Source organism: Nuphar pumila, chromosome 9 (genome assembly GCF_984573655.1).
Source record: "Nuphar pumila chromosome 9, dmNupPumi1.hap1.1, whole genome shotgun sequence".
Classification (NCBI taxonomy): domain Eukaryota; kingdom Viridiplantae; phylum Streptophyta; class Magnoliopsida; order Nymphaeales; family Nymphaeaceae; genus Nuphar; species Nuphar pumila.
The window spans coordinates 127,289,284-127,433,462 of NC_143257.1; the positions used below are offsets into that span (position 1 = coordinate 127,289,284).

General features: G+C 38.3%; 8 protein-coding genes across 14 annotated transcripts; 7 read left to right on the plus strand and 1 right to left on the minus strand.

Moving 5' to 3' along the window:
• Positions 1 to 4,178: 4,178 nt before the first annotated feature.
• On the plus strand, positions 4,179 to 5,126 carry LOC149829387 (Pentatricopeptide repeat (PPR) superfamily protein). Its single transcript, XM_090017255.1, has one exon. It carries the CDS (start codon positions 4,179 to 4,181, stop codon positions 5,124 to 5,126), a length of 948 nt encoding a protein of 315 aa, XP_089873381.1.
• A 20,262-nt stretch (positions 5,127 to 25,388) lies between these two features.
• Positions 25,389 to 26,081, minus strand: LOC149829388 (uncharacterized). Its single transcript, XM_090017256.1, has one exon. The coding sequence runs from the start codon at positions 26,079 to 26,081 to the stop codon at positions 25,389 to 25,391; it is 693 nt and encodes a 230-aa protein (XP_089873382.1).
• A 14,613-nt stretch (positions 26,082 to 40,694) lies between these two features.
• Positions 40,695 to 46,856, plus strand: LOC149829389 (prolycopene isomerase 2, chloroplastic-like). Of its 2 annotated transcripts, XR_016434233.1 has the most exons (14): positions 40,695 to 41,184; positions 42,622 to 42,828; positions 42,909 to 43,008; positions 43,254 to 43,336; positions 43,440 to 43,496; positions 43,615 to 43,767; positions 43,855 to 43,933; positions 44,671 to 44,819; positions 44,927 to 45,061; positions 45,221 to 45,334; positions 45,606 to 45,716; positions 45,804 to 45,912; positions 46,203 to 46,347; positions 46,543 to 46,666. XR_016434233.1 is itself a non-coding variant. In XM_090017365.1 (13 exons), the coding sequence occupies exons 1-13, from the start codon at positions 40,759 to 40,761 to the stop codon at positions 46,274 to 46,276; spliced, it is 1,797 nt and encodes a 598-aa protein (XP_089873491.1). In that variant the 5' UTR covers positions 40,695 to 40,758; the 3' UTR covers positions 46,277 to 46,856. The 2 variants fall into 2 exon arrangements, 1 of the variants encoding a protein (XP_089873491.1); XM_090017365.1 differs by having other exon boundaries at positions 46,203 to 46,856.
• Positions 46,857 to 49,430: 2,574 nt separating this feature from the next.
• Positions 49,431 to 75,966, plus strand: LOC149829390 (outer envelope protein 61-like). Of its 4 annotated transcripts, none has more exons than XR_016434449.1 (12): positions 49,431 to 49,680; positions 49,878 to 49,943; positions 61,494 to 61,724; positions 70,069 to 70,125; positions 70,285 to 70,413; positions 70,587 to 70,664; positions 71,113 to 71,183; positions 71,261 to 71,307; positions 71,439 to 71,655; positions 74,565 to 74,973; positions 75,219 to 75,363; positions 75,487 to 75,966. XR_016434449.1 is itself a non-coding variant. In XM_090018085.1 (12 exons), the coding sequence occupies exons 3-12, from the start codon at positions 61,497 to 61,499 to the stop codon at positions 75,631 to 75,633; spliced, it is 1,494 nt and encodes a 497-aa protein (XP_089874211.1). In that variant the 5' UTR covers positions 49,431 to 49,680; positions 49,878 to 49,943; positions 61,494 to 61,496; the 3' UTR covers positions 75,634 to 75,966. The 4 variants fall into 4 exon arrangements, 2 of the variants coding, with proteins under 2 accessions (XP_089874211.1, XP_089874210.1); XM_090018085.1 differs by having other exon boundaries at positions 75,253 to 75,363; XR_016434448.1 differs by lacking the exons at positions 49,431 to 49,680; positions 49,878 to 49,943 and adding an exon at positions 59,886 to 60,315.
• Positions 75,967 to 79,905: 3,939 nt separating this feature from the next.
• Positions 79,906 to 85,355, plus strand: LOC149829391 (E3 ubiquitin-protein ligase DIS1-like). 2 transcript variants are annotated; one of them, XM_090018086.1, is made up of 4 exons: positions 79,906 to 80,177; positions 82,086 to 82,437; positions 83,548 to 83,934; positions 84,715 to 85,355. In XM_090018086.1, exons 2-4 carry the CDS (start codon positions 82,189 to 82,191, stop codon positions 85,033 to 85,035), a joined length of 957 nt encoding a protein of 318 aa, XP_089874212.1. In that variant the 5' UTR covers positions 79,906 to 80,177; positions 82,086 to 82,188; the 3' UTR covers positions 85,036 to 85,355. The 2 variants fall into 2 exon arrangements, with proteins under 2 accessions (XP_089874212.1, XP_089874213.1); XM_090018087.1 differs by having other exon boundaries at positions 79,939 to 80,177; positions 82,077 to 82,437.
• Positions 85,356 to 90,535: 5,180 nt separating this feature from the next.
• On the plus strand, positions 90,536 to 98,080 carry LOC149829392 (sucrose-phosphatase 1-like). 2 transcript variants are annotated; one of them, XM_090017367.1, is made up of 10 exons: positions 90,536 to 90,708; positions 90,807 to 90,847; positions 92,291 to 92,376; positions 92,486 to 92,785; positions 92,970 to 93,071; positions 93,857 to 94,051; positions 94,334 to 94,624; positions 94,817 to 95,003; positions 97,458 to 97,504; positions 97,596 to 98,080. In XM_090017367.1, the coding sequence occupies exons 3-10, from the start codon at positions 92,317 to 92,319 to the stop codon at positions 97,686 to 97,688; spliced, it is 1,275 nt and encodes a 424-aa protein (XP_089873493.1). In that variant the 5' UTR covers positions 90,536 to 90,708; positions 90,807 to 90,847; positions 92,291 to 92,316; the 3' UTR covers positions 97,689 to 98,080. The 2 variants fall into 2 exon arrangements, with proteins under 2 accessions (XP_089873493.1, XP_089873492.1); XM_090017366.1 differs by having other exon boundaries at positions 92,296 to 92,376.
• Positions 98,081 to 114,989: 16,909 nt separating this feature from the next.
• Positions 114,990 to 115,778, plus strand: LOC149829393 (uncharacterized). The gene is made up of 2 exons (XM_090017368.1): positions 114,990 to 115,171; positions 115,351 to 115,778. Exons 1-2 carry the CDS (start codon positions 115,045 to 115,047, stop codon positions 115,620 to 115,622), a joined length of 399 nt encoding a protein of 132 aa, XP_089873494.1. The 5' UTR covers positions 114,990 to 115,044; the 3' UTR covers positions 115,623 to 115,778.
• A 3,434-nt stretch (positions 115,779 to 119,212) lies between these two features.
• Positions 119,213 to 119,632, plus strand: LOC149829394 (uncharacterized). Its single transcript, XM_090017257.1, has one exon. The coding sequence runs from the start codon at positions 119,213 to 119,215 to the stop codon at positions 119,630 to 119,632; it is 420 nt and encodes a 139-aa protein (XP_089873383.1).
• Positions 119,633 to 144,179: the final 24,547 nt, after the last annotated feature.

Here is a 144,179-nt window from a genome sequence, read left to right on the forward strand (position 1 = left end):
TTTGCATTGTTTTTGTCACTTACTTACCACGGGTGGCGGGGCACAAGCGAGTTCTGTTGAGAAATCTGCAAAAAAAAAAAATGATGTTTTAAAATGAAGTCACCATGAAATTATTCGACCATATTAAATCATAAAACCTTAAAATACAAGAAAATAAATTATAAATAAACCAAAACATCATAAACTATAAGAAAAATAAACCATAAAATTAAATAAAAAAGCCACAATTTAAACCTTAATCAAACAAGGAAAAAACCTGCCCAAATCAAATACAAAAAAATCCTTAATCAAATTAACTAAAAAGTATTAATTAAAAAAATGTGATTTAAATCCCTAATTATAGAAAATAAAAATAAAAACTCTAAATAAATAAAAAAAACCTAATCAAATTAACTATAAAAGCCTTAATTAAAAAATTTTGATTTAAAGTCCTAACCAAATTAACTAAAAATCCTTAATTAAAAAAATTATGATTCAAATCCCTAATCATAGAAAATAAAAATAAAAGCTCTAATCAAATCCAAGAAAACCCTAATCAAATTAACTATAAAATGCCCTAATTTTTAAATTTTGATTCAAAGCCCTAATAAAACAAAATCAAATAAAAAACCCTAATTAAATTAACTACAAATAGCCTTAATTTAAGAAATTTGATTCAATTGCTTAATAAATGAAAATCAAAATAAAAAATCCTAATCAATGAAAATCAAAGAAAACTAAACAATAAAAATAAAATAAAAACCCTAATTTCTGAAAAAAGAAAAAAAGAGCAAGAAACCAGGGGGTCGACCCCCGGCCGGACACGGCAGGGGGTCGACCCCCGGCCGGACATCAAAAGGGGTTGACCCCTTGCCGGACAAGGCAGGGGGTTGACCCCTGGCCGGACACGGCAGGGGGTCGACCCCGGCCGGACAAGGCAGGGGGTTGACCCCCTGCCGGACATCAAAAGGGGTTGACCCCCTGCCGGACACGGCGGGGGGTCGACCCCCGGCCGGACATGGCGGGGGGTCGACCCCCCCCGGCCGGACACGGCAGGGGGTCGACCCCCTACCAGGGTTGACCCCCGGCCGGACACGGCAGAGGGTCGACCACCTACCGGGGTCGACCGCCTGGCAGAGTCGACCCCCTGCCGGAAAATGCAGGGGGTCGACCTCCAATCCATTTAAGGTGAAATACGTACCTGCGGTTGCTCCGGGCAGCGACGGCGGCAGCGGAAGGTTGACGGAGATCGACTTCCGGCGAACGGTGGGGGCCGGCAGAGAGGTCGACGGGATGTATAGGGCGGCCGAAGGAAGAGGGCGGCAGGAGGGAGAGGGCGGCGGGCGGGAGCAGCGAAAGGAGAAAGGAAAAAGAGGGCTGGGATTAGGGGTAATGCGACATTTAGCGACGGCTTAGCGACGGATTAATTCCGTCGCTAAGCCATCGTAATTCAAAAAACAAAAAAGGCGACAGAAAATATTTCGTCGCTATGTTGCGACGGAATTTTAGCCGTCGCAATTCCGTCGCTAACTGTCGTATTTATTGCGACAAAATATTCTCTCGCAAAATCCGTCGCTACTTAGCGACGGATTTTGCGAGGAAATATAATCTGTCGTTAGTTTCGTAAAATTCTACAAATATAGCGATGGATTCATTTCTCTCGTTAATCTGTCGCTAAGTAGCGACGATATAACTCCGTCGCTAAATTTCGTCGCTAATCAACTATTTTTTTGTAGTGTTGATGATATGCTTATTTTGGGTAACAATAGTGAATGCATAAATCAAACAAAAATATTTTTATCTTCCTTGTTTTGTATGAAAGACTTGGGTGTTGCAGATGTTATTTTAGGAATCAAAATTATAAGAAATAAAAATGGCATTGTATTATGTCAATCACATTATATTGAGAAAATTCTTACAAAGTATGAATATCTTAATAGTTCACCATCATGCACCCCATATGATCCAAATATGAAATTGACTCCTAATGTTGGTGCAAGTGTTCAACAATTAAAATATGTCAGTGTTGTAGGTAGCCTTATGTATGCAATGAACTGCACAAGGCCTGATATTGCATATGCAATGAGTAAAGTGTGTAGATACACTAATAATCTTGGTCATCAACACTGGAATGCAGTGAACATGATTCTTAGATATCTAAATCATACTTTAGACTATGGAATTCACCATACCGAGTTTCCTGCTATTATTGAAGGGTATAGTGATGCAAGTTGGAATACCGACTTCGAAGATTCCAAGTCTACGAGTGGTTGGGTTTTTACCCTTGGTGGAGGAGCAGTTGCATGGGGGTCTAAGAAACAGACCCGTATAACTCATTCTACAATGGAATCTGAGTTTATTGCTTTGGCATCTGCTTGTAGAGAAGCTGAATGACTTAAGAATATGCTAGTGGATATTCCACTAGGTGAGAAACCTATACATGCTATTTCAATGTTTTATGATAGCCAATCAACTATATGTAGAGCAGGTAATATCAAACACAATGGGAAGTCTAGACATATTAGTCTAAGATACAGTTTTATAAGACAAATGTTTGATGACAATATTATTTCATTGAAATATGTGAAGTTATGTCAAAATTTGGCAGACCCTTTTACGAAAGGCCTTTCGAGAGATGTCATCAATAAAACATCGAGGGAAATGGGAATTAAGCCAATTAAATCATCACCTAAGGATACCCAACCTAGAGCGTTGGAGATCCTACATGCATAGGTTCAAAGGGAAACAAATTGGTGAATGACAGATATTGAGCATATTTACGTAAGCCCATTACTGATGTATGCTCATGAGCTGTAACTAATATGAGGGTTGAGCTAATAGCTCTTAATGAGTTTGTAGTCCTTAAGGCTAGGGTGCGTGTTACAGTACACCTAAACAAACTCACCTATATGAGTGTAGAAGTGTGAGCTGTTTCTTATGAGAATTGGAAATTCTCTAGAGCACTTATGAATCCAGGAAGCACAAGGCTCTAAATGTGCCAACATGAAATCCACAAATTGAATTTTTGAAAACCTATGTATGATTGAAAACTTCGTTAATAATATAAGCAACTAAGTTGAAGGTAAGTCCACTTAGCACCTTGGTTAATTTAAGTTTTCTTTCAAATAGTGGGGGTTCAAGTCATGCAGACACTCTCACTGATGCATAAGTTTCTATGCAAGCCAAATATATTTTAAAACTAGTGGGGGATTATTAGGAAAGTTTTAAAATTGGTGATTTCTTTCCCCCAAAAGTGCTTTAAAAGGTTTAGTCTCATATCTAAGAGAAATCAATTTTTCTAGTGGTTTAAATACAGGCTTTGTTCTCTATTCTTTACTTTGGTGAGCCTTGTGTCTTTGGGTGGCTTGCGGACGTTGCTGCGCATCGTGCAGCAACAGACGCGCCGTTTGCGTGCACGCGCGCGCGTGTGTGCGCATGGGCGCTTGAGGCGCAATGTGACATTTTGATGGCGCACTTTGCACTTCCCACGCTCGCAGCGGTGCGAGGTGCATATGAGGCACAAATGTCCGTTTTGATTTTTTGGTTTTGAGATATCTGGTCGTTTAAAAGATTTTAATAGCATTTATATTGAGTTTAAGGCGTTTTGTGACTGTTGGACGGTTTTGAAGGCCTTTGATTGACAGTCAAAGGTGGGTGACCGTTTAGGTACCTTTTCGTCCTATTTTTAAATGATCAAATTTATGGCCATTAATCTCATTTATCGCAAAACGTTTTGGCCTCTCTAAAAGTCTATAAATATCCTCTATTTTCGTCTTTTGAAGACATCAGAATTTCTGACTCTCCAGTTTTTTCATTTCTATCTTCTCGGTTTGACTTGCAGAGTTCATGTGTGGGAGAGGTCATCTGTTTTTGCGAAGCAATGACTCTCTTGAGGTTCAAGCCTAGTTGTATCCTGGGAACTCAGTCGTAACAAAACCTTTTTTCACATCTTCGGAATTTTCGGAGTGGGGCGATTGAAGTTCTAAAGATAGTGATCTTAAGAACGTGCCTCTAGGCTTGAAATCTCTTTTCTGAAATCCATTTTTCACAAGGTTGTACTAACACTACATAGGATCATTGAGGCTTCAATGTTGATGTAGAATCACACAGGGTCACACACAGAAAACCACTTATCACAAAAAAAATGTTTGATTTCTTCATATTAAAATCTTCTCTCTGTCATTCAATTCATCTTAACCATGGCCGCGACCACTTCAGTTTCCAGAATTCTCAAACTGAAGAATCCACAACTCTCCGTGATAGAGACCTGTTCCAGCCTCAAACATCTAAAGAGAATACATGCCCATATGATCATTACTGGTCTCATGGATGACACATTTTTTGTCAGCCAATTGCTCGCCTTCTGTGCAATCCTTGAGAATGGTTGTTTAGATTATGCGAATCAGGTTTTCTCGCATATCAAGAGCCCAAATGTATTCATATACAATGCCATGATCAGAGGACATGCTTCCGAAAAGGACCCAGAATTCTCATTTCGGTTCTACGGCCAGCTGTTGAAACAAGGCCTAGATCCAGACAATCTCACATTCCCATCCTTGGTTAAGTTATGCACCCATCTCCAGTCTCTGAAAAGAGGGAGAGAAGCTCATGCCCAAGTGATCAAATATGGCTTTGAGTTCGATGTCTATGCCCAGAACTCTCTGGTCCATATGTATGCTGCATGTGGTGGTCTAGAAACAACACAACAACTATTTGAGAAAATTCAGCAATTAGATGTAGTCTCTTGGAGCTCGATGATTGCCGGCTACAACAGATGCATCGACGTGGAATCATCAAGGGATTTGTTCGAAAAAATGCCTAAGAGGAATGTGGTCACATGGAGCATAATGATTGCAAGATATGCTCACAATGACTGCTTCGACAAGGCATTGGATCTGTTCCAGCAACTCCAAGATGAGAACGTGCGTGCAAATGAGGCAGTCATGGTTAGTGTGATATCCTCCTGTGCGCATCTTGGAGCTCTCGAGCAAGGCAAGAAAACCCATGATTATGTGATCAGGAACAACCTTACTGTCACTCTGAATCTTGGGACTGCTCTTGTGGACATGTATGCAAGATGTGGGAGCATTGTGTTACACTCCCACTCTGCGCACCTCAGCGCGTGGCCGACACAAAGAACCTTCTAGGTGTGGCAGGGGGCCACGCCGTACTAGACCGGTGCACGATCTCTGCGCCGGTATACGACTCCTGCAGGGGTACGTCTACCAGGCTGGCCATTAGGGCCACCCTTTTTTTTTCTTTTGTCCTTTTTACTTTTTGTGGAGTACGCCCCGCATGTGGGAACCACTCAAGTGCAGGGCCTATAAAGCCCCCTTCTGTAGCTCTTTTGCGGATATGAATGAAAAATATTTTGTTTCTCCCCCTTGTTCTCTCTCTTTCTCATCTCTGCTCTTCTTCCCTCTGCCGGACCTATCAGTCTCTTCCCTTTCTTCGGCCTTCTCTCTTGGGTCGGCACCCTCTTCCAGCACCCTTGTTGTAAGGGTCGTGGCTTGGGCGTCGTTCTCCCAGCCGTCTGCATCCCTCGCCTCACCGCACACCCTATCATGTTCCACTACTGCCCCAGTAAACAGAAACCCCTCCAACAAACCTTGTTGCTCCCCACACACATGTTGCCATGTGCCGCATCGGCCTTCCTTGCTCACGCAGAGGTCTTCGGGTGCCCAGGCGTCCTTCCACACGACTCTGTGCTCCATCCACTCCAACGCCACGTGCCTCAACGCACGATCGTCCTTGCTGCTGTGCACTCTACATGCGCGATCATCCGGTGCTAGGTCATGTCGCAGGCCTCAGCCGCACCGCACGCCCCCATGTGCTCGCGCACCCCATTTTGTTGTGCCCTTCAATGCTCAATGCATCGTACGCCCCCGTGCCTCAACGTCGCGCATTTCACGCGTGATTGTTCCTGCCTCAACGACACACGCTTCATGTGCCTCATGCACGATCGTCCCTGCCGAGTGCCTCTCGCATAGGTTAGCCCTTGCAGTTGCAACATCCCACCGTGTGCCGCACGCACGCCAACCCCTTTCTTGTCGCTTCACGCCCGTTGAGCCTCCTTGCCCAAACTTGGTAAGTCCCTTTCTGCAAACATTGCTCCCAAGGGAGGTTTTCTCCAGCGAGGCCAGGGCTTCCCTTTTGTTCCAAGAGGGTGTTGTTCTGAAGCACGCCCCATCCAAGACCTGCGACCGTTCTGTCTCGAGTTGGTGCACCCCAACGTAGCACCCGCGCTACTTGTCCAGTCAGCCACAATCAAAGTTTTTAACAGCCTGGCATAATCAGTTTTATCACATTGGTATCAGAGCGAACTAACTCTGATGGACCTGAAACATCGTGAGAGCATAAACGTAAAGACAATTCCCTCCGCCACAGTGAGCAGGCTCGGGCCCTAGCCCAACAGACCCAAGTGGAGTTGGCAAAGGATCGACGAGCCAATGCCGAGAGTTTCCAGAGTATTTAGCAGGCACTAGCCTTGCTGACAGAATGCCTTGAGGCTTTAAGCACCTCCGTGCGGATTGGGCAAAACACGGGAGGCGGCTGCACCAAGCCATTGCGCAACAAAGGTGCAGCATGACCGATCAGGCCAGTATGTTCGACAGGATGGAGGACGTAGTAGAATCTCTCCTCAGCAAGCCGCCGAGGCATGCACATGGTGAAAACTATTACGGCTATGAAACCAGGCCTAGCCGCAAGGTGAGATTCGAGATTCCTGTTTTTTATAGCGAAAATGTTCGTGAATGGATCTATAAGGTGGCACATTTCTTTACTTTCCACGACACGCCCCTTGACGCCAAGGTCAATGAAGTCGACACCCGCATTGAGGGCAATGCTCTCATGTGGTACCAGTGGATGGTTACCGTGCGGTGCAAGCCTACCTGGAACCAGTTCATGATCGGGGTCATGGAGCGCTTTGGTCCTATACGTCCCTCATCAACTACCATGTCGATTTAAAGAATTTACAACAAAAAGGTAGCCTCGAAGATTACCAGAATGAATTCAAGGAACTTTGCACCTTGTTTCCATACGTGGACGGGGAGACATTGTTGGACTCCTATACGGGCAGGCCACACGAAGAACTTCGAATAGAGGTGCTAGCCGCCAATGTCAGAATGTCCGAAGAAGCGTACAAAATAGCCCGTTTGCATGATGAAAAACAGAAGTGCTTGGGGGCTTTGAAGAAACCCCCTCACCTATTTGAGTCATATGCAAAAGGCAAACAGAGAAAATCCACCCTGCGGTTTGCTAGGGGCGCCTCGCCGACCACCTCAAAGGTGGAGTTCATCTCGCGAGCCCAGATAGAAGAGCAAATTAAAAATGAACTCTGCTTCAACTGTAACGAGAAGTAGTCAAGCGACCATTAGTGCAAGAAGTTTCATGTTTATCAGGTGAGGGATGACAACGAGGATGAAGAAAGAAGCTCCACTAAATCAGACAATGGTGGAGAGGAGGAAGATGACGAAGACCCCACACATGGAATCTCTTACCATGCCCTCTCTGACGCACCCAGTCCCCAGTCCATAAGAATTCGGGGGAAGGCGTGCTCCCATGAAGTGGATGTCTTGATCGACACTGGGAGTACACACTTTATTCGTGAGAGCCTGGTGTTGTCCTTAGGGTGCAAGTTCAAGGAACACCCAACATTCAATGTGATGGTGAGAAATGGATCTCACCTCAAATGTTGTGAGTTTTGCGCCGATGTGCCACTGAGGCTACAAGGCAGTGGGTTCATGGTGGATCTCTATGTGATTTCCATGAAATGAGCAACCGTAGTCTTGGGAATGCAATGGTTGAAAGGGCTCGGGCAAGTTGCTTGGGATTTCTCCACCATGGAAATGAAGTTTAAGAATGAGGGAAGGGAAGTCAAACTGGCGGGTGTCAAGGCCCCCACAGCCACCACCATTGAATCCGGGCGACCCTCAAGCTATTATGAGGTAGTCACACTGCCTACCGCCTCACTGGCCAGGCCATGAGCACGACCAAGGAGAAGGACCCCTCCCAAGCAGTCTCTCCGAAATTGGCAAAGGTGTTGAAAAACTTTGTGGACGTCTTTGAAGAACCTCGAAGATTACCCCCCACTAGGTCACAAGATCACCAGATTCCTCTGAAGCCAGGAAGCGGACCCGTATCGGTAAGACCTTACCAGTATGCCCATTCCTAGAAGGGAGAGATAGAGAAACTGGTGTAAGAGATGGTGGACCAGAAGATCATTCGACCGAGCACAAGCCCCTACTCCTCACCGGTGCTCTTGATAAAGAAGAAAGACAGCAAATGCCAATTCTGTGTGGACTATCGTGTGTTGAATGATATCACCATTAAAGATAAGTTCCACATTCTCGTCATAGAAGAGTTACTGGATGAACTCCACGGCACTACGCATTTCACAAAGCTAGATCTGAGATTCGGCTACCATCAGGTACGGATAAAAGAGGAGGACATCTCCAAGACGACATTCCGAACACACGAAGAGCATTATGAATTTCTGGTCATGCCGTTTGGGCTTACCAATGCCCTGGCTACATTCTAGAGTATCAGGAATGACGTGTTTTGGGGCGCCCTAAGGAAACATGTGTTAGTATTCTTCGACAACATACTGATCTACAGTAGGTCGTGGGAAGAACACTTAGAACACGTGATGAAAGTGTTGAGCATACTGAGGAGCAATCACTTATATGCGAAGAGGTCCAAATGCTTGTTTGGCCAACAGGGGGTTAGCTACTTGGGACACATTGTGACTGGCCGTGGAATTCGAGCTGACCCAGAGAAGATTCAAGCCATGGTGGATTGGCCCCTGCCACACACCATTTGAGGCCTCTGCGGCTTCTTGGACTTGACCGGATATTACAGGAGATTCATAAGGAGCTATGGACACCTTGCACAACCCCTGACCAGTCTTCTAAAAAAGGATAGCCTTCAGTGGGTAGAAAGAAGCACAAAGGCTTTTGAGCAGTTGAAGGTGACAATAACCCGCACCCCGATCCTAGCAATCCGCGATTTCTCCTAAGTGTTTGTCATGGAAACGGATGCATGCGAATCAGGAATAGGAGCAGTGCTAACTCAAGAGGGTCACCCTATCACATTTTTTAGCAAATCCTTGGCCAACCGGAGCATGATTTTGTCTACCTATGATAAGGAGATGCTCTCCATCGTGCTGGCAATCGATAAATGATGACCCTACCTCTTGGGCAGACGATTTCTTGTGCGGACAAACCACATGAGCCTCAGGTTCTTATTAGGACAAAGAATCATCACCCCAAGTCAGCAAAAGTGGATAGCAAAAATCTTGGGGTATGATTTCGACATAGAATACAATAAGGGACTGAAGAACAAAGCAGCAGACGCTCTTTCACAGAAGTTTGAAGACTCGCCAGAATTGCACACACTCACCATGGTTACGAGTGGTATAAAGAGTAAGATCTATAAGTCCCAAGAAGAAGATAGTGAAACTCAGGCGAAAATTAAAGAGGTCCAAGAGGACCCCCCAAGCTCACCCTCACTACCAAGTCAAAGGGGACATTCTTTACTACAAAGGAAGGATCCACCTTCTGAAGGGTAACGATCTTACCAAGGAGCTCATAAAGGAGAGTCATGACACTCTCGAAGTAGGTCACGGGGGGTCTAAAAAACCTTTCAAAAACTCAAGAAATTATTTTTTTGGAAGGGGATGAAGCGAGAAATCTATGCCCATATAACAGAGTGCCCAGTTTGCCAAGCAAATAAATATGAGTAGATCAAGCCCCCAGAGTTGCTTCAACCGTTGCCTATTCCAGAGGGGGCATGGCAAGATATCTTCATAGATTTTATTGAAGCCCTACCCCCGTCCAGAAAAAAGGAGTCCATCTTCGTCGTTGTCGACCGTTTCACTAAGTACGCGCACTTCGTGGCTCTTCCAAAGAATTACACTACACACAAGGTGTTGGACATGTTTTTAGAGAATGTAGTGAAATTACACGAACTGCCCAAAAGCATAGTGAGTGATCGAGACCCACTTTTCCTGAATCAGCTATGGGAGAAATATATTCGGTGCTTCATACTGGTCTTCTTCGTCGACATCCTAATCTACATTCTCTTTTGGAAAGACCACACATGTCACTTGCAAATTTCCATAGAGACCCTGTTATTTTTGGCGTGTAATGAAAAACTCGTAGCACAACATAGACTTAAGATTTGGTATCTATCTGGTTAATAGGTGTCCCTTGTGCAGTAAGGATGAAGAAAGCTTGCAGCACATGTTCTTTCAGTGCCCCCATGACAACTACTATTTGAAGCTTCAAGAATTGGACGAGGCAATGTTGAAGACAGATTTTCTATATTGTTTTGTGAAAGATATGGGGGCCTCGGAAATAAGGCCCTACATGCTGATGAGTTGTTCACCGTCTGCAAGACAAAACATAGTTAGTCAATAAAAGAAGGGGCCTTCTTCATCTTCATCTTAATATATATATATATATATATATATATATATATATATATATATATATATATATATATATGAAAGATATTTCCAAAAAATAGATATTATGATTTTTTTTGTCATTGTGAACATGAGCAACAGTCATTTCCAGCAACTTTCTCCTTTTTTACAATTGTCTCGTATGGTTGTTATGAGGCACCTGTCAACCCCAACCACCGTATACGATTTATTAGTACCCTGTAGCAGCAGTAGTAGTGAATGGGCACAATGTGAACGGTTTGACATACCATGCAAACTGCAAAAGAGTGCAGGATCTGTCCCAATCTGAAAATCAGCGCCACATACTATTGGTTGCAACACTTGGTTTAGTAGAGAGCCACTTTCACATGCCCTTGTAAAAAGGTTGGGTCACGTCTCCTTTTCCAGAAAAGATTGCAAGGTCACTTTCTAAATGACTTTCTTACCATATCCAAAATCACAATATATATCCTCATCCTCGTTTACTTGGTAAATTTGTTCAATCTCTACTAACGTGAACTTGTGAATTTTCCTGCTTCCAGAAGGAACGTGAGAGACCTATGTTCCGACCTTTTGTCAGCACCAAAGAGTCCATTCTTACATGATAAAAAGACAATAATAATATGGAATTTTCTAGATAATATAGGAAATTTGAAAAAGCTTATGATCTTGGGTTGGATCCATTCTTGTCCATGAAGCTTCTACTACAAGTGAAAAGAATTTCGGATAAGCATAAAAGAGATTCGACATTCTGCTTCTTGATGCATGCCGTTCATGTAAGCCGTCCATCATCAGGTTTATGTGGGCCCATCCACAAAATAGATGCCATTCACACCACAAGTATAGCTTGGCCACATCGTATGACATATGATGGCATCTTATCATACGTCAAAAAAAAAAAATGTCTTCTTGTCCACGCTCACGGAAAAGTTTCCTTACATAAAAAAAACAAAAAAAAGGAAAGGGAAGGAATTAAAAAAGAAATTTCCATTATGTTGTCGGGATTTTCAACACCCAAAATAACGCAGCGGAAAATGGTATGACCAACAAGGAACACGAGAAGAGGTGTGAAGCTAGAGAAACAAACACTCAACACAAATCACTCGCACACACCTATTGCACACACTCACTCTCACTTAGTCACTCAAGAGAAATTTCATTTCATTCTTTGATACTAAGGGAGAATACATGAGGGGTTTATATAGATCTCAATGGGTTGAGAAGATAAGAACAATCCATATTAATTTTGGTATGGAGCACAATAACCTAAGGGACCCCTGTTGAGAACCCAAAATCACCTTTCCATTTTTGGCATATGGATAAACTCAAGAGGGGCCCATAATTGTTGACTTCTCTAACTTTAGCAAATGAGGACACCGTCTTACATCACAGTAGAAAAAACTCTTTGGAATTTGGTCCTTACAAATTAAATATTTTAACATCCCCTTTAATTTGTAATTCCCAAAATCGATCTCAAATTCTCAAACTTGTCTATGGGCAAAGGTTTGGTGAACATATATGTTGCTTGTTTATTGCTGAGAACGAACTGTAACAAAATTTTTTCTTTCTCAACCAATTCTCTGAAAAATTGATATTGAATCTCAATGTGCTTCGATCAGATGTGAAAAGATTCTCTGTCATTGAAATAGCAAACTTGTTATTACAATTGATAATGGTTGATCCTACGAGCTTCTGCTGCAAGTCCAAAAGGATTCTCCTTAGTCATACTGTTGCAGTAGTGGCTACGATATACCATGCTTCGATAGAAGACAATGCAACAATATTCTGTTTCTTTGCTGACCAAGAGATTGCTTTTGTTTGCAGGCAAAAAACATAGCATGAGGTACTTTTTCGATCATCAAATAATCATGCCCAATCACCATTAGTATAACCAAGCAGCTTTAAATTGTTCTCGGCAATATACTTGATTCTAAAACTTTTTGTGCTCTACAAATACTTCAAAATTCTTTTTGCTACTGCAAGATGAAGTTTGCTTGGTCCACTCATGAACATGGAAACAAGGCTTACTGCATTTATGATATCAGGTCTTGTATTGGTGAGATAAATTAAAGACCCGATCAAGCTTCGATATATCAAATCATCTACCTTTTTGAACCCATCATTTTTTGATAGCTTCTCATTTACAACCATTAGTATGTACTGAATCTTTTCAACAAATCTTCAAGATATTTTTTTTTTGAGAAATGAAAATTTCTCCTTTTTGCTTTACTTGGATTTTGAGGAAATATTTCATAATCCCCAGATCCGTCATTTCATTTTCTTTCATCATGGCTTCTTTGAACTTAATAACCATTTTCACATTTGATCCAACATAGATCAAATTATCTACATATAAGCCCACGATAAAAAAATCTTCTCCTTCTCTTTTGACATAGAGAGAGGGTTCGCTTGGAGTTATTGAAAAACTATTCTTTTAAAAATATTGATTTATTTTCATGTTCTAAGCTCGCAGTAATTGTTTTAGGACATATAAAGCCTCTTTTTAGCTTATGCACTTTTTCTTCACTACCTTTCTTCTCAAATCCAAGAGGTTGCTCAACATAAGCCCCTTCTTTGAGCTCTCCATTCAGGAAAGCAAATTTCACATCTAGTTGGTACACTAGATTTTTAATTCAGCCGTAATGGTCAACACAGTTCGAATTATCTCCATTCTCACATCAGGAGCGAAGGTTTCATTGAAGTCTACTCCAAATTTTTTAGAGTAGCCCTTTGCTAGAAGCCGAGCTTTGTGTTTTTCTTTATTATATTTTGTTTTGAAATCCATTTTAGGCCAATGACATCTTTCTTTTTGGCCTATCCACCAACTCTCATGCATGATTATTCTCTATTGCAGATATTTTGTCATTGATGATAGTTTTCTAAATTTTATCTTCGACAACATCCTTATAATTTTGTGGCTCATAGAAAAATAATACAAAAACACATGAATCATAGATGTCTGCAAGTGATCTGACCTTTCGCAAAGATGACTCAGATTTTGAATCGATTGAGTCAACATCTTCTTTTGTAGCTAGATCTTTCTCTTGTTCTGGTGATTGCACTGAGTTTATTTCCTAACTTCATTCACTTTCTTCATCAAATATCATGTCTCTTAAGATTATCAATTCATTCATACTTTGATTAAAGAGATGATAGGCTTTGTAAACAACACTATAGCCAAAAAATATGAACTTTTTTTTCTTTTCATCAAATTTTTCTTTATTTTGAGAAAGAATTTTAGTGTAAGCAACACAACCAAAGACTTTGAAATAACTTACCTTTGGTTTGGGCTTATACCAAGCCTCGTATGAAGTTTTGTTGTGAATGAATTTTGTGAGAGCTCTATTCAAAATATGCAAGACAGTGTTTACAGCTTCGGCGCAGAAACTATTGGGGACATTCTTTCCTTTTAGCATGCTCCTCACCATCTCGATAACGGTGTGATTTCTATGCTCTACTACCCCATTTTGTTGTGGTGTTTTTGCTGCACTTAGTTGTCTCTTGATGCCATTCTTTTTGCAAAAATCTTAGAATTCATTCGAAGTAAATTCTTCACCATGGTATGTTCTCAATCTTTTCAGTTTAAAGCCGCTCTCCTTCTCCACATATGCTTTGAATTCTTTGAATATGAAAATGCTTCTGACTTTTGTTGGAGAAAATATATCCACATCCTCATGCTAAAGTTATCCACAAAGTGCAAAAAATACTTTATTCCACTATGAGATTTTGGTTGCATTGGCCCACAGATGTCCGCATGAACCAACTCAAGTAGATGTTTGGCCCTCCAATTTTAGTGTGTGAATGACAGTCTATGAAATTTGCTATAGATGCAACATTCACATATTTTCTTTTCTTTATTAATATAGGGAGGGCCAACCACCATATTTTTTTGCTTTAACAATTTCAGGCTTTGATAATTTAAATGACCAAATCTCAAATGACAAAGATTTGATTTATCTAAAATTTTAAATTTCAAGGCTTGTCCTTCACATGGGGTCATAGTCAAAGAAAAAACTTTGTTTGTAACCATTTTCACTGTGACTATCACTTGTTGACTCTTCTTGTCAACTATAGTGCATTGGTTATTATTAAAATTTATCGAGTATCCTTTTTTCATTAATTGACCAATACTTAATAAATTTTGAGCTGAATCAGGGACATAAAAAACATCATGAATGAGTTTAGTATGACCTAATTTAGTTTTTATGACTATGACTCGGTTACCTTCAACATTTTGAGATTTGTCATCTCTCATTCATACTTTAAAGGTGTCAGTTTCATCCATATTGATGAAGCACTTTTGATTTTTGATCATGTGGTTGCTACACCCGCTATCCACATACCATATGTCATGTGACTCTTGCTCAATATTCATGCAAGAGTAAAATATCATACTTTTGTCATCTTTATTTTTTGTAAATTTGATTTCATTCTTTTCTTGAAACCAACAGCCTTTCTGAGAGTGATTTGGGAATCAACATCTTGTACACTTGAATCAGCAATCCCTTGATACATGACTAGGCTTTTTACACACATAACAATTCTTTTCGGATTGCTTGTGGTTTCTAAGCTGATTAAAATAGCCTTTTCCTCTATCGCGACCTCTAAATCTGTGATTTTTACTCCCTCTTACAAAATGAGATTTTTGTTTGGGGCTTTCTTTTTCTTTATCAATATTGAGCTTTGATTGGAGTGTGTGCTCAATATTTTGAGATTTATACTTTAAAATTCGTTTCTCATGTGCTTTGAGAGAACCCATAAACTCTTGTAATGACAAGGTTGTTAGGTCTTTTGACTCTTCTATTACAGCTACAACATAATCATACTTCATCGGCAAGTTTGTTAGAATTTTTTCAACGATTTTTTTTCTCCTCAATTTTATCACCAAAGCTTCTAATTTGAATTATAATTCCAGCAACCCTTGAAAAGAAATTTTGAATGGATTCATTGTTTTTCATTGACAGTGTATCAAAATCTCTCCATAATGCTTAAAGCTTGATGAAGATGATTTTTTCAGAGCCTTGGAATTCAACTTTTAGAATATTTCATGCTTCTTTTGATGTACATACATTCATAATTTGGGGAATAGAAGAATTTTCACGTGCTTCTTCTTATACTCCTTAAATTCTTTTTATTTTGCTGGAGTCCATGATACAAGAGTTGCATCATCAGCTGGTTCTTTAAAACCAACTTGGACAAGCTCCCAAAGTTCTTGTGAGGCGAATAGAGTCTTCATCTTAAGACTCTCTAAATCATAGCCTTCACCATCAAATATGAGTACTTGAAGTTAGGAAAGATTGGTGACGAAGTTGCTTGAGCTTGTTGCCATCATTTTGATGTTTGTGATCTCCTACAACAATACTCTCATACCACTTGTTGGGATTTTGAGCACCCAAATAACACAGCGAAAAGTGGTATGACCAACAATAAACATAAGAGAAGGTGTGGGGCTAGAGAAACAAACACTCAACACAAATTACTCACACACACACACATACACACACACACACACACACACTCTCACTTAGTCACTCAAGAGAAATTTCATTTCATTGCATGATGCTAAGGGAGAGTACATGAGGGGTTTATATAGAGAGATCAATGGGTTGAGAAGATAAGAACCACCCACACTAATTTTGGTATAGAGCACAATAACCTAAGGTTCTCCTATTGAGAACCCAAAAGCACCTTACCAATTTTGGCATATGGATAAACTCAAGAGGGGCCCATAATTGCTGATTTATGTAACTTTAGCAAATAGGGCTATCGTTTTACATCAAAGTAGAAAAAACTCTTTGGAATTTGGTCCTTACAAATTAAATATTTGAACACATGTAACTTTAGCAAATGGCGCATATTTAACGTGGTTCGATCTGTATAGACCTACATCCACGAAGATGGCTAAGCCACTCTAAAAAATGTTTATTGATGATCTTTATAGCCAGAGATACATGGTTTTTATAGAGGTGCAGAGAGGAGATGATAGGCACACACATAATGGTAAGGAGAGGATAGGCATGCACAAAATGGTAAGGTATCCAACAAGATAAAGATATCTTGCTGGATTTACAGGGTTTATCATAACAACCACTGTGAATCACGAGATATCAAGCTCAGCTGTTACAGAGCCGTATTTTAACACTCCCCCTCAAGTGGGGCGGAGATATCATAGCAGCCCCACTTGTTTATGATGTTTAAAAACTGATCGCGATACAATCCTTTAGTTAATGCATCAGCCAACTGGTTCAAACTTTCTGTAAAAGGAGTTTGAATTTCACGGTTCTGAACCTTCTCACGAACATAATGGCAATCAATTTCAATATGTTTTGTTCATTCGTAAAATACAGGATTTGTGAATATATGAATCGCAACTTGATTGTCGCACTACATAGAGATTGGTAGCTTATTCTGGATTTCCAGATCCTTTAGCACCATTTTTGTCCACATGATTTTACTTGTTGTTGAAGCCATAGCTCGGTATTCTGCCTCTGCACTGGATCGAGAAACCACGTTTTGTTTTTTGCTTTTCCAGGAAATCATATTTCCTCCTACAAAAATATTGTAGCCCGTAGTAGATTGTCTATCTTGAACATCTCCAGCCCAGTCTGCATCAGAGTATCCAACTATATCACAATGCCCAAATTTCTTGTACCATAAGCCTTGACCAGGTGCTCGTTTAAGATACTTCAAAATTCTCTCTACACCTTGAAGATCATTGTGTGTAGGAGTGTGCATAGCTTGACTTGCTTGGTTGACTGTGTAGGCTATATCAGGGTGAGTGACCGTAAGGTAGATAAGTCTTCCTACCAATTGCTGATATCTGTCATTGTCTTCAATAAGCTCTCCCTTAAGTTTGCCTGCCTTTTTTCTGTTTCACATGGAGTTTCAATGACTTTAGCTCCAAGCTTGCCTGTCTCCTTAAAAATATCCAATGTATATTTTCTTTGAGATAAGAACATACCTCTTTTTTAGTATGCCAACTCAATCCTGAGAAAGTATTTTAGCCTTCCCAGGTCTTTGATGTCAAATACTCTATGTAGATATTCCTTAGTGCTGGCAAATTTTTCCTTGTGATTTCCAGTTAGAACAATATCATCCACATACACCAAGACTACGGTGATATCAAGACTGACTTTTTTAATAAATAAAGTGGTCATTAGTACTTCAAAGGAAGCCCCTTTCTTCAAGAGTCGAGCTTAGAGTACCATGCCTGTGGTGATTGTTTTAGACCATAAATGGCCCTCCTCAACTTACACACAACATTGGGTTTTCCTTCATCAGGATGCCCTAGAGGTAATTCCATATACACTTCTTTTTCAAGTTCTCCTTGGAGGAAAGCATTTTTGCCCTCTAGTTGGAACATATCTCATTCAAGGTTACAAGCCACCGAGAGAAGAATTCTAAGGGTATTCATTTTTGCCACAGGAGCAAAAGTCTCGGTGTAGTCAATTCCTTGAGTTTGGGTATATCCCTTAGTGATCAGACGAGCCTTGTACCTTTCAACTATCCCATCACTCTTATATTTTATTTTGAAGACCCACCGACATCCAACAATTTTTTGTCCAATAGGTCAAGAAACAATCTCTCAGGTTTGATTTTTGTGAAGAGCATCTAACTCTTCTTTCATAGCTCTTGCCCACGTTTATTGAGATTTAGCCTCTTGAAAGGTTGGGGTTTACGCTGATGAATTTGACTCAGTATGCAACATACCTTGGTGACACCTTATCATAGGATGTGTTTTTCTATAGGATGGGCAACCAAACATGTAACAAAGTCTTGAAAACTAGTAGGAGGTCTTGAAGTCTGCTCAAACCTTCGAAGATGTGGTTCATGAATGGGGGAAGGGTTCTCTAGATTGGATTCAGCAGACTCATGCGAGTCTTCAGGAGATCTATGAGTAACAACGAACTCATCCATGCTTCCTAAGTTGGGCAAGATCGAATTTCTATCTTCTATTCCATTTTCGCAATTTTGTAATGGGAAGTATGGCACTTTTTCATTGAAACTGACGTCCCGTGAAATAATCATTTTTGACTTTTCGACATCAAAGCATTTATATCCTTTTTGAGTCATAGAGTAACCAAGAAATATGCATTTTTTTTGCACAAGGACTGAGCTTATCATAGTGGCGGGGTAAAATCCACACAAACACTTTGCATCCAAAAGTGCGTAAGTATTTCATTTTAATTTTTCTTCCTTTCAAAATCTCTAGGGGAGACTTTCCTTGAAGGTTTTTTGAAAGCAGCCTATTTATCAAGTAGCAGGCTGTCAAGATAACTTTATTCCAAAAAAAATTAGGGACGTTACTTTGAATTATAATAGCACAAGTGACTTCAAGGAGGTGACGATTTTTTCTTTTTGCAACCCCATTTTGTTGAGGTGTTTCAACACACGTGGTTTGATGATCAATGCCATGAGCCTTCTCAAATTCATCAAAGGCCTGATTTTTTTATTATTTCCCATTATTTGTTCGAAGAGCTTTGACTTTGACATCAAATTAAGTTTTCACAAACTTGTAGATCTCTTTAAAAATAGTCAAAGCTTTATTTTTAGATTTCATAAGGTAGATCCATGTGCATTTTGAAAAATCATAGATAAAAGTAATGTAGCATTTGAAACCACCATTAGAAAGTATAGGAGTTGGTCCCAAAACATCAAAATGAACTAGCTGGAAAGGTTTATTAGAGAGTTTTTCAGCTAATAAAAAAGGTAATCTACTGAGTTTTGCATATCGGCAAACATCACATAAGGTAGTGTCAAACTCGACTTCGGGAATAAGATCCTTTAAAGCCTTTTTCGATAGATGCCCAAGGCGATGGTGCCACAATTCTTCACTACACTTTTCTGCAGTCATGAAGGCTTTATGAATATGATTTTTATTCAAAAAATAAAGACCATTAACACACTTTCCTTCACCAATCGTCCTCCTAGTCTGTCGATCCTGAAAGACAACATTAGTCGGAGAGAAAACCATATTGCAATCTATAGCCTTGGTGATTTGAGATACCGACAGAAGATTAGAGGCTAATGTGGGTATAATAAGAGCTTTGCTAAGACCATAACCAAAAAAGTTTTTAAGACCAAAACCACTGATTTTGATTTTGGATCCATCGGCTAAGAAAACAAAATTGTCGTTGATCAGACTTCCGTTATGTAAACCGAACTTGTTATTCATCATATGTTGAGAAGCACCAGAATCTATAATCCATTGAGAGTTAGAATTTATACCTGAAGGAGCAAATTGAGAGACATTCTCAACGGTCACTGATGCTGCCATATTATTGTCGTTTTTTCCAAGAGATTGGAGCAGATGCGTCAGGCTTTCAATAGTAAGTGGTGTTCCTCTGGATTCTTTTCCTCTCTACATGGCTGTGAGATCATCTTGATTCTTGGTCCTCTGTTGCTCAATTGACACCTGATAAGCCTCACAAATTTTGTTTTTCATATTTTTTGGCTTTCCGACAAGAAACCAATAGCTTTTGTGGGTATGCCTTATTTTTTTACAATGAGTGCATTTAACTCCTTTCCCCCGGTTTTTGTTGTTGGGAAATTGTTGCCTTGATTCATTCTTACTTATCGTGAAGGCATTTTTTTCTAGTGCCTCAGAGCTATCTGTATTGTCTTCTAAGTTCATTACACGCCTCTGGGTTTCTTCTCTCATAATTAATGAGCAAACCGTGTTTAACGACGATAACGCTTGAGTCATCAAAATTTGGCTTCTCAATTTTTCGTACTCGGGTCCCAAGCAAGCCAACATTTGGAAGATTCGTTCATGTTCTCTCTACTTTTGAGCATCTAACAAATTACTAAAATTTATGGTGTATGAGTCCAATTCATCCCATAAACGTTTGATTTTCGCATAGAAATTCACTAAATGCGGTCTGAATATTTTTTTACGGCTGCGTAATTCTTGGATTATTTGAAACATTCTGGCAATATTGTATTATTCTCCAAACATTCCTTTAGCAGCCTTCCATATTTCTTCAGCCGTATTTAAGAACAAAAAACCATATGTGATCTTAGGCTCCATGGAATTAAGTAACCATGACATTATAAGATGGTTATTTGATTCTCATTCTTCATATGTCAGGTCACTTACATCAGGCCTCATTTTCTTTCCAGTCACATAACTCAATTTCATTTTGCTGCTTAGGAATAAAGTAGCGGCTTTGGACCATTGTAAGTAATTGAAACCATTTAGAGGCACAATCATGATTTTGAGATTTGGACTGACCTGTTCTTGAATCATGATTTTTTGAGGTTTGGTCTGGCTTCGACTCTTGCTTGCGTCTGCCATGGCGTGGTCTGATCTGCACCCTTAGCATCCTGGCTCTGATACCATGTTATGAAATGAAACAGAAAATATGAAGAAGACGCATATTTAACGTGGTTCGGTCTGTATAGACCTACATCCACGAAGACGGCTAAGCCACTCTAAAAAATGTTTATTGATGATCTTTAAAGCTAGAGATACATGGTTTTTATAGAGCTGCAGGCATGCACAAAATGGTAAGGTATCAAGATAAAGATATCTTACTGGATTTATAGGGTTTATCATAACAACCACCCTGAATCACCAGATATCAGGCTCAGTCGTTATAGAGCCGTATTTTAACATTTTACAGAGATTAATTTGCTAAAGTTTCAGAAGCATCGAGTCTAACATATTACCACCCTATAAGGGTCTGTAACTTTATCTACAAGATTATTGCCAACGTAATTGTAAACCGTACGAAGCTCATCCTGCAGAGAATCATTTCTCGTCACCAAACGGCATTTTTGAAGGGCAAAACAACCAGGAGAGCATTTTCATTGCTCATGAATTGGACACTATGAATAGAAGCAGAAAGGCAAACTTCTTATTTAAAACTGATTTGATTAAGGCATATGATAGAGTAGACTGCGGATTTTTACTCTTCTCTCCTTTGGTTTGTGTTTGATGCAGCCTGGGTTGACTGCAGTATGATGTGTGTCCACTCCTAATCTCTCGATTCTTATCAATGGTCATCTGGAATCGGTGTTCTATGGTACTAGAAGAATCCGTCAAGGTGACCCGATGTCCCCGTATTTGTCTTTAGTAGTAATGGAGCGTCTCGCTAGAAGATTGCAGGAAGAGGAGTTTGGTGGAAATGTCATTCATGTGACAGTTAAAGGTTTCCATTGGATTTATTGCTTCTATGCAGATGATTCGGGACAAGGAGGCGCTCAGTGAAAAATTCTCATTATTAAGATCGAGTTTGAAGCGGTTTTTGGTGCCAGAGTAAGCAGAGAAAAGTCCATTATCATTCCGTTTGGGGTGGAGGCTTCTCGTGTTATCCAGGTGATAGGTAATTGTCATTGGCAACAAAGAGAGTTACCATTTAAATATCTTGGTTTACCTGTTTTCCGAAGTAGCCTGAAGTCTGAGCATTGCCAACAGTTAATAGAGAAGTTTCAAAAGAAGTTGGACTTATGGAGCGGTAATCTCTCTCGTCTTTGGCTGGTCGTGTGCTTCTTATTAATTCAGTGTTGGCTTCCTTTCTGGTATATTGGATAATGTGTTATCATCTGCCTAAAGTGGTGGTGAATAAGATGGAGTATATTATGAGGCAATTCTTATGGAGTGGCTCTCACCAACACACAAAGATGCATCTTCTCAGTTGGGATGCAGTTTGTAAGCCACATCAAGAGGGTGGTTTTGGTATTCATCGGCTTGAATAGTTAAACCTAGTGCTTTTATCTAAGGGTGCTTAAAAAATAGCATGGAAGAGTTCGGAACCTTGGACGCGCGTAGTTGGTGCAAAAGAAATATTTACTCCAACAACATATGGCTAGAGTGAAAGAAAGGGTGAGAAGGGGGTGGACATTAATAGTGAAGGTGCCCAATGGGTGATTTGGCTATGTTATTAAGGTGGAGTTCTGGTTTGATCTGTGGGTTGGCCGTATTTCCCTCATAAGTCTCCTAAGATATAGTGAGAGCCTACGACAGAGGAGTTCATTTCCTGGAGAAGAGTGATTGTCCATAGTATCTGATCATGTTTTTATGCCGCAATATTTATCTAACTTTTCTTTCCAGGTTCGTTCCCATGTCATGCAGGCTTTTTCCACTTAATTTGCATGTTAATCAACATGGCAGGACGATAGTGACAAATGCAAAAAATGGCAAAAATATAGGCAGTAAAAAACTCGCGAGAATTTGAATTTTTTTTAAATCTCACTTTTTTGACAAAATCTCAAATAAATTAAAATATAAAATATGAAAATCTCACAGTTTTTTCAGGATAAATAGTGGTTAAAAACATAAAAATCAGGTTTAAATCGTGATATTTATGTTTTGATGAAAAAATTATGATATTTCGAATATATCCCGAGAAATTACCGTTATAAAGGATCAAGTAATTTCTCGCGATATTTTTTTGAGATTTTCATAAATCTCGCGATATTTGTCTCTATGACAGGGACTACTTCATGCGGAAGGACCAGAGCTCTAAGGAAGCTTGGGAGGTTGCTCGGGACCATGGCCCTCAATTACCATTGTACAAACTCATTTGGAAGGGAAACCGTTTTCAGAGAGCAGCGTACACCTTGCGATTGGCGTTGAATAGAAGACTGCTCACTTTAGATAGGTTACAACATATGGGATTTCAAATGCCTAATATGTGCAGCCTGTGGAAGGAGGCGGTAGAGAACAATGAGCACTTATTCTTGTACTGCAGATTGAAACGCAAGGTGTGGGATAATGTGTGTAAGCTGTTTGGATTTCGGTGGAAGCCAAGGGGGATCTGAAGCAATCATTCAAGAGTGGGTCGCGTGCTCGACTTCCACAAGAATCGATTAGAAAAAGTTGGATTTTTACATTCCAACTTGTGGTGAGATTCATATGGGAAGCTCGGAACAAGGTCACTTTTCAGGAAGATCAGGCAAGAGAAGCATCTATAGTGCTGGGCATCATGAACAGAGTTCGTGATTTTCTTCTGCCACTCATGCGGAATTCTAACCACCCTATCTGTCTTAGATGGATCTATGCTAACAGGTGGGGTCTTCCTCCTCAAAACTGTGTGAAATGATCGATATTCAGCAGATATAAATGTGCATGGCGAGTGGGGTATGCACTGAGGAACGAAAGGTGAATTTTTTTAAATCGGATGGATGGTGCGTCATGTGAGTATTAAGACTAGAGAATAGAATTGATGGGTCGATATCCTTGGGGACACCATGGCCAAGAATGTCATTATAGAGTACGAGAAGAGATGTGGTGCAGGTGATGAAGAATTCATTGGAAGGAAGGATTAACCATCAAGTGAAGGGCATGCGAATTGCAGACTTCTCCAAATTTGAGAGAATCAAATGAGTTTGGACGTCAAGAGAGTTTATCGCCTCTATGGTACATCTTCAACAACCCGGGGACCTAGGTTTGTGATCGTTGTTGGAAGGATAAACCTCTGGACTGGTTCACCAATCAATGTAATTTGTGAATTGATTTTATGATGCAACTGGTGATGGTAGGGCTAACCCCGGCTTGTCTATCAGAAAAAAAGATCAATGGCTCACCATTCATAAAAAAATAAGAGTGGTTTAAAAATAGTATAAATTATAAGCATCATATATATTAAAAGTCACCTTTTAACACATGAAAATAATAAACAGATCATGCTGGTTAGATTTTTCTTTTGGTGCTTAGATCTATGTGGTACCACCATTGAAGCACCCTATAGCCCGGAACTAGCCCTGCATGGAGAAGAGAGGAGAGATCTGGTGAAACCATTAACAGAACATATATGAGTGATGAGTGGTCGTATCAGTGGCCTGGCCTCTCTAGTTTATTGCATTGTCAGCCCAGACTTTGGCATCCTAGACGGGGAACTCCATTGAAACATTCAAGTCCCTTGACTTGCATAAGACGAGGTCTACAGTAACAGAAATATCCATTCAAACAACTTTAGCTGTATTATTTAATGAGAATTTAAAATAATTAAGGGTTGCTTTGTAGGGACAGGTGTCGCTCTTCTTGGCATATGACATGATCTTTTCATATACGAAGGACAAGATCATGACCCAATCAATGGGCACACAATCAAAACAAAAAAAAAAAAATTGTGAGAATCCGTCAGATCCCGGCCCTTGTCAATTTAACACCAAGAAACTGTGGGCGTCTTTCTCGCGAGAAATTGACAATTTTTATTTTTTCATGTTCTCTTCATCCCAAAAAAACAAAAAAACTGAAAGGTTAGCACCACTACTTGGCACTGATTCTGTAGATAAGTTGGGATTTTGAGAAGACTCTAGAAAAGGAAGATAAGTTTGGCTTATGAAGTGATATTGAGGAAGTCTTTGGATTATATCTAGAAACGCAAGAGATAAGTAAGTATTTTGTATTGTGCAAGTCAAACTTATCGCTTAACATGCCCAAAAACGAAAACATATTTTGATGTGTGAAAAAGAAGAAGCCGCATCTCATCTTGAAAGACAGTATGACAATTGAAGCTCTTACATGATGAAACGTTTTTTAATAACGGAGTAGTTCTCTGCATTAAAAATATACATCGTTAGCTCTATAAAACATTGCAGAGTTAGTCAATTGCTTCCACGTTATTGTGATATTGCATTTATCCATTCCAAAGTGAATGCGCATTGGAAACAACTAAGAAACAACGTTTAAAAAAGTGATATATAAAAATATCCATTACAAGACAAAACCGCATCAATCACCATCCACCAACAGAGAACTTATGCAATAAGGAAACACCCAGTGAATGGGGCAAAAAAGTATTTAAGAAAACAAAGATTTACATATTTCAGTGTGAGGTCATACAAAGCCGACCTTACCTACACATGTGGACAGGACTCATAAGAATCTTGAAAGTCAAGCATTCTACTTGAGAACAGTTCCAGAAGGGATGTCCCCACATGTGCTATTTGGTAGGACTTTGTATAACCCCAACTTGATCTTCAAAATCATACTGGTAGCTATGCAACAAATAAACTCTTACTGGAATCTATACAGATCTGATAAATGAGTGAAGGCATCCAAGCATGAGTAACCAGGGGTCGAGCTCAGAGGCGAGGAACCATATGGTCTTTGAAAAGGTGATAGAAATAATGCATCTTGGTAGGTTGGTGTATAAAGAATAGGGCTCGACTCAAAGGGTGATGGCAGAAAGAAATTTGGGGATATCTGTGGAAGAAATGAAGGCGCTGGAGATAGTATGCCATTAGGAGGGAGCATCTGGGTGGGTTTGGCATCTATGATGAAATCATCGCCGAGATAAGGCTCGATCTCTAGAGTCATTTCTTGATCAGATATTCCAACGTCGATCGGCAGTCCATCGAGTGCGGGAGATTTGAAATACAGCGAAGTGGTTGCCGGCAGCATCCCCATCGTCGACAACGGAACGGATGGTAATGGTGGTAGTGATGATGACAATGAAGATGATGTGGGAGACCTACCAGTCAGGCGCTGCACCAGAGCCATGAAGTCCTGGGCCTTGGTGTGGATGATCTTTGGTGAGCGCATGTAGATGATGACCGGGGAGCAGCGCTTTGGTGGCGGCACCGGGGGCTTCCTGATGCCATGGGAGTCCTTGTTCACCTTGAGAGGTGTAGGCCTTGGTCCCAGCAGCTCTTTCTTTGGTGTAACTCTTTGAGGTTGAGGTTGCTCACTGGAGGAGGAAGAAGTCATTATGAAACCTCTTCAACAGAAGAGCCACAATTACCCACTTTGAGTTTTCTCAAGGAGTGAAAGGAAAATATCAGATATGATTTCCCCCACCTGATGACCAAATTAATCTAGTGAGGCACAATGAAACTGATATTGGGTAATATATATAGAGTGAACTCGGGAAGAAGCCGAGTGAAAAGAAACTTGTGAATTTGAATTGGTCCTTGTGGAGTCCTTGGTCAGAGAGAGAGAGAGAGAGAGAGAGAGAGAGAGAGAGAGAGAGAGAGGTAAAAAGTGTGTGTTGTTGGATGTGGGAAAGAAACAAGGGTGCTTCCCTTGACTGAGGGGGCCAGGAGGGTTTGGCTTATGGAGGTTGGCAATGGACAACTGCGGCAGGCGGCTTGAAGGATAATAAATGAGATGGTTGAGTCAAGTCAATTAAAGCAGTTCATGAAAGGGAGTTAATGGTAACCCTAATAATAATATATTAACTCGTTAAGTTTTACAAGCAATTAGAGGAAAATAAGCTTCCTTGATATCACGCGTTTTCTTACCTAATACGAATCCAGTCAGGATCGATTTTGAAATTTCAATACATGGTGGTGCAGGGTTATGACACGTGGCATGATGAGTGCCGCAGATCGCCCACTTCACGGCCATGATGGGGACTGAGAGGAGGGCTTTGAACCCATGTTTAGATTTTTACTTGGTAAAGGACAAGGGTGCAGTAGATTTTTAATAAACCTATTGATTCTTTTGTCATCTAATATATATATATATAGCAGCTTCCGAGATTGTCTTAGACTCCTTTAAAAAACATATTTACATGTATTTTGTGTTTAATCTAGAATAACAGATGTGATATCTATGCTTTACTTAGTAGAAAACATAGATTAGTTTAAACATTTTTCATGAAAAAAAATCAATGGTATATATTGTTCCAAAAATTTGATTAACTAACAATCAAGAATTCTGGTTAAATTGATTGAATCCAAAGCATGGCTTTTAGTAAATAAGAAATGATAAAAACATCTACTGGTTTGGATTGTACAAAAAACTTATGCAAGTATAATTTTTTAAGAGGTTTGGGGCTGTCACGGGCTAATTTTTTTAAGCCCAATTTTTTTTGCATTTCAATCCAAGGAACGCATGTGCGGCACTAGGCCATGCGGCACAGCACGTGCTTCCCACACGTAAACTTCTTACCCAATGGAACATCAACTTAGCAAACTCTTCTTTCTAATAAGTCCTTTAAAACATGGTTCATCGCGTATTTGATCGCTACTTTCGTGCATAGTTGTTCCATAACAGCCCCCCGCAAACACAACACTGCAAGAAACATGTGGATTAGCGACGACCTAAATTCGTCGATAATCTAACGCTACTCTGTCGCTAAACAGTTTAGCGATGGATTAGCGTCAGATTAGAGACGGATAGCTTCCATCATGAATTTTTCAACGCTAATTAGCGACGAAATATATCTGTCGCCCATTCCATCGCTAAGTAGCGACAAAATTTATCTGTCGCTAGTTCCGTCGCTAACTAGCGACAGAATAACGAATGCCAACATCCATCGCAAGGCAGTCGTTACTAAACAAATATTTTGGTTTTGCGATAGATTTATAGTCATCGCTACATTCGACATTAATAGTAATTAGCGACGGATATATCCATCGTGAATCCGTCGCAAACAAGGAAAAAATTTTAAAAAATATTTGAAAATTAAATATCGAGAAAAAAATTCTCATGATACAATTTATATTTTTTTGTACAATTTATATTTTCTGTGAATAAAAAACAAAGTACACATCAAAATACATATAAAAGGAAACTAAAATAATTAATCGATCCACTATAAAATTCGCAAGCTCTAATTATTTACAATTCAACATTTACATTTTAGAAACAAAAAGAAGGCAGAACAAATTCAACACATGAATCTAATCATTGCCAAGATTTTGTGTGTCCTCTTGTTCATTGTCTTGATCTGTCCCTTCAGCTCCACTACGCTGATTATCGCCAGCAACCTACATGAGAAAAGAACGGTCAGTATTGATAAACAAAATATTCTGAAATAAATTATACTCTATATGTGATTCTATCATGCTCATATGTGTTCTAAGGCCGTAAAAAAACTGTATATGTGATTCTACCATGCTCATATGTGTTCTAAGGCAGTAAAAATACTTTATATGTGATTTTATCATGCTCATATGTGCTCTTAAGGTAGTAAAAAAAACTTATATGTGATTTAATCATGCTCATATATGCTCTAAGGCAGTCAAAAAAATGTATACATGATTCTACCATGCTCATATATGTTCTAAGGTAGTAAAAAAACTTTATATGTGATTCAATCATGCTCATATGTGTTCTAAAGACAGTAAAAAAATTGTTTTTGTGATTCTATCATGCTCATATATGTTCTAAGGCAGGCAAAAAACTGTATATGTGATTATATCATGCTCATATGTGTTCTAAGGCAGTAAAAAACTTTATATGTGATTCAATCATGCTCATATGCGTTCTAAAGGCAGTAAAAAAATTGTATATGTGATTCTACCATGCTCATATGTGTTCTAAAGGAAGTAAAACAATTGTATATGTGATTCTACCATGCTCATATGTGCTATAAGGCAGTAAAAAAACTGTATATGTGATTCTACCATGCTCATATGTGTTATAAGGCAGTAAAAAAACTGTATATGTGATTCTATCATGCTCATATGTGCTCTAAGGCAATAAAAAAACTTTATATGTTATTCTATCATGCTCATACGTGTTCTAAGGCAGTAAAAAAACTTTATATGTGATTCTATCATGCTCATATGTGTTCTAAGGCAGGCAAAAAACTGTATATGTGATTCTATCATGCTCATATATGCTCTAAGGCAGTCAAAAAACTATATATTTGATTCTATCGCGCTCATATGTACTCTAAGGCAGTCAAAAAACTGTATATGTGATTCTACCATGCTCATATGTGTTCTAAGGCAGTCAAAAAACTGTATATGTGATTCTACCATGCTCATATGTTCTCTAAGGCAGTCAAAAAATTGTATATGTGATTCTACCATGCTCATGTGTTCTAAGGCAAGCAAAAAACTATATATGTGATTCAATCATGCTCATATGTGTTCTAAAGGCAGTAAAGGAACAATATATGTGATTCTACCATGCTCATATGTGTTCTAAAGGCAGTAAAAAACTATATATGTGATTCTATCATGCCCATATGTGTTCAAAGGCAGTAAAAAAACTTCATATGTGATCCTATCATGCGCATATGTGTTTTAAGGCAGGCAAAAAATTGTATATGTGATTATATCATGCTCATATGTGCTCTAAGGCAGTAGAAATATTATACTGAAATATTATATAAAAAGTCAGTATTGATAAATAAAATATACTGAATTAAATTATATGCAATGCACCTAAGTTAAGACAATCAAAGTTATATGAAATCTAACGACATGAAATACATCACATAAAACTTTCATACCTGAGAGGCAGCTGCAAATGAAGTTCCCATGTTCTGCAAAAAACTGTTGAACTCATCCCGGAGAACATCAACAATTATTTCATGGAAGTAGTGATGCATTATGTTCTTAATGATCTGGCGTATATCATCCCAAGAATCAGTCGGATGCTTGGAGCTAATGTTGACGGGAGAAGTTTGTGAGGCGTGACTGGAGGAAGCAACGACTGGTGAGGTGTTCATATTACTCTCAAACTTGAACACACGACCCTTTTTGGGTTCACCTGCTGCAGTCACCCATGCTGCAGGATCAAATGATGGATGTTGAGTAGAGTCATCACCATATCGCTCTATCATATGTTGCTTATATGACTCTTACAAAATAATGTTTACAGTATGAATTAATAATTAAAAATTATAATATTTATGATAACTTGTATATTATAATAATTATTAATATAATAAATGCATATCATTGTCGTTCTCGCCTTCTCTGATATGAACTCTCATGTGGTCTTACGTTTATGTGTTTAAACAAACACATCCTTGTATGGCACAATGCCTCCTTTTTCTGCTTCCTGCGAAGTAAAGTGATAAAAGATTTAGTTACACGTTTGCAACAATACTTATAAAATTAATTTGTTTATATATTGATGAGTTACCATTTTCTTTAGGTGGCTCTCAAAAGTCCTAGATTCACCTGTGTGTATTTGGGCTTCGGGCATTTTTGCTCGATTTTGTGCAGCCTTCATTGAGTGGTTTCGAAATGCATCCCCAGCCCACTTGTCACACATTACATCCCAAACATTTGACATGATTGTAGGAGGTCCATGACTCTTCCACTGCAGTATATCATCTATCCCGCCAGATGCTTTTCTTGCTGCGGTCTTCATATTATGCAATATGTCTACAAATCGATTGACAATCACCTTCTACCACACCTTTCTTGCATCATGTTCCTCCATCGTAGTCGCGAAGCAATTCGAAGCCTACGAATATTTTCAGAAAGTTAGTAGACATGACTATAACAAATAATTAAATATTAAATATATTAACTATGACAAACAACTGTATACCGTGAATGAGGACCATAATCTGTCTATCACCACTTTTGGATACTCTTTTCATTGAGCGATCGGTCCTGGTAGATGTTGAAGTAGTGAATTCCTATTATCGCGTACTACTTCTTGTGGCTCGAACCTCGTGTTGTACATGAATTTGTACACAATAAATATCAATATACAATATTTATAAGATATGAAATAAGTGAAAACGAAATACTTACGATCAATTATCGATATACACTATTCAAATGAGTCTTCTTGTGCTAGACTAAGAAGACCCTGCATCCTGTGTTAGCTCCTGACTTGTATGATCAACTGGTGTAGGTGGGTCATGTACAGGCGAAACATCATCTGTAAAAAAATACATTAAAAATTCTTAGAATGTGCATTTCAACTAATCAAGTATCGAATTAGTTAAATAATGTACCTATCAAAGAAGCCCGTGAAGATGAAGGTTGAGACTGCATACCACTGAATGAACGACCATTGTAAGCTCCACGAACCATATTTTAACAAATAAAAAATGTTATGCAATACATTCAAATTGTTTCAAATCATTCACATCAAGTATTTCAAAATATTCAAATCATTCAAATCAAGTATTGCAATACATTCAAATTATTGGAATACCTGCAAATCATTCAAATCATTGCAATACATTTTAATACATTCAAATAATTCAAATCAAGTATTGCAATACATTCAAATCATTCACATCATTCACATCAAGTATTGCAATACATTCAAAACATTGGAAAATATTCAAATTGAGGTTTATATTACAAGATTTTGCTCACTAGCTCGAGAATTCTTCCTCGTCACTTGTTTGACTTTCATATTCTTCTTCTTCTTCATTGTTTGCCCATCCACTTGGTATATCATTTAGATCACATTCTTCTATGAATGTTTCATCGACTAATGGAGATATGACATGCTAGGGGTATCAATCGTTGCATAAATATATGACAATCATGGCTCTTCAATCCATATAATTGTCCATCGTCAATCTTCACAGCCTGAGCAATGTTAGAGATATATCCATCTGAAAATCACAATTGTCTCAACCATTGACATACTTGCTTTATTTGATCAGGTCCAAGCATATACCTTGCCTTTGGTTTCAATACTTTGCCATTATACTCTTTGAGTTGCAATGTGCACGGACGCACATTGAGTTTAAACCGCAAGAAGGAAAAACATTGAGAAGATAAGGATTTGGTGAACAGGTCAGCAAGTTGATCATAAGTATGCAAATACCGAACTTGTAACTCCTTATCGAAGACTTTGTCGCAGACAAAATGAACATCGATTTCAATATGTTTGGAGCAATAGTAAAAAACTGGGTGAGAGGCAAGGTACATGGTGCCAATGTTGTCATACTAGATGATGGGAGGAGGACCAGAAAGACCCAGTAACTTCGGCTGTAGAGTTGGAGAGAGAGCGATATTCAACTTCGGTGCTTGAGCGAGAGATGGTAGTTTGCTTCTTGGAGCTCCAGGATGCCAAATTAGGACCAATGAGCATTGCATAACCACTTATAGATTTCTGATCATCTGAGCACCTGGCCCAGTCCATGTCGGTATATATAGAGAGGGCAAAATTAGTGAAATGAGTCACATTCAACCCATAGGACACTGACATACTTTAGTCACTGCAAAGGAAACATCAGGCCTAGACAAAGTAATATATTGCAAGGCACCCACAATGTTGTGAAATAATATGGGGTCTTCAAAAGCAATGCCACTGAAAGCTGACAATAAAAGATTAGTGGCCATAAGAGAAGCGACAGGTTTGGCACCAAGCATGTTAGTCCGATTGAGAAGCTCCAAAATATAGTTGCGCTGATAGAGAAGCAACTCGATGGGAAGAGTGATAACTTCGACTCCCAAGAAGAAATAAAGCGGTCCCAAATCCTTGAGGGCAAATTCATGGCCCATATCAGAGGTAAGAAAGCGATTAGAGAAGTAGAGTTTTCATTCATGATGATATCATCCACATAAATTAACACAAAAATAAGAACTGAAGATCTCTAAAAAATAAAGGAAGAGGTTTTCATTTGGGAACCAACGAAACCAATGCCCAAGAGAAAAGTGTTGAGTCGGTGAAACCATGCACGAGGAGCTTGTTTAAGGCCATATAAAGTACGTTGTAACTTGGACACATAATGGGAAAACCGAGGATCTTGAAAGCGAGGAGGTTGCGCTTTATAGACTTCTTCATTGAGAACAACATAGAGAAAGATATTTTGAACATCTAGTTGTCAGATAGGCCAGTATTGTCTAGTTGCAAGAGCAAGAATAATGCAAATAGTAATGAGTTTAACAATCAGACTGAAACTTTCAAAATAATCTATACCTTGTTGACTGAAACTTTTGGTGACAAGATGAGCTTTATAGCGTTCAAGGCAACCATCAGGACGTCTTCTAACTTTATAAATTCATTTGCAGCCAATAACATGATGATCAGTAGGAAGAACAAGAACCCAAATACCATTTTTTATCAGGGCATTAAACTCTGAATACATGCCTTGCCACCACCGGGAATCTTGATTGGCTATAGTAAAGGAGGTAGGTTCCACATCTTGTGTTAGTTCAAAGAGAAGGGCGACGAGAAGAGAATGTTTAGTGGAGAGGTAAAATTTGGGTTTGTGAGTGTCATCCATGGTTCAAGTTATCATGTGATGGGTGCAGACCAGTTTCAGAGAAGGACAAGACACGATCGGTAGAAGGAGAGGGGGATAGAGGTGAAGGTGAGTCCACAAGAACTAGTAGGAGAAGAGAGGGTGGTGAGGAGGAAGTAGAAAGGGAAGGTGGAGGTATAGGGGTATCCGGATAAGGGTTGAAAGGATGGGGTATGGCAATAGGAACAAGAGAAGGAGACTGAGAGACTGAGGAGGGGACAAGAGAGAGATGTCCAATTTGGGAGAAAGGAAAATAAGATTCATCAAAGACAACATGCAAGGAAACAATAAGTTTGAATGTGGTCATGTTGAGACACACATAGCTCTTGTGTTGGAAACTATAACCCAAGAACGTACATAGGGTGAATCGAGCATCGAGCTTATAATTGCGATAAGGTCAGAGACAAGTAAAACAAGCACAACAAAAAATGCGCAAACATTTGTAATCAGCAGGATTTTTAAAAAGGAGTTCTAAAGAAATTTTATGAGCAATGGTGGTCGAAAAAAGTTTATTGATGAGGTATATCACAATTTAAAAAGCATAAGGCCAAAATTTCAAGGAAACTCCAGCATGGGGCATGAGCATGAGGCCAACATCGACGATGTGCCAATGTTTGTGTCTGGGGCTACCATTTTATTCATGTGTGTGAGGGCAAGACTTGTTAGTCAATCCCGCGAGCTTACAGATAGGTAGAAACATTACGATAATCACCGCCCCAATCAGTACGAAGAAATTTAATCTTGCCATTACAAACATTCTCAACATGCACCTTGAATTGCTTAAAAATATCAAACACTTGCAATTTTTTATATAGCATATAGATCCAACAATATCAAGAATATGTATCAATGAAACTGACATAATAACGTGCATTATTAATTAAAGAAATAGGGGTTGGTCCCCAAACATAAAAGAAAATTAAGTCCGAGTGTAAGACATGAGTTTTTTCTGAGAAAATCTTTCTGATATAAGATAAAAATTTATAATGTGTTGTATGTATATATATATATATATATATATATATATATATGTGTGTGTGTGTGTGTGTGTGTATTGATGTGCTTCAATGACGGAAATTCCTTGTGTGACTGCAAGAGTTTCTCGTAAATTATGCATACTTGACTACACGAGACCTTAAATCGCGTAAGTACTATATATGAGATAGAAGAGCACAATTCTGGATGAATTAAGTCCTAAAAATTTCAAGGTAAATTCATAATATATATATTTAGTTTGTCCTCAAATTTGGGACCTAAACGACGAAAAAACATCATCAGTTCATGTGAATTACTGAAAATGCATATCGATAGGACACGGGTCGTAACGAGAGAATTCTCGCAAATGATGGAAAATGTTTCAAAGGAGCTTTGAACATTGCATGACAATTAAGAATTTGAAAATAAAAATATGATGTGATAAATTCAAATTTTATTTAAAATGCATTAAATAAGCATTTTACATAATATTTAATTATCGTTTTGGATCTAGAATCCGACCAGAGGTGGCCCAGACCCATGGGGTGACCCAGACCCATGGGGTGACCCAGACACATTGGGCGATTTTTCTTGTGGATGTTTGTGGTCTTGGTGGACCAGTTGCTCAAGGGTTGACCAACTGGGCGGTGGCAGCATGGTAAGATTTTTTAAACTTTTTGAATCCTAGCCGTGGGTTGGCCAAGTGGGCGGCAGCCCATGGCATTCTTGCAAGTTTTCTAGTGCAGCCTAAAGGGTGCACATGCATTGGCTGGAAAGGGGCGGTAGCTTGGGGCTCCCCTTGTAAATTTTCAAAGGTTTTAATGGCATTTAAAACCCTTCTCAAGTGGCATTTTTGAAAGAGTTTTAAATGATAATAGAGGAAAACAAATGGTGGAGTGGGCGGCCATGGGTGGACGTGAAAGCACCCCATCCCTCCATCTATTCTGGCTTAATCCTAGCCCCACATTTCCAAAACCCTACCTTTTTAAACCTTCAAGAAAGAGAGAGAAACTCATTTTGGCAATTTTCTTGGAGCCTCTCGCTCTCTCCTCTCTTGCTCCCCCCTCTCTCCTCATTCCCCCAAACCGTGGGGCTCTTCCTCCATTGTCGATCTCCCCTACTCCTCCTTGCTAGTGTGTAGGGTTGGGTACTACGTGGACTCCACCCTACACGCCTAAGCAAGAGGAGGCCCTCTTTGACATTTTGAAGCCTTCAGAGGTGAGATTTCCTCCTTCTTCCATTAGCTCATTGGCATTTCATTTAAAATATATGTATGTTCATTGTTTCGCATGAGTATAGCATTTGTTTCGGTTCATGCTTTGCATATAGCATGATCTTCTTCTTTCGGCATTGCTTCCTCAAATGCTGCGATTTTTTCTTGGGGTTTTGCTTTTATTTTTATTTCTGTTGGAATGGTTGGATCTGAGCATGGTCTACTTGTTTTGCAGCTACCCCACATGGTGGAAGGGTCAGCAGCAAGGCTGCCACCTTCTCTTTAGTGCTCGGGTGGCGGTTCGGGCTTACACCTAGCCGAACCCGCCATCTCCCTTTCTCTCTCGGTCTGTCTCAGTCTTAACCGAGTATGGTTCAGACTGGACCGAAGCCACTCCCGGTCTGAGTACAATGCTCAGACAGGGAGGGGTGGCTTTCAGCGTGTCATTGGACAACACCGAGTGCTGGACACGCACTCGGTTGGCCATGTGGCGTTGGCACCCTTGTGACAGGCGCTGGTCTGCGGTGCCCTCTCTCTCTCTCTCTCTCTCTCTCTCGTTTAGTGCGACCAGTACCCTTGTTGGTCTAGACATCCCAATCCAGACCAGTGCTCAGGGCCTGAGCAAGGGCTCAGGTCTGCACCAGGCCTGAGCAAGGCGTTGCAGCACCTCAACCAAGCTTGGTTCAGGTGGTGTATTGCGGACGCCGGTTCAGGGTAAGTCTGGACCGAATGTTCAGACTTGCTGCTGAGTTGCTAGGGACCCCATGGTCCAGCTGCGTGGGTCTGGATCTCTGTCCAGACCAGTGGGCTGCTAAGACCCGCGTGTCAACAACACCCTACGTGGATGGGTTGGGAGGCATCGCTCCCGAGCTGTGCCTAGTTGTGTGGCTGCGGTATTTTGTCAGCAGCTTGTGTTGGTGTGTTCAGTTTCGCGATCATAGTGGCTTTGGTGCAACTCTGTGTATGAGGTTGCTGCAGTAGTTGGGGGCAGCATGTTGCTGGCCTCCAACCTCGTTATCTTTGTGGTTTTTCCCATGTTGTGGACTCAATGGCCGGTTTGCGCATCCCAAAGCATTGCTCCTTTTTGCCTCGATGCAATTTAGCATATGTTTTTCCTGTCGTCATGGAAACATGTGTGTGTGTGTGTATATATATATTTCTCATGCACACATTATGCCACTTGCGTGCAACATAGTTGGCATTTTACGCAATTATGTGGTTGGCAACGTACATGAAGCAAAGTAAAAATCTTATGCAATGCATTGATTCAAAGAAAAGCAAGGAAACCACTGGCTTAATGCTCTTGCACTTAATCAGAATTATTTGAATACACTAGTTCGATAATTTGGATGCTATGTTTCCCATTAAGTGTTCATACCACTTGACACTTACACATTTTCTCGATGCACATGACCTTTGGTTGCATAGTTTATGATAATTCCCGAATTGCAAGATAACTTGGGAAAATGGCATGTGGCAATGATTAAGTACGTGTTAGACATGCCGATGATTTTGTGTAACCGTGTCATAGAGACTCATGGTTGTTAGAACTCCTTGGCGAGTTAGTGTGGGCGATAGATCCACCTCGTGAGATGAGCTCACTAATGATAACAACGTGACACCATACACACTTTTCCTGCTAAGTGCATCTCATGCGATGTATTTTTAGAGAGGCCTTGCTTTAGATAGTGAGTTGAAGAAATGCTCCTTATTGCAATTAAATGCTATCACGGCTACACTTGGCTCCTTTGTTCAGATATGCTAAATTGTATCACTACAATGCACATACATAAATGCAAGCACGATTTGAGTTATTCTACCTGCTCCAATTATAGCTAAGATTCACTATGGTTACTTTGGTTTTACACCTCGTGAGTCAAGCTCACTTATGTTAGAGATACATAGTCTTATATGTCTTTACACATCTCGTGATTTGTTTCTAGAGACACCTTACCTTGGCTAAATGTTTTTAACTGTCTCATCCTGATGCACATTATTTTGTATTGTTATATTGTTAGTTCTCGTACTTGTCACAACGTGCACATATATGCCCACTTGTATATATGCACGGTTCACAATACTTTATTTGTTCTGCATGATATATTCTCTTGTGTTGTTACCTTGGTTAATTATGTTATTTGATGCATATCATGTTGTAAATGCTATAAATTGCATAATGGATTGTCGTGGATGATTTCTCACCAGCTCGCAAGTGTACTGACCCCGTTTTATGGGGATACAGGTGGTGTTTTACTTCTCGTGGTGCGATGGAGCTCGATGTGCGGCGGAGGACTGAACCCACACTTCTAGAATGTCGAAGATCTTGGCAGTTGTTGTTTTTGTAAAAGGAGAAATGTTGTATCATCTTGTAAAATGTGATTAATAAAATGTTTCATCTTGTTGTTCTCTGTAACCCGCCCAAAGTTTTTCACTTGTTTTTCCTTTCTAGTTTCCGCGTTGAGAAATGTATTTCAAAAAAAAAATCACCTAAAAATCTAAAAGATTTTTCAAACTGAGATTCTGGGGCGTTACATAGAGACTCGATGAGAGGAAGAAATAAAAGGCAAGTTATGACTCTTGCCGATTTGACATGCCTCACAAACTTTATTTTTAAGACTTTTTTGAAAAGGTAAATGACAACGACGAAGCACGTGTTGAACGATTTTAGATGAAGGACGATCAAGGCGTTGATGCCATTTATCAAACATGGTGCACTCACCCACCATTGCTTCTTTATTTCATCTTGCCTGAAGAGAAATACAATAAAGGCCTCAATCACTCCTTCCGCTGACTAAAAGTCTCCCTGAAATGTTATCCTTTATATAACAACAATCATGATAAAACTCAACAAATACATTATTGTCTTTGGTCAATTTATTGACCGACATCAAATTCATTGTGATATGAGGAACATGCAACGCATCTTTGAGAAGAAAGTGAGCTTGAGAAAAATGAATATACCAACATTGTGAATTTGCAAAACTGAGCCATTGCCGACTTTCAAGGTGTCATTGCCTTGATATTCAGAATGTAGATACATGTTGCTAAGATCATTGGTGATGTAGTGACTCGCGTCAGAGTCAGGGTACCAAGAATCATCACCGTACATCATAGGGGCAACATGATAAGCTTGCATAGAGCTCGATTGATATAGTAAGGCATATTGAAAACACTTCCTTGTCGTGTGACCCAGTTTGTCACACGCTTGACAAACAACTTTGTTTGATTGATTCTCATTACTTTTATAGTTTTGTTCACTTCGAGTTTGATTATAGTTTGGATAATATCCTCTATTTTTCTCTATAACCGCCATGATTTTCATTATTATTCTTGCCTCTATAGCCACCACGCCAATTCGAATTTTGATTTTGACTTTGACGAATAATAAGATTAGTCGTGGGCATGGTCACATCAGGAACCGACTCATTTTTACTTAGTTGTGCTTTATGAATTAACAAAAGTCCATGAAGTTCATTAAGTGTGATATGTTAAATATGAGTAGTAATGGTCGTACGGAACACATTGAATTCAGAAGGCAGGACACAAAGAATATGTGTCATTAAGTCATCTTCAGAGTCTGCTTGACTTCAATGACCAGTTGATGCAAATTTTTTTTGCATCCTATATATATTCCTCAACACTTTGAGAACCTTTCTTTAATTCAAATAAATGATTTTTCAACGGCATAATTTAGGCTCGAGACTAGGCAGCATAAGCAAGTTTCAATGAAGCCCAAACTTCATAGGACGTTGAGAGTGCCACAACATGAGCGTGGACCGATTTAGATAATGATGATCTAATCTAACTAAGTAAAAGTTGGTATTGACAATGCCATAATATTAAATCTGGATTGATTTCATTTGAGTCAATTTTGAATTTCAATAGATATGACTTTGATCCATCAATGAGACCAATAAGGTCATATGATTTCAAGATGAGAAGAAATTATGATTCTCATAACAAATAATTATCAACCGTTAGTTTGGTAGTAAAAAAATGATAAAGCTCAGATTGAAAATTCAGTTGAGGTAAAACCATATTGAGATTACCTGAAGCTTCTGATTGACTTTCAGGTTGTCGAGTATTGTCGATGGATGACAGTGAGTTTGCCATTAATGATAAAACAATTATGGCTCTGATACCATAATATGAATCACGCTCGCATGAAAATATGAACTATACTCATGATACACAAAATAAACTCACATACACAAAGTTGATTTAACATTGTTCAGTAATCACTTGCATCCACGACAATATCTTTATTGAAAAACATTGAATAGAGACTCTCCTCTTATTGCCTTTATATAGATTACAATGAGAGCCCAATATATCTAGACTAGCCTTAGAATTAGGAATACTAATATTGGCTAGAGACCTTTCCTCTCTGTCACAATCTTCAGGATTAGGTAAGCTCAGTCAGACATTAGTAAAAGACAGTTTGAGGACTCTTATCAAAACCTACTTATCGTGATTTCATTTGAGTCATTAGATGTCTTTCTCTTCAATTGGACTTTAATGTGAAAGTCCATTTGAAAAAACTATGGTTATCTCTGACACTTTATCACCCCTCCACCAAACTCTTTTATCTCTAAACTAAAAAATGATCACCTTACTTCCCCCCCGCCCCCACCCAAACTCTTTTATCTCTAAACTCAAAAAATGTTTAGGATCATGGCCTACGCCCCCACCCCCAACCCCAACATTAAGAAAAAATGTATGATTTTTTTTATTGTTCCAAATGATAATTTTTTTCCTGAGAGGTTTTTTTAAAAAGTATACTTTTTTATATAAAACATTTCACCACCTTGGGAGTAGAGAAACATTTTCTAATGAAGAAAATAATTTATTTAACACACTTCTACTGATCTGATGGAGATCATTTGCCTCACCCCAACCATCACCCTCACCCTCGCCCAGGCCGAAGCCTCATGAAAATTGCCCACCTGCCGGAGTGGAGGAAGCTGCAGACCCTCCTGGTTGCGAAGGGCATCACAGTGAAACGCATCAGGACCGGATCCGAGTTGACAGCCCTAGATTTGCTTTGAATCCATACTGTGGAACCCAAGCCCACTTAGGCCAGTGGACTTGTTAGTTCGGATCCGAATCCGAACCGGCATAATCCGACCCGTTTTCACCCCTTCCAACGTCTCCAGAACCAGAACCAGAACCAGAACCATAACCGGAAGGAGAGGCAACCAACCAGTACAAGATCAGGATCTCATCCTCGCATTCTTCCAAGTTTTCCTCCATCCCCCGTTTTCAATCCCTCCACCGAACCAGAAGAAATGTCACTCTCCCTGCCTCCCTCCCTCTCCATCCTTCCTCCTCCTCCTCCCCAATTCAGCACAAAATTAGGGTTAGGGTTTCGCTCTACCACGCAGCAAGTATTCATGCACAGAGAAGGGAGAAAACCGGTGTTTCCTCGCAGGACGAGGGGCCTTTGCGTCGAAATGAGGGCGTTGAGCGTCGGAGAAAGAGAAAGGGCTGTGGCGGATTCGGTCGGAGGCGGCGGTGGAGACGGCAGCTACGACGCCATCGTGATCGGGTCGGGGATCGGCGGCCTCGTCGCCGCGACGCAGCTCGCGGTGAAGGGAGCGAAGGTTTTGGTCCTGGAGAAGTACGTGATTCCGGGAGGGAGCTCGGGGTATTACCAGAGGGATGGATACACGTTTGACGTTGGCTCTTCGGTGATGTTTGGTTTCAGCGATAAGGTATAATTCAATTCCTGCCCTTTTTCTTCTTAATTTCAACTTTTACCAAAATTCTTTTGTAACACTGAATTCGTCGAACTAAGAGTTCATCTGTAACTCATAATTTAACTAGATTTCTGTGGTTCAAGTTGAACTATTACTGAATTCCGGTAAATTTTGTGCATTTCTTAGCTGCTGTTATCTGATCCAACTTCATCTTAGGTTTCGTCAATGAATGTTTCTCTTTAATTGTCGCTAAGTCCGTTAATAATTTGTCAACTGTTACTGCCCGTTAGTGGAATTTCGTTTTTACATGGATTTTTGCTTGATAATTTGCTCGTTTGTACCATAATCACCAATATCGGTCTCTGCAACATTTCGGAGAGTTTCTTGGAGAATTAAGAAAAAGTATATTTTCTTGGGAAAAGGTAGGAAAAGTCTTGAGATTTTTTAATAAATAACGATAAAATTGAAAACAAATTTCTCGGAAAATATCAGTCTTATTAAATTGAATTCTTGATACTGCAAATTTCTATTTTTTCTCATTTTTTAAGAATCCTTAAGAACGTGATATTTTTTCAAATTATTGCCATATTTGATGATTATGATTTTTGCGAACCCAATTGTTTTCATTTATAAAAACATGTTGCGTGGAACTAGGTTGAAGCGATGAGTATTATCGAGTGTTGACTTGTGTATCTCAACTGTTGGAAAGATGGAGTGAAGAGGAAAATTTGCCTGTACAAGTAGATAATTTCCCTCAGTGTGCATTTAGGTCTATGCAGTGTAACTTTTACCTTCATTTTCTATTCAAATCCATAAATTTTAGGTGACTGGTTGACTTTTTTTTTTTAATTTATAACCCGAAGAAAGCACGAAGACCTGGTAACACTGTCTCAGCCTGCCATACCTATGGTCGTCATGCCATCAGCGTAAAACTCTGAGGCTAGGACCCCTGCCCCGGGGCCTATGCTATGCATTGGCTTGCGCAGAGGGGTGACACACATGAGAATCGTACCTTGATTGCCCGTCTAGCAGCCAAGGCCCCACCACACTATGCCAACCCCCCTTGGGACTGACTGGTTGACTACTTTAGGAACTGTTTTCCAAGTCTTAGTGTCAGGATTAAACTGTTGCATTAAAGTTGCCAGTTCATATTGATGGACGTGTAGATGTAAGGGAGCATCAATGAGAAATTTGGGTCTAAATTTTTAGCCATCTCCTTTGTTAAAGAGGACAGCCATACAGTGCTTACAGAGCTGCTATTAGATTTAGAGGTGACCTACACTCTGATTTTCTTTTATCCATTGCATGCTTATGTTATTGTACCTCTGGTGAAAAAGTCCTCACGCTTCCAAATCATAGATTTTTTTGTCAGGATGGATGGCTGGATGTTGTAGTTTTTGTTCAGCAATAGTTGCTTTTCTAACTGTTCATCTGTCATATGCATGGCCACAGGGAAACCTAAATCTAATTACACAAGCACTGGCAGTTGTTGGGTGCAAAATGCAGGTAATACCAGACCTGACCACTGTGCATTTTCATTTGCCGGATGGTCTCTCGGTTCGTGTACATAGGGACTTTGGTGACTTTATTGCAGAACTCACAAATAATTTTCCTCATGAAAAAGAAGGGATCAACAAATTTTATGGTGAATGTTGGAAGGTCTGTCGTATTATGTTTCAGTTGCTTAAATTTGTTCGCTTAAAAACAAATTACTTAACATTTGATTGTCTCATGTGCAGATCTTCAATGCTTTGAACTCACTAGAGCTAAAATCACTTGAGGAACCAATTTACCTTTTTGGGCAATTTTTTAAGAAGCCTTTGGAGTGCTTAACTCTTGGTAATTATGATATCAATCTGATCTGATCCTTTTCATTGCAAAAGTTTCTTTTGTACAGGCATTTGGACAAGAGGATATTTCAGTAATTTATGGCATGTATTTTGTAGCGAATTGAATTTGTGTTCTTTCATATGTATTTATTATTCTCAATTGTGATTTTGTTCCAGCTACTTTCTCTTTTTCCTCTTAATAAACAATATGGAATTGAGCTTTTTATTCATAAGTATATTTCCTTGCCTTTTCAGCCTATTATTTGCCTCAGAATGCAGGGGATATAGCTCGAAAGTTCATAAGAGATCCACGGTTATTGTCTTTTATTGATGCGGAGGTTTGATTATTTCATTAGTAGTTGTATACTGAACAAAATACTGCAGCATTTTTCAGGGAATTATTGTCTATGAAAATAAAGGAGCTTATAAATATGCATGCAGTGTTTCATAGTGAGCACCGTCAAAGCTTTGCAAACACCAATGATCAATGCAAGCATGGTCAGAACTGTTCTCTGAGTTTTTGATCAATGAATTTATTTTGTTTTTAAAGTAATTTCAAGTAAGGTTTTCCTTTACTATTATTATCTTCCAAATGCTGTATATTATCTGTCAACAGGTTTTATGTGATCGACACTTTGGAGGGATCAATTACCCGGTTGGTGGTGTGGGTGAAATATCAAAAGCTCTGGCTAAAGGTCTAGTTGACAAGGGCAGTGAAATACAGTACAAGGCAAATGTTGCCAGCATCATTCTTGATGATGGGAAAGCTGTGAGTCTTTTTTCTCTAATTTAGCTGTAAATTTAGAAGATACGGTATGTGTTGCTGCAAAATCTTAGATGACTTTATAGATTGCAGGTAGGAGTCCTGCTATCGGATGGGAGAGAGTTCTTTGCGAAGACAGTAATATCAAATGCAACTCGATGGGATACCTTTGGTATTTGTTCTTGTTCTTTGTTAGGCTTTGCTTAGCATGATATTGTTTCTTTTCATTTCTTTGCATGATTGCAGAATTTAGTTAAAAGTGCTTTTCAAACATATATAGTAAAGTGGGGTCAGCAGAGATAGCTGGATGGTCAGGTCGTACAGTCACACTATCATAATTGAGGGGTCTCATCTTCGAATCCTGTGGGGGTTATCCCCCAGCTTGCCTATAAAAAAAGAATGCCTATATAGTACAGTCACAAATATCATCTTAGCAAGTTTAGGTTGGATAAAAGCAGACCACAGTGAAAATTTCAGTGTGCTGCTACATTCTGGAAAGAGGCAAACCTATTGGAAAATCTTATACAAGGTGAAGCTTGAAACTGTTTAGACTAAACAATGTATCTTAAAAATTAAAACCATTTTCTTTGTAAGATTCATCTATTTCATCTGTTGCTGTCATTTTAGGATTCATACCCACTGGTGTCTGGTCAAATTGTTGGATATTTTTCTTGCAGGACATGCATTTCTACCATTGGGATTTTATGCTGTTCTGGGGATGTTCACATTTAATTTCCTTCTGTTTTCTTCCTTTAGTCATTGTGCCCTTTTTTCAATTATCATGGTTATAGAATACTGAAAACGTGAGGAGAAACTCAATGTTAGTAGAGATAGTCATGGGCGTAATTTATATCTCCTCCATATAACATACTTTGGAAAACTTCATAACTTTTTTGTGACCTGCTATAGGAAAACTTTTAAAGACTGTTGATCTTCCAAAAGAAGAGAAAAACTTCCAGGAGGTCTATGCTAAGGCACCATCCTTTATGTCCATCCACTTGGGAGTCAAAGCAGATATCTTGCCACCTGGCACTGATTGCCATCACTTTGTACTAGAGGTATTTAAATATTTTTGGTTAGGTTAATGCCATAAATCATATAATAAGTAAATTCCTTTTAGGGCTATTTTTATCCTGTAACTGTTAATCTGATCTTGACTTACCAGGATGACTGGGCCAACTTAGAGGAGCCATATGGAAGTATATTTTTGAGTATTCCAACTGTCTTGGATCCTTCATTAGCTCCGGATGGACATCATATTCTTCATATCTTCACCACATCTTGCATGGAAGACTGGAAGGTGTTCCCTTATCATTTTGTTTTTCACCTATAGCATGGTCACAATTAAACTAAACTAGCCTTTGTCAATTATCTCAATTTTCTGCTTATAAATCTCATTTGCTGGAATGAGGTTATATACTTCCTACATCAAATTTTAACACTATTTTGATTGTACCAGGGTCTTTCACCAAAAGATTATGAAGCAAAAAAGGAGGTTGTAGGTGACAAAATTATTGCCCGAATTGAAAATAATTTGTTTCCTGGCCTAAAGCAATCTATAGTCTTTAAAGAGGTAATGTTTGCCGTCTCCTATGTTTTCTTTTTGGTTATGGTTAATAGGTTACACGAACCACTTAGCTATCTCTTTGTTTTATTTTCAAAAGTATTGAGGATTATAAGCAGCCGTCATCAAATTTAGCGTACACAAAAAGTGGCTCAATGTACTGTATTTGAGGCACATGCTGACTTCAAGATAGCTGTGGCAAACCCAAGCATTATTATCATGTTGGATGTATTCATATTTATGTTTGTGTATGATATCAAATGACATGCTTGGGTGGCAGATTGGCACACCAAAAACGCATAGGCGGTATCTGGCTCGTGATGATGGTACCTATGGTCCAATGCCTCGTAAGATACCTAAAGGGCTTCTAGGAATGCCTTTCAATACGACAGTAAGATCAGTCATCTTAGACAATAAAGCATGATGTTGGTAAGCATTAGTGCAACTTATGCTCCTTTAAAACTCTTGGTTCTTATAGGCTGTACAAGGGCTCTACTGTGTTGGAGATAGTTGCTTTCCTGGACAAGGGGTTATAGCTGTAGCCTTTTCAGGGGTGATGTGTGCACACCGAGTAGCTGCTGATATTGGTATGTATCTGGAAATCTTATTATGTTGCATCATAATGATTCTAGATTTTCTTATGCCATAAGCAATTTAGTTTACTTGGTTTCCCTGCTCAATAGTAGAGTATGACATAAGGTCAAAAGATCAGTAATTTAAGCAGAGTGGTGCTTCCCATAGTATAGTGCTTTTATCTGAGGTCAAAACCAAGGAAGGCAGCAGAGAGAGAGAGAGAGAGAGAGAGAGAGAGAGCATTGCAGAAATTTTAAACATGACACAGAATATGCCCGTTACGATTACTTGTTTTCTTTTTCAGGACTTGAAAAAAGATCCTCAGTGCTAGATGCAGCCCTTCTTCGTACACTTGGATGGTTAAGGACATTTGCTTGATATTGCTGGATTGATTGTGTACAGTAAATATTGTATTGGTGGCTTGATGATAAAGGCCTCAGATGGTTGAGGTGTGTCTGAAAGAGAATAAATGTCTTCGCTTTCATAATCATGGTCATGAAATATGGATAGTTAAGCTCGGCAATAGGATGCTTCACCAAGCCTCGTTGAAAAAAGCTCAAATAAAATGTCAATGTTCCTTTGCCTCTTTCATCCTTCAGGCATTCCATATCATCAATAACCAATTCTGCCACTTGTTGCTGCAGACTCATGCTGCTTTTGCTGCTATACCAAAATCCACTGTGAGCAGCTAATTGAAACATGACAGGTTGTAGGCTTGTTTCTGGATCTTTTCTTCTGAAGGCAAGCTTTATTTTTTTTCATAAAAAAGGATGTAGTTCTGAAGCAGTTTGTAGATAGTTTGATTATCTGTTGCAATTCTAGTTCTGTATTTTGTTGCTAGCTTTAGCTGTTAATATTTACTCGCACTTGTATGTGCAAAATGCATCAGCATGGTGGTGATTCTAGATAAGTTTAGCTTGTATTAAATTTAATGAATAATCGTTTCTTGGCTATCAAAGATGTGATCTGGTTGTGAAGATAAATGCGTTATGATGGTTGGAAATAAAATGCATATAAAGTAACAAAGTTTCAATTTTAAAGGTGAGGAGAATCTTGAAAGTTTGTTGATCAAATGACCTGTTTATGTGTTGGAATTGGATGACTCAAAAGCTGATCCCTACTAATTTGATTGTGTGGAACAAATATGTACATTCAGATTTTTAAAAAGTAAAAAAAAAACATTGGTGAAAAATTGAGTTCATTTTCATGTTAAAGGGTGGTTGTGCACACCTACCCCTTATACTCTCTCTCTCTCTCTCTCTTCTGCTTTCTTTATTTGTTTTGGCTTTTGCTCTTGTTCAGTTCATGGGGTCTCTCTCTCTCTCTCTCTCTCTCTCTATATATATATATATATATATGTGTGTGTGTGTGTGTGTGTGTGTGTGTGTGTGTGAGAGAGAGAGAGAGAGAGAGAGAGAGACCCCATTTAGCTTCTCATTTAGATCTTATCAGCATTTGGTTTCTGAAAAGCTTCTTGAAATCATGTTTTGCAGTTATATCTTTGAGAATAATTCATTGTATTCTATGGAGTAGCTTCTTTTGAGGAAGATCAGTGTAAGTTTATATTTTCATTGAACTGGTAGAGGGTTTGTCTAAAAAAACTGAATTTTCTCTTTTGTAATCCACATTTCAGATACTTGCCAGGTTTGGTAGATCTCATAGTCGGCATTGCCGGCAGTAGCTAGGTGAAAGATATCTCTAAATTAATCCCAAAAAGAAAAATGAAAAGACAAGATGATTGATGACACACACCGATTGCCTCATGAATATAATTCAAGTCTTTTGGGTAGAATGATGTGAATGTATTACTGATTAGCTTCGGAAAATGGAAATGGCCATGTTTCACGTGCATGGCATTGTTTTTGGAATCTCTGTCTATCATCGGCTTGAATCACATTAGTGGCAAGCCCTAGCTTGACTTTAAAACAAGGTAGAATGGATCTAAATTAAATACAAAAGATATTTAAAGCCAACAACTTGGTTTCAAGGGGATAGCTATCTATGTAACAATCTTGTGGCTAAGATTGATACCACAATGGCATTTGCGTTCAGGAAGATCAAATAGCTCAAGTTTGCTGGGTAAACCCATCATTTGGGGCATTAAATCACAACCCTAGAGGGAAGGATAGAAGCTGTGACGAAGCTCATGAAGTGGTAAGCGGGGAATCCATTAGTCTCATAAGGAAGCTAGACTGGCTTACTTCCAGGCCCATCCAAATGCATTGGTGGTCTCTCCATAACCATTGGAGGAAATGGATAAGATCCATCCATGTTTGGATGATAAGTCGACTCTCCATATATACTCCACAATAAATAAAAACAAGCAGAGCAAAAGCCTTATTGTTTCAGTTTGGATTGCGAGAAATCGATTTCTCCTCTAACTTTGCAAGAACAAATGTCATGTTTGACTCAACATAAGCCTTGTCATTCCCTTCTTTAGCACTAGGGATGGATGCATGATGCAGGGAATTCTTCTCGCACCTACTTAGATGGATACGGTCTAAGGCTCGGAAACAAGACGAGCTGCTCATGTTCCACTTGGAAAGAGCTCGTTCAACCTCCTGAAATAGGCTCGGCAAACCAAACATGAACAGCCGAGTGTTCGGCTCAGCTTGACTCAGATAAGCTCGTTAACTAGTAATAAATATATTTTATGTATATTTTATATAATGGAGTGCAGATGGTTAAAGTGTTTAGTTTACAAGAAATAAGTTTAAAGTTCAAATCTTAATGCTTACCGCCTTAAAACAATGTATTACTTCTATTATTTTGAATTTTTTAAAAAGTATTTGTTTGTAAACATGCCAGTTCAAACTGAGCTCGTTTAATTCAAGCTCACCACGAGCTCAAGCTAGGTTCAACTTGCCACAACAATGAGTTGAGCTTTTAAAATTCTCATGGAAAGAGAACTATTTCTTCTAATCTAACCCCATCTTAATGGAAGTCTGCTCCCTGGATATGGGATCTGAAAAGTAGCATTCACCCATATGGAATTCGTTTTTCCCCATGGAGACCACCTTTTTCTCCTGGCCGACAAAGTTCAATGGAAGTTTCTTTTTCTGCTAAAGAAAGACCCCCAAAAAAAAGGCCTTAAGAAAAATGGTCCCTTGAGAAAGCAAATTATCCCCACCCCTTGTCTTGTGAAGTGACGAGTGGTGACTTGTTTATTACACTTTCAAGCAAAAAGTTGGAACTACTTTCAATTTTATGCCCATTCCTTGTGTATGTAATGATTACCCGTATGTGTATATATTTTTCATGCATCCAATGCCAAGCCTTCGCCCCATGTGGTCGTTCATCTCGTGACTCTTGTCGAGTTTGTGACTTTAGGATATGTTTGATGTGCCGCTCCCAACGTTATTTGGACGAAAATCACGCTGAGAACAACGATTTTCAACAAACGTTGGACGCGGCGGACGGCGTTCCGCGCGTTCGCACGTTCATTTTGATGTGTAATTTTTGCTCCACCCCTCCCCCCGTTACAAAAAGAACAAGAACTGAGAGAACATAAAAAAAAAAAAAGCAGAGGGGCACCGACTCTCTCTCTCTTTCGATCCACCTCCACTCAGCACCACCACCCAACCAACCTTTTCGGAAGGTCGCAGCTTAATCGCCCGGCCGGCCGTGGTGGGTTCACTCTTTGGAGGGGCTCCAGCACCGGCGAGGTTGATCGTCCGACCGACCGTTGTGAATCCTCGAGTCCGGTTCTAGGGAGCGGGTATCTCGCATCTCGGCTCTTGCCGCTGCGAATCACAACCACTCCTCCGGTGTTGGCGACTGTGGTCTCTCTCTCTCTCTCTCTCTCTCTCTCTCTCTCTCTCTCTCTCTCTCTCTCTCTCTCTCTCTCTCTCTCAGCCATGAACCACCAGACTCCAGTCTCGCAACTGCAGCCTGCTCTCTCTCTCTCTCTGACTCTCTCTCATTGTGTGAAGAAATCGCTTCCTTTTATTATCTACCCAATAATTTGTTTTTTTCTCAGGTTTTGCAAGAATAACAACCCTAAGACCAAAGATTGCAGGGTTCCTTGCCCAATCGATCCTTCTTAGTACGTTCTTCCCTTTCTTTGTTGCTTGCTATTTTTCTCATTCTCCTTATGCTACTTTTGCGATGGTGATGAACTCTTTTATTCTCTTAGTTTTTTTTGTTCCCTCAATTTGAGGTAGTTCTGCTGCTGCTTTTGTAATTTGGGTAATTAGCATTTGGCTTTACTTTGAAAGCAGTTTGCTTCTCGCCTTTTGCTTATGCAATTTTTTATACCTTCAGAAAGTCCGTTTAGTGTCAACCTGTGGTAACCATGTAGCGTTTCGGCCGTTTTGTGGCCCTCCGCGAATTATAATCGCTTAGATTGTTTTTATTGTGACCATATTCTGTTGTTTCATCGTTGTGATTAATGGTTGAAATTCTGAGAAATCAGCTGGTTGTTTTTTCTTTCTTTTTTCCATTTACTTGTTTGTTTAGAAATTGTTATTTCAGAATGTTTCTGTCATACAGTGTTAATGACTTTGAAAGTTAATAAATTTGTTATATTTTTTTAATAAAAAGACCTTTATTCATTCGAGTCACTGAGTCAACTTGTCCGAGTCACTGATTTGCTATCGGGCAATCTGATAACGAGTTTCGAGAAAGCCAACCATGAGTTAACATTTAAACTCTGTCAAGATTCAGTTGACTGAGGTCTAAACCTTTCTATTCTGAGCTGATCCAATTATTTGTCAATTTTTTTTTTAAGCAGTCAAAGAGAGACCTAATTGATATTTGTGGGTCATAATGAAATATCATAGTATCCATTGTCTTGTGGATCATTTGAGTTCAATCCTTGGATTTGTGATTCTCTTTGAGTCATGAATTTGTGTAACCATTCAGACATAGTATTGTTGTTATTAGCAGTTGCAGTCGTAACCATTGCAAATGGGATACTGAGAGATATAGAATATCTCTGATTTTTTTGGTGTATTATTGTGCAAGTGCTCTTGCTTTCAATGAATTTTCAACTGCTCTTGCTGAATTCATCATATGATGTTGGTGAAGCCCTTTGTTTATTAATTTTTTCCCTGAAATTTGTGATTGTGGTGTCTGGTTTCAGATCTGACAATGAAATCTCATGGATCCATCAAGTCTCATTTGAGTCATCAAAATTTGTTAATTAAAGGTCCTTTGGAAGTTGGCACCCAGTTTCCTTTTGAGTCACTCAAATTAACATATAAATCTATTAGAGTTGTTCTAAGAATTGCAACCACGACTGCCTAAAATGGTTTAAACAGAGATATTTGATATTTGTTTGATGTTATAAGTGTAGTATTTATTCAATGTGCTTTCCTGAATTTCAAAGAAATATTGAAATTTCTTTTAATTAATTCATCATAAAATTGTGTTTCCCTCTTTTATACTTGTATTTACATATTTATTTGTATCTACATACATATACACATGCATATGCATACATTCAATGAGTTTTAACTGAACTCACTGTTTGTGGATCTGATAACCAGTGGGATTGCATTAGGGATAAATTTCATTGCGTATATTGTTGAGGAAATGGACAATAACCCACAATTATCTGTGTCACAGGTATAAACTCGAGCCATTTTTGTGACTTGGTATTATCATCTTGACAAGGTTGTGGTGCTTATCATGTTTGTTTGTGTTTGTGAAAGCCAACTAAGCCTTCCATGGTGGGATCAACAGGTCCATCATAGAATTTTGGTTCACCAATGTCCTTGCAAGTAATAATTTTAACAAGAATTGTTTTGTGCGCACACTATTCACTCTTTCCCTAGTCAATGTCGTTATTTGACATGAATGATATTTTGCTGTTTAGGCCAGTCATTCCACCACAAACTCAACCGTTTATTCCATCAGCACCTCAGCAATTTAGATCTGTAGGTCAAGAAATTCCAGCACCCAGCAGTATGATGCCTTCTCCTGGTCAAACACAGCAAAACCAGTATGCACAATCAATGCAGCATTTCCTTCCCAGGCCAGGCCAACCAGGCCAAGTTGCACCTTCTTCACAAGGAGTTCCAGGGCCGTATTCTTCACACACACATGTACACACATATATGCTCGGTCTCTAAACTTGTAAGGTCTCTAATTCTGTGGTTGGTTGACATGGTGATCTTGCAGGGAGCCCACACATGTACACATATATGCTCGGTCAAAGGAAGAAGGCCATCTCCAAGTCCAAAAATGAGTAGAGCTCTAGTGAGTACCATCACTAGGTGTTGCTAGTATTTGTTGTTTTTTCTATTGAATTTTAAGTCAAGATTGTTGGTGAAATGCTTGCATGCCATAATCCAAGACTGAAGTATTGTCTATTCAATTTTATTGGAACTCATCTCTATCTCTATGGGGTTCAGCTTCAACCAAAAGTATTCATTCAAGCTCCCTCTGATTAATCTCCTTGTTTAAGCTTCTTTGTTTTTAAGAAGGTTGTCTTCAAGTAAAAGTTTACATCGCCCAAGAAAAAGAAAATAAAAGAAAATTATTGTTTAACCTTGCATCTAACAGATTTTATATCCAATCTCCCGAAACAATACATATTTTCAAATCCATGAGGCTTCAACAGTGAACTCGATAAATGTATGGCAGCCCACACTATTGATACCTAATTACTCTCTTCCATCCTTCCATCTACTGCATTCTGCACATTTAATGGTTAAAAAGGCATATAAAACCTGTATTTTGATTGGCTAACAAATGTTGTTTTGCAAGTCAGCCGGTTAAACTTTGCTAAACTTTGCCAAATTTCCAGCATCAGCTAACAACCCAATGGGTATGAGTTGAATATGCATTGTAGCGTTTTCACCCCTTCCAAACTGTTTCTTCTGGCTTGAAAGTTTTCCATGGTGTTGAAGTTTTTGTCCCATTCACAATTTTCATTTGTTAGTCTATAATGTCTAACTTTAAATATGAATCTTGCAAAAACAAATTTGATATTCATATTTGGAGCAAAATCCAATTAGAAATCCATATTCAGGGCAAAAATCTAATTTGAGATCCATATTCGAGGCAAAAAGATATATTCAAGACAAATATCCAATTTGAGATCCATATTCGAGGCAAAAAATCGTATTTGGGGCAAAAATCCAATTTGAGATACATATTCAGGGCAAAAATCCAATTTGAGATTCTTATTTGGAGCAAAAATCTATATTTGGGGCAAAAATCCCAGTCAAGATCCATATTTGAAGCAAAAATTCATGATTTTAGATATAATTTCGTAATTGGATCCATATCTGGGAAAAAAACCATAATGAACTTGTCAAAACATGTAAAATGGTGGATGAATCGGGTCATACGATCCAAAACAAAGTAATTTAACCCATTATCCATGATTGTCCAAGTTGTCCACACATCGTCATCAAACAACAAACATTTGGAACATAGCATTTGAATACGGTTCAAACAAACGTTGGACTTGGAACAATTTTTACTGAACGAACAAAACCAATGTTCTGTTTTGTTCTTTTTGTTCATTTTGTCCAACCCTGGACAAGCCATCAAACATACCCTTATGGAATCCCTCTCCTTCAAAAATAAAGTTACCATGAATGGACCCTTCTTTACAGCAAATACTAGGCATGGAAATTGACAAGAATACATTTGCCTCTTCTTATAGTAAGAATGCTTTAGCTTGTGTCTAACAAAGGACTCGAGAATCATCCTCTATTTCCCAACAAAAAGTCTTGCAGGTTTCAAAAAGTTGAGCCACTCTATACTGCAGGCGACCAATTTCAAAGGCCATATATGTTTACCTCTTTAAGAATATCATATTTGTTAGTGCATGACGCTTCAGTCCATATTGATAGATGAGCCCATAAGGTGATATATATATATATATATATATATATATATATATATATATATATATATATATATATATATATATATATATATATTTATTTATTTATATTGTAAACCCCTCCGACGAGTTCGTCGGAGGGGATAACCGTTAAAAAAAATGAGAGGGGAAAGTCAAATTTTCATTTGGGAAACCGCGTTGCCTAGTGAGAGATCGTGTGAGTCCTAATGTTACCATGAGATTAAAGAGTGAGATTTGTCGTGATCAGTTTACGACATAACTCGTGAGAGAACGAGTGAATTTCAAGTTGAAAATGTGGTTCAATATGTTGAACTTAGATATGACTTAGGGTTACACTCACACTGAGTTGGGATTCTTGAGGACCATGGATGGTTGATAACCATCATGGTTAGGATGTAGCATGAACCATACCGAGATTGAGAGCCTGACCTCTCGGCTAGCTACCGATGGGGTCTCCGTGGTGGTTTCACTACAGTGCATGGTGGTCCGAGAACCACTGAGAGTGTATGGTTCATTGTCTGACCAACATTGTAGAATTGGGGTGTTCTACGCGAGTTGCTACGCCCATAGACGGCTATGATCGCTATAGTCGACATAGTGATAGTTGTTTTCAGAGAGCGTTGAGAAAGTTAATGGGAGTAATTAAAATATACCAACTTGTGTGGTGTGTCAAAAACTAAACTAAGACTAGAGGCTTAGAACCCACTACAGTTGTAAGTTTGAGTGTTTATTTGCTTATAATTATTCTTTACTAGGTTGTAGACTCACCCTTATGTGTAATTACAATTATAGGTTACAGGTATATTAGCACAAACAAGACGTGAGCAACTTTTTCATCTTCAACAGAGTACTTGGTAGATTTTATTTTCTTGTCATTGAATAAAGATGTAATTGCTTTTCTTTTGTTATGAATGATGAACATTGTAAAGAAAAAGTTGATTATGAGAATAAAATGAAAAAAAATTTAGCCATATTTTCTTTGAGTAAACTTTGAACTATTTTCCTCTGAAAAGTAATATCAACTGAACTCGGGCTCCTGAGGTCCCAGATCAGGGTGTTATATATATATATATATATATATATATATATATATATATATATATATATATATATATATATATATATATATATATAACGAGAGAGAAAGAGAGAGAGAGAAATTGGTAATTGCTCACACCTAACATGCTAAATGATAAATGTTAAATGAGTTTTTTTGCCCTTTTGATGTTTTTTATTTTGCAGTTCCAACCCCCATAAATGTGTTGGGCATGGTCAATTTATGAGGAATCCACACCTGGGTTATGTGTTTTTGATGAAAAAATGATATTTAGAGCCTAAAAAATTTACAAAGATTTTGGATTGTTGATTTTCCTATACACGCCTAACGTGCTAAATGATAAGTGTTAAATGAGTTTTTTTGCCCTTTTGATGTTTTTTTTTGCAGTTCCAACCCCCATAAATGTGTTGGGCATGGTCAATTTATGAGGAATCCACACCTGGGTTATGTGTTTGTGATGAAAAAAATGATATTTAGAGCCTAAAAATTTTACAAAGTTTTTGGACTGTTGATTTTTCTATAAAATCAAGTGCATGCATCACATCTGTGCGGTCAAAATTTATAAATAAAATAAAAACCCATTTAACACGTTCATTTAGCACCTAACGTGTAAGCAGCTATCAATCACTCATATATATATGAGAACTGAACATATTAGGTCTCATTTCATGCTCCATAGTTTTAAAGTGTTTTATGATATATCTAAACCGCTACATGTGTTTAGCATGCTTGATTTAGTGGGAATCGACTCTTGAATAATGTTTTTTCGATGAAAAATATGTTTTTATGAGACTGAAAAAGTTGGTACCTTCATAGCCATTGATTTTGGATCACCAGAAAAACCTGTATACAGGTTAAATAGTGGTGTTCCGAGAGCCTGTTCTCACTAAACAAAACCTATAGATCACATCTAGATGTGAGAAAAATACAAAAAACAATGATTTTTTAGGGGGCAGAATAAGAAGATGGGCAAGGGCTCTCTCTCTCTCTCTATATATATATATACATACATACATATATATATATATATATATATATATATATATGTGTGTGCTACAAAGATGCTGATATAGCTAGAGGTGTCAAGGGATCGGGTTTACCTTAACCCGACCTGGACCAAACCCTATAGGGTCTGGGTATGGTGACAAATAAGAAGACCCGATTAAGATCCGAGTCCAGACCCGACGGTCCAATTAATACATGGACCAAGGTATAGTTTGTCAAATTTTATACTAGATATGGGCCTGACCCGAGTTTCGATTAAGATTCATACATTTTCAATGTAAAATGATAAAAAATACTGTTTTACCTATGGTCTGGTTCATGTAGTTCTTATCAAGTCCCGGTATGGTTTCTCTTATAGTATAACATATTAGACTTAGGTCCAGACTTGATACCATACCCAAAAATCTGGTCCAAGTCTGGTTTTACATGGGTCTGAACCAAACTCGGCCCATTGACACCCCTCGATAAGATCCACAGGCGACTCAAGTTTGCCCTGTATGAAAATTTTTTATGACTAAGATACTTTAACACATTTTTTTTGTTTTTAATCAATAAAAAACTACTTTATGATATTTTAATATACTACAAGTCAATTTAGTTAAAAATATTTAAATATAAAATATCAAAATAATATTCATCAGTGTTAGGGTTGTGTTATTGATATCATTTAAATGAGAGAGGACCAGGCGCAATATGATATGCATAAAAATTGTGCATCGAGCACCCAATCGCCATCCATCAGGTCTTGGACCACACTTGACAGGCCCTGTGATCAGATGCTTAATAATGCACAAGTATTTGTGCACCTCATCTTTTCACGATTTACATACGGGTGTCACCTGTGACGCACTGTAATTGGTATGTCATTATGACATGGCACGATTTACATACGGAATCTCACCTGCTCATGCATTTTTAAGAAGATTGAAACTTATGAACGAGTTTAACATTTTTTGTTTACAGTAAATCAAGGTTGTTAAATGCGATGAGGCGATGAGCATGTTATGAAGCGAGGCGTTGAGCTTCATGATCAAAATAATAAAATACATAATATTAATAAAATAATGAAAATTTTAAATAAGAACTACTAGCTTTTAGTTATTTTAGTACAAAATCATAAGACAATTGACCTTTGAAGGAAATTGACCGTTTAAACCTTTGCCAGAACCATTTTGCTGAAACTTAAAAGCTAAAGGCTTCTTGTCCTCATCAGAGTCGGACTCAGTTTTAATAAAAATACCAACAGGATTTAAAGACTTCATTGTTGCCCTCAAAGCCAACAGTTTATCATCTTCAAAATCTTCAGATGATGCCTTTGAACTTATCTTTTCCTTTTCTAGATCCTTCAAATCATCAGGCTTATGTTTAGCAACCACCTTTGGAACTACTGGTCTTCTGAAATTCAATGGTTTGTCATCATCTAAATCATCAGAATCCATGCTTGGTATATTAAGAGACCTGCTTAAAACCGTTGACTTGTTGTTGCTTATTAAGGTTTGATTTGATTAATGATTTGAATCTGATCGAGCAGATACTTGAGTTGAAGCCTGTGAGCCTGCAGTGTCTTCTTTATTGATGCACCTTTATCCATTTGCAAACTTGAGCTTTGGGGTTTAGGAGCCCTTATATCAGGGGTAGGCTTTTTTTGAGGCGGCTTACTCATCGATGGATCTCATTGTTTTGGATAGTGTGTTGGTTCTCTTGAATACTAGAGGAACATCATCATCGTCATCACTGCTTACAATTAACCTATGCTTAACAGGTCCAGGAACAACCATTGTTTCACGTCTCTATTTTCACGCTGATAGTAGTATATTTAGAATACCATCTGCATTTATAACATATAGGAAACATAAAAAAAAGAGGAATTACCTTCTTACAAGCCTTCTCAAAGCTGAAAGAAAAATAGGATGCGTGCGTTTCACATGAGTAAAAGCGTTTCGAGCCTAAAATGCCTCAGTACCTTGAGCTTGCGCCTCGCCTCTGAGGCGTATGCCTCTTACAACACTGCTGTAAATCATATGCCCATCTAAAACTTTAGTTGTCATTCTTCTGATGCATATTCATACCATCTGAATTTTTTATCCTTCACATCTTAACATTTTAAATTCATTAGTTTGAAAGGTAAATGAAGCATGATACCTTTCAACTTAAAAAATACATGTTTGTCAACTAAAAAATACTCTGTGTTTGTCCAAATTGATAACGGTAATACTCCAATGTGAAATTTAGCCCATTTAACAAAGTGGGTGCCCTGACTCATATCCCGCCCCATGCTCACAAGAAGGCGAGAGAGACTCCCCTTTCCTACGCTCTGCTCTGTTCGTCCGGAGAATGGCCGGATTAAAGTGCTTCTTAGCAGGCTTGGAAATGACCAGGCACCCCTTGGAATAGAGAAAAAGAACTTATGAAAAGTTTTGATATGATAATTTTTTTAAATAAAAAATTTTCACAAACAACTTATTTGTGTAGCATGGAAAAAAAATTTATATAGAAAAGTGATTTTCAATAGAAGACTGCCAGTTATTCACCCACTAGATTTTGAACTCCAACATCTCACCACATGATGACGTGCACAAACATATACATATTGTAAGCGGAATATTTAAAATATATATTTTAAGCATAATTTTTAATATATATACATATACATTTCTAAGTTACAGAAAGTTTGCATATAAAGTGTGAACTTCAATAATTATAAATATAATTCACATATTTAGAAAGAATTTTGCATATTAAGAGGATATATATATGCAAATTTAGTCAATGTTTGAGTTTAACAAGATGCTCGCAAATATTATTGTGCAAACTTCTAGATGTCTGCATAAAAAAACGTGGACCTCCTTTCAAGTGAGAGTTTGTAATACCCGATGAGCAAAATAATATATCGTGCAAACTTTGTGAGTTTCGTACATTCGAAGGTTAAAAGGTCAAAATTCCTTATATTAATTACCCATCATGTGACGATTGCAAATCATGGTTATCAGAGAATTAGCCAAGCTTGAATCATGAAAGAATTTCACAAGTACTTGGAGGAATGAAGCATAAAGGGGAACAAGTAAAAAACATCATAAACAAATGAAAAATAACATAGCCCCAAGGGGTTTGGTTCCCTCGATGGGGGCCTTGCCTCTACTAGACTGATGATCAGGGTTCCATTCCCATAAGCGCCTAACCCCTTGCACTAACGAGGGCAAAAAACTAAAAGTCAAGGGGTAAGTCTTGCTTATCCCTTCCTCAGCAAGTTGGGTGACTCACTTGGGGGCGAGGGGTGCGCCACGAGTTTATATTGTCGGGAAAGCGACCTTAAGTACAGCAGCTTAGCCACTGCGACTGGATCTCTGATCATGAGGGTGGTTTTCCTGTACCTCATGAAAAAATGAAAAAAAATGAAAATAGCATAAATAGTTAAATTTTGTGTTGTTGTTACTTAAAATGAATTTGAAGCATTTTTATAAAAAATCATCATATGTTTAGTTTTACTATAAAAATACATAATTAAAAAATATAATTTCTTAAACATGAGAAAGACAATACAACATCAAAGAAGTTCATTTTCATGTCGAAGGAATCAACATTTTCCATGATCTACAGCTTCTAGACGTACATATTTCTTATGCTTTTGATATAAATAGTTAATTAAATATTATGTCATGATAATGGTATGAGTATGTCCAGCCTGAGAGAATACCAATGAAGCTAACGAGGACCCATGACTGTGCATAATGATCAGACAATAACCTGTTAAAATTATGAAAAATGACCATACTACCTTTGAGAATAATGGTGTTGCACAAAATATCTGAAAAGATATTGCAATATTTATCGCACCCACACACCCAATTCTTATTGAATTTAGAGGCATTTTTGATGATTTTATCCTTTCATTAAAATGTAAAAAAGAGAAGCTCACAGACAATACTATCCGGATCTGATGATATGGTTCAAGTCCGGATTGAGAACTCTGACCGGTTTGAAACCGAAAGAATCAAAATTAGTCAAAGGGTGTCATATATATATATATATATATATATATATAGAGAGAGAGAGAGAGAGAGAGAGAGAGAGAGAGAGAGAGAGACCTGAACGAACCATAGAATAAAAAAACGAAAAAGGGGCGCTAGTACTAGTAGGGTCGTGGTGGCTTCTGGCGTCGCCTTTCTTTTACCGGCCGGCCGACCACGCCCACTGCTCCTTCCTTATAAAAGGAAACGTTAGAGACCAACCCTTTCATTTCTGCCCTGCCCCTCTCTCTCTCTCTCTGAATATTTGCAAAAAATTGGGGTTTCTACAATATATTAAAAAAGGAGGAGGAGCAGAGGGCACCAACCCCACTCGTATTCTTTCGCTGCAGATTTTCTCGTTAGTTAAAAGAGAAGAAAGAGCAGGTGGGGTGGGAATAGGACCGGTTTGGTGTGTGGTGGAAAGTGGACGATGTTTAACGGCATGATGGATCCTGAGATCATGAGGATGGCTCAGGAACAACTCGGCAGGATGCCACCTGCAGAATTGGCCAAACTTCAACAGCAGGTGCACTTTTTTTTCTTTAATTATTTTTTTACTTAATTTCGTTTGATCCGGTGATGCAGGTGTTGAAGGATTGTGATTTTTTAGTATTTTTTTTCGATATTAATTATCTGTTGTTTCAATGATCCTCTTTCTCTCTCTAGGTTATGTGAGAGTTGATTTGTGGGGAATTGTTTGTTTTTCTTTTTAATAGATTTGTGATCTTGGTAGTTTTTTTTTTTGGTCGTTCATTGTGGGTTGGAAATTTGGCGATCCTCATGAGTCGATTTAGGGCTCGGCTGTGCTCGGTTTTTGAGGGCCTAATTGGTGATTATCGTTGGGATCTCCTTTTCTCCAATCGAGTTTGGTTGATGAAATTTCTTTTGGGAAATCTGTTTTTTTTTTTGGGTGGGGTTGGGCTGCTTTGGTTACTAGGGGCATTAAAAGATCAAGTCTCGAATGTGAGCAACCTTTTGGTGACTGTGAAAACCGGGAATTTTTGGCTCTGTGGTTCCATTGGTTTCGAGTTGTTTGGTATGGTGTTTCAGTTGTAGCCCTGGCATACCCTGTGGTTTCTATTGGGTTTCAGTTGGTTCTGGGAATCGTAAAATTTCTGTTACTGAATTCAGACCCTTTTTGGTGATTTTCTCACACAAGCTGATCAAGTCATTGTCTAGGAATTTAGTTCAAGATCATCTTAATTCTAATACACCTATGAGACGTGAGAAACACTTTCCAACCTTTATGAAATTCACTGATAAAGTGATTGTCTAGGAATCCAGATCAAGATAGTCATACTTCTATGTAATGTACCTGTAAGACTTGAAAAATACTATCCAAACAATTAAAAAATTCACTGGTCATGCGATTGTCTAGGACTCTAGTTCAATTTAACCATATTTCTATTTTCTTGAGATTTGAAATCACTATCTAAACTATGAAATTTTGGGAAATCGACCAAAACTCATTGATGAAATTCTAACACATACTCTAAACACCAAAACATACAATCATCTAGATATGCAGTACACCTTCAATTCATGTGTCAAATTGTGTTAAAATATGATATCTCATATAGTTTTCCACTAGGATGGCCTTACATGTTTTATATTTTGGTGACAACTCCAATGCTAGCCAATGCAAGTTTTTCTTTGTAAAAGAGGTTGCTTCCTTTTTCTTATAGCTTCCTATGTCTTTTGTAGTTGATGTCCAATCCAGAGCTTGTGAAGCTAGCGACAGAAGGAATGAAGAACTTGAGGCCAGAAGATGTCAGAGATGCTGCAGAGCAATTAAAATATGCACGTAGTGAGGATATGGCAGGGATTGCTGAAAAGATTTCTAAGTCTACACCTGAAGAAATTGCTGCTATGCGTGCTCAAGCTGATGCCCAAGTCTCTTATGAACTGAATGCATGCGAAATTTTGAAGAAACAGGTTTATCACTGATTATATTTTCTTCTTTTTTGTTATTATATGACTACTGTGAATTCCAGTTCATTTTAGCAATACATGTTTTATTTTTTGATAGGCAAGATGGGGTTAGGCGGACCCCTACCAGTTCATTTAATAAAAAAAAATTATGTACAATTTTGTCCCTCCAATAGAGGATGCCAATCAGGTGGGTGGTCCTTCCAATTTACACTCCCGTCTTAGCCAGATTAGCTAGGAGTCTAGCCAAAAAATTCATATTGCTGCAAACTCTATTGGTATTAATCCTATTGAATCTATACCAAATAACTTTCAATTGGGAGGGGATTTCCTGATCCTTGCTATGTCCTTCCAAAACCTGGACCACCTTATTAACCAAATCCGGTCTTCCATTTTCCAAAATTATGTTGGTCTCTGACTTGATATTTTGCGGAATGCAGAGTCATCCAGCCCATTCTTTATCACGCATGTTCCCTTCCAAACTGAATCAGCTGGCTTTTATAAAGGCTCCATCATGATCACGGATGGTGTACCCTATGTGCCAGCCTAGGTGGAATCTCCCATGAATGTTAACCTTGACCCACCCCACCTGAGGAGGTGCCCAGAAGTCCATTCTCCATCTCATTGCAACAGGCAGGGTCGAATTCCTTAACTCTCATGCTTGCTCCCTCACAGCCTGTAACACTTCATTTTCAAGTTGCTTCCTGGGTTTAGCTTCTTTGCCAAATAGCAATTCATTCTGAATTCCCATATTTTCCAAACAACTGTTTGGAACATGGTTGCCAGTTGAGGAAGCGGGAGCGGGAAGCGATACGGGAAGCGGGAGCGGGAAGCGAGGCACTTTCAAAATTTTAGGAAGCGGGGAAGCGTGGGACCACTTAGGAGCGATTCGGGAAGTGTCTCGGAAGCGACCTAGGAAGCGTCTCGGAAGCGACCTAGGAAGCGTCTCGGAAGCGAGGGGGAAGCGAAAAAAATAAAAATAAAAAATAAAAAATACAAAAAATTTTAAAAAAACAGGGGAAGCGAGGGGGAAGCGTGGGGGAAGCGTGATGGGAAGCGCGCTTCCCATTAAAGGGAAGCGCGTCCCCCATTAAAGGGAAACGCGCTTCCCAAAAAAGGGGGACGCTTCCCCCCACGCTTCGGAAGCGCGACGTTCCGCGCTTCCGAAGCGCGCTTCGGGGAAGCGCGCTTCCCCTTTTAGCTAGGCGCTTCCGGTAACCCTGGTTTGGAATGCTCTCCCAGATGTGCTGCACTTTCTTTTCTCGGAACCGGCGGGCTTTCCAGCTTAAAAAAGATTGGTTTTGGTCACTGCTCGGTCTCCTCCACCAGCCAAACAATTGCGATGTATTCTGCCATATTTTCCTGCTCCACGGACACAGGAGGAACAAATGGTTGTTCCCCTCCTCTGCCTTCTTGTGGATGACACATCTACTGGGGAGCCTATACCAAACTTCTTGAGTCTCTCTTGAGTCATTAATTTGGCTTCAATCGCAAATCTGAGTGTTAAAGTGCTTCTTGGGAACTGAGTGTTCTTCCATATAGCTTGAAACACGGAGTTCTTTTGGCCCTTTTCTCTGACCAAATTAAAAGCAGCTTTGACAGTGAACTCCGATGCACCTCTCCATTCTAGAAGGTCTTCGCAATCCGGATTCCATGTGCAGCCCTGAATAGCAGTGTATATCTCTTTCAACAATCTGAGACCTTCCTGTGAGACCAAACATGCTGGACAAACTGACTGATGGATAACTTCACTGAGTTGGATAGATCATAAGTTGCTTTACATGATATTTTGTGTATTGGCCGGATGGTGAGTAAGGATCGGTCCAATGGGGCACCATTGATCGAACCAAAGTTCAATAGAAAGTCCATTGCCAGCCTTCCATCTTGCACCTTGCAGTAAAACAGAGACTCCCATTCTCACCCTCTTCCATCCGCAGGATCCCATCAGAGGATGAGGAACCCATAAGGATTCACGAGATAGATACTTCATGGAGACCAGCTGAGACCATGGATTAGTTAATTGAGTGAGCACTCTCCATGGCAATTTGGCCATGCACACCAAGTTGAACTCCCTCATAGCCTTAATGCCAAGACCCCCTTCATCCGCTGACTTGCACACTCATTTCCAATTAAGCAAGTGAAAATGCTTGTGTTGGTCAGAGTCATACCATAAAAATTGTCTCATTATCAACTCTATTTTGTCTATGACACATGCAGGAAGCTTGAAACTGCCCATCCAGTAGATAGGAAAGGTTGAGAGCACTAACCTGATTAAGGTGACCCGTCCGGCCGTTGATAGCAGTCGACCATTCCACGCTTGTAGTCTTTTTTGAAACTTCAATATTAGTGAATTACACATCGATTTGCACATCCGTCCTTTGAAGAGAGGAAGCCCCAAGTAGTGAATAAGAAGTGTAGCTGGGTTCCACCCACTTGCTCTTTGAATGTATCTGATGCGTGCCGAGGAAAGGTTAAAAGGAATTAAGACTGATTTGGCGTTGCTATTGAATATAGGGGTTTAGGGGAGAAGAAGAATTAGGGATTAACTCACAATGGGAGAAGCAAAGGGGTTTGCATTCCAAAATATACCAGAAAAATGAGAGAGAGCACGTTTATGTGTCGACCTCTCTAGGTTTACAAAGAAAGATAAAAACAAAAGAAGAGCTAATTTACAAGTTTGCCCCTTGTCTATAACAATATGTACAAAAGATACAAAAGAATAAAAGGAACAATAACTAACTAAAGGGGCTATATTACATGTGTTTCAACACTCACCATTAGACCCGATGCCCCCTCAAAGTCCACCATGATTTGAAGGAAGTTGCTTATGGACTCCTTCGTATCTTATAGAAAAAATAGTGTCATTAACATAAAAAAATGATTCCATTCAAGTCCCCAAACATTGACTAGGACAATGTTTCTCTTAGCCTCCCCTTGATGGATCCGCATAGACAAATGTTCCATTACCAACAAAACATACCCGATGACATTGGGTCACCTTGGCGGATCAACGACTGCAAAAAAGGTGTGGTGACACATTGCATGATCCTACTAATCCAGTATTCAAAAAATCCAAAAAACCACAGCGAGTCTTCTAGAAACCGCTGATCGATTATGTCATAGTTCTTCACTAAGTCAGTTTTGAACATAACACCTCTCTTATTTCCTGCTGACATGGAGTCTACCAACTCGTGCGCTAACAAAATGCTATCTTGGATATTTTGGCCCTTAAAGAAAGCTCTTTGATTTTGATTGATAACTCGCTCCAAAATACCACTCATCTTCATAATAATTTTTGTGATTACCTTATATATAAAGGAGCATAGGTTGAAAGGCCTGAATTGCGACAATCAACTCCTTTCTTCTTAGGATTGAGCACAATGTTTGTGCAATTGATTCTACGCAGGATTCTTCCTTTCTTAAAGAAGGTGGAAACGGCTATACACAAATCCTTGCTGATGATACTCTAATAGGATTGGAAAAAGGCCCTAGAGAATATGTTCGGGCCCGGAGCACTCTCGGCATCAAGATTGAACATTGTTTCCTTTATCTCTTCGTCTGACAAGTCAAGGCAAAGAAGGTCGTTTTCTTCTAAAGTCACCCCCGGGCTTAGGACTCCCAGAAAGGAATCCCCATTCACCTCTTCTGCCTTGAAGGGTTCACTAAAGTACTTCATGACCTCTTCTTTAAGCTCTTCTCTGGATTCAGCCCATGTCTCGTTATCTCGAACCAAGGACATCAATTTCTTTTGCATGATATTCCGTGTAATATCATGTGTTTTTATACTATATTAAGTTTTGAGACTTTAAAAAAAAATGGCTAAGTGTTGTAGAAACATCGGTAAAATACTCTATATTAGGTAATGACATTTGAATCTAGGCTTGGCCCAGGTCTCATCGACAAGACCTAAACGAGCCAATTGAAATATGACAAAAACTTTTATTTTCGACCTTTAAAATTAGGCAGAATTTGGAGGCAAAATTCAAGTTATATATCAATAGATGCGCCTTGAAATTCTAAATTCAACGATATTTTATTTTTCTAAATTCGGGCTACGGTTGGCCCGAAAATCGTATTTTTTTCAAAAAAGGCCTGCCTCGATAAGACCGGGTCTGGATTGGATCGGATCATATTAGATTCAATTCGTATGATCCAAGTTAATATGGATCTGGACTCAGCCCAAGACCCATATGAATTAGGATCTGGTCCAATTCAAGATCCATATGGATATTGGATATAGATTTAGATTTAGATTTAGATCTGGATCCAGATCCAAAATCCAGGATCAACAAATTTAAAGCTTTAAAGAGAGAGAGAGAGAGGACCCTCTTCCTCTCCGATCATCCGATAATTTTTTCTTTTCTTTTTAAACTTCAACAAAGGTACGGATCCCTCTATCGATTTGAATGGAGAGGAATAACTTAAGTTAGATTTATATAATGTTTTTGGTGAAAAGGAAAAAGAATGAAAAGGGAAAAATGAAAATCTGACATGTATATATATGTATATACATAACGTTACATCGATTATATATATATATATATATATATATATATATATATATATATATATATATATATATATATGATGATTTTCTTTCTTTTTCAGCCACTATATATACATATATGCCTACATGCGTATGTATGCATATATATACATATAATGTTAAATCAGTCAATAAATTTTACTTTGGCATGTGCATGTTGTTTCGATTTATCTGCATCAGTCCCACTGTTTACAAGGACAGATCTGTCCCACCATGCGTGCGGACATATTTGCCAACTGCAACAGTGGACAGATCTGCCGAGCACCACATACTCGCAGATCTGGTCCAGATCTGTGGATTTAACTGACAATATAAGTGTGCTCAAACAGTCATCTTTCCCATACCCATAGTTGTAAAATTTTCTTAGGTCATTCATGATCTATTCATGTGCATATAAATATGTATGTGAATACATATATATGTATATGTATAGAAGAGTCGGATTCCCAAATCGCAACTATGGTTGGGGTCAGATTTGACCTAAACCGTGACTGCCGTAGGGTTTCATATATATATATATATGGGATTCCAAATTTATTTTAAGATGTGTATGTAGTTTTTGTTAAGCATATTCAGATTTGATACACGTACAATCTTTGTTTATCATGCATTGCTTTTTAATTAAGTAGGCATCTTTAGATTCAATACACATGCAGTTTTATCATGCATTGATTTTTTTGTATATATATATATATATATATATATATATATATGTGTGTGTGTGTGTGTGTGTGTGTGTGTGTGTGTGTGTGTGGAGGCCGGCTGATAACAAAAACAATCCAGCCCAGCTGACTGCTGTCAGCTGGGCAGATTCTCAAAACGAGTCCAGCCCAGCCGACTGCTGTCAGCTGGGCAGATTCTCAAAAGAAATTAGCCCAGCTGACTGCTTCAAAAGGAAGAAGAAAGGTACATGTATTTACGAAGTTCAATCTGCAGGTTATATTACAGTTTTTCAGACTGTCATATGACTGTTTATTGGATTAATATATGCCAATTTTCTGGACTGTCATAAGCCTGTTTATTTGATTGTTTATATATGACTGATGTGCTTTATAAAATGTCACTGAAAGAGTATGTTAGATATGACTGCTTATATTTATAAAGTGTTATTGAAAAGCATGTTATATAAGATTGGTTCATGCTTTATAGAGTATCGATAACCTACATATTTGTGCGACTGTTATGTACACTTTTACGGGACTGCCATGCTTTATGAATGTTACAAAAATAATGTTATGTGACTGATTATGTATGCTTCTATGTGACTGTTCATGCATTATATAATGTCACTAAAAAACACATGTTTTAATGTCTTAAATAGTCATCCCATACATCACTATTATGTGTAGAAAATAACTAAGACTACATATGGTCATCAGTTGGGGCCGAGATTGTTTTGTCTAAGCCTAGTCGATTGCCAATAGAGTCTTAGTGCTATCCCGTGTGCGGGGCAGCATAGCCTCGGGATCAAAAGTCATGTTTTGAATCCCGATCATGCCTGAACTTGGCAAAAATGTTGTTGTTTACATATGTTCATGAAATCTAATATTATGTTGGCATAAATATGCATATTATGGACACGTGAATTCTGAAGTTGTATTGTTATTACATTAACATGATTATGTGCATCGTTGCATGTTATGTATGAGATGAATCATGAAAACAAAAATGTATGTTGCAAGCATGTGTTCATATGCATATGTAATTTATTTTTCATGTACATTCGCATTGTGTGTGAATGAATGTACATTTGCGAACTTGTTGAATGATTGCGTGGTTACTTGTTCACTGTGGTTTTTGCATGAGATGCATCAATGGTCTAAATGTGAACCACTGTAGGTTGTGTGGGCCACGAGCAGGTGTTGTTCTGAGTCTTGTTGAATGCATTGTAAAAATTCATATAAAATTTATTGAGTTTCTGAATTAATTGCACTCTTAAGTTTTATAATGGGCTGAGGTCATGTATTGTGTTTTGCATGTTGAATTGCAAAACAAGTTTTTGAAAAGAATATGCCTTTTGATAAAAAGATAAAGAGATAAAATAGTGTAATTAATGTTTTTCTTCCTGGATGTTTCTTTCACAGTGTGGGAATCCTAAATGGCGGTTTTAGGGAACCATGATGATACTAAAACTTCGTGTGCGATTGTACCCTTGAATCCGATATGGTGGTTCACCTTTCAGCCACAGTTTTAGGGAGTTTTCTGTCACGTTGCCTGGAGGTGGTGTGTAGATACAACTGTTGTTATTGGTATACTAAGAAAGTGACATCAGTAGATGTTAATTTCCCTGGTGTCCCGACATTAGATGTTGATTTCTAATGTTCCGATGAATGGTGTTGATTCTTGATATCGGTGAAGGGCCAAGTGTTGAACCAAGTAATAAAATACAAATTGTGTGTTAAACTTTAACTGAAAACCTATCTTGAACTTCGAGAATTTGTTGTGCCCGTTTTGAGTATCCGCGGATTGTAACGAAAAGTGAAATTAAACTTTCATGCATTTAATGAGGACATGCATGCAAAAGAAAACTCTGATAATAACTGAATAATGTATTCATGCATATTTACTATTCTGCATTAGTCTATGCATCCTTACCTGTTCTTTTTCATGTGAGTTATTGTTGTTGCATGATAATTGTTATTAAATGCATGAATGGTTATTTGGATTATGAGATAATTGTATTTTATGTTCCGCTAAACATATTGCATGGATTTGATTTATGCTTTTCTAGCATGTTTAGATATTTAGAGGAATTCGTATGCAGGATCTTTGATTCTGACCCTGTGCCCTTTATGTTTTTCACAGGATTCAAAGCCTAGTGATGAAATCGACTGCCATATGGAGCTTACGAGACTGCGTGACTGTTTTTGACATTTTCTTTGGGACAATGTGGCTCCATAATTATAGACATTTATTTGATTATGTTCTTAAACTGTGATTATTGATGAATAAAGTTAATTAGTTGATTGTTGGTTTAATGTAAGATCCCTTGTGGTTTGAGTTGTGTTATTTCTGTAAGCCCCAAATCTTTGGGTTTGGTTTCCGTAATTGTTTAAAAAAAACAAATTTCATTTTTTAACGGGGATGAGTTGTGGTCGTTACATTCCGGCTCACTATTGAGTGTTAGAATGTGGTGTTTTTATCTCCTGCGTCAAGCCATCTGAACCTTGTTTTTTGCTTTCATAAAGATTCTTCCATTTCCTTAAGCAATTCCAATTCCTTTCTTAAATATAATTCTTTTGCTATGGCTTCTGGGTCGCCTATGCTAACTACCCAGATAATCGGTTCCAGCTCCTCCAAAACACACTTAATGCATATTGGGATGTGACCAATGGAAGCTTTTGATCACTCTTTCAGATTCTGTTTGACCAACTCTAATTTCCACATAAATTTGTGCATGGCACAACCCTGTGGATGGACTTTCCAACTTTCTGCAACGATATCTCCACGCTCCTGGTTAATCCAAAAATTGAAGAATTTAAAAGACAAACTTCAGATGCATACCCGGGACAGTACATGTAAGAATATGTGTGTCATTGTTTTCACATTAACATTTTAAGGTCAATGTTGCATTTCATGCATGTTTGCTTTTGTCTTTGCATATATGTGCATACATGAATACATAATTTAGCATGTTGTGCTCACTGGAAGTGGTAACTTGAACTACTGAAATAAAAAGTGGAGTTATTTTGCCAATGTGCAGGAATAGCTGCTGCTTAACATTTTGCAATGGCTGCTTAATCTGAGTCTGGAACATTAAATGCATTTTCATGCATATTCATACTGTTTTTGGTTTCTTGGCAGGGAAATGACCTTCATGGCCGTGAAAAGTACAGTGATGCTGCAGAGAAATATTTGCTTGTATGTGGAACACCTTTATTTCCATTTTGTTTTTCTTCCAACCCCCATTCAGGCATGTGTCTGCACGTGCACATATGTATATGTACATATGCACTGCTGTTTAAGTTCTCCAGAATAATGGACATAATGAGTTCCCTTATTAGGCTTTCAACTGTGTAGGCAAAGAACAACCTGAAGAAAGTCCCCTTCTTGCAAAGCAAAACACTCCGCTTGGCATGCTCGCTGAACCTGATGTCATGCTTTTTGAAAATGAAGCAGTATGAAGATTGTGTTAAGGAAGGTTCAGAGGTATGGCTAGCACCTTCTTTTTTCAATATTATTTTTTACTAAATCAACTTTAAATTTGTCGATGTATATTATGGAAATATTGTTTATTGATGTTTGTTTAACTAGCTATTTCAATTATATATAACTTTTCTTATGGTTGTATTTTTTTCCTTATTTTCTGTCAATTATTTCAGGTGTTACAATATGATGCGGAAAATGTAAAGGCTTTATATCGCAGGGGTCAGGCATACAAAGAACTGGGGAATATAAAAGTAAGTTATGTGATTCCCCTCTCTCTCTATATATATATATATAAACTCTTAACGCCAACTTCATGTAGTTGGAAGGTTTTGATGATGACAATGGTATAATACATGCATGCATACACACACGTGTGCATGTGCACATTCTCACAATAATTTTAATTTATTCATTTAAAAGGTTTTTAAAAATGATAATAACTCAAAAATATCTACCCCAGATTTTCCTGAGAAACACCACTTACTTTTCAATTGTTTAGAGAAAGTTCCTCATGTCGTTATCTTGAGACCGATCTTAGTGACTATGCACACACATATTACTGTGATAAAGGAATTTGAAAACTTGGGTATTTTAATGATATCATAACCATAAAGAATTGGAAAAAGTTATGTATTCTTTATCAGTGCATAATTACTTTTGGTGATGAATTAGATTCCTGTTATTGTCGATATGAAACAGGCTGCTGTTTCTGATTTGAGTAAGGCAAGTGCCATCTCTCCTGACGCTGAGACCATTGCAGATGTGCTAAGGTATTTATTTGATAAAATTTGTATGCAGATTTTTTTGGTAATAAAATGTCTATAAGAAACTCTGTAAAATGATGCAGGCAGACCAAAGAATTGTTGAAAGAACATGATGAACCACATACATCTGGTATGTACTTTCATATTTTTATCCTCTTGCTTGTGGAATCAATATATTTTAACGTATAATTATTTTAAAGCATAAATATGAGCTTGTTGTCAGCTTTTGGAGCACTGCTGAGTTCGCGCTTCTCTTAACAGGAGTGGTAATTGAGGAAATTGTAGAAGAGACAGAATCACTACAACCAGATTTCCAGGGCGATCATCCATCCAATGGGTACTCTGTTATGCAACCAGAGGATACTGCTGAGAACTCTCAAGTTCATGGTAGATCTGTTAGTGGCGGCATTTACAATAGTAGCTTTAGTACAGAAGCTCAACGTTTGCGAGAATTGCAAGACAATCCGGAAGCACTCAGGTTTGTTTCTGATTGTTTAGATCTGTTGTCAATCCTTTCAGTAGTACTTTTTTTCTTTATATCATGGTTTTAACGTTCATTGCTTTTAAGTGCTTATTTCTCAAAAAAAAAAAGCGATGTTGCGACCACTCGTTGGCTTCTGTTTTACACTTCATAATAATTTTGTAAGATTAGTTGAGATCTTACATAGTTAAACTAATAATGTATATGAGGTTTATAGTCTATAGCATCTTTCTTCCTTAGTATGCTATGTCACACGGACACTCCATTTTGCCCTCCATACCTGTGTCGACATGCGTGTCCCTGTGGCGACGCATGTCGACACCTGGGCATGCCATTTTACCCTCCGTACATACAAGTTTGTATTCAATTTATAATATATAATTATATTTTCAGTTTATAACTTTATATGTTCAGTTTATAGTATATATTTTAGATATAGCATATATATTTAGATATTCAGTTTATTTTAAATTTATTTTGTATTTATGTTATATATATATATATATATATATAGCCGTGTCCCCGTACCCACATTTTTTGGAATTGCTGTGTTGTATCTTCCATACCAGTACCTGCACCCATACCCAGGTGACATAGCTAGTATAGTACTGTCTATAGTATGATAATATATTAAATGGCTTTATTCTCAGGATTAACCTGTCTTTGGTTCCTGAATACCCAATTGACCAACCCTATATATCGCAGTCGATTTTTCTTGTCCAATGGCTACGAAGCTCAAGTTTTATAAAAAAAAAAAGAATGCAGAGTTCTTGCTCTGTTAGTAGTGGGTAAGGAGCACCAAACCATGATAACGTGCATCATTGCCCAATAGTTGATATCTGGGTCTTTATGAGGGGAATGCTAGTCAATCTTAGAAATTGAAGGTGATAAAAATTCAAATTCTAAAGATAAAATTTCCCGTTTATAAAGTGCTTTTATCCATCTCTCTTTCATTAAGAAGCATTTAAGTCTTCATGAGTAGATCCTTTGGGAGTTGAGAGCGCTCTCCCGTGGACACAATCGTATTTATCTGTTACAACACAACATTGCGCCTGGTAACTGGATATAACATGGTACTTCTGTACACAGTCAAACATGTGTTGGACATAGTCAATGCCATGCTTGCCACTTCATTTATCTTGTTAATACTACTTTTGTCCTTATATTCTGTCATTACTCATTAGCATGAACTTGTTAATATTTGTGAATATGGGCCTTACATTTATTATATCTTAATATATATTCTTACATTGTACAATATAACATGGTACTTCTGTACACAGTCAAACATGTGTTGGACATAGTCAATGCCATGCTTGCCACTTCATTTATCTTGTTAATACTACTTTTGTATTTATATTCTCTCATTGCTCATTAGCATGAACTTGTTAATATTTGTGAATATGGGCCTTACATTTATTATCTCTTAATATATATTCTTACATTGTACAATATTTTATATTTTTCTATAATTCAATTGTAAACATGTTCATGTCTCTTATTTTCAGAACATGTCTATGTCTATATCCCATATTTATGTAGTATTCCATGACTGGACATGTGTTGATGTGACTTGTTGCTGTGGTACACTGAAGTGGTTGAGGTGCTATAGCAGATGCTATCATTCCAGCTGTTACAATGTAATTTTCGTCTGTTTTATGCTTAACATGCTTCGAGACAGTGGAGTTGGTAAGTCTGTATCTATGTCACACGGACACTCCACATGGGCTGCCGTACCCCTGTCGACATGGCAGGACACGGGTACGGGTACCGCACGGTGTGCGGGTACGCCGTGGGTCAGGTCCAGCCCTGACCCAATATTTTTTTTTGTGGTGTTTGGGGGAGGGACTATTTTGATTCCCCCTCACCACAATAACCCCTCCTCCAACACACACACCACCCCTCTGGTTTACCCCCTCTCTCTTATATTTTTTTGGGGCATCAAGCTGAGAGAGAGAGAGAGAGAGAGAGAGAGAGAGAGAGAGAGAGAGGTGGAGGGAATGGGGTTACAAAGTACCCCTTTTTATAATAAAAGGAAAACACCCTTTTATGTTTTTAAAAAATTCATTTTACCCCTTCTTTCTCTTTTACATTTAAAACACACACACACACACACACATATATATATATATATATATTATTTATTTATATATATAGCCATGTCCCCATACCCACATTTGTCGAACTTTCCGTGTTGTCTGTACCCTTACTCGTGTGACATGGGTCTATATCCATTTTTTTGAATTGCAACTTTGGTAAATCAAGATTATTATTTTTGCTACATATAAAATGCTCTCTTCAAAGCCAACTCGTAGCTACGAATCCTGGTATTGAGATTTTCTTAGCAAGAGAAAATCCTCATTTCCATTACAAATTGAAAAGAAAAAAGAAATGATTGGCATATTTAAAATTTAAAAATTAGAAAATGTATGAAATTAATAGAAGTACAAAATCATGTAAGAAATATTAAAGCATGATAAAATTGTGATAATGGTATATGAATTTATCATGTTAAAAATCACAATAAATCCAAATATCAGTGACATTTGTTGTGTAGGTTCAAAACATGTTGGGTGCTAATGGGCTGTGACTGTCACACATCTTCTGGGTTGATCGGATTTTAAAGGCCTGGCACCAAGTTTTTTTTAATTTTTTTTTTATTAGGGATTTCCTAATTTTGGGCACACAGATTTCATGCATGCCTGTGCATGAAAAAAAAACATACATACATGAATGCAACTGTTGAAGAAGTTACTGGATGTTTCTTTTGTGCAGGACACTTCATTTATTTACTTATATGAAGTCAATGTTGGCTTTTCTCCATCTTATTGATATAGTTTTGAAGTACGGTGTGGTTGAAATTGTTTATACTTTTTTGCTATCTTATGTTGGCCGTTTTCTACCAGATCATTTCATAGCTTTCTTGCAAATGCAAACCCTGAAGCATTGGCTGCTTTTAGTGGTTCGGGAATGACACCTGAAATGATAAAAACCACGTCTAATATGGTTGGCAAGATGTCCCCGGAAGAACTACAGAAAATGCTTGAAATTGCATCTTCTATGAATGGGCCAAACCCACTTTTCAGACCCAGCACCCCAGACAAGACTAGCAGTAAGAGGTCAACGGGTGATTCTCAGGAATCCCAAACATCAGTCTCAGTTCCTTCTGTAAGAGACAATTATGAAGCAAGCACCAGCAACTCCCGGAGCACATCTTTAAATTCAGAAGCATCTCCATCTTCTTATATTCCACCTCCAACAGGAGATATGCAAGAACAGATCAGAAACCAGATGAGAGATCCAGCCACGAGACAGGTGAATTTCATTTTGCCACCTTATTTTAGCATGCATGATTGCTCTAGCCTTCTTCAATTTAGCTTTCTCATTGTGATTATGAAGAGTTTTCCATGAAGCAACGTAGAAGACTGTTATGATTGGGACAGTGATTTCCTATATTTCAGATGTCATATTGAGTTCTGTTGAACTTCACTGTTCACGGTTTTTACTTGTTCATACCAGTAGTTTCTTATATTTTGGTCGGTTATGGACATGCTTTGCAGATGTTCACATCGATGGTTAAAAATATGGGCCCAGAAATGCTGGCAAACATGGGTGAGCAGTTTTGGCTTTAAGCTTTCTCAGGAGGATGCGGTAAAAGCTCAACCAGCAATGTCATCCCTATCTCAAGATGACTTGGAAAGAATGGTAGCTTCTTTATCTCTATTAGCCTTTAGAGATCTGTACGCTAGATGATACCTGCTGTTTCCATCCCCTTGAGACCTTCAGTCCTGCTATATTTTTCTAAAATGTCTGGTTATTCGTCCACAGATGCGATGGGCAGAAAAGATACAGGGTGTTGCAGATGGAGCGAGGAAAACAAAGAACTCTCTCCTAGGAAGGCCTGGGATGATTATTGCCATCGTCATGCTCATCTTGGCTGTTATTCTTCACTGGATGGGCTACATTGGTGGTTAAGACCATATGCCACCTTTCTAGGCACAGTGATGTCCTTCCTGGTCTGGAAGAGATTTTTGTTTTCTAACTTCTACTAACCTAAAACCAGCAGCTGCGATAGAAGGACTAAACATGGGAAGAAATCAGAAAGTGAGAGGTGATGGACTCGAAGAAATCCATTTGTTTTAGTATTTACTGACATTATTTAGTTTTGTAAGATTTGTTGCTTGTGTTTTAAGGTCGTTATTTCCTTTTGTGCATTGTTCTCCTTGCTACTGATGAAGTGATGCAAGGCAGACGAAGAACTGTTTTGTGTGAGTATATAATTTGGAATGACATTGACTCGTTGGAGTACATAAGCTAGTAAGCCTTTGGAGCTTTGATGAATTGAAGCTGTTGGTTATAAACTCCAAGGACTCGCTTTGTTTGATTTTGGTGTTGCATTTATCTAGGGGTGCACACCAGCCGAGCTCAGGCTCAAAAAATTCAGCTCGAATCTAGCTGAGCTTCAAAGGCTGTGTACAAACTCTGCTTGAGTTCAAGCTCGGGCCTGGCTAGGTTCAGCTCGACTAACTTGCATTTAAAAGAAAAGAATTTATTGTGTACAAGGCAGGATTTGAACCCAAGAAATCACGCATTCACGTCAAACACGATACCCACTCAGCTAAAGAAAAGTTCAAAAATACTGCATATCCTATAAGTAGTCCTTATATGTCTCTATTAGCCAAGCTTAATTGGGCTAATCGAGCTTAATCAAGCTTACATGCCTGATCAAGCTCGGCTCGTTTAATTACTCGGATGAGCCCGAGTCGGATTTAAACGAGTGGAGCCCAAGCCGAGCTTGAGCTAGCTCAGCTCGTTGTGCAGCCCTAATTTCATCGATTGAACTGGTCTAGATGAACCCACATTGCTGAGAGGTCGTTAATTGAAATTGTTTGTTGTTTTTAACTTGGTTTTACATGAATGCCTCAGTGGTCATGGCTGAAAGTGCAGTAAGCCTTTGAACAGTAAGGACTAGGTTGATGGTGGTTCTCTTTTATGGCTGCTCAGAATCAGGATCAGAATCAAATATGGGAAGTTGGAAAGCTGCTTCTGACTCTGCATTCAACCGTGCAATAACACACTGCACATTATTATTGAAAGCATGCACAATCTTTCTGCATTGGGTTGCAACAATCTGCAACGTCTGATCCTCTTGACAAGCCCAATACCAAATACCAATACAGCTGCAATTGCCCTCATACATGAGAAGCATTCATAAAGGCGCCTCTATTTAATTCAAAAGGCCTTCCCGGCATCATCAAAACAATGCGGTTGATGCTGCCACTAGTACTGGAAGCAGTGAGTCTTACCTTTACAAGTTTTAATTGACGGCAGAAGAATTTATTAACGCGTCAAACCCCACCCTTTTTAGTGAGATCATAATGAAATTTTGTAAAAAGAAACAAAAAAAGAAAAAAGAGTAGATGGTAGAAATGGCCCAAAAGAAAAGAAAAAACAGCGTGATTTAACTGTTCAAATGGGTGAGTCTAGGTTGGATCATGGTTGTTTCTAATCCAAAATTTAGGAAGATATAATTCGTATGAATAATTCCTTGTAACTGGATCTGTTGATGTAGAGTTGAATGTGGATCAGAAATTTATATGGTAATATTTGAAAAACAGGGCTTCTACATGTAAAAGGTACATATTGGATTTGATATCGTGTCTGAAGACTCTGAACACATATTAGACAAAAAACATTGATTTGAATCTAAAGCAGGATGTAGAGAAAAGTCCCATAAGATAAAAGCCTAAATCCGATCTGAATCCAAATTCTGATGCAAAAAAATAAAGTATCAGGTTTGGATTGAAACTTGAAAGTGGTATTGAGCTTCGATCCATTCAAACCCCTGGTCCATCCCAGTCTGAAACCACCCTCAAGGCTAAACTTGTCCTCTGAGAAATTCATGGCCAATGTTGTCCCTGAAACCGAATTCTGAGAACCTTTTGAAAAGCATTGAAGAAGACAGGCTGGTCATACTCGGAAAAGTACAAGGTGTCTACCGTCTGAAACCAGCCACTTTGGCGATTAATGAATTAGTGGCCAGACCAAACAAACCAGGTCCGGTTTCAGGTCTGATTTGATCTGTCTTCGACAGGTACACCCTACCGGGTCTGAACCAAACCTCTGAAGTCTCTACTAAGACCGTCCCTTTAATTAAAATTTAAAATAAAGGGAAATTTTCATTTAGGGGGCAATCTTTTCTTCCTAATTTTAAATATGGGCCACACGATTTTTATAATTTTCAAATATGGCCAAACTTTTTTCGAAAACTGTCAAACAAAGGCCTGCACTTATTGTTCTTCTTTAACTCAAGTTAATTCATAAGTCAAATTACAATGGTGACCTTCATCCTTAGAGTTCAAACTGTTTGTTTTTCTTTTTTATTGCGATGATGTTTGATGCATTCATATGAAAAAATCATGTACCATTTGTCAACCATGCAACTCTGGCCCTCAATTTCGGGGTGGTCGCGTATGACAGTTTCCAGTAAAAGTTTGGCTCATATTTTGAATTTTAGAAATTTGCTGCTCAAATTTGAAATTAGGGGCAAAAGGTTTGTTCTTAAATAATTTGTTTTGGTCGAATAAAGAATACTCACATGAGGCCAGTAGAATGAATATAAGAAAAAGATTGTGAACCGGAATTTTCATATATATATTGTTCCTTAAAACCTGATTTTTAAGGCTTGAAAATCGATGCATTTTGGAGGGTTGAGTACCTTGATAATCACTCATGCCCACTGTCTGAGCATTAAAGAGAAGCCTAATAACCCCGTAATAATTGATGTATTTTGCACATGATTGTATGATGTTTACTTAGCGCGCCCGTTTAAACATAGATCAAACTGAATGTCCATTTGGCAACCCCGGATCAAATGACAAATCTTGCGAGAATATTATCCGAACGTTAAAAACGGTAATTTCTCATGATATTTTCAATTTCCCACGAGTTTTTTCATCAAAAACATAAATATTACGTTTTAAGCATGACATTTATGTTTTTATCAGCTATTTATCATGAAAAACTGTGTGGTTTTTATTTTTAAAATAATTTTTATGTATATTTTCTTATAAAATTTATTTTATTGCAAGATTTTGCAGAAAAAAAGCTAGATTTTCAATATTTCGTGAGTTTTTTGGCTGCCTCGATATTTTGCCGTTTTTAACTTGTCACTATGCCCCGGATATAGGTAGGGGTGGCAATCGTGTCGGGTTGGCGGGTCGACCCGACGGGTTGGCGGGTCAGCATACCTCAACCCGAACCCGACCCGTTTATTAAACGGGTCGGCTGTGGCAAACACGAACCCGACCCGTTTAATAAACGGGTAACCCGACATGACCCGCCAACCCATTTAATAAATGGGTTGGGTCGGGTAAACGGGTTCTCAGGTTCGCAGGTCAGGTTGACGGGTCGGGTTGGCGGGTCGGGTTGGCAGACGAGTTGGCGGGTCAACCCACCCGCCTAACCCGTTTATTAAACGGGTCAGCAGGGTTGGCATACCCCCAACCCGACCTGTTTAATAAACAGGTTACACGGGTCGACCCGTTTATTAAACGGGTTGGCTTAAGCCCAACCCGAACCCACCTAAGAGGCGGGTTGGCGGGTCGTGTCAGAAATTGCCACCCCTAGATATAGGGGCTCCTCAAAGAACTGTGCCACTCGTTTGTGCTGCTTTTGGTGCTATGGTGGTGGGTAACAGACTTGGGCTTGCGCTTGCAAAATAGGCCCCTCATCTTATAGACCGGCAACAGTTGGATCCATCTGTATCCAACTAGAATCCATCCAAGTTTTTTGTTATTTTTTTTTAACAAAAAAACTCATGATATTTTAAAATATTTGTTTTTTAGTATGTAGAATACTTGAAAGGGGTAAAAACATAAATAACTACATACATGAAAAACAAACAATTCTGCAAAAAAAAGGTCATGATGATATTATCAAAACTTATAGTATTATGTAGATTTTTACGGATTGTGAACATCCCACGATAATATCCTCAAGATATTCAAGCAGTTCACGCTCTTACAAATGGATATGGATCGGATCTGAGACCCGACCCAAATTCATTGATAGGTGGAAGCAGGGGTCCAGCGTGCGCGGCCCGCACGTGACAAGGGCGTCCCTTTCTATCCGGGTTGTCGGGAAGGAAGTCATTAAACTGCTCTCAAGCAAAGATAGAAAGGACGGGCAGGTCCTCACGTCCTCCGCCTCCTCCTATTAATTGGTGTTCACAGGCAGTCCCGATCCGACTCCCTCCCTTTCCAGGCTTTGACGGAACCTTCATCCTCTCTCTCTCTCTCTCTCTCTCTCTCTGGTTTTTTATATTCTCTCCAACCCCATCGTCTCTCTCCAGCCATCCATTCATATCCTTTTCTTTTCCCGAATTACCAATTCTACCCTTCCTCTCCCGAAGAAGCTTCATTCTAAATCTTCCCCTTTCTCAATTTCTCCATTCTCTTCTCTCTCGGACAAAGAACATTCCCCTCTCTCCCTCTCTCGTGGTTGAACGATTGATTTCGGTGAGTATTTTTTTACGGCACAGCTTAATAGATAAATGATGTAGCGAAATGGGTTTTGATTTTTTTTTTCATTTTCCCTTAAACTTTAGGTTCCCTCCGCCTTTTTTTGAAAGAATTTGGTTCGAGATTGAAAATTTTGCTTGTTTTTTTCTTCATGTTACAAACTTTTTATGCTGATTATTTTTTTTTTCAATGAATTGATGTGCATCTCTTCTAAGGAAAATGCCATATTTTTTGTGAGTTTATGGTTGTGATTGAGATTTGGACTTTTATGTGGCGTTTTGTGATTTGTTCAGGAAATTTTTGTTTTCGGGAATAGCGGTGTGACGGATTTTTTGTGCCTTTGTTTTGGTTTTGGTTGTGTGATGGTTTCATGCATTCATTCTTGACTATTTTTCCGTCGAAATCAAGCTCTTATTTTATTTGATTTGTGGTTCTGGGAAAACGAGCAAATTTAATGATTGTAATATGCTCCCATTTTTCGGTTTCTTGTTTGTGTTAGATTGGGATTAGCCGATTTGGGTTAGTAAAGGGCATATTGCTCTTCTTTCATGAAGTTATTCCATGATTGTGTTTGAATAAAATGATTTTATTATCTGTTGGTTCTTGCTGAGGCCATTGGTTCACTTTCTCTGTTTTATGCTGAAATTTCCCAAGCCCCTTGATGCATTCATGATATTGGATGGTGATTAAACTTTTTGGGTTATGTAACGCGAGATTGTAAAAGGGCTTTACATTTGCATTCCATAACATCATCGGAAGAGAATGTAAATCACTTAAAATCATAGATGGTAAACATGAACTATTACAGATAGGCCTCAGTGGCATTCATTCCTCATGTATAACAAAGTATCGATATAAAGAAGGTTGTTATGTCAGGATACTTAAGCACATGGTTGCCAGCTCTGCTGTGGCTGTATGAGTGATGAAAATGTTGAGTTATAACCCCCACATACACAAAAATAATTCCTTCCTTTTTTTCTCCTTGCTGTTCAAACATAAGGAAATTAACTTCCGTATTCTAGCCAAGAACTATATGGTGGAAATCTAATTTAAAACAAGTCCTCGTATTAGTGCAAAGAGACTGCACAAAGAAATTGTAGTTTTTATTACTTTACAAACAAAATGCAACCATGGTCTGCTCATCTTTTACTTAATTTTTTTAGTTAAACATGGGTGCTGAACTCAACATCCCTTGGTAAACAAGTTGCAATTTTAACTGCTCCGTCATAATGTATCCAAACAATGCCATTACTATTGTTAGTACTTTTTAGTAGATATATTTGCATTATTGCCATAGGAAAGAAAAGGGATCAGGGAGTAATGAAAAGTGGTTTTAATAGATGTATCTATGTGATTTCCAAGGAAAGAGAAATTGTAATCAAGGAAACCAGCATCAGGTTGCGATTTGTCTGATTTTCTTTGAACATTCTTGCATGCGATTTGCAAGTGGTGTGGAGCTTTTCACAACTTTGAAAACTTCTATGTTCATCAAAAGGTTAGCATCTTATGGTTTTGGTGTGTTCTTATTTGCCAGTTTACTTGTGTAATTGCTGATAGGTTTTTTGGTACGTCCTTATACTTTTATAGTCCGTGTGGTACCTTTGTAGTCTAGGATGTTAATGATTGGTGTCTTGGTGATGCTGTGGCTGTACAAATTGTCATTTAGCTGAAGCATCACCAGATTCTGTTAGCACAAGATTCAGTGCAGGTTAGGTGCCATAGGACTAAATTATGGGATGTGATTTATACTTTTCTGTCTGTTCTGCGATTTCAATTGTTTTAGTAGCTTTTATTATGGAGAACTTTTGCTTTGCACTTTCAGGTTGATGTTTTTCTTTTCTGGTATTTCCAGTTAATATGAAATACTGCCATCATCTAATTTGTGCATTTTCCTAGAATGTGCAGGCGTTTTTGGAGAATTTGTCCACTATCGTTTAGGTTATCTCTGGAGGCTGAATAAGCAGAAAACTAGCGGCAAATCCTCCTCTTAATTTGTGGTCTTCCCTAGATGAGCCATCTTATACCGGGGAAGAAGCAAAGAAAAAGTAGCTTTGACTTTTCTGGATCTAGTTGTATGGATGAATTGCCCTCCTTGTCAGTGTGCTCCGATTCTTCAGTTGGTTCAAGTGGACCTTCTTTTGTTGCACCTCTCAAAGCACCAAACATAAGGGAGCCTGTTATTCTACCAAACAGTGATATTGATGGACTTCTGGAGTGTCCAGTTTGTAGTAACTCAATGTACCCACCAATACAGCAGGTTTGCATTCCCTTGCTTCTATTTGCAATGAAAAAATTTTGAATGTGACAAAAATAAAGGAAATGGAAGGTGCTTTCCAAGTAATTTTTTTTTGGAGGGCAGTGGGACATAAATTTTTGCTTGGCTCTACATGGGTAAGGTCCATCGCTTCTTCAATTAGACTTGGACCCAACTTGTAGAAGTTGAGATGTCCATGGAGCCTTAAGAGTCTCATTTCAGAAGGCAAAAAGTATTTTTTGAAGATGTTTGCTTCCTTTGTTTGAGTTCTCTCTCAACTTCACTGGCCTTAGGAATTTGTATTTGTTTTCTAGAAGTGACATGACAGACGGAGAAACTATAACCTTTGCTAAAATGTAATGTTATTTTATTTATAAGTCTGATGAAAGAAAACTGCTTTTTAGCTAGCTAAAAGGAAGAGAAAAGAAATGGATAAACATATTGTGGTGTTGATATGACCTTAACAGGCAGTCTCTGATATTTTTTGATGGAAACAGTTCAAACTCCAGTGATAAATCTGAGCCAATGCTATCTATTCATTTTTCATCTAAGGATGTCAGAGCATGTGCAGCCACTGAAGTGGTTGGACTTTAGTTTGTCCAGGATATTGGCACTCCCAGAATTGGTAATAGTGGTCAACCTTCTGATAGCTAGTGAGGATTCATCATCACATTTGGCCATTTCATATATTTTTGGTTTAATAAGATTCATCATCACATTTGGCCATGTCATATATTTTTGGTTTAATAAATTTTTATTTTTGTTTGTTCAAAAAGAGAAAGATGCTTGTTTCGGCCATATGAGGGATCCTTTTGAATTGGATTGCTTGAAGATTTTCTAGGATCTGCATGTATGTTATTCTGGTTTATGATCAATTTTAGAACAGTTACCATGTGATTAGATAAGTTTTATTAATGGTGAGGCCACATGGATTTTCACCATGTCGTCAGGAGGCAAAATTTCATAAATTTGATCATGTTCCGCGATCAGCATGACCTCCTAATATACTTCTAACGAATTGAACTGATTCATAGTAAGCAATTTCATTTCTAGACAATATGTGAGCTTGAAATTTTCTTCTGTTTGTTAATATTTGTGTGCATGCTTTTGCAGTGTCCAAGTGGTCATACACTCTGCTTGGATTGCAAATCTAGGGTGAAAAACAAATGCCCTATTTGTAGAAAGGAAATTGGTAACATCAGATGCCTTGCATTGGAAAAACTGGCAGCTTCTCTTCTCCTACCTTGCACATATCACCATTTGGGTTGTGAAGAGATGTTTCCATATTACAGTAAGGTAAAACATGAGGCACGGTGTGTATTTCGGCCCTACAACTGTCCCCATCCAGGCTCAGATTGTTCATTCACGGGGGATGTTCCTTCGCTAGTGGAACATCTAAGACTGTCTCATAAGGTGGATCTTCAGAATGGTTGCACCTTCAATCATCGGTATGTGAAACAGGACCCATGTTCCGTGGACAACGTTTCCTGGACATTAACTGTAAGTTCTTTATGTTTGTCCTTTAGAAATCATCATTTTCATGATAAATACCAGCAAAATTATTGTATGGAATTGGATATGATAGTCAAAGACTCAAAGTTGCAATTTCAGATATTAGAGATATATCAAAAGGTTTGGTGATCTCACTTGGCCTGCCCTAGTGAAGAGCTACAGTAATTCGGGAAATTAAGGAGCATGTTGCTTAGTATGGACTAGGTGAACGTAGGATTTGAGACTTGTGCTGGATGGCATGATTTTTATTTCCTTGTTCATTTGTCCAAGCGTGGCACCAAATTGACCAAACCAATTTGTTGCAGTCTGTCTGATCATCCTGTGTGCATTAGGTTGAGACAACTTGATAGAATCTGATTTTCACATGGATCTTGTCGCACAACTCATCCTGGACCATCATTTTTCAAGTTTCTTGAAAAAGAGTGTTAGCATCCAAACTGAGTCAAGCTGATTGAAGCAATAAGGACCTTCCCTGCACTGCTTGCTAAATACGCTCATTTTCCTGTTGTCATATCCATTGAAATTAAATACAAATTGCTTATTACTTCATAAGAATTTATCTAAAAAAAAAAAAGACTAAGAATAAATCGCCACATGCTTATCCATTTCCAGTTTGTCACATTTGGACTCCTCATCCAGATAATCTGCTCCAAGGAAATTGGATTTTGTTCTGTGGTTGCTTCTGGTTGTCTTTCTAATTATTATTTTGGCTATCCAATTAGCATATGTTATTCCTATTATAATTATTTTGCTTTAAATTTGGCTCAGCTGTTCAACTGCTTTGGCCATTTCTTCTGTCTGCACTTCGAAGCATTCCGACTAGGTACCGAACCTGTGTACATGGCTTTCCTCCGGTTTTTGGGTGAGGATTCCGATGCCAGAAAATTTGGCTACTGCCTTGAGGTTGGTGGAAATGGACGCAAATTGACATGGCATGGTGTGCCAAGGAGTATCAGAGACGATCACCGGAAGGTCCGTGACAGCCATGATGGGCTCATAATACAGAGAAGCTTGGCTCTCTATTTCTCTGGTGGTGACAGGAAAGAGTTGAAACTTAGGGTTACTGGCAAGATATGGAAGGAAATCTGAAGCTTATAAGAAAAAAGAAAAAAACTCCAAATGAATTGTTTACCATGTAAATCTAAAATTCTATCTCTATTCTTCTCTCAAAATGAAAGAAGAATGGTCTTGTTTAATCTCTCTCTCTCTCCCCGCCCCTGCCCCCACCCCCTTACCCCTGGAATGATCAGGTTATTTATTCTAATCAATGCATTCAAAAATCAGCGGGGACCTGCTAGTTCAAAGAAAGTCTATCTATGGGACATGAGTACTTCAAGATGCCCAGAATATTCATGTCAACGCTCTGTGTGCTTGTGGGTGTTTGTCACAGTTATAATCGTTAGATAAATATTTATGATAAATCTTTTATGGTAATGCGCTGGTGCTTCCCCATTTCTCGTTTTGCCACGTTAGGCCCTTTCAAAAATCATATGTTTTTGCAATTTTTATCACATCTAACACCATAGATGTGATCCATAGGTTTTGTTTAGTGGGAACACGCTTTTGGATCACCGGAATCTGACCTATATAAAGGGGTTTTCGGTGATCCAAAATCAATGGATCACCAAAATCAATGGCTACGAAGGCATCAATTTTTTCTGGCTCATAAAATCAATTTTTTTTGTCAAAAAAAACATGATCCAGATTTCCATTAAGTTGAGCATGCTAAACACATCTAACAGTTCAGACGTATCACAAAACACTTTACACTATGGGGCAGTATGAGTAAAGTGAGCCTCATATGTTCAATTTTCTCTCTTTATATATATATATATATATATATATATATATATATATATATATATATATATATATATATATATATATATATATATATATATATATATATATATAACTTAAGACAAAAATGATGCATTTTCCCAAATGCCTTAATTATTTTAAAATTTGTCCGCTGTCCAAAACCATAAATAGGCAATTTTGTAAGACTTTTATCCTTTGCATAAGCAAACATCACAAATTTCACATGATATATGGTTTCGCTCGTTGGCTAAGGCACTAAATGTATATTCCTACATTTTTTTGTGATCTTAAAAAAAATGCACGAAAATTATGTTATTTGCGTCGTTTTCTTTGTTAATCATAAAACCATAAATACCTTAGTAAAATTGAATATTTTATACTAAATTTGCAGGATACCATGTTAACCTTGTTTCTTTTTTATTTAATTGTTACTTAAATGTATGTTTGCACCTATTTTTTTGTGGTGTTCACGAATCACACAAATATAACTCATGTGAATATTTTTATGATCGTAACTTTACAAATATTTTAGAAAAATCACATATTTTATAATAAAGTGGTAAAAAATTATGTGAACCTTCTTTCTTCTTTTTTTAGTTGTGACTTAAATGTATGCTCTCACATATCTTATCATTGAGATTAGTAACAACTTTAAAATCAACGCATGAATCAAACTTCTTGTTAGCTGAGTTTTTCTTACACCTTTCTTTCTTTAGAAGCTTTCGAAACATGATTATTGCAACAAACTCTTAATCTTTTTTTTTATATTCTATTTCAGTTTTACACAGGCAAGAGTTGTTAACTGTAATTTCGCCAACATTTCAATTGTTTTTTGCTATCCCTTTAGGGGAGACTGATAATCGAGCATGTATTTTTATGGTAAATGTTGGACAACTAGTATTTTGGCTATGGAGCAGTCTCCCTCTCTATCTATGTGTCAAGTTTATTATGTACATCATAGTACATAGGATAACCCAATACGTTATTTTTCTTCTTTTACAGGTATTGATGTGCTCCAATACTAGAGGATGATGTAGATGTGAGCTCCTCAAACATAGTTGCTATATTGTGTCAAACTTTGCAAACTTTACCTATAACAGAAGCCAAGTATCTTATAAAATCTTTCCTATAAGAGATATACCTTAAGAATTAAAAAAAAAATCTTGCAACAAATATAAAATTACTGCATTGACAAGCAACACCACCACTGCATACAAAATAACTTAAAGAAAATTAAGCATTCCAAAAACACTAAACTAAAAAATATGCTTAAAAAACATTAAACAATATTTAATTATACTAGATAAGAAAAAAATTGCAATACCTCTAGGCATTAGAAGATGAAAGTGCTCGTAGCTATCACCAAAGTGTGGTTAATTTATTGTCTCATTGTAGAAGAAAGAACATCAAGCCATTAAACCAAGCAGTTGAACTGCTATTCAGTTGTGTCAATAAAACCCAACATTTACGAAGGTAAACTCATACTGCTATAGTTTCTTACATTTTTCAATGTATTGATTATAAACATACTTTCTGTATAAATGATAAAGAGAGGTATAAAGGAGATGTAACAATATAAAAAAATGTTGAAATATATAAGCTCAATATTCTTGCTATTTTATAAATATTGAGAAAAAAGGTTATTGAAAAACTCATTAAAAATATTGTGCTTTCTGAAAAAACTCATTGTTAATAATGTACTTACTAAAAAAATTATCATCGTTGAATATAAAAAAATCAACGATGAAGTGCAAAAGATGAATCGTCGAAAATAGTTGTCGGAAAAGTTACTATTTTTTTTTTATGAAAGATCAAGAAAGTTGAGGACCACAAAAAAAACTTAGAATATGCGAAAATAACACTAGAGTGTGGACAATCACTTTTTATTTCTCTCGAAGAGTCACATTTATTCTAGTAGAAAAACTGCAAACATGAAAGAACATCACACATTTAGATATATGGTCTTACTGTGGTATATGCGTAGTTAGCAACATATTTGTGTCTCTCCGCACAATTGGATATATGATATTCTTATAAAATATATGATTTTACTATTTACAAATATGCAATTATGATTAAAAAATGTTCACATAAGTTACATTTGTGTGCTTTGTGAAGACCGCAAAAAAATATGTATAAATATACATTTAAGTAATGGTTAAAGAAGTGAGAAAACAGGTTCACAGGGTTTTCCACGACTTCGGTATAAAAATTGTGATTTTTCTAAGATATCTACAAAGTTATTATTATAAGAAGGTTCACATAACTTATACTTGAGCGTTTCATAAAGACCACAAAAATTAAGTGTGAACATACATTTAAGTGATGATTAAATAAAAAAAAAAGGTTCACACAGTGTCCCATGAATTTGATATAAAATATGTGATTTTATTAAAGTATTTGTGATTTTATGATTAACAGAGAATACCACATATATAACATAATTTTTGCACGCTTTTTGATGACCATAAAAAAATATGTGCGAATATACATTTAAGTGAGGTTTTGCCTTAATTGATGGACAAAACGATATATCATGCAAAATTCATGTTGTTCGCTTGTGTGAAGGGTAAAAAAGTCCTAACAAGTTGTTTATCGGCAGTTTTGGAGAAAATTTTAAGGCATTTGGAGAAATAAGTCTTTTTTTGTTATGCAATATAAGCATTTTTTAATATATATATATATATATATATATATATATATGAGAGAGAGAGAGAGAGTATGGGTATGTGTTGTAACTTTTAAAATAAATTTGGATCTTGAACAAATATTTCATTTTATAACACACCTCATCTTTCTTTGCATAACTGGCACGATAGAAAACTCCATCTTCCTCCTTCTATATTATTCCTGACTTAATTTTTGTTATTTTGTGTTTACTTTTGTAAATCAGACTAATAATCACTATGTTTGTGTGTGTGCCCTTATAAGACAGAACACATTTGTTTTAGTAAAATATTAACTAGGATATTTTTTTTTTATTTCTAACGAGACAAAGCTAATTTGGTGGTGACTGAATTGCCACTTTAGGACGACCTTCAGTTGCATAGAATGCATCAGGTCCACAAACAGTTCATTAAGGTGTGGATTAAAAAATGATGAGAACAATCGTCGTTTGAGTGGTGCTGACCCCTTTGTCTGAAGTCGATCCCATTATTTTTTATAATTTTGATATTTTTTCGTGTGTAAAATTGTAAATAGCCAGCTTTGAAATGTACTTTTTACCTTTTACCTTTTGCATAAGTGAAACTCATGAAGTTCGCACAAAATATCACTCCGTTCCTCACAAACTTCCACTTAGAAATGAAGTCTGCACATTTTTTTTATAGATTTCATGAAATTCAGATAAAAATACGTGAAAACATCCTGTTTAAGTCAAACCTTGAAACTTCGCAAATATCGTACTAAGTGTGCATACATCTCAGAAGTTCGCATAAAAATATGTGTAAACATCCGATTAAACTGAACCTCATAACCTCACAAATATTTGACTAAGTGCATATATATCTCAAAAGTTTACATAAAAATAAGTGCGAACATCGGGTTAAAGTGAACCTCGTAACTTCGTAAATACTTGACTAAGTGTATATATACCTTACAAAGTTCACCTCATAAAGTTCACACACCTTGATGCTTGGGTATAAAAATTGATTCTACGCACCTTAAGGTTTTTTTTCTGCTCGTTTTAGAGTTCTTTATGGTTTCTAATTGGCTTCATGCTGGCCACTTTTTTAAAGTTTGAGGATGTTCACACTTATTTTTATGCAAACTTCTTATATATAAGCGCACTTAGTCAGGTATTTGTGAGGTTACGACGTTCACACATATTTTTATGTTTACTTTTGAGATACATGTGCACTTTAGGTTTGAGTTTAACAAGATGTTCGCACATATTTTTATGCACACTACTTACTCAGACATTTATGAAGTTTCAAGAATCCAGTTTGACAAGATGTTCACAAATATTATTACATGAACTTTGTGTAGTTTGGAAAAAAAATGTGCGAACCTCATTTTAAGTAAAAGTTTGCAACACCGACAACGCTATATTTCACACAAACTTTGTGACGGGTAAAAGGCAAATCGGTTTGCATTTTAAGAAGTGAATCTGGTATGAGCTTGTCACCATCAGAACCTGAATTTGTTTAGCGAACATTCACATCCGAGTAGTCAAATACGGTATTGACCACATCTGATCAGAAACATTTACAGTTAAAATCATTCTGAATCTGCTGATTCAGATTGAATCAGTCCTCTACCGATTTGCAACAGGGGATGATTCAACCCCCCACCAAAAGACCAATTTTGGGTTGAATGGGCCCAAATTGGCAACCCAAAATTGGTTTAATTCGGGATTGAATCGGTTCACTAATTAAAAAATAAATAAACGCCAAACCTAAACCCTTTTTTCTTCTCACTAATTCTCACCCCATCTCCCCACCACCCCGCTCTCCCCTCTTCCGGTGCCCCCCTGCTGCCGAAGATCCGAACCAAGCCTATCTGGTATCTCCCATCGCAGGAAAACATTTTTCCCTCTCTCTCTCTCTCTCTTCATATTATAATATATCTAAATATACCGATTTACAAAAGATTCGATTCGATTTTTTGGCTTTTTGATAAATCGATTCACCTAGTGAATCGATTTTAACAATATTGATTTACAACCCTGGTCATCTACGTTGGCATCAATCCCGAGCTCCAGATCCAGCCAATTTTCTAGTGGGATGACGGTTTGGGGTCAGGTATCCAACCCACTGAAACCATGACACGATTGCCAATTTCGAGGTATGCGCATCAAATTTATTCGAGATGACAAATTTAACCGAAACAAAAGAGGCGATGAGAAATAGTGGAGATTGATTCTTGAAGCGAAGTAGAAGGGATATTATCTATCTCTATTCGTTCTCGTCCATCCCCTCCCCTCTCTCTCTCTCTCTCGCGGTACTGATCCATTGTTTGATTGTTTCCTTCTTTTATCTCTTTGTTGCTTGCACTTGCTCCCCACTACAATTTGACCTTTTTTTTCTTGTGATTTGAAGGTAAATTTCGCTTTTGCGATCTTCCGGAGGATTTCATTTGGGTATGCTTCATCTGTCTTGAAATTTATGATTATGGTTTTATTCTGTTAATTGGTGGTGGGTTTCGTGGTTGATAGTTTCGATTGTTTATTTGCTCCGGCGGGGGCGCTGGATCTCTGCGGTGCATTTTATTTGCTCATCGTGACTTGCGTTGTGGGTGTTTCTTCTTCTGGTTTTCTCGCGGCGTTTTTATTATCCGGGTAGTGGAATTTTAATCCTTGAACCCGTCAAACACTGTACTTTTGATTGTACGCTACATATTGTAGTACGTTGATTGCTTCGTTTTATATATGTTTGTGGTCTTTTCATTGAATTATTTAGATGCTATGATTTTTCTCTGATTTTGGAAGTTGGGTAATTCGTTTGGATTTGAAGAGTTTTACATTCAGGTCTCTCTCTCTCAGAGTAGCAAATATATTTCAATAGGAGACTCCTTGGGGATTTCTCATAGTCTGAAAGTTCGATGGACACATTAATTTGAGCTCCTTCCACCTGAACAGTCACTACCTAAACGCCTTCTTGAAGAAAACAAGTGGCATTGATGCGCCCCCACATTCTCGAGAAAATCTTGAGTTTGTTCAGTAACATCGAACAGTCTTCTGGGTATCTCTTGCTGATTAATAAAACGTATGCAGTGAGCTACTAAAGCCTTTTCTTCCATAAAGTCTTCCCTGCCATCTTTAAACGCCGTTCATTAGCTAGCATTAGACCTTCCTTTGGCTGATAATGTCAAAATATCTCTGACTTTATCCGTTTATCGTCCCTAATAACTGTTTGAATAGCCCTTACTGATGAAACGAACCATTACTGTTTGGTTTGATTCAATGTTGCCTACGTGGAAAACATCTGATCTGCCTTTGGATCCATGATGTTCTTAAGCTTCAATATTGTGTGTTATCCTGACATGTTTAAGGTTTCTTTTGATGTATGGCTAATTTTTAGTTCCATTTTTATTCTTATTTTTTGGAAAATAAAAAGGTAACTATACTAAATAATACTTATCATGAATTACCAAGCTATATATATAGCAATATATATATATATATTGCTATATATATATATTGCATTCGTACCTGGGATACATGGATCTATTGCTGGGTTTCCGATTTCCCTTGGCAATGGTTCAAGTGGGGTCTTCCTTGATCTCGATCTGCTACAGGTCAGACTCCATCCTTCACGAGGTGGAACTAGAACTCGGTGTACTGGCATGGTGAACCACAATTGGCTCAGGGTCAAGGGAAACCTCTGCTACTGGAGCTCCTGGATTTGCATCAAGCTATCGTCCAGTTCCAGCTTGAAGCATATTGATTTTTGATGGAATTGTTTAGATATTCCAACACTGGTAGAAATATCCACATTGATGCTTCCAACATTCGGGGCATATCTCTGTTTGACTTTTTTGTCCAATCTTGAAAGGGTAACTGAGATTGTTTGTCTATGCATAGTATAGAAGGTGGTTCTCTTTAGAAGGATGGATAGATTGAATGGTCCTGCTCGTGTCATGATAGTTTCAGATCTTGACCATACAATGGTAGGCCTTCTCTCATGTTTTATCATAATTTCAAGTTGGTTATATCAAGTATGGATGAGATATTATAACTTTCTAAAACATAGTCAATTTCATGATTTTTTTTTTGCAGGTTGATCATCATGATCCAGATAATTTGTCATTGCTTAGGTTTAATGCCTTATGGGAAGCACATTATAGGCATGACTCTCTATTGGTTTTCTCTACTGGAAGATCATCTACTCTCTACAAAAAGTTGAGGGAGGAGAAGCCAATGTTGACTCCTGATATAACTATAATGTCTGTGGGGACTGAGATAACTTATGGTGAAGCTATGTTGCCAGATGATGGTTGGGAACATGTTCTGAACCAGAAGTGGGATAAGAATATAGTTGTTGAGGAAGCATCCAAGCTTACGTATCTCAAGTTTCAGGTTTGTATTTGGTTCTTGTTCCGCAGAGTTTCTTATTGGAGACATGATATAATCATGAATACATTCATATCATATCCAGTTTATTTTAATGCAAGAAGCAACAGATATGGAGGTTTAGTAAAAGTTGATTTCTTAAGGATGTTATGATCTGAGTCCTTTCTGTGATTATATGAGATGTCCACAGTCATCAACTGAGCAACGACCTCACAAGGTTAGTTTCTATGTTGAGAAGGAGCGCGCCCAGGAATCAATTACCACCCTTTCAAACAAGCTAGAGAGTCATGGGGTAAGATACTAGCTATGACTGTGTGTGTGAATAAGTGAGTGAGTGAGTTTGTATTCTGCTACAAAATTTATCTGCTTCGTAAGAAAATTAAAAATGACATTAAAAATCATTTGGGTTGTAATGTCGTTCTTTAATTAAATTTCTTCAGGTTTGGTTTCTCTCTCCTTGCTTTTGGAGGGTAAAGCAAAATTTTATTAAAATATTCAGATAGTAATGAGACATCATGAAACAATCAACAAACATCATGAATCCCCTGGGGAACATGTCCTTACAATGAACCCAGACTGGGATGGCCAATCCAAGCAACACCTGCATCACTCATTTGTAGATGCATAAAGCTTGACCATGCTCCTTAAATAGTGATGCAATGACTGAAGATCTAGAACCTGTTCTTCAAAAACTCTCCCGTTTCTGGTTTTCCAAATAGTCCACTAGGCTGTTTATAGCCACCAAACTAAATGAACCTGCAGCTCTTTCCATGTTTTTCATCCAAGACACTGATGATATATCTAATACTGGTGTTTAGGAATGTAACATGCATTAGCTAGAGCAGGAGAGGCCTAATCTTAGGAATAGAAAGACTGAGCAATAGCTCTCTCTCTCTCTCTCTCTATGGTATATTTTTTTCCCTCAAAGTTTTGAAATGTCTAAAATCATGCTTGCTTTGTTTTCATTTATTGTTTATCTATTTTTGCGCTTAATGTGATTTTAAACTTGTTTGTTATGTCATGAGTAACTCTAATATCTTGGTTGCTAACTCTCATTTTTTCATCACCATTTTTTAGTTAGATGTGAAAATCATTTACAGTGGTGGCATTGATCTGGACATCTTACCCCAAGGGGCTGGTAAAGGACAAGCTTTGGCATATTTGCTCAAAAAGTTTAAGTCTGAAGGAAAATCTCCCATAAGTACTCTTGTATGCGGTGATTCTGGAAATGATGCTGATTTGTTCAGTGTCCCGGATGTTTATGGTGTCATGGTAGGTGGCCTGGAAGCATGATATTCTTCTCTATATATTTTATATGACTTAGGGACTGGGTATAGATTTCTGCCTGTGTTAATATTGATAAGAATGTGTACACCAAGTAAATAAATTTTTAGTTCAATGAAGTTTCCAACATGAAGCATTAGCTTCCCATGTTCCTAAAGTACCAGTACTTGACCCTAGGGTGATCAGTAAAACATTTCCTGGTATATGATTTTTTCAATTGTTACTACTTTGAATGCAATTTTCAATTTTGTTCCATTTGTTGATTTGCAGGTTAGCAATGCTCAAGAAGAACTACTGCAGTGGCATTCAGAAAATGCCAAAAACAACCCCAACATAATTCATGCAACTGAGAGATGTGCAGCAGGAATCATACAAGCTATTGGCCATTTTGATCTAGGACCTGCCACCACACCAAGAGATATCACCGACTATTCTCATTGCAGGAAAGAAAGTTTCACTCCTGGGCATGCAGTGGTGAAATTTTATTGCTTGTATGAAAGATGGTGTCATGCTGACATTGAAAATTCAGAGAAGCATCTGCAAGATATAAAAAATACCTTTGTATGTCATGTTTGCTTGATGAAATACTAAACTTTATTTCTGTTGTTTTTTACTTTAAGTAGACCTTGCCTTTGGAATAAGGTTATTTATTAAATGTTGTCCATCTACCAATGTAACAGAAGTTTCTATTTTTCTGGTTTCTTGAAATATTCTCATTTTCTAGTCATAATTTTGTATTTTTTTGTTTGGCAGTATCCAAATGGAATTATTGTCCACCCTTGGGGTGCTGAACAATTTCTCTGTGAAGCTGTAGAGGCATTGAGGCAGTGTTATGGTCATAGGCAGGGAAAACAATTCCGAATATGGGTTGATAGGGTCTCAGCTGCACAAATTGGTTCTGATGCGTGGCTTGTGAAGTTTAATAAGTGGGAGTTGTTTGGTGAGTGCCACTAGACTTAAGAAGTATCAATTTGTTATGTGTAAGAAGCTGCTTTTCAGTTTACTGTAATTTCATGGCTTAGGCATGCTTGTAGCATCTAGATTTGAAATTTCAAAGGTACAGAACTTGAATCATAAACCATGCAGCTTACCTTTGATATAAATAATTTCCAGAAGGATTAAGTTGCCAAATAGACACAATTTTGTGACCTGGAAAAGTATCACACATGTTAGGCCATTGATGTTTGAAGCCTTATAAAAACCTGCCCATGTGTCATATAATCGGACAGTCTTAAGAGGTGATTCTCACTAAGAACATGTAGATCAGATCTGTAAGGTTAGATACATGACAAACAAGCAAAAAAATGGAAAAAATAAAAAAGGAGGCATTTGTACTTACAAACAGAAAATATAGTCCTACATACACACACTAAGGATATGGGAAAAGATGAGGCTTTGTTTTTTGGCAACATATACATAGGGTGGTAAGCAGAGTGGAATCTGCAATGCAATGAACATAAAGAGAAAAAGGAATTAAATCTATAGGAAGGTGCTGTAGGAACAGGTTAAGGTGGAAAGCAAGTCCCAGCAAGCCTTCCACGTGATCAAAAGCTGGCACAAAAGAGAAGAAAGTATATCAATGATGTTGCAACTGTGAAAGGTGCTGCATGAGTGTGCAGGACCTGTGAGTGTGGATGATTATTTGGGTACACAACAGAGCCAAAAAGTCTCCAGGCTTAAAAATCCCGTCCTCATGAGGCATATGCCTCCAAGCTAAGAAGAGCTTTCTGTGGCTTGTTACATCCATACCTTGAGGTTTAAGAATGGAAACATATGAAAGTATTTCAAGAAATGTGAACAGTTCTCTTTATTCCTCTTGTTCATATTTTTTTTGTCGTTTTGGGAGAATCTCTTTCAGTATTTCCCCCTTTTCTTCTTTTTCTTTTTAGCCTTTTGATGTGCATGATTTTAATAATGTCATTTAATTTTATCTTTGGCAAGTTTCCCTAATATTTAACTGTTTGCTGTTAGCGATCTCATTCTTAATTTTGTTTGTTCTTTTCTCTAGGCTTTTTGCCTAGAGAGTGCCTTCAGATTTTTCTATGTAGTATTGGAACATTGGTTTCTTGTGTATTTAAATGTATGTGCCACTTCAGACTAAACCTTGCATCAGCATGAACACAGTATGTGAATATGATTTACTACCATTGTTTTTAAGGGTGTTGCCAGAGGCGTTAAGTGTGTGCGCCTTTAATGCCTCTAGCTTGGAGAAGCCTCAAGGCTTAGGCCTCTTCTACAAGGACAGAGGCTCATGCCTCTTTTCTCAAAGAGGCCTAAGCCTCTATGAGAGGCGTGACACTCCCAGTTTTTTTCACATACAAGGTATTTGTATGGTCATGGTGCCATGCACCATAAACTAGGTAGCCCTACCCCATTAATGATTATGTTAATTTACAACTGAGCCTATAAAAATTAAAAGAGTACCACTTATTCATACATTAAGTCAGTATATAATAAAAATTAAAATAGCGATGCATATTTTAGCACCCTTATAAAATATGAATTGCCTAAAAACAATTCAAAAGTCAAAAAGATATGAAAGGTCACAATGATATTTGACGGATAAGAAGAGAATCAAAGAGGATAAATTTTCATTAGATAACAAATTAGGTATTTTTTCCTCATGCTTTTTGTTCTTTTATTTTAACTTATATATTATTTCAATTTATCAAAGTGAATCCAACTTAGCCAACATAGATCTAGTGATCTGCACCTGCATATAGGGATGCCAACTTGGAGTTTGGATATTCTAATATCCAACTGATTAGACCTGATAGAGTAACCTCATCATTAATAAGGTTTTTATTCAATTTAGAGCATTTCATCTCCAAACTGGATCTAAATTAGAATCCCGGCACATGATTTCTCAATATCTCGTGTTTGATATACTCAATAAGGCCTACATTGAGTTGAATATGGTCCGATTAGCATATATAGCTAGCAGGATCTAAGTTTGATATTAGTTTTTCTATATTTTAATTTAAATCTGATCAGGTTGGCTTCAGTGATGTCTACAATTGAACAGAATTTAATCTGATTAAATCGTACCTTTATATGAGGACAAAAGAAACGACTTAGATTTTTCTACAATTTATTGAACTTTATGCCTTGAAACACATTGAGGCTTACGCCTTGGTATGCTTCAAGTCTTACGCCTCATTCATATTTTTTTGAAACGCCTCATGCTTTTAAAAACCTTATTTACTACTAAATCAAAATCCTGTAGCATTTTAAATCTGCATCTGCTTGATTTCGACACATTCAAATGTTGAATCTTGGTTTTCAGCATGCTTAGACATTTATTGGTACGCACATACCTCTGTGATGCTTTGGTTATAAATTTTTGTATGCTCTTATTATCATTTCATTTGATCTTAATTGCTTCTAATTCCAGAGGGTGTGAGGCGATGTTGCGTCACAACTGCTCTTTTACAGTCTAAGGTAATCTGGCTGGGTGTTGAATCCAGTTGATTGGTTCGTTTCAACAAACAAGGATATACATCTAAGATTGTTTACTTGTGAATGTTAACAGGGCGGGGAATCAGAACCATTCATCTGGCTTCATTTGCAACAGACATGGTTTGATGGGATGGGAAGCATTGATCAGAGTGGCTGGATGTTCTAGAAGGTGGAGAGACAACTCATGCTTCATCATCTATTAATATAATAAAGATGAACATTCATATTGGCCCAACGGAAGGTCATACTTTTTTACAATATATGTAACGTTAGCTGGTGTTAAGCTCGACCATGGTGCATCCCCCTGTATTGAACTTCAAATAGCATGATAGCAATGGCCGCCCATACAAATAAGTGGGTTTTGTGTTTTTTGAGGCATCATGATCATTCTTGTCCCACTTTGCTTTACCCCACAGAAATAATGGATGTGATAGTTTTCAAATGCAAACTCTCTGTCAATTAGATGCATCTCTCACAGGACTGCTGTATTGGTTGGTCATTGTAAATATTATTTGCTAAACGGCCTTGTAATAAAAGGTATTCAACCGGTCATGCACTCATGCTGAAGCTAGCATCCTATCTTTCTCTACAAAGTAAGATACTTGGATATGAAATGAGGTCCCCCAGTCGCAACTAGGTCCAAGTTAGGTCAAATTTCAGGTATCCTAAGCACTATTGCATGTCTGGGCGATAATGATCCGTAGTTGATTCGGGCCAAAGTCAGGATAGTCTTGGTCTAAGTCATGCTGATGAGGCTTCTTATAGCCTTGCACCTGTTTCTATCATCCTCAATCAAGAGGCTTTAACGAGGCTGCACCGTCTCTTGGTAAGAGCTTTTACGTTGCGGTTGAGTCTGCACTGGCTCGAACTCGACCCAACCTTTCAAGGCTGAGCTGAGATTAACCAAGTTTGCAATTAGAAGAAAGATTGTGTTTGCCTTGGCAATGTTTTGTTCTTACCAGTCTGGTGATGTGTTAGACCCTTCACCACTCTCCATTTTCACTTAATGGATTACACCCTTCATTTTCTTTTCTTTTTTTCGGGCGTTTTTCTTTGTTTTGGGTCTTTACCAAAAAAAACAGAAAAAAGAAAGATCTTTCATGCCTTTGTCTCAAATAATCTAGAGGACGGCTATTAATAGATTTTTAACTTTTGCAACTGCTGTTTGATTGTTTGATGAAATGCTTCGAAGATGGTGTGACTATTCTTTTCTTCTTCTTTTTTGAAGGAAATGAGTATTCTATTTTCATGCAGTTTTTTTTCTCCATCTCAATGTAAAAACCCCCTCCGACGGAAAGGTCGGAGGGGATAAACTTAAAAAAAAAAAAAGACGGTTTCCCATTTGGGAAAACCATCTTCGATAATTCAAGAAGGGGTGAGGATAAACCTCACCCCCAAAATCCGCGGGAGGGGGCGAGGTTTATCCTCAAACCCCTCACCCTGCGTGAGGGCTATAAAGACCCTCACACAGGCCCTCTTTCCGCACCCTACATCGAGAGCGAGAGAGAGAGGAAGTCAGAGAGATTAGAGGGAAGAAAAAAAAATAGAGGTTGAAGCTTACCAGAATCCGGCGCCAGCGATGAGGTAACCACCCTCTTCTATCTTCTTCTTCGCCTTCTTCTTCTTCGTTCAACCTTCTTTTCGGTGGGGTGAGGGCTGGCAGCCATGGCTGCCGACGATTTGCAAAGGGAGGTCGGCAACCATTGCTGCTGGCGTGATACAAAAAAAAAATGACAGAGGGACCGAGAGAGAGAGAGAGAGAGAGGGTCGACCGGCCCCGACGGCCAGCCGACGCTGGTGGCCGGCCCGTGCCCAGATGGGAACAGAGGAGAGGGTCGACAGGGGCCGACCCCTCTGCACCTGTGAAACAGAAGGGGTTCTGCCCCTTCCGCTCTTTTTAATCTAGATCGGGTCGGTCTGCGTCGTGCTCAGACCGAGTCGCATTCAAAAAAAAGAAAAAAGAAAAAAAGAGACTGAGTCGGTCTGGGTGTGACGTAGATCGAACTGGGTCGGTCTGGGTCGCACCCAAACCGAGACAGGTTGATTAAGGAAAAAAATATGTGTTGGTTGAACCGGTTCATGCCAAACCGAGTCTAGCCGAACCAGTTTATATGGACCGAACCAATCTGACTTGAATTAGTTCGGACCAACCCAGTTCAGACCAAATCGGTTCAGACCGATTCGGGTCTGAGCTGAACCGATTTGGATCAACCCGAGTCAGACTAAACTGGTTTGGGTCTGACTGGATCTGGGTTTTTAGTTTAGATCCAGTTTGAACTAGACCTATTTTGGATAGAGATTGACTGGTCAAGATATGTTTGGATCAGTCTCAGAGCCATATCAAAATTGGTTATGGATCTAGTCAGACAGATCTAAATCCATTCAGATAGCTCTGGATCCAGTCAAACAGTTATGGATCCATTCAGACAGGTCTGGATCCAGTCAAACTATTTTGGATCCAGTTAGACTGTTCTGGATCTAATCAAACAGTTTTGAATCCAGATAAGTAATAGATCTGGATTCAGTTGAACTGTAATGGATGTAGATCATAGATGGATCTGGATCAGAGAATTCTAGAATGACACCAACTCTGTAATGACCACAATACTCTTTTGGGTACCCGAGATCTATTTTTGGTAAAATGAACATAACTTTGAACCCCAAACTTAGAATTGAGTGAGGTTTGGTGCATTGGACTCGTATTGAAGAGAGAAATCTATTGGTATATTGATTTAGTCAAATTACTGATACAAAAATTGAGGGTTCATAATTAAATTCAAGAAAGGGTATTTTGGTAATTTAGTAATGTTGTGTAAAGTTTTGTGCATTAATATGAAAATATTATGTAACCATATTATACTGTTAGACCTTCGTGTGGCTCGATTTTTGGGAGTGCACAAATTCGCCTTCAAGGCAAGGGATATTATAAGTAATTTTAGAAGTGAATAAACATTTTATGTTACATGTTATTGTGATTTTGTGTATTAATATGAGTAGCATGATAGCTTTCGAGTGATACCATGACATGCATAAAAATTATCATGCTTGACATTATGAGTTGATTTTATGCATATGGTTGTAATATCCATGTTACTTATGACGTGTCTTACATAATTGAAAGAGATTGTATTTGTGATTGCATGTCTAAATGTTCATTAATATCATGCATTATGATGAGAGTATGTTAGATTGGAGTTTCATATAGTCTATTCATGTTGTATGAATAAATGTGTTGAGATCAGCACGCATAACCTCTTAAATTCTGAAAGTAGCGACCTGTGGCAAGGGCTACCTGGTTCGCGGCCAGAGTGCAGCCACCACAGAGAGTGGGTCGTCGGTGATTTAACGATGTAGAGACCCTACATCTTTGTGTACGTAGTGAGAGAAGTGTGAGTCCTAAAGTCATCATGAGATTTAAGAATGAGATTCGTTGTGAAGAATTCACATCACTCGTAAGAGAACGAGTGTATGACGAGTTTGAGAATATGGTTCAATGGGTTGAACTTAGTTATGACTTAGAGTTTCACTCACACCGGGTCGGGACTCTTCAGGACTAGGGATGGTTGATAACCATCATGGTTAGGATGTAGCATGAATCATATAGAGATTGAGAGCTTGACTTCCCGACTAGCTACCGGTGGAGTCCCTGTGGTGGTTCACTGCAGTGCCTGGTGGTCTGGGGACCATTGAGAGTGTATGGTTCATTGTCTGACCAGCATTTAGAATTGGGGTATTCTACGGGGTTGTTATGCCCATAGACGACTATGACCGGTATAACCGACTTAGTGATAGTTGTGTGAGAGAGTGTTTGAGAAAGTTAATGGGAGAAATTAAAATATACCAACTTGTGTGGTGTGTCGAAAACTAAACTAAGACTAGGGGCTTAAAGCCTACTACAATTGTAAGTTAATATTTTATTTCCTTATAATTATTTCTTACTGGGTTGTAGACTCACCCCCATGTTTAAATTACAATTGTAGGTTGCAGGCATTAGACCAATCAGGATGTGAACAACTTCTTCTTTTACAACAGAGCATTTAATATATTTCATTTCTTTGTCATTGAATAGAATGTATTTGCTTTCTTTTGTCATGAATGATGAACTTTGTAAGGAAAAATATGATGATAGTAATAAAATAAAAAGTTTTTTTTAGCCACGTTTTCTCTATGTAAACTTTGAACTCTTCCCTCTTGAAAGTAATACAAACTGAACTCGGACTCCTGAGATCGCAGATTGGGTTGTTACAAAGTGGTATCAAAGCCAGGTTTATACAGAAAAAATGTTCATTATCCATAACAAAATTCAATGACAAGATATAAGTCTCTGCTCAAATAAGGCACGTTAGTGATTACGAATGGCTAGCTAACGAGGAAACAATAAAGACCCAAGGGCTCAAGACCCTACTTAGCCTCCCGTCGGAAGGAGAGAGAAGTTCATCGCTGCAATGACAACGACTACCGGAGTCATCACAAGCATGACTCAGATAGTTAGAGATTTGATACCACGACCTCCTTCAATCTACATTATAATTAGAGACCGAGGTTTTTACCTTCAGAACTATCCCTACACTACTAAAGGGCAACATCTACCACCTTACAAAAGTAGGACTCACCAGTTAAACCATTAGAGAGCGAGGTCTGCACATATGCGGATGGTGAGAAACTGGATGGCGGCTCGAAGAGGAATCGAGAAAAGAGCATCCCCTAGCGTAAACTTGGTGCCTCAGGAAGGGTTTCATATGGCCAGTGCGCGGGAATGACATATGTCCTGAGCTAGTTATGTGACTGCTACGAGTACAGGTAATTGAAGAGTTCCACATCCAGTTGGAGAGCCTCTGTCTGAGGAAGCTAGAAGAGCAGCAATTCAGGTCGCAGAAGCAGCCTTGCAAGCTGCAGAAGCAACTCAGAATTGGGGTACAGGTAGACAACTTTGGAGAGTTCAAAGGAAGAAGGTGAGGATAAAGACCCGATTGATGATCCTACCTCACTTACATACACTCTTGCCTCACCTACTCACACACCTTCCTCACCCACTTATACTCTTGCTTTGCCCCCATACGACCTGAATGCTCCTCTTGCGACTCACCAGCATCAGGCTCAAAGGAGCATATGGAACATGCCATGCTTCAAATGGATTGAAGAATGATTAGGATTAGTTAGTTTATTTAGTCGAGTATATTGTTTGAATTGCATTGTTCCTTCTTTTTTCTTACTAGTGATGTTTCTCGTGCATGTATGAGACTTATGAATGAAATAAAATGAATAACTTTTTTTTATATATTATGTGATATGTGATGAAATTTCATACGAATACCAATGAACCATGTGATAATAAGTTCAATAAGTGATCATTTTTCTATAGTACCAATGGTCACTCACAGGGGAACATCTTACCTATCAAAAGACACGATTATGGTCAGGCGAGAAAGGGAGCTCCTTGATGGACCATCGCGAAGGGCACCTTCATCATCCCCTACTACGGAAGGGGCACAAGTTTAGGAGGGTCACACATCGATTCACACTTCTGAGAGGTATGCTCCACGAGAGGATAAAGAAGAAAGTATGAAGATCTCACAAGGATCACCAATGAGAAGTTCGGCAGGAAAAAGCATGAGAATACCACCAGAATATACTACCAATCATATCTTGTATGAGCTACTGCAAACGACCCGAGCCCAGCAAAGTCAACCTCAGACGGTGATTTCTGGCATCACCTCATGGGCTGAGAGGTTCAAGAACATACAACCTCTGCTCTTTGATGGCACTCCTGATGGTGTTGTGTCAAAAAATTGGTTGATGCAAGTGGAGAAAGCATTGGATGTCATCTAATATCCAGAGGATCAGGGAGTGTGGATAGCCGTATCAAATTTGACCAGCGATGCAGAGTATTGGTGGAGGTCCATCAGGGACACCTTGGAGTCAGACACGTATTTGCCTTCATCCACATTCGTAAGGAGATTTTACAAGCAATTCTTCTCAAAGTGCCAGAGGGTGGAAAAGGAAGAAGAATTCAGGAAACTGAAGCAAGGTGACATGACTGTCGCCCAGTATATCGCTTGTTTCAACTCTCTTTTTCGGTTTGCCAAGTCCTTAGTGGCAAACAAGAAAGAGAAGTACAGAAGGTTTGAGAGAGACTCGAGGCCCAAATTTTTGAGGCTGGTAGGACCACAACAAATAAAGAAATACAGTCGGCTCATAGACTACGCCTTTAGGTACGAGTTTTGGGAGATGAGGACGAAAGAGAAACCTTAAGAGAAAGAAAAACCCAAGACTGAAGATAAGGCCCAACACAGTGGTAGCATTGTGGTAGAGTCCTCTTGGAGAAAGTTTCAGTCTAGAGGAAGATTCCAGCGAGATAATAAGTGGCAGTACGAAGGACAATCCTCTGGTCAGAACCAGGGTAAGCAAGTCAAGTATGCGGGCAGTCAACAAGCCAAGCGACAAAAGATCCAGAAGCCAGCCCAATTGAACAACACTTGCAGAACTTATGGTCTCCAGAGGCACGAGGGTAAATGTGACTTAAGGAACATGAGATGTTTCAATTGTCAGCAGATGGGTCATTATGCCAATGATTCCCGACAACTTGATCAGAGAAGTAATGCCCCACCGAAGTCGAAGCCCGCAGTACCAGGTCGCGCCTACACAGTAGCTCTTCGAGAAGCTCTTGCCAGCCCTGAAGTGGTTGAAGGTACACTTCATGTTTCTGGTGTTCTTACTCATGTATTATTCGACTCATGAGTCACACATAGTTTCACTTCTTCAGCATTTAGAAAATGGTTGCCAGTGGCACCTTCTTGATTGAGTATTTTTTACTTAATAGAGACACCTATAGGAGCAACCACCATAGTGGATATAGTGTATTCTAACTATATAGTGAAAATAAAAAATTATGAGTTGCATATGAACTTGTTGCAACTCAACTTCAAAGATGTAGATGTTGTTCTAGGCGTGGATTGGTTGTCGAACCATCATGCCACTATTGATTGTAGATGAAAGTGTGTCAGTTTTCAAATACCCCATACCTCCACTTTCACATATCAGGGTATTAGTAAGTTACCCAAGCTAGCTATCATATATTGTCTGAAGGCTAATAAATATATTAAAAAAAGATACATAAGATTCCTAGCCTACATGAAAACTGAAGAGAGAAAAGACCTCACAATATCTAATGTATACATAGTTCATGAGTATGACGATGTTTTTTCGAAAGATCTACCAGGTCTCCCTCCTGATCGTGAGATTGAATTCTAAATTGATCTAGCTCTGGGAACAACACCCATTTCGAAGGTTTCCTATCAAATATGACCTGCAGAATTTAAGGAGCTCAAGGAGCAATTACAAGAATTATTAGAGAAAGGTTTTATTCGACCGTCAGTATCTTCTTAAGATGCTCTAATCTTGTTCGTTAAGAAGAAAGACGGACCATTACACATGTGTATAGACTATCGACAACTGAGTGCAGTGACTATCAAGAATAAATATTCATTGTCGAGAATTGATGATTTGTTCGATCAACTGCAATGAGTTGCATGCTTCTCAAAGTTAGATTTGAGATTGAGTTATCATCAACAGAGGATCAAGAAAGAAGATGTGGCTAAGATGACAATCAGATTAAGATATGGCCATTGTGAATTCTTGGTCATGCCTTTTGATCTGACTAATGAACCAACAACCTTCATGGATATGATAAATAGGGTCTTCAAACCTAATTTGTATAAGTTCGTAGTGGTATTTGTCGATAACATCTTCATATATTCCACCATGAGAGAGCAACATGAAGAACATCTGAGAATAGTTCTCCAGACATTAAGAGAACACCAATTTTATGTCAAATTCTCTAAGTGTGCTTTTTGGTTGAAAAAAATATCCTTCTTTGGACATATTGTTTCTGAATATGAAATTATGATAGACCCGACGAAGATTGAAGCAGTCACCAATTGGTCTAGACCCAAGAATCCTACTGAGATTCATAGTTTCTTGGGATTGGCTGGGTACTACCGACGTTTTATGGAAGGGTTTTTTTTGTTGGCGGCCCCTATGACATAGCTCACTAAGAAAGACGTAAAGTTCGAGTGGAATGACAAGTGTGAACAGAGTTTTTAGGAGATAAAGAAATGTTTGACCATTGCTCCAGTGTTGGTCTTACCTTCTGAATCCGGAGATTTCATTATTTATAGTTATGCCTCTCATAAGAGATTGAGTTGCGTACTAATGCAGCATGGTAAGGTGATAACATATACATCTTACCAACTCAAAACTCATAAAGTCAATTATCTGACGCATGATTTAAAGCTAGCAGCGGTGGTATTCACCTTTAAGATATGAAGGCATTACCTCTATGGCGAGCAATTTGAGGTCTTTACCGACCATCAAAGCCTTAAGTATTTATTTTCGCAGAGAGATTTAAACTTGAGGCAAAGAAGATGGTGAAATTTCTAAAAGATTATGATTTCGAGCTGAAATATCATCCAGAAAAGGAAAATGTAGTCGCTAACACTCTCAGCCGAAAGACATGAGCACTGACCATACTCATAGATTGAGAGTTATTTTCCTCGATGTCTCATCAAAAGGCAGAAGCTCATTGCTTACCAGGTCGGTTGCTATTCGTGCAAACCACCATGAGATCAGAATTGTGGGAACAAATTAGGGAAAAACAACCCTTAGACCCAGAATTGGTCTAAATAAGAAAGAATATTTCAGAAAATGAGGAGTCAGAATTCAAAGTTGATGGTCAAGGACTCCTTAAATTTCGTCAAAGAGTGTGCATTCCTAAGGACGATCAGCTTAGAAATCAATTGTTGGAGGATGCACACCACTCTAGATATGCCATCCATCCTGGCAGCACTAAAATGTATCAAGATCTGAAAGATACATTTTGGTGGAGTGGTATGAATAGAGACATTGTTAAGTTTGTTGGCAAGTGTCTAGTATGTCAGCAGGTGAAGATTGAACACCAACGACCAGGTGACCTTCTGCAACCACTTTCCATACATGAGTGGAAATGGACGGATATCTTGATGGACTTTGTTTTAGGGCTTTCAAGGATGAAAAATTGGATGGATTCAATGTGGGTGATTGTTGACAGGCTAACTAAGTCAGCTCACTTTTTAGCCTGTAAGACAACTCAATCTTGTGACCAATTGGCACAATTATTTATCAGAGAGATCGTTAGACTCTATGGAGTATCTGATTCGATTGTTTCAGATAGAGACTCCAATTTCACATCGCGATTCTGGCAAAGTTTTCAAAAAGCAATGGGACACAGTTAAAAATGAGCACAGCCTTTCACCCTCAGTCAGAGCGAACCATTCAGACCCTAGAGGACATGCTCCGGGCATGTAGTTTGGAGTATAGCGACTCGTGGAATGATATTCTTCCATTAATGAAGTTTTTCTACAACAACAACTTTCAAGCAAGTATAGGCATGGCTCCATTTGAGACATTGTATGGATGACGATGTCGAACTCCCTTGTGTTGGGATGAGGTCGGAGAAAGAAGATTGTTAGGAGCTGAGATGGTGGAGTGGATGTCAGACCAGGTGAGATTCATTCGAGAGTGTATTCTCATAACGCAAAGTCGACAGAAGAGTTATGCAGACCAAAGGCGTCGTGAGTTAGAATTTGAGCAAGGTGAACATGTATTTTTGAAGATATCTCATTTTAAAGGAATGATGCATTTTGGTCAAAGGAAAAAATTGAATTCAAGATGCATTAGACCCTTCGAGATACTCGCAAGAATTGGTCAGACGACATACCGTTTAGCCTTACCTCCCTCCTTATCTCGAATTCACAATGTATTTCATGTTTCAATGTTGCAAAAGTATTTTCCTGATTCCTCTCACATATTAGATACAGTTGAGTCAGTGCTAGAAATATGAGATGACTTAAGCATGAGTGAGAAGCCCATAGAGATTTTGGATGCGAAAGTTTAGAAACTGAGAAATAAAGAGATACCTCTGGTATTAGTCAGATAGAGTCATCACAACAAAAATGAGGATACATGGGAGTGGGAGTCAAACATTTGTGAACAATTTCCACAAGTATTTTCGGGTAAGATTTAGGACAAATCTTCTTTTAAGGGGGCTAAAATTATAAAAACTCCCTCCGACGGAAAGGTCGGAGGGGATAAACTTAAAAAAAAAAAGATGGTTTCCCATTTGGGAAAACCGTCTTTGATAATTTGAGAAGGGTGAGGATAAACCTCACCCCAAAAATCCACAAGAGGGGGCAAGGTTTATCCTCAACCCTCTCACCCTGCGTGAGGGCTATAAAGACCCTCACACAGGCCCTCTTTCTGCACCCTACATCGAGAGAGAGAGAGAGAGAGAGAGAGAGAGAGAGAGATCAGAGGGAAGAAAAGAAAAATAGAGGTTGAAGCTTACCAAAATTCGACGCTGACGATGAGGTAACCACCCTCTTCTATCTTCTTCTTCTTCTTCTTCGTTCTACCTTCTTTTCGGTGGAGTGAGGGTCGACAGCCATGGCTGCCGGCGATTTGCAGAGGGAAGCCGACAACCATTGTTGTTGGCATGATACAGAAAAAAAATGACAGAGGGACCGAGAGAGAGAGAGAGAGAGAGAGAGAGAGAGAGAGAGAGAGAGAGAGAGAGAGAGAGAGAGAGAGAGGGTCGACTGGCCCCGGCGGCCAGCCGATGTCGGTGGCAGGCTCATGCCCAGATGGGAGCAGAGGAGAGGGTCGGCAAGGGCCAACCCCTCTACACCTAAGAAACGGAAGGGGCTCTGCCCCTTTTGCTCTTTTTAATCCAAATTGGGTCGGTCTGGGTGCGACCCAGACTGAACTGGGTCAGTCTGGGTTGCGCCCAGACTGAACTGGGTCAGTCTGGGTTGAACCCAGACCGAGTCGCATTCAAAAAAAGAAAAAAAAGAGACTGAGTCGGTTTGGATGTGACCGAGACCGAACCGGGTTGGTCTGGGTTGCACCCAGACCGAGACAGGCCGATTAAGGAAAAAAATATGTGTGTTGGTTGAACCGGTTCGGGTCAAACCGGTTCATGCCAAACTGGGTCTAGTTGAACCGGTTTATATGGACCGAACCAGTTTGACTTGAATCGGTTCAGACCAACCCAGTTCAGACCAAATTGATTCATGGGGAACCAATTCAGACTGATTCGGGTCTAAGCTGAACTGGTTTGGATCAACCTGAGTCAGACTGAACCAGTTTGGGTTTGACTGAATCTGGGTTCTTAGTTTGGATCCAGTTTGAACTGAACCTGTTATAGATCTAGATTGACTAGTCAAGATGTGTTTGGATCAGTCTCAGACCCATATCAGAATTGGTTCTGGATCTACTCAGACAGATCTGAATCCATTCAGACAACTTTGGATCCAGTTAGACAGTTCTGAATCCATTCAGACAGGTCTGGATCTAGTCAAACTATTCTGTATCCAGTCAAACAGTTTTGGATCCGGATAAGTAATGGATCTGAATTTAGTTGAATTATAATGGATCTAGATCATAGATGGATCTGGATCAGAGAATTCTAGAATGACATCAACTCTGTAATGACCAAAATACCTTTTTGGGTACTCGAGATTCATTCTTGGTAAAATGGATATAACTTTGCACCCCAAATTCAGAATCGAGTGAGGTTTGGTGCGTTGGACTCGAATTGAAGAGAGAAATATATTGGTATATTGATTTAGTCAAATTAGTGATACAAAAATTGAGGGTTCATGATTAAATTCAAGAAAGGGTATTTTGATAATTTAGTAATATTGTGTAAAGTTTTGTGCATTAATATGAAAATATTGTGTAACCATATTATACTGTTAGAGCTTCGTGAGGCTCAATTTTGGAGAGAGCACAGATTTGCCTTCAAGGTAAGGAATATTATAAGTAATTTTAGAAGTGAATAAACATTTTACGTTGCATGTTATTGTGATTTTGTATATTAATATGAGTAGCATGATAGCTTTCGAGTGATACCATGACATGCATAAAAATTATCATGCTTGACATTATGAGTTGATTTTATACATGTGGTTGTGATATTTATGCTAGTTATGACGTGTCTTGCATGTCTAAATATTCATTAATATCATACATTGTGATGAGAGTATGTTAAATTGGAGTCTCATATAGTCTATTTATGTTGTATGAATAGATGTGTTGAGATCAGCATGCGTAACCTCTTAAATTCTTGATGTGGCGACATGTGGCAAAGGCTACCTGGTTCGCGGTCAGTGTGCAGCCACCACGGAGAGTGAGCCGCCGGTGATTTAACGATGTAAAGACCCTACATATTAGAGTGCTTAGTGAGAGAAGTGTGAGTGCTAACGTCATCATGAGATTTAAGAATGAGATTCGTTGTGAAAAGTTCACAACATCACTCATGAGAGAACGAGTATATAACGAGTTTGAGAATATGATTCAATGGGTTGAACTTAGTTATGACTTAGGGTTTCACTCACACCGGGTTGAGACTCTAGATGACCAGGGATGGTTGATAACCATCATGATTAGGATGTAGCATTAATCATACCAAGATTGAGAGCTTGACCTCCCGGATAGCTACCGGTGGAGTCCCCGTGGTGGTTCACTGTAGTGCCTGGTAGTCCGGAGACCACTGAGAGTGTATGGTTCATTGTCTGGCCAACATATAGAATTGAGGTATTCTACGAGGTTGTTACGCCCATAGACGACTATGATCGATATAGTCGTCTTAGTGATAGTTGTGTTAGAGAGTGTTTGAAAAAGTTAATGGAAGAAATTAAAATATACCAACTTGTGTGGTGTGTCGAAAACTAAACTAAGACTAGGGGCTTAGAACCCACTACAATTGTAAGTTAATAGTTTATTTGCTTATAATTATTTCTTACTGGGTTGTAGACTCACCCGCATGTTTAATTTACAACTGTAGGTTTCAGACATTAGACCAATCAGGATGTGAGCAACTTCTCTTTTTACAGCAGAGCATTTGGTATATTTTATTTTCTTGTCATTGAATAAAATATATTGTCTTTTCTTTGTCATGAACAATGAACTTTGTAAGGAAAAATGTGATGATGATAATAAAATAAATTTTGTTTTTTTAGCCACGTTTTCTCTGTGTAAACTTTGAACTATTTCCTCTAAAAAGTAATATCAACAGAACTCGGACTCCTGAGGTCCCAGATCGGGGTGTTTCACTCAATGTTAATATTAAGCTATTGATATCCAGAGGCGGATTAGACCCTTTCATCATTAAGCTTTCTTTTTCGTTTTTACTTTGTTACTATCATGTGGTCTCAGATAGGGGCACCCCCTATCTCCCTATCTTTTTGTTATAGTTACTGAGCTTCTTCATCGTAGAATTCTTCCGGCTTATGCAAAAGCAGACATGCTTATTTCAAAATTGTCTCATTGCTCTGTTGAAATCTTTGTTTGTGTGCAAGGCTCATGAAAAATCCATTTTGATGCTCTGAATTTTTCATGGAATTTGAGAAGGTAGCTGGTATGCAGGTTAACCTCTCCAAATCTCAGATTATTCCTATTCATGTGTCACAACATGAGGTGCAACATCTGAACAGATTTTTGAGCTGGAGCTTCGGTTCTTTGCCTGTTTGATATCTTGGTCTCCCTTTATTTTTATGGACAAACTACACGGGACTTTTGCCAAAATATTCTTGTCAAGGTTGACAAAAAATTGGCGGGTCTTATGCTGGTCGGATATGCCTAATTAGACATGTTCTCTCCAGCTTGCCACTTAATTGGCTCCTGGTCTTTTAATATCCCTACACCCCGTTTTATACGAGTAGGAGAGGGTTTTTTGTAAATTCTTATGGGATGGCAATGCCACCATCATCTTCATCTCATTCGGTGGAACCTAAAATGGAAAAGAGAGTAGGTCTAAAGCATCTCGGGGATATTAACAAGACAAATATAGCTTAATTTCTTGGGCACCACAATCCTCACTAAGCCTTCTTTATGGAGTAGTTTCATGAAAGAGAAGTACATTCAGATCCAAAGCATGTGGTCTGAAGGGCCAATAATGAGAGGTTTGTGATCATGGAAGGAGATTTTATGGGGTTGTCCTATTTCCCAACAGTTTGTCATGGGTGGTGGGTAACGGCGAACTAATCGAGTTTTGGTGGGTGGGGGGTAAAGCCTTTGGCACTCACATCCCCTTGAAAATGATTTGTCTCCTGCAGCATTTGGTATGATCTACAAGTATATTAGCATCTCTTTGGCTGAAGTGCATAAGATGGTTGTCACAGATAATGACATGGTGCAATATATCCCTTCTCGATGTCGACTTCAACAATTCAGTTGCTCAGAAAACCAAGACGAGCTTCCTTGGATGAATGCCCCTTCCCGAGTGATTTCGCGTCATTCTATATGGCAACAGATTCGGCATTGTTCAGCACCATAAGCATGGCGCAAATTTCTTTGGTGTAATAACCTTGTTCTACGGGCAGTCTGGACTCTTTTATCAACCTTGCCAAAACTGCCTACCTACACAAGATAGACTGCAACTTCTGGGTGTATCTGGGTCAATCGGTGTTATATGGTAACGAAGAGGAGTCGTCCATACATCATCTCTTTGTCTCTTGTCCTATTGCTTCATCCTTATGGAGATTTGTTGCACATAAGTTTGGGGGCTAAACAATCTCTCTCAGGACAGCTTGTACATGAACTACAGTGGTGGTTTTTTAAATCCTTTGGAGACCGTTGGATTTGCAAATGTTAGCAGTAAGTCTTCTACCTGGTGATTTGGAGGATCTGGTTCTTTGGGAATCAGATTAGACATGACCAGGTTTCTCCCATGAGAGAGTTCAAATGAAATTCAGCCTATGGTCATTATGTTGTCAGAATTTTAGACCAGAGCGGAAAAGAATTATTTGTCTATATGGTTAAGATTTGGTTTTGTTCCACATACATGGACACCACAAGAAGTAAAAATTTTCGATATTCAAATGGTATCGAACAAGGGTGGTTCTGGGGATATACTGGCATTTTGTAATCCAAAGAAGCAACGCAGAATTTGTTGCAGCAGGTGCTCAGCACAAACCTTCGGATATGCTGATGCCAGAAATTCAGCTCAAGCATTACACTTCATTGCACCTGTGGAGGAAACAATGGATGCTTTGGAGGTTGGTTATGCCACCTGATTGAGGAGAGGACGGTAAGCAACAGGTTTCCTGTTCTTAATCAATATTACAACCAGTATCGTGTCACTACCTCTAATCCTTGTCTAGAGGTTTGAAAGCTTTTCCGTTCTGCCCCTCAGCAGAGGGACCGTGTTCTGTGGCGTCATCATCTGACTAAATGGTGTCTTTGTGAGGGGGCCTAAATTCCGCCAGCTCTCTGATGAAAAAAAAAAAATAGAGGCATATACGGAATACGTACGCATACACGTCTGATGGTCAAGGCAATAAAAACAACGACATCATTGTGTTTTTATCTTCGTTTTGTTGTGTGATACTCCCTTGCGCTTTGCCTTTTTTGGTCTTTATCGAGCTCGCTGGTCAGACTTCTTTTGTATCCACCATTTGCTACATCCATAAATGCCACTGTCACCTGATTCAAGTACCTAATGCCAATTATAAGACGGATGCTCACAGGTCCATTTCCACTTATTGGTACAAAACCATCTCCCCCCAAAGATGGTTGTGCCAACAAATTCGAGAGAGAGAGAGAGAGAGAGAGAGAGAGAGAGAGAAACTCTCTAGACGAGTAGAAATGTTTCAACTTAGGTGCGATACAACAATGACATTAAGGAGCCAGAAACATACACACATGCATACGCGTATGTAAATGTTGTCCAACCTAAGGATCATGAACATGCAATAAGAACAAACAAACAAGCCAACCACCAAGTCGGTCAAACCAATATGGTGAATTTGGCCTTCAAATGGATATAAACATCATCCAATGTCTGGTTTCGACTCGATGATCCTGCAAACGAGCAAGCCCAAGAAAGATCATGGCCTTTGGTGAAAGAAAATATTCATGCTTCCTGGTGAAGATCCTGGCAGCAGGCTGGAGAGCCACCGGAAAAGCTTTTATAGAGCAAGAATCCGGCAAGACGGAGCCGGACAATGTGGGTGCATTCATACAGAAAAATGGCGGTAGAAAAACGGGTAGAGGAGGAGGTGCAGGAACTTGAAGAAGATGCATGTGATGGAGATGAAGAACAGGGTGTAGACCAAGCGGACTGCCATTAATGGACCTTTGGAAGAGAATATGGAAGAGCCAAGGCGAGAGAAGGAAGGAAGAAGAAGATGATGATGACCCATTCCTGGCTCCATCATGAAACTCTAAACCCAAGCCCAGCCTTTTGACCGTTCTTTCTTGACACGTGGCAAAAAATAGCCTTGCTGAGTGTTCCTTGGCAACTCCAACATCGACAAGTGTGTCCCAACGTGTCCTAGTGTCAATACATACACGCACCATTTCCCAGCTTGACTTACCCTATGCGTTAGACCAAGATTTGTCGCTGCCAAGCTACAGTCAAGCTGTTGCATATACTTCATGCCACCACCATGAAAAAATGCAAATTTCTCAAAGGCTTGATAGTAAGTATATAGGTGAAAAAAGGATGTGATCTAGCTGTCGAGATGCATTTGGTTGGACGGCTAGGATCAAAACGTATGATATGCACAACCAATCATAGATAGATATATATGATCATATACGTACGACCCTTTTTCCTGGTCGGAGATAAAGCACATTCTTTTTTGCCAGATCTTATAATTGGATCTTTTTTGCTGATTTGATTGCAAGGAGTGGTAGGCTGGCTGTGAACGCATTAATGTTAATGTTGGCTGCTGTGAAGACGATGATTTTGATAAGGAGGCGCGGGCGGTGGTGGAGATATATCGAGACAAAAACCTCTCAAGTTGTCGTTTCCTTCAAGCCACGGTATAAGGGGAAGAAGATCTTCTTCATAAGCTAAGATTAGTGGCGTGAAACTCTTCTCTCAATAGGGGACATTTCCACTTCTTTCATTGCTTGTTCGCTTGAGATTAATTGGGTCTGGAAAGCAAGCATAGCGGTGGTGCCTTTACCAACCGGATGCCTCTTTTCCCAGGAAAGCCCCTCCCGTGCAACAAATTAACGGGCCTACACTAAGCCTAGCGAAAACGTTTCCCCTCACCCCCAAGTTTCCTTTTTTTTTTTCTTTGACCGCTAAATTAAGATGGCCAATCCTTTTTCAGGACCCTGACATAGTGAGTGAGTGATAAGGGGGGGGGTTCCTTCTGTCCCAGTGGTAGTTATCCCTTTAACCGTTACTCGGGGTTGGTTGAAAATCGTCGTATCGAGTATTATCCACTTTTGACCACCAAATAAACCACTGAATTTACGCCTTGAATTGTTTTTCATAGTCAAGGCAGCACATTCAAGTTCCCTTGATAAAAACTCTTTTCCCTCCCGTCCACCCCAATCCAATATACAAAAACTCAGGGGACCACAAAACTTGTAAATTGTTTTTTCCCGTCAATTTTTTTTGGGCCCGACTCATTCGTTCATTTCATTTTTGTTGATGGTGTGTGGCAACAAAGAGTTACCGGCGCCGATCGATGATGAGCTCTCAAGGAGTTGGGTTCATGGCGGTCGTCGCCGTTTTGGGCAGCATCCTCTACGTTGCTCTCAAGGCACACCAGAAACTCGTCTCGGATTTCAAAGAGAGCATCGAATGCGAAATGGGTACTGACATTACTTCTCGAGTTCATTTCTCTTCGTTTGATGTTCATTCTTCCTATAATTAATTTCTTCTTACAATTCTCGAATTTTGGGTTTCTTTCTTTTCTGTGTTTAATTTGGTGCCGATGGGTTTGTTTGTAATTGGTTGATGTTTTGGTGCCATATATGGTTTAATTCTGTAGGACACAGGGACCAGGCCGTGAAGAAGAGCGTGAAGTTCGCAGATGACGTCGTTCAGCCTTCTTCGACTAATAAGGCGTACAGGAAGAGCCGGCCGAGGATAACAAGGCGGGGTGCAGGCTCAACTCCGGCGGTGGACGGAGAACAATACCACCACAATCCGGCTGGGAATCCGGCAGATATGCCCCTCAATAGGGTGGCGTTGTACAGAGGGATTAGGGAAGACCTAGCCATGAGAGGAATCTTGCATCGATACCTCCATACTCACCATTGATTCATCAATCATCATCATCCTCCTCTTTTTCTTCTTCTTCTGGCGCATAGGTAGAAGAAAGAAGATTCCTACGTAGAAAACTCAACCAAGGCAGGTTTTGAAGATTTGAATAAATGCCATATATTCTTTTGTGTGGATTGGACATGTGATTCTTTCGTCTTTTTTTCTTTTTTTTTTTTGTTGAACGTGTAGTTGGTACAACATGGGTGACTTGTGAATGTCACCAAGTTGACATGATGTCACGAGTTCGAAACCCACGGGATGCATCCCTTGCTGCAAGGTGTGCTTTCCTATAGGCAAAGGAAACCCTCAAGGGTTGTTATCAACATCCCAAGGCCTCTCAATCAGAGATCGGTGGTGGAAAGATCTGATCTTGGCCTAGCAAAAGAAGAAAAAAAAAAAACTTTTGAGGACTTCGTAAGCTGGACCAAACATGTCTGGAGTCCAAGTCAAAATCAATGCACAAGACCAATAGTTTCTGTGGTTGGTTTTGAACCCGATTCATCGGGTTAGTTAATCAGGACTAAACTGGGTTAACCAAAGCGTAAACCTATCCCAGGTCAAACTGATAAAATCACAATATTTTTGGAAATATCGCAATTTAATCATCGTTTTTTATATTTACCAAACATGTTTTTTCAATATTTTAAAAAATTACAAATTTGTCACTATGGTAGCAGTTACCTTGCAAATTGGAAGGATTTGCGATGGATTCTGGACTCCTTTCAGATACATCCAAGTCAATGCCTTTGGACCCACATGATTCCCCGGTGCTAACTGAATCATAGTGTTTTCCTTGTTTTGGGATGGGCAAACTAGAGGATAACATAACCCTTTGTGGGATCTGAGTATGAGATCCCTCGGTAGGGGTGCAACCGGGTTGGATTTGGGATGGATCTTGTCAGATCTAAATCCAAAATATAAAAAGTTGATCCAAATATGGATCCAGATCTGAATCAGATCAGAGGAGGGTAAGGTTGAATCTGAATTACATATGGTAATACTGGATCTGAAAAAACTAGAACAAACAAGCTATTTGCATCTAAAAATGCAATTAGGTCAGATTTTGATTCAAATCAACTCTAGATCCTACTTAAATTGGGTGAAATCTCGCTCCTGACTTGCATCAATTGATTTTCAACATTTTCTGGATAATTTTGTGTCACTCCTACGGAGATTTGACAGAGACCAAGCTGACATATCTTTGGTTACTCGACCAAACTTGAAAGCCAAGCACTTGGATTGTGTTTGAAAAGGGAATCGGAACGTTTTCCCGTATCGGCCTTAGTGTGTATCAAGTGGGCAGTGCCGGCCGTTCCAGTCAAATAGAACACGAGAGAAGAACAGACAGATTACCACGTGACAAAATGACGTGGCGAGTATGCCGTCCTGGTAGACCAGCGCAGGCGGCTCCCCATTTGAATATAAGGGCACACAGTTTTTAAAGACGATCCATCCTAAATCATTTCGTCACTGGACTCCGTTTCACATAAATAACGGAAAAAACCCAGTTGGCTGAAGCCTGAACCGAACCGAACCGAACCGAACCGAACCATATGTGTTTCATTGGGCGTGCCCTTAGCCCACCCTAATGCGTACTAACTTATTAAATTTACAAAGACATGAATGAGTCACGAGAACTACCGTGTAAGCTGGGCATTTTCATCACATTTTTTATTTCTCGCAAATCCAACCAAGTATAGGGATGGTAGCGGACAGCGGTGGGGGCAGGAGACAATGTATCCACCCCCTGCCTTATCTTAAAATTGTGCCCTCCATCTTCACCTTCATCCCTGCACGAGTTTTGATTTTAATCTCTTTCTCCACTCTATTCTCGTTTCATGTCCTCCATCCTTGGTTCAAACCGGGGCGAGACGTGACCTTATTTTTTCGGTCCTTCCGCCCCCTGCTGTCTTCCGCCGTTAGAGGAAGAGTCCGTATCAGGTACAATCACATGACAGTGCATTAAGCCTTCCACCCCACAACTGAAGATGGAGGGTGATCAAAAGTGCTTAATGCACAAATATTTGAACAATCATAAAAAAAATTGAGAGCTCACACAGATTAAGAATATATATATATATATATATATATTAGATTTTATAACATGTATAAAGGTATGATAGTAATTTTTTTAATGGAGATCGGGGCCAGGGTGAAGCGGGGCAAAAGTAAGTCCATCCCCGCCTCCATTCTCCGCGGGTTTTGATTTTAACCTTCATCTTCAGATTATTCCTTATTTCATGTCCTCCATCCTTGTTTTCCCTAGTTTACTACCATCCCTAACCACTTACACGTATTTGGTATGGTAAATTTTTTTAATAATCAACAGTTTGATCACTTATTATTTATAAAAAATATAAAATTTTAATACTTAAATATTTATGCAGAGTAAAAATGTCTTTGTTTATGCATAATAATTGAATGATTCAAGAGCTGATACTTATAAAATCAAATTAGATTTAAGAGAAGAATAAAAAACCTATAAAAATACTGGTTTAGATGGTAGTTGTCATCTTCTAATGACTCAAAGTTGTCTTTATGTAGAGATGTAGATTGTAGACCTTCAGATTCAATTGTACAGGCCGAGACTTAACAGAAAAGGTTGGCAAGGTGGAGGTTTTCTTGTCCAATCACCTTTTCACAATCCCATTCGTACGTAGATGGGAGAGACTGTAGGGGCAATTTCGTGGTTGAGACCTTTTCACAATCCCATTCGTACGTAGATGGGAGAGACTGTAGGGGCAATTTCGTGGTTGAGGGGACTAGTTTTCATGTGTGAAGATAACAAAAAGAGGGAACCCCCTTTCGAATCAGCAAAAGCGCATCTCTCTCAGTCTCTCACCCTCCACACGGAAAGCGTACTTCGTTTTCATTTCATTGTCATGCTGCGTCAGCACCCTCTCCTTTTTACCCTTGTAATTCATCTGGCTTCCGCTACACCATATTCAATTCTCTCTCTCTCTCTCTCTCTCTCTCTCTCTCTCTCAGTATATATATATATATATATATATATATATATATATCCTTCCCTCTCCCTCCCCCATTCATCTCTTTCTCTCGTTTCAAATTGGCCGAGTTTCGGGTCTTCTGGAGTTTTGCTGGAAGAGTGTTTCCATTGGTTTTTTCCTCTCTCCTCGGGGTCAAAAAAAAAAAAAGAAACCGTCAAAACGCGTCGGTTTATGATTGGTGGAGAATCCGAATCCCCGAAAACCTGCAACCCCCTTTCGTTTCGGCCTTTCGTATCGTCAACATCCAACGTTCACACCTGATCTCGCCTCCGATGGCCACCTTCCAATTAGCCTTGGCCTTGGCCTCCTCCTGAACCCAACACTCTTTCACCCAACGCCTCACCTTCGCTTCTTCGATACCAAGAATTCGCCGCATTTGGTTTCCGTTGGTTTGAGATCGTTTTTAGTTTTGGGGGACGTTTTTTCGTGGAGATGGGATCGAAATCATTGCGTTTGGAATCGACCATCTAAAGTTTTCGCCGACGAGGAAAGAAAAGAAAAAGATCGGTTGGTTCGAGGAGGAGGAGTTTTTTGGACGGTGGTGATTCGGTTGGTTGGTCGATCGAATCGTAGAGACAAATGACGACGCCGACGCCGCCCTCGCAGCGGCGCCAACCCCTCTTGTCGAAGGAGTCTCCGTCGAGCTCGCGGTTCGCGGAGGTCGCTGGCGGCACCGCCGCCGAGTGCGCAGCGGTGTGCTGCTGCTGCCCGTGCGGGCTCGTGAACCTCTTGGTGCTCGCCGTGGTGAGGCTGCCGGCGGGACTCTGCCAGAAGGCTCTGGCAAGGAAGAAGAGGCGCCTCAAGGGGAGGAAGAAGGCGGCGCTCCTTCACGAGCGGAAGCGCGATGACTCTATGCTCCCGCAGGTGCATCCCGCTATGCCCAACCCCGCTGGTGGGTGTCTGGACCAGTCGCCGGGGACGGAGGTGTCGCAGATGGACGAGGAGATGTGGAGGAAGTTCCACATCGGATTCTGGAGAAACCCTTCGGAGAGAGAATGAAGTCTCTCTCTCTCTCTCTCTCTCTCTCTCTCTCTCTATATATATATATATATATATATATATATATATATATATATATATATATATATATATATATATATATATATATATATACTGACGATTTTAAGATGTTGGTCCTGTAAAAATCGCTTCTTTTTCGTCTTTCTTTCTATCTTCCCTCATTCTCTGTTTATCATCCCGTGTAAAGAAAGAAAATAATCGAAATTGAAACATGGAGAAAAAAAAAGAAAGGATCGTCTCAATTGAGAACAATATCGCGTGACCAATGATTGATGAAGATTCGTGTAATTGAGGATGTGATTTGGGGTCGCTTGATACGCATCCAGTTTTTCGGATGAAGAATATGGTTTGTCATTTTTTTTATTTAGATTTCTCTAGTGGTTTGCACCAACGGTTCAAAAGCTGGGTGTACAAACAATGGTGGAGTCCGTGTCTATGGCTTTCATATTGCATAAAAAAAGTTGCTGTTTAGGAGTGACGTCGTTTCTTCTCTTTAAATATTTTGATTGGGATAAAAAAACCCGCAAATCCATCGTTTTCCATTGCCTAGTTTTTTCTGCTCTGTTCTATATTTTAGATGTTTTGCTAGCGTGGAAGAGTTCGAAATTGGGAATAGAAAATCTGGTAGATGATTTGTTGAGACTAGAAAATGGAAAAAAAAAAAGCTACAGATCTCTTTCTTTTCTTTTATTGTACACAGTGAAGGAAAGTAAGCTTTGTGATCGTCAGTAAACAGATGTTTTTCAGAATTAAAATTTGCTGGACGCTTGAGGTTGGCGTTTACCTAATTTATTGTATTGTTCTTTGATACATGTTCCAAAATTGTTGTTGCATTCATAGTCCAACACTCCGACTGTGTGACTTGTGATGGTATCTCTGTTTCTCTATGACAGCCTTCTTTTTCTTCCTAGTCAATAGGGCGAGCCACAGCTACAGGCGACAAGGTTCCTCATTCACTATTCATGAGAAAGTTTGGGGTGTATGGTACCAAACATGGCGCCTACTTATGATGTGATGTGTGGCACCAAACATTCCTCATTCACCACACTGATTGGCTTTTCAGCGACACCATTGATGTCATGTCTTGTTCATGGGATCCTTAGGAAAGTGTGTCGCTTTATTTTGGGGACATTCGTATACTTTGTCTTAATCGTAGGGTTCATTCGAAGGGTGTACCAAAAGTGTAGCATTGCTCGGATCTCAACGCCATCCTTTCACATTTTGGAGCAATCTGTAATGAATGTGTTGCACTGTGTTTGCAGCAGGTTCACGAGCATTGTCAGCGAGACCTTCCTTTGGATCTCTCAATCTAATCTACATCAGGAGTCGATACTCTTTTGGACCTACTATTGTTCACTTCTCATTGCTGGAGCTGCTGGACTTCCAGTAAATTTGAGGGGTCTACAATGTGTTCGTCAGTGAGATCGCCGAGAAACAGTTGTTCAATTTAAGAGCTTAGAGGTCGGCAAAAGATGGGCTACCCTCTTAGCTCAAAACCAATCTTAAGGATTTCAGATACAAGTCATTCCAACTACCCCCTGCAAAATCATATCATCATTTTTTCCTTTCCTTTTCTCCCACTTATTGGGTTTCATTGATACTAGTTATTAGAATAACAGGTTTCTTCAGAGTATTGATTTTCTGCTGCATGTTGATGGGTTAGATAGCTACAAGGTAGGTAATCTGCACAGAAAAGTCCTAAAAGCTATCACTGAGACCTTTGGAATTGGTATATGAGGGAGAGCATCCGATGTCTTAATTCAGTTGGTTTTTTATTTCTTTTACAGGAATTCAATCAGGCTTAATGTTCCCTAGTGGGGAAGAAGAAATAGGAGGAAAACAAAGGCAACATATGGATGATTGTGTAAAGTGATGAAAATATATTAATTGGGTGACAAGGTTGCGAAAGTGGTGGTATAGGAATGCGGACTCCCCTTGTTGTCTAGTGAAATTGACAGGGAACTTTGGTTGGAGTATTGGACAAGGTAATTAAGGATCAGTCTCTGAGGGATAGCGGGCAGCATGAAAAGTACAGCATCAAATTACAATTATAAAATGGGCATTTCAGGATTTTTTTGAAAGGCAGGTTTGTATTTGGAATCTATGGCAAAACACAGGCCCCGATATGAAACAAGAACAAGCTGGTTAAAACTTGAAACCAGTATCATAACAAGAAGTACCAGCTAAATGTCTCTTCTGCAACATCTGTACTACATCCAGCATTTGTTTCGACTGAACAACTTGGACACGTCGGATAACTTTATTTGAGATGTTTATTATGTATTTTAGCCCCAGATATCGACGTTGAATTGGATTTAAATACCAAAAACTGTTTACAATTTGGATAATTTGAGAAAAAATAAGAATTGCTATTTTTTTATATGTAAATGCTTTAATCAGTGTCATATTGGATCTAATTATGAATATTTATAAACAAATTAATTATAGATTTTGCCCACGAATTATAGATCTCAAACTGGATCCAAGTACCAAGAAATGCTTAAAATTTGGGTCATTTGAGAAAAAACTTAAGAATTCATATTTTTATATACAAATATAAAAACCATAAATAAATCATAAAACCCTAAAATGCAAGAAAATAAATCATAAATAAACCAAAAAACTCTAAACTATAATAAAAATAAACATAAATAAACCATAAAGTCAAATAAACTATAAATAAACTATAAAATTAAATATAAAAAGCCCTAATTCAAACCCTAATAAAAGAAAATCAAAGCAAAATTACCCTAATCAAATACAAGAAAAATTCTAATTAAATTTTTTTATTCAAAGCCCTAAACAAAGAAAAAAAACACTAATCAAATAAAAGAAAATCCCTGATCAAATTAACTATAAAAAGTCCTAATTTAAGAAATTTGATTTAAAGCCCTAATCAAAGAAAAAAAGGTAATCAAATCAAATAAAAGGTCTAATCAAATTAACTATAAAAAACCTTAATTTAAGAAATTTGATCCAAAACCCTAATCAAATCAAAGAAAAAATCTAATTTAAGAAATTGATTCACAGTGGTGGGCACTGAAAGAAGCTAAACAACTTATTGAGAGAAATAGAGAGAGGAACAAAGATTTGCATATGATTTTTATTGATTTGGAGAAGGCATACGATAGATTACCTAGGGACGTTCTCTGGTGGGCACTGAAAGAAGCTAAACAACTTATTGAGAGAAATAGAGAGAGGAACAAAGATTTGCATATGGTTTTTATTGATTTGGAGAAGGCATACGATAGAGTACCTAGGGACGTTCTCTGGTGGACAATGATGAAGAAATGTGTTTCTCTTAAGTACATTAGTATATATAAAGATATGTATGAAGGAGTAGTAACCAATGTCCGCACTTGTGGAGGGGTAACAACCAATTTTCCTATAACGGTTGGGTTAGATCAAGGATCTGCTTTAAGCCCTTTCCTATTTGCTATAGTGATGGATGAGCTTACGAGATCAATTCAAGAAAATGCGTCGTGGTGTATGTTGTTTGCTGATGATATTGTTTTGATTGATGAGTCTAGAACTGGGGTTAATGCTAAGTTAGACTTATGGAGACAAACATTGGAAGCAAGAGGTTTTAAGTTGAGTAAGAGTAAGACAGAATACATGGAATGTTGGTTTAGTAAGCAACGAAGTAGTGATGGGAGTGTAGTGAAGCTTGGTGAGCAAGAAATACCGGTGGATGATTATTTCAAATATTTGGGATCTATCATTCAAAAGTATGGAGAAATTGATGGAGATGTAAATCATAGGATAAAGGTTGGGTGGATGAAATGGAAAAGTTCAACTGGAGTATTGTGCGATCGTAGAATGCCATTGCGGTTGAAGGGAAAGTTTTATAGGTCGACTATTAGGCTCGCTTTACTATATGGTACAGAATGTTGGGCTGCCAAGAGACATCATATTCAAAAAATGAGTGTAGCTGACATGCGTATGCTGAGATGGATGTGTGGAAATACAATAAAAGATAAGATTCGGAACGAGGAGATACGTAAGAAGGTAGGCGTTGAACCCATTGAAAATAAGATAAGAGAGAATCGTTTACGGTGGTTTGGACATATTCAGCGAAGGCCTAATGATGCTCCAGTTAGAAGGATGGAGAAATGGGAAAATATATTAGTTAAAAGAGGTCGGGTAGGCCTAGGAAGACATGGATGGAGGTGATAGAAAAGGATATGAATGCTTTGAACCTCACCGAGGACATGGCATTGGATAGAAATGATTGGAGGAGAAGGATTCATGTGGAAGACCTAAAATGATTTTCTTTTTTGGTTCATATCGCCGACCCCAATTGTTTTGGGATGAAGGCGTAGTTGTTGTTGTATTCACAGTGCCAATAAAAAAAATCCTAATCAAATCAAAGAAAAGCCTTAATTAAAGATATTTGATTCAAAACCCTAATTAAAGAAAATTAAAAATCCTAATCAAATAAATATAAAAAACTCAAATTAATTCTTTTATTCAAAACACTAATCAAAGATTCTTTTAATCAAAACCCTAATTAGAGCCCTAATCAAAGAGAAGAAGAGAGAGAGAAAGAGAGGAAAGGGAAGAAAAAATAAAAGGAGAGAGAGGGAGCAAGCATTACAAGGTTGCGGGTCAATAGTGGCAACGAAAGGTACCGCTATTGCTCTCTTTGTCGTCGTTATAGACCTATAACGGAGACAAAAAGTGACCATCTAGTTTTGGCCTCTGTTGAGTATTAATGGCGATAATTATAAGTTGTCGTTAAAGGATACATCCCAATAGCAGCGACTTAGCCTATAACGATGATGACCCTATAACGGTGACTAGCCTTTAATGACAACTTCATAGTTGTTGTTAAAAGAGATAACAACGAGAATTAAATTTTGTTATAGCCTATAACGACAAGCATGAAGTTGTCATTATATGCTATAACAATGATTTTATAGTCATTGTTATAGGTTATGATGGGTTTATGACCTATAACAACGACACAGGAATGTCATTATGATAGCCCATTACGGTGACCTCATAGTCATCGTTATATGCTATAACGGGTTTAAGACCTATAATGGCAACATAGGAATGTCGTCGTTATAGGCCTTAAATATACAAAAATAAAACTTTATATTATTTTTTTTTACAGAATTTGCATATGAAACAATAACAATGCAACAAAATTCAATAATAATCACTCAAATAATAACAATTCAAACATTACATTCAATAAAATTCAAATAATAACAATGCAATTGAAATCACCCAGACAATAACAATTCAAACAATTACAATTACATCTTTTAATATTCATTAACAGAAATAAAAGTTCAAGTTGTCCAATCATTGACATGATTGGCTGGAATCTCCCTCATCACTGGCCCAATGAAATCACTCAATAGTGAATTAATCAACCAATCAGCTTCATGTGCCAACAAACTAATCCTATTTCTCTTTGCTTCCCTGCCATAAAAAATAAAACATCATGTTAGTACCTATGACAACTATTAAAAACATAATGTTCAAAATTAGAAACACTCATGTAAATGTGAAAACATACAAAAATATTATCCACTTGTTATACATCAATACAAATTTAAGATATACCAACAAAGCACTTGATAGAAACTTACCTTGTAGTCGAAGTTGAACATGCCTTGAGAGAAACGTGGCTTATTTACCAGCTGCACAACAATGCCACAAAAAATAAATGAGTAAATAAAAGTATTTCAGAAAACCAATTCTGTTTTCAAATTAGGTAACATTATTTCATACTTAATTATTTCTCGAGAAGACAAGCAACTTAACATGATAGTAAATATAAACATGAAAGCACATTTGATTTAGTATATTTCATTTAGCACACGCCCATATATATATATATATATATATATATATATATATATATATATATATAGAGAGAGAGAGAGAGAGAGAGAGAGATGATGAGGGTCATCCTCACTATCGTTAGAGAGGGTCATCTCTCTTGACAAGCAAGCAGCAGGAGGTGGGTTTATGTATTTCCCCAGAAGACACGCAACTTAACATGATGGTAAATATAAATATGAAAGCACATTTGATTTAGCATAATTCATTTAGCATGGACCCATTACTCTCTCTATATATATAGTTGTAGATTTTTGAATGTTCCTTTGCTTGAAAGGTTCCCCTTTCCTATATATATATATATATATATATATATATATATATATATATATATATATATATATATATATATATATATATATGATGAAATGAGACATACCAAAACCATATAGAGATCTAGTATGGGGGATTCGGTCTAAGCGACGCCACTATGTTCAACACGTCTTCTCTGAACTTTCTATTTTCTTTTATCTCTCACTCTAGTTGTTGTTCGAGTCATTTGAGCTCCGACTGTGTTGCCTCAAACTAAGAAGATAGCTCTAGAACTCGGGTTTTGCCTTTTGATGAAATGACAAATGCACCCATCCCTCTCACATATCCAGACCACTCCTCAAGGACCTTCGTAAAGACTTCTCGCTGCGACATCGATGTGCCTTATTATGAAGAACATGTTTCATTATCTTCAATCTCTATATATCAGAGTTTGTTATGCACGTCGATGCTATATAATTGATTATCAATAACTAATGATAATGTCCAAAATAAAATGAATGAATGTGGCATTACAAAGTGTGAGTTACTTACATAGTTCTCTAATGTTTCGCTACAAATGAATATCTTGCGATCTGAATGGGTGTACGTATCTAAGTAGAATTCACTTGCCATTAATTCTTTCCTTTTCATTTCAAGAGTGTGCAAATAACAAATTTACAATATATTACAACAAACATATTTAACATTATACTAATATATGGAAAAAGATAAACTTAAAGAATAAGAAACTTACCTTCGCATAAAACTTCTGGAGGTACGAAGACAATCTTGTGGTATGTTGGACTCTGTTCTTTGAATTTTTCTTGGACATCTCTTATTAACCAAATGAAGATTAATTAATAAATGAAAATCTAGAAATTTGAACATTTATATACTTATAAATATATATCCAATATTTATCGTCCAATAGCTTCCGGTGAAAAAATTACAAAATCTTTCTATGCTTCAAAGTCGATTCTCTCGGAAGGATGTCCTTCGACTTCAGTGCAGTTTTGAAATGTCTTGTAATGCTTGTAAAACATTCCATCAACATGGTAGCAAGTTTTGACCTTATGGGAAGGGACACCACCTGTAGGTTTTGAACTTGTGACGTCCTATCAATATGGTAGCATTCACAAGTCATCCCTACTAAGTGGCGGAGCCATGAATCTAAACTAGGGTGGGCACAAATGCATAATAAAAAAGAGAAAAAAAGCACAAAAAATCTAAAACCTAATTAAATATTCATGCTAAAAAAAAAGTCAAGTCCTAACAAACATCTTTTATATGTAATTATCCATAATAATTAAAAAAAAACTAAACCCCTAAAATTCTAAGTTTATAACTAAAATCATGGACGTGGAATCAAGTTCAATGTTGATTGAAAAAAAATATATATAAATACCTAAATTCTAACTGAAAAAAAATATAAAAAACTCAAAACCTAATAAAATATTCATAGTTCATGCTATTTAAAAATAAAAAGAAAATAAAAAACCTAAATCATAAGCAAACATCATTCACATATATATATGCTAATTGAAAAAAAAAACTAAATTTCTAAGTTTCTAACTAAAATTAAGCATGTAGAATCATGATCAATATTAATTAAAAATAAAAACACTAAAATACCTAATTAAATATTCACCTCATTTAAAAAACCAAAATCAAACACCTAAATGGTAATTAAAAAAAGAAAAAAACCTAAAACCTAATTAAATATTCATGCTATTTAAAAAAACTAAATATAAAACTTAAATCCTAACAAACATCATTCATATATATAATAATTAAAAAACCATAAAATTCTAAGTTTATAACTAAAATCAAGCACGTGAAATCAAGTTTAAGGTTCATTGACATGAAAAAAACACAAAAATACCTCAATGCTAATTGAAAGAAAAAGGCAAAAAAAAAAACCCTAAAACCTAATGAAACATTCATAGTTCATGCTATTTAAAAAATAAAAATTAAATCAAAAGCCAAAATCTTAAATAAACATCATTCACATATATATACTAATTGAAAAAAATCCCTAAAATATCAAGTATGAGATCAAGTTTAATGTTGATTGAAATAAAAAACACAAAAATACCTAAATGCTAATTAAAAAAAAACACAAAAACCCTAAAACCTAATGAAAGATTCATGACTCATGCTATTTAGAAAATAAAAACTAAATCAAATCCCTAAATCCTAAATAAACATCATTCACATATGTATGCTAACTGAAAAAAGCTCTTAAAATTTTAAGTTTCTAACTAAAATCAAGTGTGGAAGCAGTCTCGTTAAGATGGTAGCATTGGCTAATCATAACATACATTATCATGATGAATCATATTCACATGATACATAGCAGGTATAAATGTGTGGCATTCGTGTTGCACACCCAACATGATAAAAATGCAACACAATACAACATGGGACTCAGTGGTCCGTGTCTAAGGGTACTTGCAACACACACTTCTTATCTCCACTCCAAACTCTTCAAGGTTCAACCTGGCTACACAGTTTATATATATATATATATATATACATATATATATAGAGAGAGAGAGAGAGACACTCACACGTTAGCTACAAAATGAATGTGCTAAATGAGTTTTTAAGCCTTTTTCATTTTATTTATAAATTTTGATCGTAGAGATGTGATCCGTGTACTTGATTTTACAGGGATCAACTCTTGAAGCATTCTATTCCGACACATGGGTGGGTTTTTATAAGGTTCAAAAAATCTATGGTCTAAAATCTTTATAAATTTTTGAGGCTCCAAATATCATTTTTTTATAAAAAATACATGGTTTAGGTGTAGATTCCTCATAAATTGACCATGCCTGACACATTTATGGGGTCTAAACTGCGAAAAAAACATCGAAAGGGCAGAAAAAACCCCTTTAGTATGTATGATTTCATACCTAACGTGTGAGCAACTACCAATTTTTTTCCCTCTCTATATATACTTCATATTCTCAAACAATCTATCTTGCACTTGCAGAATGTCCTTACTCCTTTCAAAATTTGGTACTTAAGCATGGCCTTTTGCCAATTGCATTTTTATAATGCGCTTAGGCTTTTTGCTTTATTATTTGGATACTTAGTGTTAAGTATCACATCTGTGTAACCTACATAGCAAATCACATCTAAACTCCTAAGCAAGCACGCAACAACCCTAGATAACTACAACTAAGTGATGTGTGTACATTTTTCAATTTAATCAATATAAGCAACCATAACAACCCTAGATATCTACAACTATGTGGTGTGTACACATTTTTTTATTCAATCAATATAAACAACCATAATGGCCTTAGATATCCACAAGTAAGTGGTGTATGCACATAAACACAATTAAAGATAATTATAACTAAGTGATGTGTGCATATAAAATTACTAAAAAATCCTAAAATATGATTATTTTAAAAAAAACCTAAGTTGCGTAAAGTCAGCCACTGTGAAATGTCTCAATGAAAGAAAGCAAAAAAAAATGAATAAACACACAAAATTCTTAAAAAACCCTTAAAATCTTATTATTTTTAAAGAACCTCAAATTGATTAGGGTGGGGCATAATGAAATATCTCATAATCATGAGCATTCACATGGAGGAGATCAACTAGCATGAATAAACACACAAAATCCCTAAAAAGCCCATAATGGGTTCAACAGAGCCCCCAGTCAAGGCTGGGTTCGACAGAGGCGGCAACGATGCCGAACTCAGCCAATCGAACGTAACCGAGGCTAGGTTCCACATGGCCAAACCTAGCCGAGATTGGGTTCAACAGAGGCAACAACGAGGGGAGAAGAAGAAGGAGAGAGAGAGAGAGATTTCAGAAGGGTTCGTCGAGCCTTAATTATAGACTCAATAACGGTGACATTTATGTCACCGTTATAGAGTAATCTATAACAACATAAATGTCGTTGTTAAAGTGTTGCTGCTATTGACCCTGATCCTTGTATATATGTTTAAAGACCGTGCATGTCATCATTAATGACACATCTATAACGACGTTATAAAGTAAAACCCTATAACAATGATATTGTAATGTCATCGTTATTGATCAATAGCGGTGACATTTAATGGTTGTTAAATATTACTATCAAAAGTGTTTTAGCGACAAGATTTAACGGCCACATATGTCGCCATTAAATACAATATATAACTATGGCATTTATTAATCACTGTTAGAGATATATCTTTAACGACGGTATATAAAGTCGCCATTATAGATATATTTATCTCTGTGATATATAAAATTCATCATTATTGCGGCAATTCAATTCCAGCAATAGTGGTGACTTTTTGTGTCGTCGCTATTGACCCTCATCTTTGTAGTGAGGGTATAGTTGTTGGCCTTTCGTGGGTGACTTTGCTGCCCTTGAATTGTGGAGAGAGAGAGAGAGAGAGAGAGAGAGAGAGAGAGAGAGGGTCGAGGGCAGACACCCCCTCTGCCTGACATTTTTATTTTTAATAGTCCGTGTTCTCCCGTTCCGTTCTTGGCATAACATGGGGTGGTGGAATGGTGAATTACCGTTCTACAAGGTTCAATGTTTGATTGCCACGTCCAATGTATTTTTTTTTAGTAATCTGCCACATCTCTTCGCGTGATGCGCGATCAAACACCCTCTAAAATTACAATCCAAACGCAGCCTTAGACACTGGACTTTATGTCCCGAGTGTAAAGCCACTCTAAAACTGAAGTGACAAATTTGATGAAATTTTTAAATATAGCAAGAAAAAACTAAATCTTAAGAGATTCTCGAAACTTCGTAGAAGCAGCATGATATATTGAACTTCATAGAAGCAGCATGATATATTGAAGATATCACCATTTTATCATTAAAATTGAATTACGATAGTCCACAAGGTATCCACACACAGCTAGGTAGGTGGGTCCGCTTAATTAAGGAACTCAAGTTGAAGGATGTTGCCGATTTAATTGTGGAGGTCTGCATCCCCTGCCCCAAAGGTTGAAGCCAATGGAAAACTATCTCTGATGGGCAGGGTACCATAACGAGATATTCTAACCATAATATGGTGGCTTCTCCCCTTTGTCCAAAACAAAAAAGTTATTTTTATCATAAATTATTCAAGTGTAATGTTGATATTTTGGGAAAAAACACTCACATTTGATCCTTCTGCCTGGATTAGTGTTTTAGTATCTTTTCATATTGTTTATTTCTCAACCCAAAAAAATGAAAATATCCCAAGACATTAATGTTTTGTAATTTCTACCACCATACCATACCATACCAATGCATGTAGTCGAACTCAAACTGCCACTTGAGGAACATTGATACCATCATACATTCAATCCTAGCCATCCAGCTGTTGATTCGATGACTAGGATTGAATGTATGATGGAACCCATCCTATTTCAAATGATGGGGGATCCGTGTTCCCACTTGAGGGCCCTGTGCATCGTGCAGATTGCCTTCAGCTCTTGTGATTCCCGCTAAGGCAAGAAAGCTTCACCATGCATGCATGACATGACTGTCATGGAAGTTGACAGCCTCTTGGTGTTTGCATTTTTTGCGGAAAGCAGTGACTTTCCGGAGAAAACACACACACACACAAAAATTGATGCATTTCTGCAGGCCTCACCATGCTATGCAAATGTGGGAGACACTTTGGGTAAGGAAAACAGCCCCAAAAATTAATGCCCTTCCCTCCCTCGTTCTCCAGAGATGGGATCAGGTGATATTGAAATGATTTTCAATATCCACCGCCGATCATGGTGGATTAAGGGCCGGATGCCGAATCCTCCATTCAAAAGAATTTTGAGGGATTTGCCCTTTTACACCTCTGCCAAATTGATTACCCTTTCTCTCTCTACGTACGTACCCTGCCTAGATCCCCCTCATGCTCTTTTACAATGTATCCAACATGCCATGCACCAGCAAAGACATTGTTAATGTTAAAGTTTAAGGAAACCGTGAGGGGTTCATTCATGTAGGAATCTCTATTTCATGCCCTGATTGGTTTCGATGACTCATCTCACTTGTTTCCTGACTATCCAAACTACTACTTGAATGACTTTGATTTTGGGTGAACACTCTCCCTTAAAAAATTACTTCATTTTCGCTTTCGCCAAATCAACCATATGATCGTGTGAAAAGCCATGTTTCAACTTACTTTGATCCCTTTGTCCTTGACCTTTCGCCCAAACCATCGGTCCAGATCCTGTTTGAAGCTTGAGCCCATTCTCCAAGTGACCTTGAAGTACGCAACAACCGCTAGCTATCCACACTTGTACAATCCAACAACAACCAAGAAAAAAGATGAGCATTAGTTTCTTGGGATTTTTTTTATTTTTTTTTGCAAAAAAAAAAATACACATGTTGGAGAGTTGAAACCCCCCAAACGTTTTAATCGAGCCTGTGTGAGGAGCTTGTCATCTATGTATGGCCATCCGAACGATGATCATTGCTATAGGCACCTTGTTGTACCACACTTGTTTATAAGCTTTCTCATTGTTGCCTCTTTCTCTATGCACTTCTTATCAAAAATCCCTTTTTGTCTTCCCAATCAACTGAGTCCGCCCTCCACCTCAATACTCCTGTAAGCATCTTGATCCTTTTATCTATCACCTTTACTCGCGAGTGTGATCTATCACATCATCATACTCATTATATCATAAATCACATGTTTGGAATTTGTTGTCATGTTTAGAATAATTGCGCCTCGCTACATCCAGGGTTCAAACCAAAATTCGGTCCCCCACCCCATTGCCCAAGCAATTCCTTCACCACTGCCGCCCCAGACTACTTGATCTCATTCCATCCCACTAAACTAGTAAATGTTCTCTCACTCAAGGGAGTCATTCAACCGTATACATCTCCAATTCAAAGGTTCAAGGTATAGTCATCTCCCAACTCCCAATCAGCAGCTAAAGAGGTTTTCTTTTCCTTATAGTGTCTTTAATATGAGAATGGTATATTTGGAAGCAAGAAAAAATATTATATGAGAAATTTTGATTTGATGATTTTTTTCTAAATGAAAATTTTTCACTTGTTTGTGTAGCATGAGAAAAACGTAATAGAAAATGTGAAACAAACGAGAAAGAGAGGGAGATATACCTAAAAATGAAGATGGAGGAAGCTCTTATTGTGGCCGCCCATGGAATGAGATGTGTTGTGGGTGAATGGTTGTCCTAATAATAAAGAAAATTTTCGTATAAAAATTCATCCAACGTGAAAAAAGTTTTTTCTCTCTAAGAGGTTGACAAAAGCACAACCCGATTCAGGAAGCTAAAGTGGACACGGCTTTGACACCAGTCCACGTAGTCCATGTGACTCGATAACTCGTGTCACCTACTATTGGGTTGGGTCCCAAATGACTCGGTTTTAGCCTGGTTTGCTGAAAAACTAGACGCCATTTGTATGAAGGATTTGAGCTGGCATCGACAACATCGTCATCATTAAAGCTGGTCACATTTATGATATCAGGTCAAAAAGTTTGATCCAATCTTATATTTTATATCTCTTTTCCCCATGAAAAAAAATTATAGAACGTTTGGAAGCAAGAAAAGATTTTATAGGTAAAGAAAATTTCGCCTTATGACAAAATTTTCAAATAAAATTTTTTTCATTTGTTTGGGTAGCATGTGAAAAAAAAATGTGAGAAAAATGAGAGAAAGACCTGAAAATGGTTGTGGGTCAGAGGAAGCAACCCATGAAATGAGATGTGTTGTACGTAGGTGAATGGTTGCCCTAATGCAAAAAGATTTTTTTATGGAAAATTTTCAGAATCATTCTTGTGAAAAATCATACTTTTTAGAAAAAAGTTTTCTCTCATTTAAAAAAGTTACAATTTTTTATTTTTCTACTTTCCATTTTTTATTACTGTTTTCTCACTTCCAAAGGTACTCTTAACTCCACGAGGAAGTGTAGAAGAATCTGTTGAACCAGCCTATTGTTTGCAATTGACAATTGAAGGCACTAAATTGCTAACCAGTTTCATGGGATATTACTAATGGTTAGTTCAAGTTAGCACCTAAAAATCTTTACACCAATGAGACCTGGTATTTTACACCAATGAGCTTGTGGTTGAGTGAGGTGGTGGTTTTGCCCTAATTATCTAAAAAAAACTAATAATGTATAGAGCCGGACAGCGGAAGAGGGCCCTCTCTTCTTTTGCTTGTCGGACGGTGGGCGAGCACATTTTTTTGATGGCCGAACCAAATAAGGTTTGCCCTTTTCTGAATCGTCGGCCAAAAGGGGATGTGCCGCCATTTAGATCCCCGGCCGACGGAGTCTATCGTTTCGCCGGATGGAGAGAGTCTCCGCCAACCAGTCGGTGACCGACGGTGACCTGGGGCATACGGCTCGCCCCAAGCCACCACTGGTGACCATTCAGGGTCGACAGTGACCGGCAACGATGCGAAAAAGGGGTCCGACTCGCCTCTGTCACCGTCGCCAGAAGTATTCAGGCCGACGACATCAGGTAGCCTTTTCGTATCAGGCTACCGACTATCGGGGCCGGTTCGGGCTACAACTGATCCGACGACCTGGGTCGAGTCATTTAGTTTGCTGCAGTGTTTGGACGATTCGGTCCTCGACCCGGGACGAGTCAGGCCAGGCGATACGACTTTTAGGTCGGTTCAACGCCCGACTCAGTCGGGCCAGGCGATATGGCTTTCAGGCCGGTTCAGCGCATATTAGCCAACTCAGTCGGGCCAGGCAATACGACTTTGAGGCTGGTTCGGCGCGCCATTAGCCGACCCAGTAGGGATAGACAATTCGGGTGCCATTAGCCGATTCTAGCATTCGGTCTAGTCCCGGTTCGACCTTTAGTTGACCGGACTAGAATCGGTACAGCCTTCAGCTGGGGCTCGGGCATGCTTTCTTTCATTCGGATCCTGGTGCAGTTGACCCAGTTCAGTCTCCATTTGGCTGCGGGGACTGAACCGTGTCATATGATGTTATTGTGCGGGTCAGGCCTGTTCAGACCCGGTTTAAGTGTTTTATATCTTACCTTAGTAGGATCAGGCCATTTTTTACCCGTGTATAAGCATTGTGATAAAAAAAAAAGATTATGAGGACTTCATTGTTCAGGGCAAGTTGGTCTGCTTCATGGGTCCCTTTTAAGGGCTATCTTCGGTTATTCTTTGGCCCTGTGCAAATTATAATTCTATTTTCTTTGTGTTCATATGTATGTATTGACATATTTGAATCTTAGTATTCTTTTGATTTATGGTCCAATATTCTTATTGAATTGTAAATTAGCAATATACTACAAGAAAAATACTAAATAACTACGGACATTTGCGATGATTTTTTTCTATCGCAAATTAGCAATGGATTGATGAGAGAAAACAATCCATCGTTAAACTGCAAAATATTTATAGAATTAGTGACAGAAAAAATTATGTCGTGATTCTGTCGCTAATTAAGGACTGACTCGCAACGGAAAATTTTCGTCGCTAATTAGCGACAGATTTGCGACGAAATTTTTTTTGTCACAACTTAGTGATGGATTTGCGATGTAATATTTCTGTCACTAAGTCCGTCGCTAGTTTTCGATAAAAACTGAGCGTGAAATTCTTCCTCCCTGCCTCTTTCTCTCTCTGATTACCCCCAACTCTATGATGCCTCACCGTAACCACCACCCACCCGCAAATGTCTCGCACCCTCAACTCGCGATTCTCCTCCTGGTTCTTCGCCAAAAGGTGAATCTTTCCGGTGGCACTCCGTCGAACGGAGACCGGCGACGATCCGAGAACTTAGATGGACAGGTTGATTGTCGGCTCGAGCTCCTCTGCATCCATGCTCTTCAGAAACCCTAGAATCTCTTTCTCCTCCTTTTTCGACGGTCGTTCCCCAAATGTCAGCCCTACCTCCAACTCCAGTGGAGAGGCAACGACATCCCGATTGGCCTCGTCAGATCCGGCCGGAATCAAGGCGAGGAGCTGGAGCTCCCGGACGACCCAACAAGAAGAAGAAGAAGAAAGAGAGGAAAAGAGGGCAATTTTTCTCTTCTTTCTTTTGTACTCCTTGCCTCCAGAGATGTATGTGCTCCATGCTAGGGTATTCCAAAAAACTCACCAATCCTTCACGTTGTTCTCTCCAGAATGGCTGCCGCAACAGGTAGTTTTTTATCAAATCTATGCTCTCGTCTTTCTTTTTTGCACTCACTCGTTTGTTTCCCTTTGTTTTCTACACAACCGTTTCATCTTTGTTGATCGTTTATAGTGCTCTCAATGTGATGGATAACATGTGTTTGTTTGTTTTGTTGTTTGGATTTTTCTTTTCGTTTTGTCTACATGTGAGAGAGAGATCCAAAAGACTTACTGGATCGAGCACTCTATAGATCTGACGGTCCAGGCGATGATGCTAGACTCCAAGGTTGTCGATCTTGACAAAGAAGAGTGGCCTGAGGTCTTCCTTTCCTTCTTTTTCTTGTCTTTAATGGTTTTTTTTGTTATGTATTTGATACTTTTGGTAATGTTTTCTCAATTTGAGTTTGACGAGTTTGGTAGTTTTTATTTTTTTGAAGCTCAGATGCTGTAATGTTAAGGCCTGAACTTCAAGCCCTGTATATAGCATATCGGCTATTCTGCATTTGATTTATCTTCTCACACTTGCTTACAGAGAAATGTATTACTTTGTAGTATTGCACAACTACCTCTCAGTTTGGTATTAAGCTTTTTACGATGGTGGGTTGAAATTTAATTTAATTCATGGGCATCGCGGAATGAGGTACGGGAGCCCACGAACCGGGCGAGGTCGATGTCTTCAGAGTCAGCGAGCGACGAGGCGTCGGAAGGTGGGAGATCGGCGTGGAGGAAGAACTTGGAGTGTAGGGTCCGCATGGATCGAGCTTCGATGGCTTTGGACTTCGCCAAATCAATGACGGAGCGTGCCGAAATCTACGATAGGGAAACCATGGTCTCGGAGAAAATGCGAGCTCAGTCACCCGGTTTTGGACTCAAACAAGAGATCTCTCGGTCGTTTGGTACACCCTCCTCCTCTTCCTCTAGCGAATCAGACTCGACCTTGTGAATTTGCTCGCTTGATTGCAGTTGCAGGTAGACCTTTGCTTTTGCTTTTTGAGGTGCCTAAGGTGTGAAACTGTAACATATGAGCATACACTACTAGTATTCTCCAATTCCATAGCCATGTATGGTGTATTATTCTTTTTTTTTTATTGGTTTGGTATCTAAGATTGTTGTATATTTGTAAAGACTTGTTTTAGAATCTATAATTTACCAGCATATATGTTAGTAATGATAAGTAGAATGGATTATTTCTATCATGTTCTAAGTAATTGTCTTTTTCTTCTCCTGATTTCTTATTTCTCTCCTCTTCTCCTATCTTCTTATCAATAAGGGATTGACATTGAATGGAATATTTTTTGTTGCCCAATTTTGTCCCACCAAATTCTCGATTTTTGCTTTCCTTTACGGCTATACCCTGGCATGATAGTATTAGGATAAAACTTTAGTTAAATTTTTATGTTAAAAGAAAACTTCATTTCTTTTCCTAAGAGATTTTGTTGTATAGGTCTTGATTTCCAATCAATCTCTTTTAATATAGTTATATTCATATTGCAGATGATAGCTAGTCGTGGTTTTTTGTTTCTTGTCTGATCAGAAGTAATTGTTTGGCAAAACTTAAAAAAAGAAATAAGCTGAAAGACATAATATGCAATAGAAAAGGGAATGGCAGAGACATTTAATTAAAAGGATTGAATTGTTAGGATGAGATAACTTTCTATGCGATCTTTAGCCATTAGTGACATGAAACATATCGAATCATGGGTGTTTGCCCAGTTTTTTTGTTTCTCAAAATTTTAAATGATGATATTTCCTGTTAGTGGAGAAACACAACATTTTTTGTCTCCCCTCTGAAGTTGGACTATGCAAATCAAATTTGCTTGTTTAAAGTTGGATCAATATTTTGAAATCATATGAGCATTTTTTTTACTACCTTAAAGAACATATGAGTATGATAGAATCGGATATAAAGTTATTTTACTGCCTTAGAACATATATGAGCATGATTGAATCACATATAAAGTTTTTTTACTGTCTTAGAACATAGATGAGCATGATGATATTTCCTGTTGTTAAGGGAGACAAGTTTAGTCTCACTCAGTGCTCTAAACACCAGTCTAAAGTTAAGGATATGAAAAAGATTTTTCATGCATCTGTTGTGAGAAGTCTTATGTATGCTCAAGTGTGTACGCATCCAGATATAACATATAATATTGGGATGTTAGGGAGATATCTTAATAACTCAGGTATGAATCATTAGAAAGCAGCCAAACAGTCTATGCGGTACTTGCAAAAAATAAAGTGGAAGTCATATCACTTGGACATCATTGGGTATTCTGATTCTGACTTTGTTGGATGCCAAGACAGTCGCAAATCCACGTCAGGTTATGTTTTTCTGTTGGTTGAATAAGTTATTTCTTGGAAGAATGCTAAGCAGACACCCATTGCTTCTTCCACTATAGCAGCAGAGTTCATAGCCTGTTATGAGTCATTCAATCATACAATATGGTTATATAACTTTATCACAGGGCTGCAAATTTTAGATAATGTTGAAAGACTGCTAAAGTTATTTTATGACAATAATTCGATAATGCTATATTTTAATAACAACATGAGCTCATCGAAGTCAAATCATATTGCCATCAATTTTCTTATTGTTAAAGAAAGATTGCAGAATGGTCAGATATCGATAGAACATATCGGCACAAACTCCATTATTGTGGATCCGCTTACCAAAGGTTTGTCACCCAAGGTCTTTCACGAGCATACTGCTCGAATGGGTGTTTTATCATTTTATGATATGCAGGTTTATTGGGAGTTTTTATTTGAATGTTCTATGATATAATAAAGTTCTTTTTACCACTTCAGAATAATGTATAGTTTCAGTTTCATTATGTACTCATTTGTTGTGATCTCACTAAAGTTTAAGGAAGGACCAGTTGAAAATCGACATGTTTGGATCACATTACATGTAATTTTTATGCTTTACATTCATACTTGATCTATGTCATTTGGTTATGTCAACATATGTAATCATTGATGGGTCCAATTACGATATTTCTAATGAAGACCGCTTTGGTTCTTAATTGACATGATCAATGGACCGGATTAGTAGAGATATCAATTGATAATACAATATTTTTAAGCTCATAAGGATATAATGTGTGATTATAAGGTGACATATGTGGTCCAAGTGGGAGATTGTTGGGAAAATCATGTGAGCCTACATATGTGCAATCACACGTTATATATTGTCTAATGTTTAGGCTCATATTATGTGATATAATATGGTTGGGCCATATGATATCTCATATGGTATGGTCTTATTATGTGAAGAGATCTCTTATGCCTTTTTATGTTAATTTTTAATTTTATAATGGGCTAAATTAGAAATAGACCCTAAGGTGGTTACAATTAGGTTATGGTCCTCAAACTTTATATAGTGACATTCACTTCAGGCTCCCCATCATCATCAAGAGAAAATTGTTCCTCTCTCATTAGGTTTAGAGAAAAGCAAGGTCACGTATAGAGGTTTTGAAATACCATACCCCCTAGAGATCTATCAGAGCACCAATGAATTCAGGTACGCTTCTGTATCAAGATTTGGTTTCTGTTTTGCTTTCAACGATTTAGCGTGAACAAGATTAACGGTCTATTTAGTTTTTTGATGGATTCAAAATCCAACACGAGTATCCATTGTTTGTTCATATGAAGAATACATATTCATTTAATAGAACTTACAGTAGACTAAAACCCAAAGAAAAAAAAAATCCTACGATAGGTGAAGAAGGAAAACCGATGAAATAGTTTACCCTAAATGATGAGAAGGGAGAAGGAGAAGGGCGATGACGAAAAAGGAAGGAAAAGGGTGGATGAGGAGGGAGACAACAACTAACACTAGAAGGAGAAAGGAGCAAGGAAAAGCTAGGGTAGATGAGGAGGGAGACTACAACTAACAGTGGAAGGAAGAAGGAAAAGGGTGGATGAGGATCATATGGTGAGAACGTCACTGCCACCCTCACCCCCCTTCCTATCTCTTATTTTTTTAAAAGTTTTTCATTTTATTTTTCTCATGCGTACAAACAAGTGAAAATTTTTCATTTAGAAATTTTTTCATGTCAAAACTTTTATAGGCAAAATTTTCTTTTCCTATGCGAAATTTTCTTTCTTTCAAACTTGCTCTAAATGACATGTTTTTACTTGTTTGTGTAGCAAGAGAAAAACAACATAGAAAATGTGAGAAAAATGAGGGGGGGGGGGGGGGGTGATGAGCCCCTCTTAGATAGAGGGAGAGATGCCTAAAAATTGTAGTGGGTGGGAGGAAGCTCTTCTTTCAGCCCATGGGATGAGATGTGTTATGGGTGAACGGTTGCATTAATCAAAAAGAATTTTTGATAGGAAAAATTTCTCCAACCCCCAAGTAGAGGAATTTTTTTATATCAAAAATCACACTTTTTAGGAAAACTTTTCTTTTAAAAATTTTCTCTCATTTGAAATGGTTGAAAAAGTTGTCATTTTTTCATACCTACTAGTGTTTTTCTTACCATTTTATCGCTTCCAAGCGTGCCCTTAATGTTTGGTGTTCAAGAATATATAATGGAAAGACATGCAACATTTAACTCTTCATTATAATCGCCGGATCTTAAGAGATGTAAGGGTTGTGATTAGGGTGTAGGCGCTCCGGAAGCACCCTATTAGTACTAAAAATAAAATTATTTACTTTTATATTGACATATATGTATAAATTTTATTCTTTTTCAAGAAATAATCCTTTTAATTTCTTTATCTCTTTGAATATTTTTCTTGAAACACGACGGAATTGGATGAGTCAACTGAGACGGACCAAAACCTTGGACAAACCACTGAATCTCATTGGTTTTGAACCAACTTTATGTTCAAGAGTTTTCCTCACTCGTTGACTCGTTTTGATGCATGAATCGAACCGAGTCACCAAGTTGCCGAATCAACTCGACGAGGTTATGTATTACAAAAGTTTATCAAGTGAAACGGTTAAATGTAATATGTGGATACTATCAACGGCTATATGCAAATCATCATTATTTTTTATCAATTCTCCAATGCAGGTAGAAACTTTTAAACAATCACAAATCCTCGTTTATCATGGTGGAATGTTATTTTTATTAATCCACTAACAAAGGTAGAAACTTTTAACAAATCGCAACTCGTCATTTATCACGGTAGGATAGTATTGTTAACACTACAAGAAACCTGTGGATTAGCGACAACCTAAATCCGTCGCTAATCCGACGCTAATCTGTCGCTAAACTGTTTAGCGACGGATTAGCATCGGATTAGCGACGGATTAGCGTCGGATTAGCGACGAATAACTTTCATCGCGAATTTTTCGACGCTAAGTAGTGCCACAACTTATCCGCCGCTAATTCCGTCGCTAATTTGCGACGGATTAGCGACGGATATGATCCATTGCTAGTCCTTTGCTATTTTAAATTAGCGATGGATAATATCCGTCGCTAATCCGTCGTTAAATTTAAAAAAAAAATAAAAAAAAATGCTCGCTGCCGGCGCGTTCTCCGACAGGGAGCAAATTTTTTTGTACAGAACCGGCGTCAGGACGCTCTTCCGCAGCGAGCCAGTCACGGATGGAGACGGGATCCGGCGAGGGAGACGGAATCCGGCGAGGGTCGTAGTGGAGATGGGATCCGGCGAGGGAGAGGCGGAACAGGAGGTGGAGACTGCCGAGGGGCACCGCCGGGAGGAGCGGTCAAGGCAGGCGGCGTAGCCAGGGTTCACGGGGGAGAACTTGCAGGAGGCGTCGGGCTGGACGACGACGCGAAGGATGGAGGTGCCATTGGTGCCCGAGCAGTCTCCACCGAGAGGTGCCTGAGAATGGAGGATGGAGGTGCCGTCGGGCTGGACGACGAGACAACGACAAAGGAATCGCTGCAGAGCGGCTGCAGAAGTTGCGCGTGGTGCGAGAGGTGCCGTCAGGCTGGACGATGAGATGGGGATGGAGGGATCGCTGCAGAGCGCTGCAGAAGCTGCGCGTGGTGCGAGAGGTGCATGAGAAGGACGACCTTCGTGGTGTGAGAGGTTGTTGCACATCGTCAGAGGAAGGTGGGGATGGTTTAAATCGAACGGGAGGAGGGAAAAACAGAGGGAAGAAAATTTTTGAACGGGGGGGAGGGAAAATTTCGCGCCTCAGGCGAGACGGGTTTAAATCGAAAATTAGCGACGGAATTAGCGAGGGAATTTTTCCGTCCCTAATCCGTCGCTAATTAGCGACAGATTAGGGACGGAAAAATTCCCTCGCTAATTACCATTTTTTTGTAGTGTTTTTGCGACAAAAAATATTGTCGCTAATTAGCGATGGATTTAGCGACGGATATATTTCCGTCGCTAATTTTGCAAAAATTTCAAATGTTAGCGACAAATAGTTTTCGCTCGCTGATCCGTCGCAAATTTGCGACGGAAAAAATCCGTCGCAAATTTCCGTCGCTAATTAGCATTTTTCTTGTAGTGTAATTAGTATGGCTAATCCAAAAAATATTATTGTTAATCGTGGGCAGCTTTCATCTAATGTTAATTAAGTCCGACAATATGATGAACATTGGTAATCAGAAAACATAATGAGCACTAAAAATGTCATGAAGTTAACTCGATAAGGACCTTGTCTAAAAGAAAACAATATTATGATTTCTTGACCTTGTCATACGTTTGGGAAAATAAGTTTCGATAACTACGACTGCAACAATGTCTTGAAAGGTCTTTCTGGAAAATCTATTACTTTTTCATTTAATCCAAATATATATATGCTCTAGACTTGTATAACGATATGAACTAATGAAGATTTGATGCTTCAGCTCCATTGGGCTTACCTTATCATCTCTCTTTGATATGCATCAAATGCAAGTGAAAAAAACATCCAATCATATTGGAGTGTGAATAAAAAAAATGAATTTTATTATTGATTTGAGGATATGACCTCAAGGGTAAATTGTTCTTTCCCTGAGTGTGTGGTTGTGAATAGTAGCCGGTAAAAGAGAACCCACTACGTATATCAAATTATTTCGTAGAAGAAAACCTCTATAAGAAAAAGTGGTCCATTTCAACTTTATTTAAAGTGAATGAAAGGTTCAATCACATTGCTCAATTGAGATTCCCAAGAGATAGAGTTATCACTTATCACTTTGTTCTCTGTTCACTTTGTTAGTATAATATATGAAAAGAATGAAGTGTGTGCTGTGCGAAACTAATCAAGTCTTTTTCATTTTTTTTCCCTTTTCTTAACAGACTTAATAATAGGTCACTTAAACTATACAAGAAGTCAACTTATCAATAAATAATCAGAACATTTGTGCATGCCATTGTATGTTAAATCAATAAATCATAATATATTGTTTTGTTATTTCATGTTTGATTATGCATTATATTATTGAAAATAATAAGCTCATAGTTTAAAAACATTGAGCACATGAACTTGAACGTGTTTCCTACAATATCTACGCATATGGTTGGATATTTTGACCATCTTTATATATATATATATATATATATATATATATATATATATATATATTGTATAAGAATATTCTGAAATTATTGTTTGTCGGAAGATGAAAATTTCAATTCAGTGTATTTCATAAAATTTTGTTGCCCCCATTTTTTTAACACAACAAAAGCCTTGAACTTAATTTCACATGATATCATTACAAAATTGTAAGTGTTATGCTATAGTCTAATCAGTATAACTCTCAAGGATAAACACAAGGGTGTTGAGGCATGTGAAAAGGGATGTAGGGATTGCATTCATTGCTTCAAATACACTGTCAGGTGTAACGCGTGCTTATTCAATTTTTTGTGTGTTATCTCTGACAACTGCTCAAAGTTTTTCCAATCATTTCAGCATAATACAAAATCTTATCCTTTCAGTTCATTCCATTTTCTGAAGACTGCAAATGGATTCAAATGACAACCCTTGCATAAATTGATAAATCTTATCGAAAATTTATTCAATAAGTAATGATTTGTTAATTATTCGATCGAGACTGACAACTTTAGTTTGAACAAGGTCTTAATTAATGAATGGACCCCATGGAGACAAACAACAATCATCCTTGTGAGGTGATGCTGCCTTTGAGCAAAATCTAAGCAAATTATAAAGTGCCATATCGACTCTTGTCTAGGTTATGCCTATCTTTTGATTATTGAAGCACCGTGCTTGGCCTCTCTACTATAGAAGACCATACTTAAGGCGGGACCAACTGACCAAGCCTAATGTATTATTATTTATTACCATGTTGGGGAAAAATGAAAATCAAAAGTCATGATGACAAAACTCTTTTAGGACCAAGCATATAAACTTGGGTAGCAAAGCTTTGTATACTATTTTATTTTCTTAATGACATCTTAGCTTTTCTTTCCCCCCCCCCCCCCAAAAAAAAAA

Coding starts and splice junctions, on each gene's coding strand:
- LOC149829387 (XM_090017255.1), top strand. CDS start 4,179: ATGGCCGCGACCACTTCAGTTTCCAGAATTCTCAAACTGAAGAATCCA.
- LOC149829388 (XM_090017256.1), bottom strand. CDS start 26,081: ATGACTTCTTCCTCCTCCAGTGAGCAACCTCAACCTCAAAGAGTTACA.
- LOC149829389 (XM_090017365.1), top strand. CDS start 40,759: ATGTCACTCTCCCTGCCTCCCTCCCTCTCCATCCTTCCTCCTCCTCCT. Junction 43,009..43,253: donor TTTGGAGTGCTTAACTCTTG/GTAATTATGATA, acceptor TTGCCTTTTCAG/CCTATTATTTGCCTCAGAAT. Junction 43,497..43,614: donor CAATGATCAATGCAAGCATG/GTCAGAACTGTT, acceptor ATCTGTCAACAG/GTTTTATGTGATCGACACTT.
- LOC149829390 (XM_090018084.1), top strand. CDS start 60,220: ATGTTTAACGGCATGATGGATCCTGAGATCATGAGGATGGCTCAGGAA. Junction 70,414..70,586: donor GTGTTAAGGAAGGTTCAGAG/GTATGGCTAGCA, acceptor CAATTATTTCAG/GTGTTACAATATGATGCGGA. Junction 71,308..71,438: donor TGATGAACCACATACATCTG/GTATGTACTTTC, acceptor TTCTCTTAACAG/GAGTGGTAATTGAGGAAATT.
- LOC149829391 (XM_090018086.1), top strand. CDS start 82,189: ATGAGCCATCTTATACCGGGGAAGAAGCAAAGAAAAAGTAGCTTTGAC. Junction 82,438..83,547: donor TGTACCCACCAATACAGCAG/GTTTGCATTCCC, acceptor ATGCTTTTGCAG/TGTCCAAGTGGTCATACACT. Junction 83,935..84,714: donor ACGTTTCCTGGACATTAACT/GTAAGTTCTTTA, acceptor AATTTGGCTCAG/CTGTTCAACTGCTTTGGCCA.
- LOC149829392 (XM_090017367.1), top strand. CDS start 92,317: ATGGATAGATTGAATGGTCCTGCTCGTGTCATGATAGTTTCAGATCTT. Junction 94,625..94,816: donor AAGATATAAAAAATACCTTT/GTATGTCATGTT, acceptor TTTGTTTGGCAG/TATCCAAATGGAATTATTGT. Junction 97,505..97,595: donor CTGCTCTTTTACAGTCTAAG/GTAATCTGGCTG, acceptor GAATGTTAACAG/GGCGGGGAATCAGAACCATT.
- LOC149829393 (XM_090017368.1), top strand. CDS start 115,045: ATGATGAGCTCTCAAGGAGTTGGGTTCATGGCGGTCGTCGCCGTTTTG. Junction 115,172..115,350: donor GAGCATCGAATGCGAAATGG/GTACTGACATTA, acceptor TTAATTCTGTAG/GACACAGGGACCAGGCCGTG.
- LOC149829394 (XM_090017257.1), top strand. CDS start 119,213: ATGACGACGCCGACGCCGCCCTCGCAGCGGCGCCAACCCCTCTTGTCG.